This window comes from Mustela nigripes, chromosome 1, assembly GCF_022355385.1.
Source record: "Mustela nigripes isolate SB6536 chromosome 1, MUSNIG.SB6536, whole genome shotgun sequence".
NCBI lineage: Eukaryota > Metazoa > Chordata > Mammalia > Carnivora > Mustelidae > Mustela > Mustela nigripes.
Window position 1 is genome coordinate 166383771 of NC_081557.1, and position 144179 is coordinate 166527949.

Here is a 144179-nt window from a genome sequence, read left to right on the forward strand (position 1 = left end):
ATAAGTGGGAGTGGAAGGACTGTTTAACAGTAAGGATAAAGACAAAACCAATTTCAACTGTTTTTTTTTTTTAAACTTTACGTTATGCGTAGGATAGCTTATTGGAATAGTTTTTTTTTAAATATTAGTATAGCATGGAGGATATTAGGAGAAGGAAGGGAAAAACTGAAGGAGCAGATATCAGAGGGGATACAAACAATGAGAGTCTGTGGACTCCAAGAAACTGAGGATGTTAGAGGGAAGGGAGTTGGGTGAAATGGGGGCGCCTGGTGATGGATATTAAGGAGAGCACGGATTGCTTGGAGCACTGGGTGTTATACACAAACAATGAATCATGGAACACTACATCAAAAAACTAATGATATACTGTATGGTGACTAACATAACCTAATAAAATAAATAAGTAAATTAAAAAATGTTAGTATTACTGAACTTATAATAAGTCTCTTTGTTCAACTTCACTCTTTAAAAAAATCTACTCAAAGTTTGAACTGTCATATTGACTTAAATAATAATAATTCCAAGGAGGGCCACTCTAGTTAATACATGGTTCTGTAGCAAAATAATTCTGTTATCAATCTACCTATCAACATCTATTTTGTTATTCTCATATTGCACACATCTCTTAAATAATGATAAATGACAAATATGGGCAAGTAATTTGCCCATATTTGTGCAAATGACAGATAATGGAGTAATGCCTCAGAATTACTTCATTAATGATCTTCATTCCAGCCATGACTCCCTCCGAACTTGCTATCACTCAATTCTGATATCTATATATTTCTTTCTTCCACCCTAAGCCATTTAACTATTCACTCAAACTTGACCCTCATCTTTTCCTTCATTTCATCCCTGACGAGGCTGGTATCAGACACAGAGCAAACACATCTGTTTTAAACAGTACGATAATAAAACAAGGCTGAATATTTCATATTAAAGTCTTTCTGAAACTAAAAAAAAAATGATTGCACTAATGTTTCAGAGTCAAAATAAAATGTTATGTACTCAATAAATCCAACAGCTTGTACAAATTGTGTAGAATAATTAAAAATTCCTTTCATTGCTTGTAATGATTCAGGAAATTCTCTGCATTCTGAGTTTGATGTGAAATGTTTCAGACAGGAAAGTCCTTGGTCATTCGTAATCAGATTAATGTCCATTCATATGACTTTGATGTATGGCTGGAAGAACATCAGGAGAATGTGAGGACGATATGATCACTTCTTTGGTTGTGTGAATCTAAATGGTATTATAAAAGCTGGCAGAAATAATCTAATATTTGGTATATGCAGACCCCGAGACAATTTTAGTATTGGCTTTCTTGACTCGAAACTTTGAAAGTAATTTAATGCAAAAAAAGGAAAAACACTTGTAGAATTTTTAGGCCTCCTTGCCTCTGTGCTCTCTGTTCTCTGTAATTTTCCTTCTCTTTGGAGAATTCCATTTTGTGCTTCAGGATTCAGTTCAAAAATCATCTGTGAAAATTATTCTTTATGCATCTCTACGTTCATTGCAATTTTTCCAGGGAGACAGAGGTGCTTTCCCTAGTCTGTTTCCATGGTGACTTACTGTAAATCTCTTAATCATTTATTATGTTGTAATGAAAATATTGTTCATAAATGTACCTGAGCTTAACATTTTGAAGATTCAACAAGATAGATTCAACAAGGATAGATCCTATAATTATCAACAGTGTCTTAGGCACAGATAAGAATTGTAGTCCAAGGGAAAAAAATAAAGAAAGTGAATAAAAGAAAATGTTTATATAATAACCCTTGTTGTGATTCCATTTTCATCAATTTCCTGAATAATTGTTTTTCCATGTAGGACATTAGTGTGCTAGTTAACCAATATCTGATATTTTCTCCACTTTCTTGCTAGTTTTGCTGAAATAACATCACTCTCCTGATTTGGAATCAACCCTGGGATACCCTCAGGCTTAGAATAAGAACCACTAGTGGAGTGTAGTCATGGTATTAACTAGACCTCATGAAAGGTCTTAACATCTTACTGACCAGCATCTTCTCAGAAAACACTACACGTTAAGATGATTATCAGAGACAGATATATACAGCCTTTACTTTACCAAGTTCATGTGGCTAGATCTCACACTACTAGTCAAAGGTGTAAGTAGTTTCTTGAGTCAAGCTTTGTGGGTCCAAAATTAAGTTTCACCAGGGGCACCAGGGTGACTCAGTCAGTTGAGTGTTTGACTCTTGATTTCAGCTCAGGTCATGATCTAAGGATTGTGAGATCGAGTCCCACATTGGGCTCTGTGCTCAGTGGAGAGTCTGCTTGAGAATCTCTCTCTCTCTTTGCACCTACCCCACTCATGCATACACCTGCTATCTCCCAAATAAATAAATAAATCTTTAAATTTTTTTTAATAAAATTTTTTATTTTTTATAAACATATATTTTTATCCCCAGGGGTACAGGTCTGTGAATCACCAGGTTTACACACTTCACAGCACTCACCAAAGCACATACCCTCCCCAATGTCCATAATCCCACCCCCTTCTCCCAAACCCCCTCCCCCCAGCAACCCTCAGTTTGTTTTGTGAGATTAAGAGTCACTTATGGTTTGTCTCCCTCCCAAGTTTTACCAGTAGCAAGCTGTGATTTGGGCAAGATCTGAAAATCTTTTTAAATTTCTTTATTAATTTAATTTATTACTTTATAAGGTTGTGTGAAAAATTAATAAACCACCCATGACTTCAAAAATGTAGACTAAGTGCTCTAATTGGTAATAAAGAATGTGAGGTTGATTGATGAACTTTATTTGCTGAAATAAACATGTTAACTTAAAAAGCAATCTCCTACTAAATCCTCTTGCCTTCACACAAATATTTGCCCTTCAAAACAGACAAAATAAGAGGAATAACTGAGGAATAACTGAGCATTCTCTAAGTCTATGTGTGAAGGAGATCCTTAGGTCCTTGGTAAATATAAATTTTTGTGAATGGCATGTTGGCCTAATAGTCTATATACTTACTATATTCTCTGGGGATGATCATAAAAATAAATTGAAACATTATTATTATCTCAACCCCATTCTGAACAATAAAATGTCATGTAATCACTGAAGAGTATTAGCAATGTAATTACATAATGTTTAGATAGTTTTAGTTGCTTTCACCTTTATCTGTATAGGACTGACCTTAATAGTCTGCTTTTCTGTTATCATATGAAGTAAGTGGGAACTACATTTTATATTTGACCATCATCTCCATGGACTCTGGCAGGCATGAAGGGAAGTACCTGGTTCATGATTGCAGAAGTTCCTTTGACTTCTGAGAGAAATCAGGAGGTGAAGTTTAAGGGAAGTTAAGTGAGGAGAGGGAGCAGCCATCTCTAAATTTAAGGTGATAGGTTTTTCAGCCTGAAGGGAGCAGCTGGCATGTTTACTTGAGTTTTACTCAGGGCCAAAAGATCTTGTAAAGAGGTTGCTAGATTTTGGTTCACTAGGAACTTAGACCTCCAAGTCTGAAAGAAGGTTTCCCATAATCCAAGAACAAAGAAGGATATTGCCTATAAAATCTTTCTTTGCACGCATACTTTGAAAACTTGAAAACAAATCTTTCTGAAGTATTTAAATCTTCTATATTAAAAGTTCCATTCTTTGGTGTTCATACAAAGCACATTAACATATTTGTTAATCACCTAATATACAGCACCTTTCAGGATATAAGAGCAAGCAATTGAATTACATACCAGAATATTAGGAAAAACTTCTGTGCAATTGGTGAAAAATAAATGTAATGATAAATTATTTTGTGGGCTTATTTTTATATAAGGAGTATTGTTACTTATTTTATATTTTAACATCCATAGTCAATATTAAAGGAGGCTAATGATACCTCATTTTCCCACTTAAATCTATATATATGTTTGTGGTGTGTGTGTTTTCAGATATGAAAGCCATTACATTTCATAGTTTTTTGGACCAGTTAGTCTAGATGACTATTATTTTTTTTAATATTTATTTATTTGACAGAGAGATCACAAGTAGGCAGAGAGGCAGGCAGAGAGAGAGAGAGAGAGAGAGAGAGAGGAGGAAGCAGGTTCCCTGCCGAGCAGAGAGCCCAAATGTAGGACTCGATCCCAGGACCCTGACATCATGACCTGAGCCGAAGGCAGAGGCTTAACCCACTGAGCCACCCAGGTGCCCCGATGACTATTATTAAGTAAGGAAACAATGTTATTCTGACCTATACTCATGAGGCATTGTAATGAAAGGGTAAAGAGTGTTGTCTAGGAAATTTATGCTCTTGATCTCTTATGCATTTATTATGTAAGCAGAGAAAGTTTAATTTCAGCCAAATTCCTTCATTTTTTAGTAATGAGCTTTATTTGTCAAGATTGTCATGTTAGCATGAATTCTATGAATACATAAACATATATTTAACTATGCAAAATTGTCTTTGAAATGTCTGTGTTCTTCCCGTAGTACTAAACATGTCCAAGTCAGTTCCTCTTGCTTAAAACCATCATACAACTCTTCACTGATCCAGGGTCCCCACTGTACTCCTCACTAAGTCAGTTTCACTTGATCTCTCTTTGCCTAGTTTAGGTTCTCAGTGGCTTCTTGGGGTCTCAGAAGTTGTTGCTATCATGATCCCTTATTTGAAATCAGTTAGTTCAAGGATGCTCCCGCAAACTCTCTCCATCCACTACACTTGCTTATCTAAGACGTAAGGATGCAGTGTTAAATAAAAAGTCATGTACCTTTGGGGTCTGCCTTTTAGAAACAAAGTTGAAGCTTTACATGTTTTTGTACTTTGCTTAGCCTGGTGCATAAGCATATGCTTGTGAGATATATTTATTAAAATGCATTTGTCCTCTCAGACCACCTAGGACTGCCCATACCGATCCACTCTTAGGTTATTTGGAGGTTGGAGAAAGTTGGAACCCAACATTTGAGACCTCCCATACAAATGAGAATTCTGATTTAGCACACAGGACCATATTCTGATACCTTTTCATTCATACACCAGGATCGTTTTCTATAGCCTTTCCAATATACTTTAAAAGGAACTGTAGGTGTCTTGTTATAAATTCAAAAGAACATTTTACTTGTGGTAAAATGTAAATTAATTAAAAAAGGTCTTCATCTTGTCCTCCTGAAATCTCAGACTGGGCAGTTTCAAGTTCCTTAGGAGGAGACTGGGTCATCATTCACCACTCATTGTTTGGCTTGTCAGAGTCACAGGAGTGGCTTTAATTTAAACATGTGTTTATGAATGTCACATTATATCTAGAGAGTAAATATGTTCATTTCCCCTAATAGTGATGTCATCTGCCAATCAATAGCCAAATTTTCTAACCTCCAAAAACCGTAACAATCATTTCTCAGGTTTGCAAGCCATGGTACAAATAATCTTGAAAAAAGTGGACGCATTTCCTACGGAATTCAGTTAAAACAGAAAGCTTCACTTTTTTTCTGCAGAATGATGCTCTTGAAAATTTATGTAACATATACAGTATTTGCTTGTTAAGGAAAATATGGTTAACACAAGAATAAAAGGAAAATTGCAAGCTGTGCTTCTACTAACTAAAAATATTTATGTAACCTTTAAATATATTTCCTTTCCCCAAGGCACCTATTATAAACATCTGCCATCCTTACTGAATACTTAGCATGAGTATTTGGGGAATTTCCATCTATGAGGCAGAGCCTGTCTCCCATTTTGGAAGCAGGAAAGCTAATCCTCATTCTCAACTGGGTCTGGAGCTGAGGGCATGCACCCAGCAGCCTAGCCTACACCAATCAGATGCAGCTGCCGTGGGCTTTGGGTTCAAAGCTAGTGAAGTAAAGCAGCAGAGACGCAGGAGGACCCAGTCCAGGGAAGGCTGTGCTGCAGGGGCACCAACATGCAACGTCCAGAGGCTAAAGCAGCGGCAGTACTTAAGCCATGCTGGCTGCCTGGTTTTGCGAAGAATGATTGTGCCCAGTGGTTCTGGTGGCAGTATTGCTACTTTCGTGGCTCTCAGATGTTCTTTTGTCTGTTGCCAGTGAATGCATTTACCTAGGCCTGTTCTTCCAGCTCTTTTTTATTTTTTATTTTTCATAAACATATATTTTTATCCCCAGGGGTACAGGTCTGTGAATCTCCAGGTTTACACACTTCACAGCACTCACCAAAGCACATACCCTCCCCAATGTCCATAACCCCACCCCCTTCTCCCAAACCCCCTCCCCCCAGCAACCCTCAGTTTGTTTTGTGAGATTAAGAGTCACTTATGGTTTGTCTCCCTCCCAATCCCATCTTGTTTCATGGATGTTCTTCCAGCTCTTAAAGAGAGTTTGTTAGATAGCTAACGTGTTTTATAAAATTCTTTTTGACTAAGATTACCCGAGTTCATTTCTATTGCTTGTAACCAGAAACACTGAATCAGCAGATTACTTTTTACCATATAATTGGACTCCTATTGCTGTATGCTTGAGTCTAGGGTAAATTCTTCCTCTGGGTTAGGGTTTTCTGAAGGACATTCTTAGGCTCCATTTCAGGTCTTTTGGGTTCCTGGACCCAATTGAAACGTGGATGTATGTGTGTTGAGGGGGAGGTAGTGGTAGGTGGTCTTTCCACACAACACCAAGCAATGCACAGACAGGAGCAGAGTGTCTGAGAATTCAACTCAATTCGGACAGTCTATCAGAGTCCTCAGGTTAAAGTCTTGGCCCTGTAAGACTGCTTCCCCACCCACCTCCAATTCATATGCCAATCTCAAGCCAAGGTTATTACCTGTTTCTTACCTTTGGCTACAGATTGGAAGTTCCAACAACCCTCTTCCATGCAGGATGCCAATTGCAAGTCCAGGTTGCTACCTATACTTCTGACCAACTGGTTATAGATCAGAGGTTCCCATCACCTCCTATTGGGGCTCACTTAATTTCCTTGAGCAGCTCACAGAACTCAGAGAAATATTTCACTTACTAGATCACCTGCTTATGACAAAAGGATATAACTCAGGAACAACCAGATGGAAGAGATGCACAGGGCAACTTGTGGGGAAAGTGTGTGGAGCATCTATGTCCTCTCCAGGTGCACAAGTCTCCTAGTACCCCCATTGTTCACCAACCCAGCAGTTCCCTGAACCCAGTGCTTTTGTTTTATGGAGATTTCTTTACACAGATAGGCATGACACATTAAATCACTGTCATTGGCGATCAATTCAACTTCATTCCCTGGCCCCTCTCTAGAGGGAAAGGGATAGGACTGAAATCTCCAACCCTTTCATCACAGGGTTCGCCCACATGGCATCTAATCCCAGTCCTTAGGCAGGGTCCAAAAGTCACCTCATTAACATAACAACTCATCATTGCTCTCAGAATTTAGGAAATTCCAAGAGTTTTAAGAGCTTTGTGGTAGAAATGGGACCTAGGGCCAAATAAATATTTCTTTTTCTTTTTTTTTTTTTAAGATTTTATTTATTTTTTTTTTTGACAGAGAGAGACATAGTGAGAAAGGGAACACAAGCAGTGGGAGTCAGAGAGGGAGAACAAGCTTCCCAAGGAGCAGGAAGTCCAATGCAGGACTCCATTCCAGGACCCTGGGATGGGGACCTGAGCTGAAGGCAGACACTTCAATGACTGAGCCACCCTGTATTTTTGTTTTCATTCATCTCAAGTATTTTCTAATTTCCCTGTGATTTCTTCTTTGATCTTTTGATTATTTAAGAACATATCGTTTAATTTCCAAATATTTATGAATCCCTCCCCCCCCCTTTTTTTTTTTGGTTATTGAGTTCTAGTTTCCTTCTAGTGTGATTGAAGAATTTTTTTTTTTTTTTCTAGGAGAAGTGGGAAGCCCCAAGAGGACTGTGAGCAAAGGAGTAAAATGATGTGAAGTTATTTTAAAAGAATCACTCTGATTGCTTTATTGAGAATCAATTTTAGGGATGCATGGGTAGAGACTTTGGCAATAATCCATGTAGGAGATGATGGTAGCTTGGACCAGGTTTGTAGCAGTTGACATGGTATCAGTTGAACCTTGGGTATATTTTAAGAGCTTAGAGAATGTCCTGATGCTTTGGATGTGTGGTGGACAGTGAAGACATCCTGCTCCTGTTTTTCTCTTCCCTTTATGTTAAGTTGGTAAGATATGGTGGAGGATACTTGGCTTGTATCTGAGTGGGGTTGAGGAAGTAGATCAAAGAAGATGTCTTTACAGGTGTTGGAAATGGATAGGCAATGAGGGTCACTGCTGACATCTGACATGGAATTGTCTCTGGCCACTCTTCTCAGAGCAGATAGGAGAATGCAAAGAAAGCAGTCTGTGGAGCTGCCCAGGAAGCCTGAAAAGAAATTTTTCTGTGTTCTCTTCCTCATCTATTTTCTTTTGAAGTTTAACATTCTTATTCTTCAACCTAAAATGGCTGCATCTTTCCTAAGAAGTGATTTAACTTCTCTCATCCAAAGCTACTTCTATTAACTGGCCATTTCTAACCCTTCACCTATCCAGCTTTCCCCTGCCTGGGGGCCCAGGGCCAGATAGCACATTCCCAGAACACTCATACATAATCCATGAAGTCTTGTGCAGACTCTGAAAATGGCCCAGGGCTAAGGGATAGGAGGCTATATGGCTACTAATGCCTCAAAGAGCTTTGGATGGGGGCAGAATGACAGGCATGAAAAGGTTCTTTTAATATTCTCCCCATGCACATAATGATACTAATGATGTTTTGAACATGTGTTTATTGTTTGGCCCTGTCCTATTCATGCATTAGCTCATTCAGTTCTCACATTAGTGTTTTGAAAAAATCACTATTTTCTATTTTTTATTGATAAGTTAAATGAGGCTTAGAGCAGATTTACTTGCCCCCGTTCCCCCAGCTTGCTTTGGTGAGGCTTAGATTTAAACTCATCTGTCATTTATTAGAGATCTGATGCTCTCTAAAATGCTATGCTCTGTACTCAACTTCATACTCTTTCCCTTCTATATTCCAATTCATGTACTCTCCACACAGAATATTTTGTACATTTTGATAACTTTTCTTTCCATAGATGCTTTTTTTCCTGCGTCAAGTTAACTTAGAAAAACTAGATATTTTCAATGAGGATAACTAAGGAAGAAAGCAAAGCACAATCTAGTTCTGAGGGTGAGAGTGTTTAGATAATATAGGATCTTCCATAATATATATTTTGCTAGCCTGTAGGGAAATACTAGGACTGCTTTTGTTTTTAATATTATTTTTAATAGTTTTAAAGAAAAAAGCAAAAGCAAATCTGTCACATATTAACCACATATACAAAGGGTATGAATGTATTAAACTATTCAGTATAATCAGAACAACTTAAAAATACTTAATTCACTAGCTACAAACTTTATATTTATTTCTTATATACACAGAATTTTTGCCTATTTTATAACACACAATCACTGACCTTGTATAGAGCTATTGTACGTTATTCTTCATTCCTGCTTAGCCCTAAGGGAAATTATTAGAACATTATTCTACATGGCCTGTGTCATGCTCCAATTCATTTCCTTAACTTTTAGAATGTTATCAGCAACAAGTGGGATCTCAATTTGTTACTGTTAAAAGTATGAGAAATTGTAACTCTCCTGACTTTGCATTCCATGGAATAATTTACCAGACATTAATCAGAAGTTTTTTTATGTAATTCTGCATTAACAAAATTCAAGTTCAAATCTGAGCTGGCTAGCATTGATTTTTTTCAATTTTATTTTGTGCTTCGGAGGTTTGATGGTAAGCTTCTTGGCATTCTTCTGCATGCTTTGTAAGCATGGAGGTCACTTTGAAGTTGGTCGGATCTCTGTTGATAAGAGATTGGCAGGATCTGGAGAAGAATACAGATTTGGCTGCTGGGTCAGAAATGTCATCCTCATGAAGTTGGGAGATGGAATAATGCAGCAGAATACTAAGCTTGCTAAAAAATAAAAGATGTTAGATAAGGTTCTACAATAGTCATGTTTGCTTTAATATTTTCCTATGCAGATAATTTCAAAAGCACTTTTTCCAGACACAAAATAATGAAAATACAGCCTCCATTATTTATTTACTTTGGTCTTTTAAAAAATACTTACAATGATGCAAGTCTTTTTGATTTCCTCAGACTTTTCTCAAAATATTTTGTATTTTTCTGTTGCTGACCTAAATCCAAAATATCCTAGGATGTTTTAACCATCTGCCTATTATTTCTAGTCAGTTTTTACCTTCAAATAATGAAAAAAATTTGGAGTGAACTTTAACATCAGAGGGTAGTGTGAATTTTGGAGGTAAATTATTCTAAGCCCTGACATATGTGAACATATCAGCATAGCTTTATTTAAAGTGACCTCTACTGGATATGGTTTCCATGTGTATTATTCCATAATTCTCAGTGTCAAAATTCAGACAAAAGGGCTAAAATCCTCTTTCACATTGTTCTCATTTTATTATTTTTAAACCTTAAAAATTCTGCTTCATAACTTTCCTTTAAGGTCATAAATACCGAGTGAATGATGTCAGTTTCCTTGGTGCCATCTGGACCTAAGGTATTTCTGTCACACTCAAAAGGTGAAAGCTGGTAAGCACAGCAACAACAAATCTCCTGGAAAACCCCGAACAAACAAACAAACAAATAAACTAAAAAAAGGAGTCAAACAAAACAGCAGATTGAAGCAATATTTTTCCTTAGATGTCTTAACAAATTATACTAAATTTTCCTAGCATACGAAGGCCAGGAAATAGGTTTTTCAAACTGCATTTGGTGGTGGCTAACTACAGTGAACCCAAGAGCCAAACTTCATGTTCATGGGCTGCAGCTGAATATGGTCCTATATGTAATTAGAATGTTAATTAATGCCAGTCTCAGAATCGTTTGTAAATTTAAGAAGATAATGTTTGCTTTAAAATATGAGGCTTTTTTCTTGACACTTTCACATTGTAGGATAAGCATTTAAATGTTTTGAAATGAACATTTAAAAAATTATAGGGGCGCCTGGGTGGCTCAGTGGGTTAAGCCCATGATCTCAGGGTCCTGGGATCGCGTCCCGCATCGGGCTCTCTGCTCAGCAGGGAGCCTGCTTACCTCTCTCTCTCTGCCTGCCTCTCCTACTACTTGTGATTTCTCTCTGTCAAATAAATAAATAAAATCTTTAAAAAAAAATAAAAAATAAAAAATTATATTCAACAATTAAATCCTAAATAATGATACATTTCTCATCTCAAGCATGCACACATGCCTCATAGATTTTATTGATCTTTCTGTGGCTACTGTGTAACAACCATTTACTATTTTAGCATTCGGTTTTTAATTCTTTGAAGCTATTAGATACATTAGGATGATTGTATTTGCACACTTGTGAGTGTATATATGTGAGTCTGTTTATTGGTACAATCAGAAGAAATCAGCTTAAACACATGGTGGAGGTGTATAGATTTTTTTTTTTAATACTTTGTACTAATTAGATATTTCTGGCTTCGGGCCCAAAATAGGAAAGAGGATTGGAAAATTTAATGTAGTGGCAGCAATGGACCATGATTTTCTTTTGAATAATTGCTTTTACCATGTTCTTCATAATAGTTGGTTCTGTATTGGTGGAGGCATAACAATCCAATAAAGCATTACAAGTAATTAATTTAGCTGGATAGCTTTAACAAAAATCTAACTGAATATTTTAAACTTTCTGAAAAGTTTGTATTGTACATACACATTTTCAGGTTTCTGCTTTTTTGAACAAAATTGACAGTATCTTTAATTCAAAGAAATATTTATAGCGCTGAAATCTACACTTAAAGTGTGCTTTTTTTTGTTATAGCTCTCAGAAATATGACAGTAATTTTTTTTATAGTAAAAAGATGCTTCTTTAGGATGATTAGCTCATTTCTTTCTGGGGGATGTCTGCATTATTTAAACAGACAAAAGGAAAGCTCTCTGTGGAAAGGTGTAAATTATACTCTTGTTTGCATGGTATTAGTTCACATATATCCAACTCTTGTTCTACTTTCTATTCTAACAGTTGATTCACCTTTCTACACATGTTTATTAGTACATATGGGTGTACATTGACTTATTTTCTAAGGATTTGCATTTGAGTCTATTTTCTGATACTTTCCCCTAATCTTTACTCTTATTTTCAATGGAGGGAGAGGACAGGAGAAGGATGCTATAAAATTGATAAAGTCGATGTCCGTCTTAAGCTTTTTCCTTGACTTATGGGGAGAAGCACTTCTTCCTTTGGAGCTGGTGGATGTTCCTGTCTGCCATCATTAAGTATGAATGACTGTCTTTAACTCATGACTAAAAGTTGGTAGCCAGTTTCAGATACAAATGGGATTCTTCCCTTCTTCATTAGAAGGCATCTTTAATGTTTTATAATCTGCCTGTTTTCTAAAATTTTTGAAAAATATTTATGAAAAATAAAGTAAGAGGATCATAGGAGTTTGTTTTGTCCTTTTAAGGACAAAGTAGTCCTAACTTGGACTCTTTCTTAGCTTGGTACTTTATATAATGGTCAAAAAGTAAAGGATTATTTTTTTTTCTTTTGAAGCCATTTTGTCAGAGAAAATAATAAAGAGAATGACATGTTCAGCTGTCTAATAATTTTACTAGATTTCCTTTCCAATTACATTTCATGGAGAAAATCTTTAAATCTTTAAAATTTTTCATTCTACAAAGTGAGTTCATTTGAGCAAAAAATTTCACTAATTCCTATTCTTCGAGGCAGTTTTCCTTCATTCTAGTGGGAAGATGAATCATTTTTTCCCTGTTTTATAGCTATAGATGAAAATGTTTCATTTATATAGATTTTGTTTTTATTCACTCACAATTTTATTTTTAAAGCTTTTTTAATCTCTTGGAAAAATCATATGTTATTTTGTGTCGTAAATATATAATTGCTATTTTTAAATGAGAAAAAATTTTAGAAGTATGTTTCAAATCTATTTTTAGTTTGTTGATGTAATAATTTAGAGTTTTCAAAGAATAAATGGACAGCTTATTTAATTTTTGAGGGGTCAAATATCTTAATAGTGTCTTTGTTACATTTCTATTCTACCTTCCTCAGTTGAAGCCCGGCTGCCCAAAATTGCCCTCCGTTTCCAGAGAGTAGGTAGGGCAGGACTTCCAAACAGGAGAATAGGGCTTATATTTTATAATCTGCCTCTTTGTGAAATGAATTTAGGAATATTCATCCACAGAGGTATGGGGCGAATTTATGAAACTTGACGTGGTGGAGGCAGATTTGGAATTCCTGTGGGAGCAACCACTGAAGCTCGGATCTCTTGGAGTCGCTCTCTTCTTCCGGCTGGATTTGGTGTTGTCTGCCTCACTGGGCTCAAACTCCACTGTCATGGACTCCATCCTGGTCACCGTGTACAGGCTGCTTTGCCGAGTGGGGAGAAACCTGGTGGTCTTGAGCTCTAGCTCCTCATAGCTAGAAACTTCAATGAAAGGACACCAGCGGAAGGCTCTTTTGAAGCCAGCTCGAAATCTGAAGAGAAGCAGGCCACAGAAAGAAAAAAATCACGTTTTCAAGTGGAAATTCCTTTGAACTGTCACAGAAAGCCCTACTTCAGGCAAGTAAACAAAATCAAATTTTGAATTTGCCAAACTCTTAAAATGTATGCCACAGTATTGGTACTAGTCCTTCAAGTTTTCTTGTTTGAATTTTAATGTCTTATCAATGAGAAGGAAGTCATCAAAGAGTGAAAGCACGGCATCAGGTAATCCTTATGCCAAAGAAACAGTGTACATTTCTTCAGTCACTTTATACGTTTGCAGAAGTGTAATTGAATTAGGCTTGGCGGTTAAGGCACTTAAAAATGACATATTTCAAAATAACTTCTTTCAGAAATGATTACATATTTTTACATTAAAGTCCCATTTAATGTTAGAATTAATTGCTAATCTTGAAGGTTTTTATCTAATGATATATGAAAGCACAGAATCCCTTGTTTTGTAAACCATTAAGTGAAGTTGATTAAAAACAGATGTACTGCTTGTGGGGTGGTTTGAATTGATACACGGCTTATGCAATTAATGAAAAAAAAAAAAAGCAGAATTAAGTGTTTAACAAACTGAAGGGATAGTGTAATGGAGGCCCGACTGCAAAGAGAGTTAGGGATTTGGTTCACAGTTACTCACATGAAGTTGTTTCTAGTTGTGCTCAAAACACATTGGTTTTTTTAGGGAATCATCAGTCTTAAGAAATTTACCCCTGCTCCTCCATGTGTCTTTACATACTACCAAGGTGTTTTTATCTGGAAACAACATTTTACCTTCCTTTCCAGTCTTAAGTTTGGCTACAAATACTACCCTTTAAAAACTTTACTGTGCAAGTAGCTTTGCCTTGACCACTTCAATTTCCTCACTGCCCATTTCCATGGATACTGCCCCCTGTCTTACTCACTGACCTCATTATATAGGCAGAAGGGGCAGAAGGATTGGAATTCTCCTGGCCTTACTGATTCTAGAACCCTCACAGCAACATCTTCTATTTTGAAGTCTGTTTACAAGACATCCTTGTTAATAGAGATTCACATATGTCATCCTCTCTCCCCATATAAAAATTATCTGTATATTTCTATGGAGTGTCTTCATTTCTCTGAGGACTTGAGCACATATTCAACTCACCTCCTTCAATCATGATGGATTTTTTTTTTCTTTTTGTGCAGACAAAATTTGGAAGGGTTTGGAGGGAGAATTTAGACCATATAAAAATTTCCCAGTTAGAACTTCTAAATTATTGTAATTATAATTTTTAATTGTAATTGTTATTGTAATTGTTAAAGTGGGATATTTTATAAAGTAGGTTGAAGTCTAGGAAAAAAATCAAGCTTTGTACTCCCCTCAGTGAATTTTTAAAATTTTCCTTCTTTTTGACATTTTTAATTTGTACCAAGAAGCTGGAACAACATCATATGCTTTCAGCTAAGCCAGGAGGGATAAGAAGCTTGGGTTTGATAATTTCATTTCTACCTTTTATTCAGGCAGCAGTAGATGATGGGGTTGTACATGGTCGAGCTCATTGCCAGCCAAAAGCTGGCCAGGTAGACCTGCTGGATGTATTTCCACCTATTTAGCTGTTGATAGACTGCAGTGAGGATGAAGTAAATATGATAAGGCAGCCAGCAGATGGCAAATGTCACCACAACAATTATCATCATTTTTACAACCTAGAAAGAAAGAAGGAAAGAGGTCAATTCTGGAAAATTTTAAAGTCATTAAATATATTTGTTGCAGTAGCTTACTGTAAATCATATTTTTCTGCCAATATAGTTAAATACATAGCATGCCCGAGGATTAGTATTAAAAAAGTGGGAGGTAAGCTAGGGACAGCTGCCTTAGATAAGTCTCAAGAAAGCTATGCTGATGTCACCATTCCTTCTTTATCTAACCCAAGTGAATGGGTTACACTAACTCAAACAGAAACACATATATATTAGATGGCCTGAAGAAAATGAGTGTTTAGAAGAATCCAACGAGCTTAGGGGAGAGAAGAGCAAGATTGGCTGTGCTGGCCTGAACAGCAAAATAGCAGAGATATATCTAGAGAAACCGACTGTTGAGTCATGGTGGGGGTAAATTAGGCTCCAAGGGCTGAGCTGGTTCCTCCATATTTACTATAGCCTGACTATATAGCTTAAGACTATTCAGATTTCTTTACTCTAATACCATGTCGATGAGGCAACCTTTTGAATGTCAACTTGGTTTCTCTTATAATCTGGTATTGGGGAAGGTTTCTCTGGACAGTGATTATGAATATTCACATTAGTCTGAGGAAATATCATTAGCTTTAAATTTAAAAATAGTCAACTGTTTTATACATTAGGTCTTATGAATTTGGTAAGCATGGATTGTTTTCTTGGCTTCCACACCTTTGAAACAAAATATTCTAAAGAGTCCTGGCCAAAGTAACATATCAACTTTTGTTTCTCCACCACTGGACCTTAACTTCCTAAATGGCAGAGAGAATGTCTTGATTATCTTAATATTCTCAGCATCTAGCACAATTTGAAGCATATAGCTGACAAATAATAGCATATGGAATTAATGAATAATGAATGACAATGTACAATTTAAAATAGTAGGTTGAACGGAAGGATATTTTATGTGTCCCTAAATGAAATAAAATCTGTCCATTGTCTGTGACTATAAGAAAGGTAGACTCAAAGCAGCTTGGCTTTGTGTGGAAAATGAGATAATAATAAAATGATGACCTTATTTAATATTTTTCACTAACAATCTGCCTACTAAATTTGTCCATACTTCTTTTGGCAATTTGGAAATAGTAAAATGTTTAGAATGATATATGTTAAATAAAAGAATTTGGGAGCTCATCCCTAGTCACATCAGCACAGAAATCAGAGAGAGTCCTGATATCAGTGATTTATGAAGCATCTTAGAACTAAGAAAAGATGATATTTATGGACTGGACTCATCATTTCACTGCAAGTTAGGGATTCAGATGAAAAGTTGGCAAGGTTAAGAGTCAGGAGAGACATGATTCTAGAACAAGGCAAAGCATGAAGTGGATCAGTGTTGGAAGGCAAAGCTTTCCCAAGAGCCTGATCACTGTACCGTCCAGGTAATAAGTACTAAGCTTCATTAGAGCTGAAGATCTAGGTCAATAGCCCACAGAATGTTATCAGTGGCCATACCACCAAAAGCATTTTTTTTCTCAGTGCTCTTTAAACTGATTTTTTTCCCCCTGAAAAGCTGTATTCAGATTTCTGCATTTATCTCTCCGATTTCTTATTTATATATTTGTGGAATGTAAATAAGAACCACATTTTATTATAATTCACATTTATACAATGCTTCATGTATTTAACAACTGATTAGCTGGTTTTCAATTGTGCTTTAGGAAACTGAGGCAAAGACCAAAAGATTTGACCACTGTGATTCATGAAACAAGGCTGGAGTTTTAAAACTAAGATTCCTAAGTCTTTTTTCTTTCTACTTACATTAATAACATTTACTGAATGTCTCTTGGGTCTAGAAAACAGAATAGAGAAAAATAATGAGTAGAGGACCCATCTCTTATCCTGAAGAAGCTTAGAATATAATGAAAACAATATAAATAAAAAATACATTGAAATGTGGTGAATATAAACATGTGTGTATGCAATTGAAATAATATTTGTGAGAACTTACTAGTTTATTATAAGCAAGAATGATTCAGTGCCTGGTAACTAGCTCAGGGACAGAAGACTGAATGAAACAAGTTCTACTACTGCCTTTTAATTTCAACTATACGAACATCATACTACTCCTTGAACACGACAGGCAAGCTCCTGCCCCCAATTATTTGCCCTCCAGAACACTGGTCCCCCAGTTATTCCCACGGTACCATCCTCATGCTCTTCTCGCCTTTGCACAGCTGTTACTTTCTCTGTGACTCCCTTCTGACCAACCCATGTAAGACTGCAGTCTGCCCGTTCTTTATTTTCAGTTTGTTATGTTTGTTCTTTACTTTCTGTCTCCTCATGTTGGAATATAAAAGAGCAAGAATTTTCTGCTTGCTTGCTTTTTTTTGTTGATGGATTCAGACATATAGATTGGATTTCATACATAATCGGTGCTCAGAAATTTTCAAAAATAAATACATGAAAGTGAATTAAAAAAAAAAAAAAAAGAAACCAAGAGTCATATAGGGGGTGAAGTGGTGTCTTTGATTTTAGTTGGTCATTAATCACTGGTGTCATTTGTCCTCCAAGTTTAAAATAGGCATGTATGTATAAAATGAGCTCAATATTTTATTGCTCTTTCATTTTTCATTTAAAAGAGTATGAGTGTACAAATGATATAATCAGTATTTTAGGTGTGTGAAAGCATTAAATTTTATTCTGAATTAATGTTAAGGGCCAAAAAAAAAATACTGCATCAGTGTGAACATGGTACAGGCTACTCTGTTAAATATGGTATCAGCAAATATACATAAGAGCTTCTTGGAATGCTTTTTTTTGCAGGCTGACCACAAACTCCCTGTGCATGAAATTGTTATCCAACAATAGTAATTAAAGACCTACAAAGGCTATTAGAATCTTTTAAGTGTCTTCCAACCATCAATGTGCAAGAAGTCCATAATGTGGAAAAATTAAAGTGGATGTGGAAAATTAAATTAAATGAAAATGCCTCTGGAATGGAAATTTCAGATAACTTCTAATTCATGGATATAGGGCCTTATGGACCTTGTTATAAAACATTTAGAAACTTATTTGAAAATAAGGAAAAATCTAAGAGACCCTACAAGACCCTAAAAGATTTGAAAATAAGGAAAAATCAAAAGGACTCTAAATGAAAAGATCTTCTACATGGTTATAATACACTTCACTTATTTCTATAAAATACATTTTAACTGTTAGCTTCAGTCTTGCTCACACAATCTTGTGGAATTATTTACGATATCAAACTTTCGGGACTCCAGCTGTAATGTAAATGCAAAAACCAGGTCTTTCGGTGGAAGAAATTGCATTGCTTTGTCAAGTGTCTAAAGCAAATCAGCACTTTGAAGCACAAACCTTGAGCAATGATAGATGCACAAATATCATGAGCTGCTCACCGGAGTCTCATGGCTGGACGATGGCACTAGCATATAAATACTAATCAGGAAAGGTGTTCAGTTTGGTAGCCTTCCTGAAAATCCTGAAATTTTTAGGCAAGATAAGAGACCAGGGCAGAGACAATTCAAATCTTTCACCATGTGTCACAACTTGATATAAATGATCGATTGATTTTGGGTATTTCATAAATCTGAGCTATGTCCCACTTCTGGGACAACGAGATTTATTTTCCATTTTCCATGGCAACAAGAACAGTCATGGCTGCCCACTGTCCTTGGCACAGACACTTACGAGCAGGAGAAAGAAGGGAGATGGGACAAGTGATGTAGTTCCCACAGTTCTACTGCCTGTTTTTAGTAGTTAAGGATCCACTTTACTCACATAGATAGGATTGAAATGCATGACCTGGTAAGTGAAAATAAGCTTTGGGCACCTTTTCTTTGTGTATCAAAGGGAAAAACAAATCTTTGATTTTTGTATCCTGTACAGATTAGACTGGAATGCCTGCAGATGTTCTTATCTTTCATATTAAATTAGTGTAGGAGGGATGATTTGGGGTTTAGGTCATAAAAGAGAAAAAAAAGTAAGTCTAGGAAATGAAATGGAAGAGTGCCAACTATAAAATATGTCTAGGACTATATTCTTCAGTAGAGGATTTATTCTTCCTAAATGTATGAACTGGAAATTTTTAACGCCATGGGACAGGAAGCTTCTTGTTTGGATTAGAACCCCTCAGAATGCATGTTCTGGAGAACCGTCCCATGGGTCACACCCTACCACTTCACCACACCTTTTGTCCACAGAAATGTTCTTAAACGAACTGTTATATTTCTTTTAGTCAAAATTGCAAACCTGCTTATTTTAACCACACATTAGCAAATTAAAATATATTCTCCAAAGTAGGTATGGGAAAAATTTCAATAAAAGTGTCAAAAGGAAAAGTACCATTTCATGGGCTATTTAGGCTCAGCTTTTGCTGTTGCAGTTACATTCAGTAAGCATAAAAATTTCAGTTTTGAGAAAGAAAATAAGAACCCAGTAATAACAGTTGTGAAGAAAAAAAAGGCACCATGGTCTAGAAGCCGAGTTGAATTTTGCTAGTGATTTTAGAATTAGATAAGAATACAGGCACTGTAAAAGACAATTATCATATGATCTCTCTGATACGAGAAATTTGAGAGGTATGGCGGGGGCTTGTGGGGGGTAGGGAAGGAAAAAATGAAAGAAGATGGGATCGGGAGGTAGACAAAGCATAAGAATCTTAATCTCACAAAACAAACTAAGGGTTGCTGGGGGGGTATGGATAAGGTGGTTGGGTTATGGACATTGGGGAGGGTATGTGCTATGGTGACTGCTGTGAATTGTGTGAGCCTTGACGATTCACAGACCTATACTCCTTGGGCAAATAATATATTATATGTTAATAAAAATTTTAAAAAATGCGCTGTTGGTGTCATCCAAGAAATGTGACACTGGTGCTATCCCCAAGCAATGTGAGAATGTAGTTAAGTTAGTGTGGAGTCATGTCTGTGAGAAGTTATGTCAACCCCAAACAAATGAGAATAACCTGTGTGTGTGTGTGTGGAGGTTCAAGTGTGGAAAACATTTGTGTGTGTGTGTGTGTGTGTGTGTGTACAGTGTTGTATTTGGACTCTCCTTCTTTACATGTTATTATGGTTTGTTTTTAGTGTATTTTCATTTTTTCCATTGAAAACTTAAACTTTGAGAGCATCATAAGATTTTAGGCTTATCATCATAAGCCTAAAGATCTAAAGTCAAAGAAAGCAGTGCAGCCCACAAAAGGAAGATGAGATGAAATTAAGAAAAGGAAGTATATTAAAGCAAGATGTGTAAAGACTGATATTATGGGATCATGGTTGGAGATAAAAATGTGTGGAGGCTTCTTATGGAGAAAGTTGTGTTCCCCCATTCTTTGGTTAAGTTTACAAGGTTTGCTTATTTATTCATTTATTTTTCTCTAGCTTTATTGGGATATAATTGTTATCTAATGTGTACAATATGATAACTTGATACATGTATGGTTTGTGAGATGATTACCACAATAAGCATTCACATAATTACCGTTTTTGGTTTGTGTGCATGTGTGGTAAATACACTGAAATTTTACCAGCAACTTTCCAGTATATGATCCAGTCTAGTTAACTATAGTCCCCATGCTTCACATCAGATCCTCAGACTGTATTCATCTTATAACTGGGCCAGTAGGAGACCTGCAGGGAGGCATCCCAAGCTCCTTGTGGACTGGCTTCCTGTAGAGTCTATGACTGGTAGTAGAATCTAAGTCCCTCTGCTGGGTTCCATGTACCCTGCTTGCTATTTTCCCAGTCACTCACCTGCTTCCTAGTTTAGCAGTTCATGACTTAATTCTCTGACTGGAGGGAGATAATGGGCCTTTTTGGCAGCACCCCACAGAGCTGGGGCAGAGTGTACTCACTCACTCACTCACTCACTCATATACTTCAATTTTTGCCCTTGGGAGAAATCACCCCTGAGGAAGACCTTCTTGGCACTGAGCTGTGTCACTTTCAGGGAGAGGTGATGTGGGTGCGGTTAAGCTGTTCCTCTTACCCTCTCCATAGCATCTGCCTTAGACTTTTTTTCTCTAATGCTATGCTAGAACTTCTCTGCTAGACTCCTGGACTTCCACATGGCTCTCTGGTCCATGGGTGATTATCTAAATCAGTATTTTCCACGGCTCCTGGACTGGAGCTAAGAGGAGCTATGGTTGGTTCACAGGCCATGGTAGGGTCCACAGCTGCACGGAAATCTCTATATCCATTACCTGACTCATGGTGGGTGGGACTCCTCCCAGATTCCTTCACCTTGGTGTTGGTGAAAGAACCAAATCCAAATGAGGCGAGAGCCAAATCCTCCAGGATATAGAACTGTTTCTGGGTCGATAGCTGGGACCTTGTTTTAGCCTCCTGGATGCAGGCCTGCCTTCTCAAAATGACTCTCCTTTTTCTTGGACCGCACCAGATCTATCTAGATCCTTCAGCATCCACAAAAGCACTTTTGCCTCTGGATGGATGCCACATTGTTATTAAAGAGATAACAAGAGATGTCTTATTTTGTCATCTTGGTGATGTCAGTCTTCAAAATTCATGTTGATGTCTTAATCTCAGTACCTCAGCATGAGTCTGAATTTGGAGATAGGGGGTTGAAAGAGATAATTAAACTAAAGTGAGTTCATTAGGAGGGGGCCTCAGTCAGTATGACTGGTGCTGTTGAAAGAAAAAGTGATTAGAACACTGACACACAGAGGGAAGACCATGCAAGACAGAGGTTTGCAGTCATCTGCACACCAAGCAGAGAAGCCTTAGAGGAAACCATCTCAGACAACACCTTCCACTCAGATGACTCACCTCCAAAACAGTGAAAAAAATAAATGTTGTTTAAACCACCAGTCTATTGTATTTTGCTATGGCAACCTGAAATGCCAGCAACAATGTTTGAAATGCTGAGAACACTAGATGATATCCTTCATGCCAGCAAACTTGGAGGCAGAATACTCTACAGGGCCCCAGAAAATGGAGGCTTCCAGAGAGGTTTGGATCACCCATAGAATTGCTCTTATCAATATCAGAAATAGACTAGGATCTCCATTTGCATCAGATGAGCCTCTCTTAGGTTATATATGGTCTTCCTCAGGAGCTCTGTTTTCCATGGTAATTCCTTGGCAGTAATGACACTGCATATAGAAACCTTGCTTGCTGAATAAGATGATAGATTTTTCTTGGTTGTTCTACTATTCAAAAATCCAATTGAATCTGTCACTTGAGCTTAGACTGAAGAGTGGTCTCTAATTAAGGCAAAAGCCTTCTTTGTTATTATACTTAGGTGTTCACCTCTGAAGGAGCAGAGCTGTTATGACTTCTTAGGTTAGATGAAGAAAATTAAAATAGGAAATAGCCAGAAAACAATTTCTGTGGTTTACAGAAACAATAGAAGTAGATTCATTTACCAGCATTTCCTGAGTATCCAAATAATCAAGAGCAATTTTAACAAAAGTTTTTGAAAAGGAATTGTCATGTATTGTGACTATTGGGACAAAGTCCTGTTTTTGAGGCTTCTGTTTTATTAGAACAGGAAGGAATGTAAGAATATGGTTTAAAAATGTAGATTACGTTAAAGTGTTTGTTTAGCAAATTAACACAAAAATGTGATACAAGAATATAATTCGTAACATGTTGACTGCAAGATAGTGGTCTGGTAATGGGAACGAAGTTTGAAAATCTTTGATCAGTATTTGTGCTTTTAGGGAAAGGGCCTGGGTTGTTACATTTTAACTGGAATGCAGTGAAGAGCCCATTCCTGACTTTGCATTTTAAATGTCTCCGTTCTAAGCTCTAGAAGGTAAAGCAATGTTTTCAAACTTATCCTGTGCTTATTTCACCGCACATTTCAAAGCTTCTATTCCCTTATCTTTTCCCTCCTTAACTAGTTTCTGGTGCCACAAGCTCTGTGCTCCAGAATGCAGCGTTCGCCCCAGGTGCTGCGCTTCATGCACCGGCCAGGTGGTTCTAACACTCATTTTGAGACTCAGCAAAGGAAAATCATACTGACAGCAACATGTTCCTTTGGGTGAGGCAAGGCCAGCAGATGCATTTGAGGGTGACCTTGATGGATGACTCAGTAGAGCTGTGTTCCCTTTTGATTTTAGTAACAGGCTTAGTGCTTTTTATAATCATTAACAAATAAACTTCCCAGTGTATGACTTTCTCTAGCCTTCATGACAAACCTATGACTATATAGCTTCTCCATTTTATGGATGAGAGACTTAAGACTCAGAAGGTGGGGTGCTTCCTCCAGATCCCAAAGGCAGGTTCGGAGCTAGAGTTCCTGGGTCTCTTAATTCTTCATTAGCTAAGGGCTCATTCTCTTTCTCAAGACCTTTAGAAATAGCCCTGGCTTCTTTCCTCATTTAACGTGCTCAGGCAATGGCTAAGTGAAGGATAGTCAGACAACCTTTTTTTTTTTTTTTTTTTTTTTTTTTTTTTGCAAAGGAATTGCCCATTTGAGCTTCAGGTAAGATGAGATCTTGTCCTAATGCTGGAAGATGAAAGATCAAGAGAAGTTGGAATGGTGGAGTGGGCTGGGAGCTTGAAGTTGGAATCTGATTTACCTATTGCTATGGGAATATGGACAGATTTATCTGCATTAAAGCTATGAAATAGGGACTCAGAACTTCAAATATTTTATGGGCTCATGTGGCACCACTTATTTCCACAGACTTCACTTATGCTGAGCATGTTTAAAGACAAATGGACAAGAAGTACCAATTCTTGACAATCTTCTATATTCTTTTCACCTAGTAGCCATAAAGCAGGTCTGCTGAAAAGGATTACTTTAGTCCCAAATAAATAGTTCCTGTTAGGATTTAAGATCCTTTGACATTCACAGAAGGGGACTGAGTGAAGAGAATTTCTGCCTCAGTTACCTTTGTGGGGAATGAGTGTTAAAAAGCAAACAGCCGCAATCAGATTCTGGCTGCTGGCAACATAATTTCGGGTCAGCTCTTCCTTTTCTGTTCCAGGAGCTGGGGCAGGGGGAGATCTGGTATCTCAAGAGTGTGCCTGGCCAGGTGATAAAGGCAAGGCTGACATCATTTGCTCAGCCAAGAGATTTTATATCTTGCGCTATGTTGACATAACTTGTCCTTTTAAAAATGCACTGTTATTGGGGTGCCTGGGTGGCTCAGTGGGTTGATCCTCTGCCTTCGGCTCAGGTCATGATCTCAGGGTCCTGGGATCGAGCCCCACATCCGGCTCTCTGCTCGGCAGGGGGCCTGCTTCCTCCTCTCTGCCTCCTCTCTGCCTGTGTCTCTGCCTACTTGTGATCTCTTTCTGTCAAGTAAATAAATTAAAAAAAAATTTAAAAATACACTGTTATTAATATATTTTGGTCTAAACAGTATGTAAGCCAGTGTCTTAACATACTTGTGCAGTTGGCTTTTTGTCTTGAAGATGTGCATACTTTAATTGCTTTATGAAATAGCATAAATCTAGAATACTTAAAAATATGCTTTACTATGCTAAATCTGGTAGAAAATGATATGAGCCCACTGAATATTCATATTTTTCTGTATGATAATCTAAGAAGGCATGGATTATAAATAATGTTATTGTCCTGATCTGTAGTTACTTTGAAATAAACCTATGTGATTAGCATGTATTACTCTGGAATGCCCTGATCTGATAGCCTTCCCTGTAAAATGCTCTATGCATCTTTTGGGAGGTTATCTCAAGTTCACCTATCTCAATAGCTTCCCTCATTTCTTCACGCAGGTATTGTTAGATATTTCCTAATGACATTTACCAAATCATGCTTACATCTAATAATACAGATGCATATTATAGTCAAGCATGTTTCTGTTTGCTTCCAAATATGGGCATATGCATTGTTTGTTTTTGTGTCTCCAGAACCTAGCATAGTTCTTTTTAAAAAAAAAATTATTTTCTTATTAACCTATAATGTATTATTAGCCCCAGGGGTACAGGTCTGTGAATCGCTAGGTTTACACACTTCACAGCACTTACCATAGGACACACCTTCCCCAATGTCCATAACCCAACCACCCTCTCCCTCCCCCCCTCCCCCCAGCAACACTCAGTTTATTTTGTGAGATTAAGAGTCTCTTATGGTTTGTCTCCCTCCCAATCCCATCTTGTTTCATTTTTTCCTTCCCTACCCCCAAAACCACCCACTTTATCTCTCAGCTTCCTCATATCAGGGAGATCATATGATAATTGTCTTTCTCTGATTGACTTATTTCGCTCAGCATAATACTCTCTAGTTCCATCCATGTCGTCGCAAATGGCAAGATTTCATTTCTTTTGATGGCTGCATAGTATTCCATTATAGATATATACCACATTTTCTTTATCCATTCATCTGTTGATGGAAATCTAGGTTCTTTCCATAGTTTGGCTATTGTGGACATCCTAGCATAGTGCTTGACATTGAATAAATTACCTCTTGACTGAAGGTACTGAATTTTCTCACTCATATTAATGAACACTTCAATTGCAAGAAGGACCATTTATCTTTATCTTACCAGTGTTTGGCCCTATCACGCACGTAGTAGGATTTCAAAATATACATTTTTGAACTAGAAAGGCAGAATTTCTTTTTCTTTTTTTCCTTCTTCGCCTACCCCTTATGCTATGCCTTTTATTCCTATGGCTTATTCATTCCATAACCAGAAGCCTGTATCTCCCACTTCCCTTCATCCCTTTTGTCCAACCATCAGTTTGTTCTGTATATTTATAGGTCTGATTCTGTTTCAAAAGTATTATTTAAGCGAATAAAACAAAAAATACATTTAAATATCTTATATCTAAATTAAGATAATTATTATTGTCTTTAACTTTTGTGTTTAGCACAATGTTTAAGAATATATGAACCTGGTGATGGCTCAGGCTTAGGAAGGAAGTCAATTATTTTTGCAAAATTAGTTTATTGTACACTTATATAACAATTGTCTTACAATAATGACATTTTTCTAAAGAAACCAAGGTTCCAGACTCTAGAGATACAGTGCTAAATTAAAAAAGAAAAAATGTTATCTATTTTCATAGTATTTATATCCTATCAAAGAGATATTTGTTAAAAGTAAATATAGAAAACATATGAAATTACAGATTATGGTAAATTCTATAGAGAAAAATAATCACGTCTAGATTTGTAGAATAAAATGGAAGGTCTATTTGAGGAACCACTAAGCTGAAACCTAGATGATGTACAGATGGAATAATAAAGGGCACGTCATTCTAGGCTCTGATAACAGTGTGAGTGAAGACCAAGAAGTGGAAGAAGGTTTGATGTGTTCAAACAACTGAGAGCAAGTGTTATTTGAACAGTGTATGGGGGCACCTGGGTGGGTTAAGCCTCTGCCTTCGGCTTAGGTCATGATCTCAGGGTCCTGGAATCGAGCCCAGCATTGGGCTCTCTGCTCAGCAGGGAGCCTGCTTCCCCCTCTCTCTCTCTGCCTGCCTCTCTGCCTACTTGTGATCTCTCTGCCAAATAAATAAATAAAATCTTAAAAAAAAAAAAGAACACAGTGTATGAATGGCAAAGTGGCACAGAAGGAGGTTGGCAGAATAAATGGTGGCAAGATTATGTAGAACCTTGTAGATTATTTTCAGAGTTTGCAACTTCTTTAATTTATTTTCTTAAGTAAATTGGGGAACTACTGAAAAATTGCAAGGAGGTTGTATGAATTGATTTACATTTTAAGAACATCATTTGTAATATACAACATGGTGGCTATAGTTACAACACTCTATTATATTTTGGAAGATACTAAAGAAGATGGTTTTTAAAGTTCTTATCACAAGAAAAAAGAATTTTTAACTATGTGTGGAAATTGGTGATAACCAGATTTAATGTAGTAATCATTTTGTAATACATACAAATACCAAATCATTATGCTATCCACCTGAAACTTCTATAATGTTATATGTAAATTACATCTCATTAAAAAGTCCTTGTGGCTGCTGAGTGAGGAATTGGGGAAACAAGGCAGAACTGGGGAAGTGAGTTGGAGAGGCTGTTGTGGTGGACCTGTGGACTTGTGAAAGAATTTTGGAGAATTATTTCAAAGGATACAGAGAAAAGTATAGAGATAGGAGCTGTTTTAGGGAGGAAGACCATTAGGCTGGATCAGGTAATGGTGAGAGGGAAAGGGGAGTTTTTAAGAATAACTCTTCTTAGAAATTAGTATTTGGATAAATGGAAGTACTATGCACTGATATGTGAATGACAATAGGAAAAGTCTACTTTTATGCTACACCTGAAGACTCAGAGATCAGTTAAATACATCATAATTTTAAAATATCTGAGAAATAGGTGAAGCAAGGACATCAAGTATGTAGCTTATTATGTAAACCTAGAGCTCATAGAAGTAGTATTGATTTATAATATACATTTCAGAGTCAGTGACCTGTAGATGATATTTAATGTCTTGAGAATGAATGAATATAAGAATTAATATAGGAATAAATGAATTATATATGTAATTATTTATATATTCAGGTATAATATGAATGAATCACATATATGAATATATATATTTCTTACAGTTCTGTTTCTCTGGATAACACTGACTAACAGCACTATGATATCTATTATACTGCACAGTTTCCCATTATATGCTATATATTTCCATAATTTTGGCCTTGCTAGAAGCAGCCAATTCCTGAACACTTTCATTTTCATATAAAAATATGTTTAATCTAAGCAAGAATATTTTTTTCCTGGTAAATAACCCATTCCTCATCAGTTCAGCTAATGGCATATGGCCTTGCTTCATATTTCATTAATTCATTAATTCTGCAAATATATATAAATATAAATATAAATATAAATATATATATATATATAGTCTTGGTTCACACAACTAGGGAGGCTGAGTAATCCCATGATTTACCATGTTCAAGCTGGAGACCCAGGAAAGTTGCTGGAGGAAATTGATGTCTCATCTTAGGTGGGCAGGCAGAGAACAATTCAACCATTCTCCACTTTTTTGTTCTTTTCAGGCTCTCAACAAATTGGATGAGGTTTCCCTGCATTGGAGAGGACATCTGCTATACACAGTCTACCAATTCAAATGTTCATGTCTTCCAGAAACACCCTCAGAGACACACCCAGATATAACAAGTTTAACAAGCTATCTGGGCATCCTGTGTCCCAGTCAAGCTGATATATAAAAGTGACTATTACAATAGCATAGACTTCATTATGTTCTTGGATTTAATTTTGATATGCTACTAACAGAGTAGGTTAGATACATGTCTGTATTGTACACTGTCTTTTATTTCAATGGTGGTTACAAAAACTATTTCCACACACAAACTTCTTTTTGTAGAGTGTGATCTTGTGTCAGTATAGATTTATTTGCACCATAAAGTAAATATAAGTCAAGATATATATTCTAGAAGATGGTACTTTGTTCTCTTAATAGCAACAATGGTATCAAGAAAGAAATGCCTTTTTATTGTAAGAAATTAACTCAGAATGTGGTACTAACATGTAGGTGCATTTCATTTTATAAGAATGTTTAAGAATGATTCGGGGTCTCTTCTGATTCCATAAAAAATTTTTGGATTATTTGCTCCAGCTCTTTGAAGAATACCGGTGGAATTTTGATCGGAATGGCATTAAAAGTATAGATTGCTCTAGGCAGTATAGACATTTTAACAATGTTGATGCTTCCAATCCAAGAGCATGGAATGGTCTTCCATCTTTTTGTGTCTTCTTCAATTTCTTTCATGAGTGTTCTGTAGTTCCTCAAGTACAGATCCTTTACCTCTTTTGTTAGGTTTATTCCCAGGTGTCTTATGGTTCTTGGTGCTATAGTAAATGGAATCGATTCTCTAATTTCCCTTTCTGTATTTTCATTGTTAGTGTATAAGAAAGCCACTGATTTCTGCACATTGACTTTGTATCCTGCCACGTTGCTGAATGGCTGTATGAGTTCTAGTAGTTTGGGGGTGGAGTCTTTTGGGTTTTCCATATAAAGAATCATGTCATCTGCGAAGAGAGAGAGTTTGACTTCTTCATTGCCAATTTGGATACCTTTTATTTTTCTTTGTTGTCTGATTGCTGTTGCTAGGACTTGTAATACTATGTTGAACAAGAGTGGTGAAAGTGGGCATCCTTGTCTTGTTCCTGATCTCAACGGGAAGGCTGCAAGCTTTTTCCCATTGAGGATGATATTTGCTGTGGGTCTTTTATAGATAGATTTGATGAGGTTCAGGAATGTTCCCTCTATCCCTATACCTTGAAGCGTTTTAATCAGGAATGGATGCTGGATTTTGTCAAATGCTTTTTCTGCATCAATTGAGAGGACCATGTGGTTCTTCTCTCTTCTCATATTAATTTGTTCTATCACATTGATTGATTTGCGAATGTTGAACCATCCTTGTAGCCCAGGGATGTATCCCACCTGATCATGGTGGATAATCTTTTTAATGTGCTGTTGGATCCTGTTGGTAGGATCTTGTTGAGAATCTTAGCATCCATATTCATCAGTGATATTGGTCTAAAATTCTCCTTTTTTGTAGGGTCTTTGCCTGGTTTGAGGATCAGGGTAATGCTGGCTTCATAAAAGGAGTCTGGAAATTTTCCTTCTGCTTCAATTTTTGAACCAGCTTCAGGAGAATAGGTGTTATTTCTTCTTTGAAAGTTTGGTAGAATTCCCCTAGGAATCCATCAGGTCCTGGGCTCTTGTTTTTTGGGAGGTTTTTGATCACTGCTTCAATCTCGTTATTAGATATTGGTCTATTCAGGTTGTCGATTTCTTCCTGGTTCAATTTTGGTAGTTTATAGTTTTCCAGGAATGCATCCATTTCATCTAGGTTGCTAAACTTATTGGCATATAACTGTTGATAATAACTTCTGATGATTGTTTCTACTTCCTTGATGTTAGTTGTGATCTCTCCCTTTTCATTCATAATTTTATGATTTTGGGATTTCTCTCTTTTCTTTTGGATTAGTGTGGCCAATGGTTTATCGATCTCATTGATTCTTTCAAAAAACCAGCTTCTAGTTTCATTGATACGTTCTACTGTATCTCTGGTTTCCACCTCATTGATCTCAGCTCTAATCTTGACAATTGAGGAAAATAAATAAATAAATACCTCAAAAAAATAAAGGACAAATAGTCGCCTTTGACGTTGAAGGGAAACTAAAATTTGTTGAGGACCTGTTATATGAAAAAGACTGTGCTACATTACCTCACTCTAATTGATATACTTGGTACATATTGGAGGTGCCCTGCTGTTATGATTGTTATATGATACTGTTAAATGTCAAGTAGGCATGCATCTCTTTTCTAACAGGGATGTAGAAGGGGCTGATTCTGGAGATAAGGGTAAATAACGCATTCTTCTATACAGTGAGTACTTTGTTATTCAAGTGAATTAATTTATATCACAAACCTAGACCCCTCCTCTAAACTTCTGTTACTTATTCCCTCATGATCCTTAGGTATTTTGTATATTTGTGTTTTGATATATTTCTTTACTTTGCAGTGATGACATCTTTTTAACAACTGGAGTTTTACATTTAAAAATCATGTATTTAGTCTCGTAATTTTTTAATCATAATTGACCTTTTGTGCTTTAGTTCATGAAGTACATACAGCTCATTCCAGGTGCTCTGCTTCTTTGTCTTATTTCTAGAAGCTGGGTTCCCTGAAGTTTGTTTTTATTTCTTTTTGTTTTTTTAAATTTAAAAAAAATTTTAAGTAATTTCTACAGCCAATATAGGGTTTGAACTCACAGCCCTGAGATCAAGAGTTGCATGCTCTACTGACTGAACCAGCCAGGCGTCCCTTTTATTTCTTTTTTCCAACTCCAGGTCCTGTTCATCCTTGCTTATAAAGATAAACTGAAAGTGTTCTCTTCAAGCAGCAAATCTGCTCATGTATTCTTGGATGATGCAGAAGACAGTCTGCCCCACGTGGACACAGTAGAACCATTAACATTCTCACAGTCTCAGGAATGATGAGGTTGACGCATAAAACTCTGGGCCTTTCTTTCCTGGGTTTCAGCAGCCCTGGGCTTCACACATCCCTCTGAGCTGGCCCACTGTCCTATCTTAGTTGCTGCTGCACTCAGGAGAATTAGCAAGTTGTAGACCAGAAGGTAGAACTTTTAGGCCATCATCTTCCTCCAGATGGATGATTCATCTGGAATCTCAGAGACATCTCAAAATGTTATGTATAAAAAAAGCTCCTTCCATTCTCTCCCTGTCTCCAAAGTTGTTTTTTCTGTGAATGTCCCTGTCTCAGTATGTGACATCACTACCCATCTTGTACCAGAAGCCAGACACTCGGAAACCATGCTTGTGTCTTTGCATCCCCTCATTTTTACTGCCCTATTTAATACCGAGGCAAATCCTGTTGGCCAAGTCACCAAAATGTCTTAAATATGCTCAAGTTTTTTCATCTCTATTGCTATTACTTCTGTGAAAGTTATCACTATCTTTCTCCTGGACTAGAACAATAACCACCTAACTGGTCACTGCTTCCATAGCTAAAGGGATTAAAAAGAAAAGACATACTGTAACTCTCTACTGAAAATGATTTCCTCATTGTATCCAGAATAAAACAAAATCTTCTTACTGTTCTTTAAACCTTCTATTGCATTTTGCTTCTGCCCCATTCTCTAGTCTTACCCATTGCATCCTTCCCTTGGTTCTTTACACTTCAGCACTCTTATTTCTTGTCCTAAAACACATCAGCCTTTTTTCTTGTTCCAGGTACTACTCCTAGTACATTTGGTCATTATTTTATTTACCTACGAGGTCTTTCTGCTCGGCTTGAATGCAAATTCCTTCAGGGCCTTTAACATTTTAGTTTAATTTATCTCAGTATCTCTAGAGTTTAGAAGAATACACACAGCACATGATTACCCTTTTTCAAATAAATGAAATTAAATTTATGTGTGAATGGAATAATATGAGTAATCTAAAATACAATGATTGGTATTCTTATGCATAGTCCAGGGTTGTGATATTCTGAATAAAATACACTTTTATCTTCATATAGGACATTATAAAGTTTCTCTTTGGATTCTCTCTGTACTATAAAACTAATTAATGTTACGTGGATAATTGTGCAAAACTGGTCTTTAACATTGTCATATTTTTAAGTCATAGACAGTGCTGACGCTAATGAGCCTTTGCATATGCAAAGTGGTTATTATTTGGTCTCACAACATGGATGTTGATAGAAGAATAGATGAAGAGCCAAGAGATATGAATTCTAGTCACACACAGCATCATTAGCAAATTATGTGTGTGATCTTCTGTATGTTATTTAATCTCTCTAAACCTCGCTTTCTTGAATGTGACATGAGATGATGTATTGTGATGAAGATTATTTCAAATAATGTATTTAAGCATCCTAGGGAGGAAAACTGCCAAAACTACTATTATATTTTAGTAGCTAATAATAAAATAATAACTGTCTTAGTTCAGGCTGCCAGAACAAAATATCATAGATTATATGGTTTAAATAACAGACGTTTATTTTCTTACAGTTCTGGAGGCTGGAAGTCCATGATCAGGATGCCAGCATGGTCAGTTTCTGGTGAGGGTCGACTTCCTGGTTTGTAGTCAGTCACCATCTTACTGTGTGCCCATAGGACCTCTTTTTTGTGTGTTCAGAAAGAGAGAGTATGAGCTCTCTGGTGTCTCTTCTTTAATGGCATTATTCTTATTGGACCAGGGCAGCATCCACATGACCTCGTTTAACCCTAATTATCTCCCAATAGGCTCTATCTTCAAATACAATCATATTAGGATTTAGAGCTCCAAAATGTGAATTTTGGGGAGACACAATTTGTCCTTAGCAATGACAAATGTAAGATAATACATTTTCAAGTGCTCATTTATGGGTGTGTTAAGTTCTTTTATTTTCTAGATATTTTTTTCTTTTGAGTTTATCTATTGGGTTTTCTAGAAAGTAATGGTTTTCCTTTGATATTGGTTTTAATATTTATATTAATATACTGATTCATTGTTTGGCTTAGGAAGAATGATTTCCAAATTTGGAGAGACACTTTTTTAAAGGAGTTGCTGAGAGGAATTTTTTCCCTAATATTTTAAAGGCTTTACTAACTTGGTTTTATATAGTATTGAGGCAAAAGAATTTTAATGGCTCATCCTACGGCTGCCCAGTGGCATATGTTTAAGCATACACTGTCCATGCAATAGTCAGAAACAAATCTTGAAGTCTTCATTGCACAGTGATGTGGTAGAGTGTCAAGGGCACTAGACTCTAAGACTTTGATTTAAATCTAGGCCTTGTTCATAAACCGCTAGTGACCTTAGGAAAATTACTTAATCTTTCTGCATATCATAGTGTTAATAGTAAAGAAAAGATAAGAACACTTTTCATGCAGAAACTGTGAGGATTAAATGGAAGTGTGGATGCCAGGCTCATTAGATACTCTGGGCATGCTGAGATACTCATTTTCACTTCATTCTCCAATCTGACTAATTTATAAGCAAGTTTTAAATCATTGGCACCATGTAAATTGATTGCAAACATGACTTTTGTAAAGACAAACACAGGTTATGGTGGCAGGCTGGGGAGCAATGGGTAAAATGTACACAGTACTAGAGAGCCAAGAAATTTGTCAAATTTCGTAACAGAAGGTGTGCAGACAATAGGAACTTTAAGAATGGCTCTTTTTTCCATCATATTCCTGCTATTTGTGTGTGAATGTGTGTGTCTGTGATTGTGAATGATAGAGGCAGAGATAGTGAGAGAGAGGAAAAAGAAAGTAGGAAGTAACATCAAATTCATGTTTTCTATTACAGCTAAAAAAAAAAACAAGACTAATTATTTTATATGTACGGTGACTTTGTCATTTCTCCTACATAGTATATTTCTACAGAATAACAGGATAACAGGTATTTCTTGAAAAGGTTTCCTATGTAGAAAAACTATTATATGACCAAGAAGAAAAAACAATAAACACAGTTTTTGATATTTGTTTTAGTTTTACCATTGGAAAATTAACAATGTTAAACTTAGTTAATAAAATATTAATTGAACAGTAAAAAGACCATAAAAGTTTTTAAAAAGTTTTAAAAAAAGCACTTTGTCATGGCCAATTAATTGTTAACTATAATATGTATAATATAATAATAAAACAATCTTGGATTTTTTCTATTAGTATTTAAGATCTCAATTGGCTTGTGAAGTTCATCTGAGAAAAAAGAAAATAATCTTTCTATCTACTCCTTTAGATGCATGAATAATTTCTGAGAAAGATTGATATCCTCTGCTCTAATGATTCCAGAAATATATTTTAAAACATCAAATTTAAGTCTTCTCCATAATGTGTCAGGAAAATTGGAAGTGACCTAGAAAATTAAATTTTATGGACTCAGATCAGTAATGTCAGAAATTAGTGACTTGCTACAGAGGAAACTCCAAGGTGGGATATTAGAGAATATGAAGTGAAACATTAGTACAAGTTTGTGGGTCACTACACAGCGCAAAATGTACAAACAGAGATAAAGGAAAAGATTGTATTCTAAAAATGTTTCTAATATAAGAAGCATTAATATGTTACATAACTTGTATATAATATATACAAGTATATATACAAGGTATATTTTATTATAATATTATATACACAGTAGTTTGTATATGTATATATACACACATATATGTATATGTGTGTATATATTTATACTTGTATTTGAGTGCATGCACATAAAACATTTTTTTCCAAGAACAATTATAAACTCTTGAGAAAAAATATTAACAATGGTAACAACAGCAAAACTGTTTTATTGCATTTGAGACTGATCAAAAGGAAGGTGCACCTGGAGCTATATAACCTGGGTGAGACTACTATATTTATATATACAAACTTCTCTTAAGTCCTTGGCTGCCCAGCAGTGCACATGCACAAAACTAAACGTATGAGCAACTCGGAGGGTGAACAATAGCTGAAAGCTGCAAGAGTGGGGAGATTTTAGTAGCCACTTCTAACAGAAGAGACAGAGGTTTAGAGTTTGAGTCTCACCAAACTAGAGGGTCTCAGTAAACGCCTTGAGTTTTCCCAGAAGAGGTATGCCTTAGGAGTAAAGACTCTGCCCATGATTAAGAGAATAACCCTAAACTGAAAGGCAAAGCTAAAATAGATTTACCCTAACAAAATATAAAACCAGCTTCCACAAATTTGAATGTTCCCACCAGTAATTTTACTGCCTGCTATGGGAAAACATAGCAGTTTTCAGATGAAGATAATAGCATATAGAATCTTAACACCATATCTCACAATATCCAGTACATAACCAAAAATTATTATGATGCACGTATAAAAAGTAATTCATAATCAAGAAAAAGATGAATCAATAGATTCTGCAGTTAGCAGATAAAGTCTTTAAATAACTCTGATAAATATGTTAAAAGAGTTACAGGAAAAGTTGGTTATAATGAATTAAAAGATGCAGGCTCTCAGGAGATTTATCAAAACTATTACAAATGAAAATCTTATGTCAATATTTGAAGTCAATACAAAGCACTAGATTTCATTTCAATTATGATTATGTGAATATTGATAATAATTACTTGATAATACTTGATTCATTTTGTCAGTATCTCCTATCACTTTCTAAAATTATACTCCTATAACAAAACATTTTTTTCTTTCACTACTAGAAGAGAGAAATAATTTTCTTAGAACCTTTAAATTAGCAAAATCATTGAAGTGTTGAGTTCCCATTAACTACCATTTTTGACTAGAGTCAATTCTTGTTAGCAACTCACAAAACATGAAAATCAGTGTACAGTGTCTTATCAAAAATTAAAACCAGATTTGGAGAGCCAAAATGAATCATGATCTTTTAATATTTCAGTCATAAACATTAGGAGATTGTGATTCATTTGAGTTATGGTTTAAGACAAATAAGGAAGAAAAAACAGCAAAATTTGATTCATTTTAAGTATTCTGTCCTCCACATTAAGTATAACCTTTCACATATGAAAATAATTTTTAAAGTCATGACTCATTCAAATAGAGGAATAGAAGAATTTAACTGTGATACATCCCCACTTTAAAAGAAATTGTGTTCACCAGTCATCCAGGAGTAAAGGCAATTAGGAGAAAAAATGTACCTCAAGACATCAATGAAGTTTACAGGTAAAGAAAAAAAATGAGGTGTGAAAAATAATGCAATATGCTGAAAAAAAAAATCAGTGTCTATGAATTTAGAAGAATCAAATTCTCACTGTTTTCGGTCTTCCTTCAAGGGCATTTGGTCATCAGAAAAAAATAATCCAAGGAAACAGATTCATTTATTCATTTTAAAAGCATTTATAGAGTTCCTGAATTATGCTAGGCACTCTAAATTGTGGAATATCTAAAGGTGATTGGGCTGTGAACCCTGCTCTTAAGCTTTGTAGTTTGTTGGAAGAGATAGTTAAGCAAGTTGAGCAAGTGGATGCTTTCTATATAATAGTAAGTTGCATGCTGGAGTTTTCCATGTGCTATTGCAGGTGTCTGAAGGCAAAAGGGGGATGGACGTAGGAAAGAGGCAGGAAATAGCCAAGTAAGAGGAGCAGAAAAGGGGTGGAAGAGTAGGGGAGAAGAGTGTCTTAGTGACAGAAAATAAAATATGCAAAACTTCTATCTCACTCTAATACTACACAAGGCTTGATTGACTAGGAGGTAGTATATAGTACAGGATACATGATGGAGAAGATGGGGGAAATAGATGGAAGTGAGCTTAGGGAGGGGTAAGTGCAATTTAGAGGCCAGAGAAGCCAGTACAGGATTTTAAAGAAGGTATTAATAGATTCAGATCTTAAGAGAGATCACTTAGAAGACAGTGTAGAATGGATTTTATTTGAGTGAGATTAAATGGAGGCAGGAGGATCCTTAGTAGACAAGGATATTAGACACCTAATATCTAGGTGAGAAAATACATAGATCTAAGTTAGAGTAGAGCAGGAGCTTATGAAAGAAGGGAATCAATTTGAGTGCTTTCAGAGTTCATTTGAAGAACCCTGTTACTGATTGGATTTCAGCTGATGAAGGGGAGATATTACAGATTAAACCCAGTTTTTGTGTTTGTTTGTTTTGATCCGAACTACTATTCAGTTATGAACTAGGGAAGAAGAATTTCAGGAATAAAGATGATTAAATAATTTTGACCACTTATCTTGAAACGATTATTATATTTGGGCTGGGGTAAGAGATGATGAATAGAATTTTAATGTGGAGCCTAGAACCTGGACCTCAGAAGAAACGTCTAGAAACGGGCATAATATAAATGTAGATTTGGAAGTAATTTTCAAGGGTGTTGATGTAGATGAAATTATCCAAATAAAACTCTATATGACAGCTATAAAAATATGAAGAATGGGCCTCTGGGGTCAAGACTATCATTTTAGTGGTAGTTAGAGGAAAAGGAGCCATAAAGAGATACTGAAGAGGAATTGCCTGAGGGGAGAATAGAGACAAATACCATAGGAGAGACCTCTCAAATGGAGAGTGATCAGAAGATATCTGTTGCTCCAATCTGGCCAGGGACTGAGTATCTCCAATAGTTTTAGCAATAAAGAACGCAAAAGTAAATTTTGCAAAGATAGTTTCAGAAGAATGGTATGTTGGAACCCCAAAAAACTTAACAGAGAAGTAAACAATTGGTAAACAAGAGGAAAATGCAAGTATGAACAACTCAAGGTGAAAGCGATGTGAGGGTGTCTGCCTTTTGAGCGGAATCATTGTGAAGTGGAAGATGGTTTTTTAAGTGATGGAAGAATAGTCTTGAGAAGGAGGCGCCAAGGATCCAGGACACAGATAGGGCATAGATGAAGAACATGGGAACACCATCACTGGAGGAAGACCGCAGAAACTTGATGAGGTGTGCAGATGGTGTGCCTTGCTAGGAATTGTTCTGGACTATGGAACAGACGTGTTGCTGTGGAGTCATGGAACTCAGTTGCGTGGGAGCAAGAAGACCCAAGAGGGACCATTGTTAGGGCCACTGGGAAAGGGCATTCACCAGCTTTAAGGAAACACACTTCCTAAAATTAAATTAAAATGCATATTGAAGTTCAAATCAGATTGAATTAGAGGATAAAAATTAATGGGAATGCTGTAAGGTCGTTTGCTGGATCAACCCGTCTTCATATTGGAATATACATACCTATGACTGTCTTAGAAAAAGGATTAAAAATAAATAGATTCTCCCTTTTCTCCTTAAAATTAATATCAATAAAACTAGAAGAAAAAAATACCAAAACAGCTAGATTTTTTTTTCCCCAGCCAACTAGCATAACCTAGTACTGTAGCTGGATGAAAAAAGAATGATTTTGTGTGAAGCAACACAATTCAGAGAGATGAGAATCTGATCTTTGTTGTTCAATCACCCAAAAATATGGATTCTATGACCTTCCTCCAAAACTTAAAAAAAATATTAACAACTTCATATATTGGAAAATAATTCCTTTAGCTTGTGGCAAGATATTTTTCGGCTTATCATCACAGAATATAATAGAACAGCCGCTTGTACTCCATCCCTGCACTAAAAAATGAAATCATTATAGAAAAAACGTTCCCGAACCCTGCTTCCCTTTTGGCCTAATGGACTTGAGGAAAGTGAGGGTAAAGACCTTTACAGTTGAATCATTTTCTCAAAGCTGCCAAAATTCTAAGATGTCTTATAGGAAGATAGGAGAACAATAGAAACGGAATTGTAAGGTCTGAGGTCTCCCACTCAGTGTATTACAGGTGATCCCCAAGGAAATGCACGTTGATTTATTGTCTCCCAGCAGTGGAGTTAGAGCTCTCTGTACAGAGTCCTTCCTAGTCAAATGCCTGGTCTGGTAATGAAATGTTCTCTGAGATGTTGCAAGCAGTCTTCTGGCTAGAAGGTAGACTGGGGGTTGTGATGATGGAGACCTGGTTTGTTTTGGCAGTCAAATGAATGAACTAGAAGCAGTGTCTTCTAGTTCTCCATGAAGGCTTGTTTTAAAATAAACCAGTCTGTGGTGTTCAAGCTGGATTAACATGGTATATGAGCTTATGGCCATCAATCATGCATTTTCAATTTTCGGTGAGGTGCTGTTAATATAAAGGAAATTACTATCTCATACTTGATCTTCTGCCTTTTAATCAGCATGGATAATGCTAAAGGACCTGTTGTTATTCTGATACTAAAGTTTGTATTCCTTTTTGGTATGCAGCTATTATTCTATCCCTTGTTTTCAGTTTGTTAAGATGTTCTTTTCCTTTACAGATTTAATATGTGAAGCTTGTATGTGTTCCTTTAAGTTGTCAGTGAAAATCATTATTCTCCTCTGAACTTAGATGGCTGTGGCAGAAAGCTTTAGAAATTCCAATTTCAGAGATTTGTATAATGCTGCCAGATCATGTTAGAGAATGATGGACTAATGAGGCAGACATAATCGGAGGATAATACCTGAGAATGAAAATGTAAAAAATAGTCACAATGTATTGTTTCTCTAGTTCTAAACATTTCTGAAGAAAAAACAAATTAAAGACAGATTTGGAAGGAATACAAATGATTTGAAAAGTACATAATTTTGGAAATACACGGAGGAAAGCATATAGAAGTATACAGAATTGTAGCCCTTTAGGATTAACCACCTAAGCAAAGTAGCCAAGTCTCTCCGAAATCTTTTCAGAAGTGAAATACAAATAAAAATGGAGTACAAAGACATCTGAAAAAGACTGAGAGCAAATAATTAGAATCATGTACATAAAGGGTCTCTGCAACACAGTGTGACAGAAGACAACAACTTCAACAGCAACAACAAAATCACTTTTCTATTTGTAATCCTCTGACGTGGAAGAGAGAAAAATCGCATATAGGGATATATAGGATATGTCGTTTATTTAGAAGGGTAATGGATGTAGATGGGAATTTGCAGGTTTGGGACTATTTGAATGAAAGGAACAGTACTAAATTTGTCCTTGAGATTGTGGGTGCGTGGTCGTTGTGGAGCAGAGAAATGAAACAAGGAGAGGCTGCACGGAGGAAAGGTGGGGAGGGAGAAGAGGAAGAGGGAGCTAGACGGACGCAATTACCTGGTTGCTGACTTAAGAAGACCTGCTAAAGGGGTTTTGTGTTCTAAGGGGCAAATTCTCCCTTTCGACTAACCTACAAAGTCCTCGAGAAAACTTACATTTTTCATTCAGGACATATGAAAAAAATGATATATATGAAGTTAGTTAAAAACCAGGTCACATAACTAATGGTAAATGAAAACGGAGAGTCCTGGGAACGGGCTGTCATTAAACACACACGGAGTAAGCGTCACTCAAAGAACGCTGTGCTGGGGGCCTTGCGCATCATGCCAGGATTTTAACAGAAAGATTACCTAATGATGGGAAGGTGAAATCATTTTAAAAGGAACTGTTTCTTTGAGGGCAGGAATGAAAAAAGTGGACTGGAGGAGAATGGGGAAGTACTAAGGGCTCTCATAGGCAAACTGCCAACTAGGGATGAAGAAGAATAAAACATTTAAGTCAAACACACAGAAAAATCGTTTCGGGTTTTTTTTTTTTTTTTTTCCCAAGATAAGCCTGTTGGAATGATGTGGAGAGAAGCATACCCTAGCCCTCATTCAGTGTACTCTCCCTCCCTTGTTGAGGAACTTGCATCTTTATAACAGCAGAAATACTCCTTGGTGCCAGCAAGCAGCCAGGACGCTGAAGTCACTTTATCAGAGGGTTCCTTTCTAAAAATTATGAATGACATCTTGTTATGGGTTGAATCATCCCCCCCCAAATGCATATGTTCAGGTTCTAATCCCTAGAACTCCCAAATGGGACTATATTTGGAAATAGGGACTTAAAAAAGTTTGGGAAGGTATGTGTTATGGTAAGAAAAAATTCTTAAAAATGAAAAATTAAAAAAAATAAAAATCAAGAATATACAAGTTAACAGACTATTAAAAAAGGAGCTAAATAAGATACAGTGAAGGTCTTATGGGTGGACCCTAATTTAATGTGACTGCTGCCCTTATATTCAGAGGGAAGTCACATGAACACACAGGAGGAAGGTGGTCATCTACAACCCAGGGACAGAGATCTTAAACCAACCCTGCCGACGCTTTGATCTTCTAAGCTTCCAGAACTTGGGGAAAATAAATTTCTGTTTTTAAGTCACTTAGTCTTGGTTGTTTGCTATGGTTTCTCTTACAACCTCATACATTTTCTTTCCACCTCTCTCCCCTCATCCCCTCACCACTTCTAAATCATTTGTGGCAGGTATTATGAAATACAGCTGATATTTGTATTCTGTTGCATAACCTAGATAGATGCACGGTGAGTCTGAGACATGTGCAGTTCGTGCAGCTGCTCCTGGGGCTGAAATGGCTCATGGAATCTGGTATCTCTTACTTTTACCTCCAGCGGAGAAAGCCCTTGATTCTGTCAGGTCCTGTGTCCTAGCTGCCAACCAAAAGGACACTAAGAAAGAAATGCCTGTTCTTCATGTATTCTTTGGGTTGTTGGAAAGGAATTTTCTTTTTAGGAAAAGCTTCACAGCTGATGTTGCCAGCAGAGGGCATGGGCAGAATGGGAGGTTTGTGGAAACGTTTGCGAAGACAGCAGACCTTCTATGGGGATACGTACTACGTAAGCCTAAAAGTATACCCTCTGCAATCTATCATTCTGTTAACCTAACCTCTCTATTAATTATTGTACATGATCAGGGAATTTATATTTGATATTGATAAAGTTAGTCCTACAAAACACTGAAGTGTTTTTGTTCTTTATGAAAGAAAGGAGGCTTTTTTTTTTTTTTTCTCCCAGCATAGTTTGATGTTAAAGGAATTTGGAATTGTATAATGACCATGATATCTATGCATATAAACTCATTTTACTGACTAGAGTTTTTAAGTTACTGGAATACTGAATCAAGAATCTGTGTAACAGGGAGAGTCCTACATATTATTTTACTTGTGGCAGGGTTAAGAAATATTTTTATTTAATGAAATATGGAAAATTTTCCAGAACAGTTTAACTCATTCAGCAATAGATTATTAGACTTCCATTTCTAGTGCTGAGAAGAATATAGTCCTGAAGTCATGCACTTTATTCCACAGATTTAGACTAAAAATATTTCCTGTGTGTATTGGGACGAGGGACAGAGTTCCATTGTGGAACTCAGGAAGTCTAAATTCCAGAACTGGTTCTTTCCTTTCATGATTTTGGCTTTTACCAAGTCCCATCAGGTGACTTCACAAGCAGAAGACTCCACATTATTAATACTGTATGATTATGATGCAAAGTCAAATAGGAATAGAAAAAGAGAGGTGATACTCTCTTACTTTTGAGAGCACAAGAATGGCTGCATAAATAGTCAGTTAGCATTCACCTGTTTCAAAGAATGTTTTAGTAATCTGCTATTAACTGGTTACCTCTAGTAAAGAGGAGCAATGCTAGCAGTGGAATTTTTTGCATCGGTTGAAAGACCTTATTTAACAGAATTGGAAATAACAAAAAATAGAAATAATGAAAAACATAAATAAAAGCAGGTAGTTCTGGAAAAACGATTTTTCTCTGCTCCTCTGATGGGCTTCGGGAGGTTGGTGTTGTGGAGAATAGGAGGAAAAAGGGACATGAGCAGAGGAATTTGGGCTCATGATACTCAGTAGGTGGTGCACCTATATTCACAATTATTATGCCCTTCAGAGGCTGGGATAGAATGTTCTGCTTATGAACATTTCTAATCACAGCACAGAATGGATTGACTGAAACTAGTGCTCTTAGATTACAGAAGTGTGAGAGATTTCCCACAGTTGTAACACTAGCTGTCACCGTCCTTAGGGTGAGTAAGCATTCCCTCTGCTGGAACACACCTCCAGCTGCATGTGGACCATGTTTGTTGGGTTCTTCCAAAAGTGAGTTCATCTTCACTCTAAATCGCTGGATTTGCTCACAGGCAAATTTCTTGTCACTAGCATCTCAGTTTTCTCAGCAATTGAGTCTTTGAATAGAATGTTTAATTTCCTCTCTCTGTCTTCATATCTAATCAGTCACCGAACTCTGATGATTATTTTAAGGTTTTCACATTGATCTTTTTCTATTTCACTTTTACCTTCTCTAATGCTGACTCTCTTGCTTATGCCTCTCTTCAGAATGAAACAAAACAAAACAAAACAACACTTTCCTATCTATCCTGGAGCAGTACTGTGAGGGTAAAGTAAAATAATGTAGAGATTGTGTGTTATATAGGTTATGAATTAGAAAATTTTTTCATCATAGATCTTTAGCTAGTTTCAGATGCCATTATTACTTCTTAGCCTCATCATCTAGTTCACTACTGCAGTGCATAGAAAGACATTATGTATATTTTATATGAATACATATTTATATAAGTAATGGAAACAGAACTACTGCATATAAAAAACATCACCTTGCACTATAAGCACAAGTTGATACTCTTAAGTATTAATGTTTCCTGTGATTTTCCTTCCTGTGTTCTGTCCCATTACTATTCCCATGAAATACTTGCCTAAGCATATGTCAAAGCACATAATTTTTCTTCCCTCCAACTAGATAGGGCTGGGGATAGGAGGCTGTGATCAGAGAGAAAGAAACGTAGGGACTGAAGTGTTACAAATTTGAAGAAGAATAATTTTATTTTTGAGTGCAGGGAACTCCATACTGAACTAAGCTTAAGTGTGGGTCTTTCCATCTGTATCTCTGCATGACACATCACTTGAGGATAATAATATAATATGTGTGACTTTCATTGTTTGAGAGGGGTCAGAGATATGAGGAAAAACTTTGGTGTGTAAGCACAATCAGCTGCACAGAACCCATTAGAAAATTTCCAGTGAGCTTGGGCCACTAATATTTCTGACCTGAAATATAGACTTCTTTATAGGATTCTGTAAGGTTAAATAAAACCATTTGTGCACAATGCCTAGTATATACTAGATGTTGAATAAATAACTCATGAATTGCAATCATGGATATTTATAGCTGGAAGAGAACTTAGAGATGATATATCTCAATCTTCTCATTTTACAAATAAGACAGCGAGCTCAGAGAAAAGTGGTGAATCAAGCAAGAGAATGCTGAAATATACCAGGTCTAGCACTCAGCTGTCTTCAATCCCAGGTCTTCTTCCTCTGTGTTAAAATGCCTTTCATCTTTTTTGTTACATATCATGTATATCACTCTCCTTCCTAGTTTTCTTTCCTTGCTTTAATCCTTTTTCTCCCTCTCTTTTCCTCTTGCTTTCTGGCACAGACAAAATGTTGTGCTTATTTGGCTTCAGAAATCTAGATTTTCCGGAGAAAGACAACTATCATATGATCTCCCTGATAGGAGGAAGTCGAGAAGCAACATGGGGGGCTTGGGGGTAGGAAAAGAATAAATGAAACAAGATGGGATCGGGAGGGAGACAAACTATGAGACTCTTAATCTCACAAAACAAACTGAGGGATGCCAGGGGGAGGAAGGTAGGGAGAGGGTGGTTGGGTTATGGACATCGGGGAGGGTATATGCTATGGTGAGTGCTGTGAAGTGTGTAAACCTGGTGATTCACAGACCTGTACCCCTGGGGCTAATAATACATTATATGTTAATTTAAAAAAATCTAGATTTTCTCCAAATATAAGAATGAGTTGTACTTATATTTGTCTACTTATATTTGGCAATGGCAGTGTAATTATTGTGAAATTGTTTTAGTTGCTACAAAACCATTAGTTAATATCTGTATGCTTTAGGGTGTTTTATTAACTAAGGGCAGTTTGTTGGGGAAGCCTATTGTTTTTATTTTTTATGTATTAAAAAGAGCTTTAGAATGTTAAAAATTGATCTGAACAAAAAACAAAATAATACCATTTATTGAGCTGATTTACAATTTTCAACAATCAGCAACACATTTTTAGTGCATATTTTTGCATATCTAAAATAGATGCCTCTTCAGTTTGGTAAATGCATGCAGTCTTAGTTTACTGATGGATTGTTTTCTAAGAATTAATTTTTAAGTTGATTGCTGGCACTGGGAATAAATTTTAAGTTGACTGCTAGTACTGGGAAGTACTTATTCTTTAAAAACAATATTATGTATTCTGGTTAGTTTAATCTTCAAAAGCCTTTTAATTCAGAATGGATTACTAAATAATACAATATTATAATTCAGTTATATTACTGGTAATTAAACAAATCAAAAAATAAATGAAGAATTCTTTTATTTACAACCCCCATACTTGGAGCAAAGTATGGAAATGATCAGTATAATAGAGAAGTTAAGAACATGTTCTCTAGGGGCAAGTGGGTGGCTCAGTTGGTTAAGTGTCTGACTCTTGACTTTGGCTCAGATCATGATCTCTGGGTCGTGAGATCAAGGCCTGCAAAAGGCTCTGTACTCAGCAGGGGAATTTGCTTGAGATTCTCTCTCTTTCTCTGTCCCTCACCCCCGTGTGTGTGTATACACCTTCTCTTTCTCTCTCTAAAATAAATAAATGAATCTTAAAAAAAAAAAAAAAAAAAAAAGGAACACATTCTCTAGAATCAGATTTGCAGGGTTCAAATCTTGACTTTATCATTCAGTAGACCAGGCAATTCTATACCCCATCTATTGACTGATTCTTTATCTGTAAAATGAAATAATAATAGTACCTTCCTCATGTGGTTGTCAGAATTCAATTGGCTCATCTCCTTAAAGCACCTAAGTCGAATGTCTGACATATAACAAGAACAATAAATGCTGTTGCTTTTATGAAGCTATCATAGCATTATTTTTATTAGAGATCATAATTAGGTTTATTTTTGTCTCATGAATCGATGAAAGTAAATGTAGACTGATACTGCATATTTATGAGCATTAGGAACTAGACCCTTTAATACATACATTATCTTGATTAGCCCTTATCAAAAAGTTTCAAGAAAAGAAGTAGTATTTTGGTATTTTATAAATGAGATATGGAGGGTGAGAGATTAAGGGTGAGAGAACCAGTAGCCAATAATCCAGGAATCAAACCAGACTATCTGACTCCACAGTTCATGTTTTGTTTTGTTTTGTTTTCCCCATTAACGCTGTACAAATATGTTACATATGTTTGTGTTAGACATGATGTCAGAAATTTAAGGAAGTCATAATGGGCCTTTTCTTACAAAGAAATCTTTACTTATGGCTCAAGAAGCTTAGTAGCCAAAATAAGTATATATGTGACACAATGTAGTTAAAATACACACAACACAAATAAGAATCAAGAATAGACAAAAAATACTTCAAATACTAGAATTCTATGAACAAAATGTTAAAGTAAAGGAATCTTAGTTTTTTAAGAACTTAATGGTAGAATTAATAATTTTCTTCAATTCTTACTACAATTTTACAGTAAATGAGAGTAAACACTGGTTGCAAAATAACTAGTTGGCTTATTATGCCTTTTTAGAGTAGCATTGATAAAAATATGGTATTCATTATCCAGATGTGACATTTAAATTTCAATCTACATTAATAAAATAATTTTCATTTCTTGGTGGCTGTTCTTGGTGTTCATTTGTCGGTTACATGTGGCTAATGAGTATCACATTGGGCAGTTGAGATACAGACATTTCCATCATTGCAGAAACTTCTGTTGGACAGCACTAGACTAGAGTAAATCAGGATGTGTAATGGAATGACCAGGCAAAATTTTTAATGCACAAAAGATTGGCTAAGGGTAGCTGCCAATTCTTTGCAGTTGAGTATGACAGAAGGAATGGTCATCTTGCATTCCATAGTACTGAATGGGCTCATGTACACAATTCTCAGCTCTTTGGGCCACTTTCACCCTCCTGGAACATCAGGTTCCTGATTTGTTCAGTTAAAGAAAACACCTTCCACCAGGCCTACTACCTCAGGGAAATTATGAAGCTCAGTACAGATAGTATGTAAGAATGTACCTTGTATAATACAGATAGTACTCAGACAAAGTATCATTCTGAAACCTGGTCCTTTGAACTAAGTAGTTCTCTAAGAGAACACAGCCCTAAAAACTTCTGTTGATGATTCAGGTCCAAGTTCTGCCACTTATTAGTTTTATAAGTTTGAGACTCAGTTTCATTTTTCTATAAAGCAAGAAAAAGTCACATAAATATTGTGAGAATTAAGTAATATATATGTGGAAGGAAGTCAATGAAGGTGGGTAGAGAGATGGATGAAATAAGTGAAGGGGATAGAATTACAATATTATACAATAGAAGAGAATCTAGAAAATAAAACAGTTATTCCATTTCACAACTTGTATAAACTTCAGATAAGTCCAAGTTTTAAATAATAAACACATATAAAATCAGTAGAAGAGTTTCATTCAATCTCATCTATCTAGATGGTGATTTTGTAAAACCTATAATAATTGATACCATTCTGTGTGTGCATTTGTGTGTTTGTGTGGCCTGAAGTATTCAGAATTTTAAGACAGTGATCCAGTTTCATTCTTTCCTATATAGCTGTCTAGTTTTCTCAACATCGTTTACTGAACACGCTATCCTCCCTTCTCTCGTTTTATATTCTTGGTTCCTTTGTTGTAAAATAATTGATCATATTTATGTGAGTTTATTTCTAGGCTGTCATTTCTATTCCACTGATTGATGTATCTGTTTTTATGCTAATACCATACTATTTTAATTAATATAGGTTTGTAATATAGTTTGAAATCAGAAGTATCATACCTTCAGGTATGTTTTTCTTTCTCAAGATTCCTTGGCTATTTGTTTTTTTTTTTTTTTTCGTGTGTGTGTGGGTGTGTGTGGTTCCATACACATTTTAGGATTATTTATTCTATTCTGTAAAAGATGCTATTGAAATTTTGAATGGAATTGGTTCAAATCTGTAGATTGCTTTGGGTAGTATGGGCATTTTAACATATTAATTCTTCTAATACATGAGAATGGAGTATCTTTCCATTTATTTGTGTTGTCTTCAATTTCTTTCTTCAGTGTCTTATAATTTCAGTGTACAGTTCTTTCACCTCCTTGGTTAAATTTATTCCTAGGTATTTTCTTCTTTTTGATGCGGCTGTAAATGGGATTGTTTGGTTTATTTCTCTTTCTGATAGTTTGTTATCAGTGTATAGAAATGCAACAGATTCCTGCATATTGATTTTGTAGCACTTGTTACAGATTTCGTTATGCTAAGCTTGATTTTCCTGTGAGAATTCCACGATTTCTGAACCTAATCCCAGTGTTCTCTGCACCTGTGATTGCAGAATGAACACTATTAATGGATAATCCACGGAGAAATCTTCTCAAGTGATTGCCAAGTGCTGAAGGGCTGCAGACATTTCTCCTGAAAGTGCTATCTTTTCAAAAAAGAGTAAACACTTCCTCTCTCAAGTACCTTTGGCAAAGCAGAAAGAAATACACAGAAACTTTTCTAGGCTTTTCAAAATGATTGCTATCCACTGCCACCCATAGAGAGCAGGGAGAAGATTTAATCAAAAGATTGCATCCAAGTGGCATCTGCATTCAGTGCAAAGGTGGGGTGTAGGAGATGCTCCTGATTGTGAGCTGTAGCCTCAAGGGGGTAGAAGTTAATGAGCTGGAGCAGCTATTAGTTTCTTTAAGATTCACTGTTTCCATTAGAAGTATTTTTATCTACCTATCATAAATTTCAGGTGTTTTTTGACTTTGTTTTGGTCTTAGTTCTGTTTCTTGAAGACATCATGGTTTTCAAAGGCTCAATTCATATAAATTTTCATCATATCCTGAGGGAATATTTATATATTTCCCAAAATAAAAAAAGGAGATATGATCTAATGATGCTCATTGATTCATCAGCCAGAGCACAAACTGTTCTCAAAATATATGAATAAAATACATGATTAAATTATCATGAATGTCTATATGAAAGTGCTTATAATATTTATTTTTCTTTATGGGGGAGATATTTTGTGATACATGACAAAAACTTAAAAATATATTTTACAGTCCTTGATTTTCATTTCCCTAGAAAATCTACTACTAAAATACTGGTTTTAGACCTGTATAAACTTTAGGTATATATATATATATATAGTTAGGGCCGATTTAATGTTAAAACCTGTTTAACCATTAGGGCCTGCTTAGCCAGAGCGAGTCCATATTGCTTAGGTAGCCATATTGTTGTTTACATCCACAGACTTCATTCCAGGAATAAACGCCCCAGTAGTTCCTGGTATGGGTTTCAGGTATCAATTCTGGGAATAAAAGCCCTAACAATAGAAGCCACATACCTTGAGGTCTGTGATTATGCCCTATAAAACCAGCCTGTGAGATCGGCAAGGCATCTCTCTCTTATGAGGTGGCCGTGACTGGTCAGTCTGGTTTCTGATGCCTGGCATGGGAATTAAGCTTTGCTTAACCTTTACTTTGTATCAGTCTCGCTCATTTGATCATGGACTCCATGATACACACACACACTCACACACACACACGTATAGAATGTATGCCTATACTATACATTTTAAAGGGAAAAATATGAGAAGATATGTACTTCTTAAAATACAAAAATTTACAAAGGATATATGGTTTTATGATTATAATATGAATAATAATATTATTATACCAAATTTTGGGTATGAAAATAAGTGGAGATGTGTCATGAAGGCACAGAAATGAGGGAGAGACACAAAGATAGGAAAATCACACTGAATTATATACTAGCTTGTACATTTACATAAGGTCTTAGTATTTGAAATCTAAGTCATATAGATAATAAAGTTTTTTTTTTTTTTTGGTGGGAAAGTGAAGTACACAAAGATAAAATAATTGGTTATGGGGAAGGAGTCAGACACAAAACTTCTAGTTTATTCACAAAGCATTTCAGCAGATTCTCAATTAATCTGAACGTCTGCCACTGCTGACATTGCATAGCAAGCTCTCTTAGAAAAATGTGCACATGTTGTGTTACTTTATTTGCTACAGCTGGGTAGCTAAAGGAAGACAATTGCTAGGAAAAAAATGAGATTAATAGCATAAAATGTGATGTAAATATTAAAACACAGAGAAGGAAATGTGCTATCATACTATTGATTCACCTTGTTTTAATGGATACTTTCCAAGACTAAGAGGCTTTTAGGCTAAATTTAAAAAATTGGAAGTAACACTTTTTCCCCTTGTGGTTGGGCTGTTGTTACTTTGGTTAGATGTAGTCACAGGAAATATTCCATTTATATTTTTTGTTGAATTAATGCATAGAAAAAAACAACTCTAGGCCACTTGGAAATGGATTTTATCTTTAATATAATTTATCTGAACTGTAAGCCTTGATAAAATCTATAACCATCTTAAATAAAAACCATTGATTTATTAAAAGGACTAAAGTGAGAATCAGATATAAATGTCTGGACAGGATTCTGCATTCAGTTTTATGTTCTCCATATTGAAAAAGCTAGAAAATAGCTCAAGAAGAGGGAAATATCAACAGGAAAAGTGTCTCCTTTGTAAAAGGCATGATGCTGAGTGTTAGAACCACTGAATTTCAATACAAAAAGTCCTTTTTCAAACCTCCACAGTCTTAAGTAAACAAGGATTCTGAAAGTTAAAGAGATGTGTCTAAAATCACACTGATGGGGCAGTAACTAGATATCATTGATGTGGCAGCTGGGTGGCTCAGTTGGTTAAACACCTGACTCTTGGTTTCAGCTCAGAGTCCTAAGAATGAGCCCCAGGTAAGGCTCTGGATTCAGCATGGAGTCTGCTTGAGATTCTCTCTCTCCCTCTGCCCCTCTCCCTGCTCTCAAAAAAATAAAGATCTTTAAATTAAAAAAAAAAAAAAAAAGAATAGCTATCATTAACATCCAAGACCCCTCTCTTTTTCATGAACCATGGGATCAAGACCATACAGCATGCATGCACATGACCCTCTGTTCTAGGCCTTCCTAGTTATTAATTCAGTCATCTAATATTCTTTTTTTTTTTAAGATTTTATTTATTGGCAGAGAGAGAGAGATCACAAGGAAGCAGAGAGGCAAGCAGAGAGAAAGGGGGAAGCAGGCTTCTCTGCTGAGTGGGGCTTGATCCCAGGATTCTGAGACGATGACCTGAGCCCAAGGCAGAGGCTTAACCCACTGAGCCACCCAGGTGCCCCTCATCTAATATTCTGTCTCTATCTCTAGTCTTCTTTATCATGGCCACATAGTTATTGATCGATTTTGAATGAGCTAGTACTGAGGACAGAGCTCTCTGGCGTGCCCCTCAAAGCCTCTTTTTAGATTGACACCATTCTCTTCATCGGCACACATGGAGCATCCTAATTAAATCAATACTAATATGATTTGCAACAAGGCCATTTTTCTTTATCTGATTTATAAGAATATCACAAGAGAACATTTTTTTTTCTGGTATCAGATAAACTTTGTCAGTGTTCTTTCTATAATAGGAACTTCTAATATATCACCTTTGATGAATGAATTAAGGTTGATCTGATATAGTTCTTATCATTGTTTTCCTTCTCTAGCCACGATTTATTTTTCTTATAGATGAAGTTAATAATTTTAATTATTTAACGTGTTAAACTATGTTTTATGTCCAACTCATATATCCATTAATAAATATAATTTATTTTCTTTCCATCTTGCTTATCACTGGTCTTCTAGAATTTATTTCTACATAGTTGCTCCAAGATGCCAGCAGACTCACACATATATTTTGGGATATATTTTGTTATTGCCAAGAATTTAATATCATTTATAGGAGAATGTCACTACTTTTTTTTCAGCCACATTGCCAAGAAAGTAGTCAATATATGAGAATACTAAGTGGGAGAGACCGATAACAACTTCTGTTTCCAAAGTGCAGCCTTCAAATTGTAGTTGTGTAGATTTAGTTGTAGATAAGATTCTAACTCAAATAAGCATTATCATAGCTTCTGAGACAGTATCTACAGTTTTCTTCTAGATACTTAAGGAAATGGAACAACTTTGACAAGACTGAAAAAATGTCAAAGAACACACTAGATTTCTTTTACCAAAACATCCTAAATATGAGATGTTAGCACCCCATACTCATTTCTTCCTTATACTGCATTTGATTTTAATCCAAAATAGCAGTAAGCAAGGGATTAATGAAATTTTAGGTTCTGATCAGATCTATTTTTTAAATTGCAGATGTCTTTTAAAATCAGCTTGTGAGTTGACCACTACATAATTACAGTCTGACTCTTTATATGCCAACATAAAGAGATAAAGTTTCAAATTTTGTTGTATAATTGTTGACTTCAAATAGATTTCTTTCATACATAGGGTAGCCAAAATCTGTGACTATATCCACCAGTAAGTAGAACAAAGTAGAACAAGATCAGTTTTTTCTTCCAGACACCAAAGTATTCTTACACTGGAATGTAAAACATTAGTAGAACAAGCTCAGCAAACAGGAAAATGTTAGAAAAGCATTCTCTTAAAAATTTATAAAAATATTATATTTTCAATTTGAGTATTTATAACAGTGCACAAAATAGTACACATTTCTTGAAGGAGAGCTTTGGCAAGAATATTAACAAATTACTACCCCCAAAAAATGAACTAATGAGAGCTAAGACTCTGGGGATTGTGCGATATTAACTGAAACTTTGTATTTTGCTACTATTTGAAGATATTCTTATTTAAAGTGCCTGGATTCTTAAGTTACCCACTTAATTATATTAAAGGTACATTATTATTTCAACATGCATATTTAAATAAACTTCTATGAAAGCCAGTGGGTATATAAAATACAATATTTTAAAATCTAGCACATTTACCATAAATTAAATATACCTGTGCTGTGAGGTACACAAAATACTCTGAAGTTGTAAAATACACTCCATAAAAAGACTTTATTAATGTGATTGTTAACATATTTTTGGAAGACTGGTTCTATATATCTGACTCAAATGTAGACAATCCTACCTATTACCTCCTAGTGTTAAGTGAGCTGGTTAGAGCCATCGAATTTTAATACTGATTTTCAGTTTCAACATTTCGATTTTAAAGATGAGAAAATATTTCTAGAGGTATTAACTTACTTCTCAAGACTAATATTTAGGTTGTTTACCTGGTACTAGCTATAACTACTGGTATTATTTTCAAACTATAAATATACTTGGGCAGGTCATATGTAAAGATTAAATGGGGAAGTTAATCCTCAATTATTTAATTATTTGAAAGTTTCATATTAGTTTAGGTTGCTAAATTCATTATGACTTCAACATAGTAATTTATTTTACTGGCTGTTCTTCAGAGAAGTTGATGTCTAATGTTTGAAATTGGGCACAATTCCTGCAGATTGTGGGAGAAAGAAAAATGGAAGTAATGTTTCTCAGTGGTGGTGGAGATCTCAGTGAGTTGCCTAAATTTTGTAAGCTTTCATTTATTCTTGTTAATGTGTGTTTGGGGCACTATTACTCTTTTATAACTAGGAGGCTGGCTCAGAGTTGTTATGGCGTCCTTCTTCCCCACAGTCATCATGAATTTGTACTACGTAACTGATACCCTCTTATTTAATCTCTGAAGTCCAATCTGTATTACCAAAGATGTATTTCCCTAGAAGATAAGGAAGATATTATTAAATAATATCTTAGAATATAGATATTATTAGAATATAGAATATTATAGAATATTATTAGAATATAGATATTATTATTAATAGAAGATATTATTAAAATGCTTATCCAGGGTGGGATTTACATCTTTGACCTAATTTGTCATATTAAAATATAGAAAAAATATGATTACTAGATAAATAACGGTATTCCAGACCACAGTATTTTAATTTTAGGTACAAATAAATTAAGAGAAAAGCCAGCTCTATTTTTTAAATTTTTAGAAATGAGTGTTATTTCTGCAATAATCTTGATCATTCTAATACATGCCTATGAAAGGAATCCAAGGGTAAGGTGATTCATTATGAGATGTCCATGGCATGGATGTCATTTGGATTATTTTAGCCCAGAACACAATATGACAGAAATATGTACTTGAACTTCTAAATGTCTTACTTTTTTGAAATGTTCTAGAAGGGTTCCTCTCAGTTTGAACTGGCATTTATACTTTGAAATTGTAGAGTAATGAAACAAAAAGCAAATATTTATGCCTTACTATCATCAGTTATAGGAGGGCAAAGACAAAAATACTGCCTTTTGCTTTTCTTCCCTCTGGGACTCAAATCAAAAATAAAAAGGAACACTCACATGAGCTTTTCATTTCTTGGTAGACAATATTACATGAATATGAGAAAAAGAGAACTATCATCAACAATTACTGGGCTTATTTTAATTTGTTTAGGAGTGAACAAGAAAAAATATTTTAAAAAATATGCCGAAACCAAAAGAAAGAAATAAAAGATGGGAAGCTAAGTGGTCAATACAGAGACAAATGTTACTCTGAAATACCTATCAGTTATTTAATGTGATGACGCCTAAAACACAGCTATAAAAAATATTACCCCCCCAAGTCTACTGCAATATGAGCAAGATGTTGGAAAATGAGAGCTGACACTACAAAATGGAAAGAGAAACTTTTCGTTTAAGATGTGTGTTATTTATGTTCTTTAAGTTTTTAGTTTTAGGGACTTTGTGTGTGTGTGTGTGTGTGTGTGCTATAAAGGCATAGTTTTACTTCATTTTTAAGGTAAGTTTCTTTGAAAGAGAAACCCATAATTATCCATATTATAGGCTGAAATGACTAGATTAATGTGTAAAAGTTCATGCACTTTTTTTAATGTGTAAAAGTTCATGCACTTTTTGTTTTCAAATACTAGAGACCATGATAAAATGTGAACTGGACATAAATCTTATTTTCCTTTATCGGTAACAGAGGAAAAAACTAAAATGAAATCGATTTGCTACATTAGATTTTAAAACATGGGTGATCTTTATTAAATAAGGGTTTTTAGGTAATTGGTTTTTAAATTGTTGAGTGTTTTTTAAGGAAGAGTCCATGTAGTAAGTAGAGTTCTATATAAATAAATGCATCACAAATGGAATAAATAATTGGCATAATCAGTATGACTCTTTTCTCCTTGGGAAAACCTCTCTGATTTGTATGAGGAACACATCAGCCGGAGAGAGGAAGATGGATAGTCAGCTCTAGGATTCTTTTCAACTCCACACATTTTTTAAAAAATCTCACTTGAGTCACATGATAGAAAAAAAAATCTTCATTAAAAAATCCTAGTAAAATGTCATTATAATAATCTTTAGAGGCTTTTTGTTTCATGTGAGTTGTTCAAAAATAAGTTTTTTCTTGCCACCCAGTAAGTCATAGAAGAACTATACTGCAGCTCTCATGTCTTAATCAGACATACATGATGGCTTGGTAGAAATTAGATGGGGCTGGGGGAGGAGTGGAGGCATGTTTAGGAGGAGAGGGATAGGTAGATGGATGTTGGGAAATTATAGCACATACTAGGAGAGATTCCTGGGATAAAAGAAGCTTCTGGGAGATTAGAGGACATCAGGGGTATTCTGTTCAATAAAGGACAAAGGTAGCTACTGCGATGCCTAAATTATAACCATTACCGCTATTTCTGCTTCTGTACCTTCGCTTGCTAATCCATGAGGAGATGGAAAAATACCAGCATACTTTCTATAGACACTTTGTAACCACACATCCCCCACCCAGAATTGGACATGACAGAATGGCTGCTCTCCGCCCCCCATCGGGCTCTGGTCCAAGAGATAACAGTCATCTGACGCCAGAGAAACCCCCACCTGGAATTGGATGTAACAGAATGACTGCTCCCGTCCCCCCATCCGGCTCTGGGCCAAGAGATAATAACCATCTGGTGCCCTGCGGCTTGACAGGAAGACCCCGACCAATCCTGAGGTGACACATACTCTAGCAGTGCCAACTCAGCAGTTTGAAGAATGACAGCCTCTTGACCTAACCAAAAATCTGTTCCCAGCCCTTTTTCCGCTCTGTAGCGCGCCAGTCATATTATAGAGTTCCTTTTTGATTTGCCCGTGGTATGTAGCGAATTGTTACAAGATATGATGTATGCTAAGTCCCTGCCTCCCCAAAATAGTGTATAAAAAGTGATGTGATCCTGAGCTTAGGGCCTCTTAGCGTCACTGGCAACAAGTGCGTGGAGGTTCGGGTTCGAACTCTTAATAAACGACCCTTGCTGTTTGGCTTTGACTCTGGACTCTGATGGTCGTCTTTGGGGGGGCGGCTTGGAATTTGGGCATAACACTACAACTGCAGAAATATAATCACTGGGACTTCAAGTGAGATTTCAAAAGTTTCAGGTGGAGTAATTGAGAACACTGCAAAAGGTCGTACAAGTCCTGCTGTAAGAAAGTGATTGTCTAATCTGGAACCGATGTTGTACATAAACAGTGCTTATAGAAGACATAAACTAAAAGAAAAAATGGGTAGAAAGAAAGAAAACAGGCAAAAAATGAGAGTAAAGCATCCAATCATGTTAAAATGCTATGACTAGGTTTTCCCCTCTGTGTTGGGCTACCTACACAAATCCTATGTAAAATAATATGGAACAGTACCTTTCTTTTAGCCTTTAGCTGCTCATGATACTTGTCACAGGTATCTCCTGGGATCTCTCCTCCCCAGAGAGTAATTCCAACAATGGTGTATGTGACACCCATGACGAGCAATGGAAAGCAGTACACCAGTATAATGACAATAATATGGTAACTGCAAAAAATGGAAAAAAAAACAAAAAAACAACCCACATGTTGATACTGCATATGGAACTTTGCATTCATTACCTTTTAAATCACAATAGAAAATTCCAAAGATTATTTCCACATTTTCTCCAAGTTATCATTTCCCAAATCTGTCAAGATATGATGTTATTGCCTACTACTGTCATCCAAATGCTACCAGTTGATTCTTGTCAATCTCTGATTCATATGCAAAAACTCTAGCTACATTGCAATGCTGATTTAGACTGCTACCCAGGTTCTCCCTGCCTAGAGGTTCAGGATGAATGCCATTTTTCTGCTTGGTAATTGGTTGAATTAATATAATTAAATTATCATCAGAGAGAAAGAGATGAATCAACTGAGAGATATTTTCTCATATGTAAAATTGTTCTATATATCTCTGCAACACCGGTCATATTTGAAACAAATTGTTTTTTATCCAAATAAAAAAATGTAACTACTCTAAGCCACTTTGGATCCACAAGTTATGACTGTAATTTAAAAAATCAGGTAATTACATTTACATTCATTTTTCCAATGTCATGACACATCTGATAGCATTATTAATTTGGTAAATAACATTCAGATGTGTTAGTCACACACTAATTTATAGTGTCATGATACTATAAATTAGCAAACTCGACTCTAGGACTTCATAGCTTTCAATTAAAATCATAAGAATGCAGTTAGGGAAGAATAGGTGGGCTACTGATAATATAACCATACAACTAGAGTTTGTATAAAGTTTTGTGTAGCTTCCAGAACTTCCTTTCCCTGGCCAGGATTTTATAAAAGGGCAAGCCACACCTTTGGGCTTCAGTTTTTCCCTTCCCATTCTTTCCTCAATCAATAGGAACCCTGCTTTTGTTTGTGTAATGATTTTATCTCCAGGGATCTTATCACTTCCTCCAGGAAATTCCCTAATTCAACCCCATATAAATGTCATCAAATATTTCCTAATAGAAACCTTTGAAACTTAACAAAACTTACTGATCATATTATATGGTAGTATTTTAGCCTTCCCCCCCCGCCGGCCTTTTTAAAAGATTTTAGTTTTAAGTAATCTCTATACCCAATATGGGGCTTGAACTCACATCCCTGAGATCAAGAGTTGCTCTACCGACTGAGCCAGTCATAATATTTTAATATCTTTTTCCCAACTAATGTGTGAACCCTTAAGGGAAATGCTTATGTCTTATTTACTTAATTGTTGCTCCCAACCTGTAGCTCTTCAAGTATTTTAATAAGTTGATTTGAAAACCACAATAGAGAATTAACTTACATGAAATGTTGTTTGGGACCTTCTGGCCATTGCACATAGCAAAGAGTACGGCCTGGCATGACTTTAATTTTGGAGTAAAGACATTGAGGGAAGGCAAGTAGGAATGCTAGAATCCAAATACTTCCAATGACGATCTTGGTTGCTGTGGCAGACAGTCTGGGTTTCAAGGGATCAATAATGGCCATATACCTATACAAAAACAAACAAAACCATTTTTTTTTTTTTGTCTTTCTTGGTACAGAGTTAAAAATGGAGTTTCAAAGGAGTTATTTCTCTGGTAAGCAAGTTAAGGAGGATTTTGCTTATGTATAGGTAACATAGAGTAACAATCATGGCATAGTTTTAAGGATCAGGCAGATTAAATTTCAAATCCTATTCTGTCACTTATTTAACCTTTTTGAAACCCAGCTTCATTATTTTAAAAATAGAAATAAGAACACCTGCCTCATAGAGGTGAAGTCAAGATTAATAGAAATAATATAAGTGAAAGTTATCGATTATTTGGTGCTATTCCTAACACATTATCAGAATTCGTAAATGTCTGCTCAATGGAAGTGGAAAAGTGCGTAGTAAGTGCTTAAAAATATGAGTTCTGTACCTCAAGGCCTCCCTTTTTCTTCTGTATGTTCAACTGTTTACAAGAAAATTCTGGAGAACTAATATGGTTATGACTGACAAAGATGAGGAACCCCTATAAAGGATATCATCAACAACTCCATTTAAAAATATCAACAGACAAGTTCAGGATTCAGATAATAATGAATAAGTCAAGTCTGACTGAGGCAGGCTCTGCCTTGCTATTATCTCTAAAATTGAATTCTTGGTTTATCATGAAAATCTTCACAGTATCTATATGATGAAGTTCTAGAACCTAGGTGAGGTTTGGTGGGCTGAGGTCTGGAGCCGATGACCAAGAAAGAATTCTTGAGACATCTTTGGTGCAAAATGGTGGTTTATTAAAGCACGGGGACAGGACCCGTGGGCAGGAAGAGCTGCTGCCCCAGGTTGTGAGGGATGGCAGGTTATGTACCGAGGCTGGGGGAAAGTGAGGGGAAGAGAGGTTTCAATGGAGTTTTCATATGCTAAAGAGGGCCTACAAGGTGCCAGGATGTTCCAGGCCTGCCGGAGGCCTTGCCCTTGCTGCTGGATCAATGTTGTCTTTAGACCAGCCATTAACATTAAGATAGTTGGGAGACTTTTTGGTGGGGTCTCACAATCCTGCTATCAATTGTCTTTGTTAGTGAGATTTAGGACATTTGTAAGCCAAGGGAGACTCCAGTCTAGCAGGATTATAAACTCTGCAAGTTAACTATTTGCTTATTGTTCATGGCAGTCAGGGCTGCCTGAGGGATGCTACACTTATGGAGGGGAGCGGGTGAAGAGGGGGTGCAAGGCGCCAGCTTTTGCTTTGTCCTCAGCCAGCCTCCTGCTCCCTCATCATATGTATGATGTACATACATATACATACATGTACATACATATGTACAACATGATAGTTGTAGGAAAATATACTTGGCTTTTAAAGTGCGAATTTGTGGGAAATTGTAAACTCTGAATATGGTAGCAAAAGTCAAGCTATATCCACTTGGTAAAATAGTAATTACGTCTGGGAGAATCAATTTAAAGTTTTAAATAATATGTCTGATTGCCAAATTCTGTCTAATAGAGCAGAAAATTATTTACAAATTATACAAAAAATTAATTATATTTCTGCATTACTATCAATGAAACATTATTTAAATTATTTTACTATTGACCATTCTGTGTTTCTCAAATATTTTTTGATTTATGCAAAATTTTCAAAGGCAACAATTTAATCAAAGAATGAATATTAAACCCAAACATTTTAATCTTAAGAATAAATATTTTAAAATAAGGATAATTTATTAATTTGCTTATTGCTCTTTGTTTTATAACTATAAGAATTGGACCTTTAATAGATATATTGGAACTTATCTATATACTACAAATAATAAACTAAGGATGTTTTCTTTAAGTAAATTCAACTAAAGTTAGTATTATGTATGTCAGCTACTAGGTATAAGTGAATGTTAGGTATGAAAAAAATCATAAAAACAGTACCATAGTTTCAGAAGATTAAGTGCTTATGTTTGAAACTGAAAATAGTTTAAAATGTACCTTTTGTGATTATTTTGGTGAATAATAGCACATTACTGATTGCGAACCATGAGCAGGCAATTTATAATATACATTATTTAATATCCAGAACAATCTAATCAACCAAATAATATCATCTCTATTTTATAGGTAAGTGAAGCTTAAAGACATTAAAGTTCAGAATGACCCAGATATTAAGAGCTAGAATGCTAAACCAGTTCTGCCAGTCTTCAAAGTCTGTATGTTTATAGACCGTAGCTTTGAATATGACTCATAAGGAATTGTGGAAGAGAAAGGAAAATACACAAGATAGATGCCATCCAAAGAATCACATTTTGCCTTGGAATCTAAAAGTGTGCAGGTGCAATATTAAAGCATAGAAAGGTAATATTTGTAGGTGGGCATTTCTGTTTCCACTGCTGCTGATTATGATTCACCACAACATTTCTCTTCTTCTATTGACTTGTTGCTTAGTGGGTGTTTCTAGAGCCAAGCACAGCACTTATCAATAAATTTTGTTGTACTGAACTGAATATTCCTCAACTCCATCATAATCTTTTGCTTTTTTGCTTGCCCTGGAAGTGTATGAAGGCAATTTGGATGTTTGGAACTGTTGATTTTTTGAGACTAAAAAGAGAATTTGAGTGACATGAGTGGGTTAGAGTCCTGTACAGTTACTACAGCACAAATAATTAAAAAAACAGTACAAGTTCTTTACTGATGGTTTTGGTGAATTACTCTCTATTATAGAAATTATTTCTTGGCAGGGAGAATATTGCTTTATATGAAATATATGAAAATAATCAATTTATATTCTCATTAACTAACACTTTAGTGAAAATGGGAAAATTTAGTGAAAATTAGGAAATTCAAGTTGATGTTTTTGTCATTTCTGGTTTGATCCATTATTCATTCAGCTGAACACTTACTGAATGCCTATTGTAGTATTATACTATTATAGTATTCTAGACGTATAGTGATCCAACACTGAAGAGAAATGACCTTCACAGAGTTCAGAGTCCAGTGAAGTAGACAGATATTAACCAAATAATGTAAAATAAACATAAAATTCCAAATATGACAAGGGTTACAAAGGCAAGCAATATATAGCCATGTGAATGGCTATATATTGGAAAAACATATTTAGATTGTGACTCAGTCTTCCTTAAGAAAAGTCATTCTGGGTTGAAACTTGGAAAGGTGACTAGGCAGGGTGGCAGAAGAATAAAGATTGCCAGAAGATATGTGGAAGAACAAAGAACCTGTGAAAAACTCCCGTGTTAATGGATTTTTATTGGTTGACTTGTGTGTCTCTCAAAAAGATATGCTTAAGTCCTGAACCTTTGTACCACAGAATGTGACCTTAGTTGGAAACTGAGTTTTTATAAAGGCAACTGAGTCAAAATAAGGTCATTAGGGTGGGTCTTAATCCAATATGATTGATTTAAAGGAGGAATTTGGCAGCAGAGAGAAACATATGGAGAAGGCCATACAAAGATGGAGAATTGAATGATGCATCTAACTGAATGATGCATTTCTAAAGAAATAAGGAGAGAGAAACCATGAGAGACTCGTGACTCTAGGAAACAAACTGAGGGTTGTGGAAGGGTGGTGGAAGGGGAGGTGGTTGAGGAGATGAGGTAACAGGGTGATGGGCATTAAGGAGGGCACGTGTGGTGATGAGCCTTAGGTATTATATGCAACTAATGAATCACTGAACACCACATCAAAAACCAATGATGTACTATATTTTGGCTAATTGAATTTAAATTAAAAAAAAAAAAAAAAAAAGCCAAGGAGTGCCAAAGACTGTCAGCAAACCACAAAAAGCTAGGAGGAGACAAGGAAGAATTTCCTTACAGGTTTCTGAGGGAGCATGGCCCTTGACAACTGCTTGATTTCAGCTTCCAGAACTGTCAAGACAATAAAATTCTATTGTTTTAAGTCACTCCATTTGTATGACTTTGTTACAATAGCCCCAGGAAACCAAAGCAATGGGTAAGGATGCGGGAAGCATTGGGCACTTGAGAAATTAAAGACTACTGTAACAGAAACAGAAAGTGAAGGGCGAAGTGGTTTGAGATGGAGTTGTACAGCAGGTTGTAGGTCTTTTGTCCTGTGCCAAGTTGTTGAGGTGATCAGAGAATAATCAGATTTTAGTATGGAGAATGGACTGAAGGAAAGAAAGGAATGGAAGCAGGGAAGTAAGTAAAATTGTCTATTGTTTTGGTTTGGATGAGAAGATTGCAGCTTGGAATAGGGTGTTACCTGGGAGATTTAATTATGTTAATGATTTGAGGAAAATAAAGGAATGTTGAAACATTGTAGAGAGGGAGAGCCAGTTGGCCAAAGAAGTAGGTAGAATTGCCAGGCTCTGCTGACAAGACCAATTTGAAATTGGTAATTAGGAATTCATTGTGGCATCAATATTTCATATTCTGTGACTCTCTCCAGCAGTAGTAATTTGCTCAAAAGTAGGCATAAAAAATAAAATGATCCTTAGGCTCATCCACATGGATATCCTCTGAACCGTGAGAAGAAATGATCCAATCTGAGATATAATATCACATAAATGATTGTCAGGACTTTTATTTCTCCTTTAAAGAAATACATATCTTCGATGTGATCACATTAGCTGTTCCTAGGTTTTTTTCGGAGCTCACTACCATTCTTCCCTCATTAAATAGATTCTCAAATGTGTTAGTCTCCTTGGTATGATTATTTCGTATGTAATAGCTAAGGTTGGATTCTTCACTCTTCCAATTAGCATATCACCTAAACAAGTTTAAAATTACTTTTTATTATCTTTTGAGTCTGCAATTCTCAGAAGCATCCATTCTTTACCACTTATTTTTTTTTCTGGCATAATTGAAGTATCTTTTCTGGTCCTTTCATGTCTAAAACAGGATATTTTGACATAACTTTTTCAATAAGTAGGCCTTTTCCATTTTGCAATTGCTCTTGATATCTGGTATAATTCTTCCTTTTGCTAGCATTTTTATTAAGCTCTGTTTCTGGATCTTTTTGTGCTTCTGCAAATTTTAAAATTTCGATAAGAAGACAGTGTTCTCTTCAGATGGGTACTTGATTATATTAACAATGTGAAGACTATTTGCCTGAAAGGACATGGATTTGACTGTTTTCCAATTTGCTTCTGGCCACAGTAGACAATGTTTTAGTCTGTAAAGCCCATATATAAAATGCTATTTAGCTATTGTCTATGTAAAGTTAAGATTAGTTGCCTTTCATGCTAAGGCATTTTCTGCTTTGAAAAATCACTAAAAAGAAATAAAATCTTTTCTGAAATTGCATTTTGTAGACAAAGTTTATTTTGTGTTTTTTTGTGTGTTTTAAAGAAGCAAGAGTGAGCCAATTAATCTGTTATAAATATAGTCTTGGTGAATTTTTTTTTTTTAAAGATTTTTTTTTTATTTATGTATCAGAGAGAGAGTGAGCACAGGCAGACAGAATGGCAGACAGAGGCAGAGGGAGAAGCAGGCTCCCTGCTGAGCAAGGAGCCCGATGTGGGACTCGATCCCAGGACGCCGGGATCATGACCTGAGCCAAAGGCAGCTGCTTAACCAACTGAGCCACCCAGGTGTCCCAGTCTTGGTGAATTTTGAAGGGAACAAGTATTTATTAAAATAAACATATACATACATTCAAATATATGTATACATATAATAGGAACTTCAAAATATTATTAAGTGAGAAAGAAAGCAGTTTATTCAGGTTTTTAAATTTTTTTAAAGATTTATTTATTTGTCAGAGAGAGAGAGAGAGAGAGAGCGAGCACAAGCAGAGAGAGTGGCAGGCAGAGGGAGAAACAGGCTCCATGCTGAGCAAGGAGCCTGACAGGAGATTCTATCCTAGAATCCTGACCTGAGCCCAAGGCAGGCACGTAACTGACTGAGCCACTCAAGGATCCCAAGTTTTTTGATTCTTACAAGTAAAATTTATAAACAGGCATTTGAGGGAGAAGATATTTAAAAAATAATTTCTGAATAGTGAAAGTACTTGACCCTCACTATACTTACTTCCAATATAAATTTGGCCATTAGGTCTATCTATTCATTTATTAATCAAATATCAGCTATTTGTTTCAACTATTTCTTGAATGCTTTTCCCCCCCAAGATTGTATTACAATCTTTGGCCATATTGGTAAATGAAATAGATACAATTCCTCCTCTTGTGGAGTTCAGAGTCTAAAACAGAAGAAATACATTATTCAGATAGTCACAAATATGTTAAGAAATTACTACTTAAATGTTGCTTAGGAAATATTGCCTCTGGGACATTTAGTTAAATTTTCCTTGGAGTTTTATTGTAATGGCCTGGGCAAGTTCAGCACCCTTCCCTATGATTTCAAAGTGAAATCCAATCTGACCTATTTGATGCCCTCTGTTTCTGTTGTTGAATCTGTATGAATACATTCATCTCACCCACTGTGGACCTGGCTGAGAAATTGTACTGATGATTTCCACAACAAATGCAATTATATAAAGCATTTCAGATTTCAAAATTTTAATGGATTTATAAGTTTAGGAGAGGGGAGGATGTACCAGCAGTCTTCATCCTCTGATTCTAAACTTGATTTTTCTTCTCTTTGTTATGCTTACTTTATATTCTATAATTTAAAAAAAAAAATGCTATGTGTACCATGGGTGACCCTGTCATTTACAATGCCTTTAGAAGTTTAGCCCAGTTCCCTGTACTGTCAGTAAGCTAGTCTTCCTTCAGGAAGTCTGCAAAATAAAATTGTCTCCCTTGTGTACACCATGATGTTATGAAGACATGTACTAGTAATTATAAAGCATAAGACAGGGAATTTGACCTAGTCTGGGGTAAAGGTGAAATGATGGTAGAGAATATTAGCAGGCATGGCTTCCCTGAGGAAGCAGCATCAGTTTGGAATGATAAATAGGTGTTAATTAGAATGAAGGTGGGACTGGAAGAAAAAGTGGAATAGCGAATCTGAGGTCAGAGAAAGCACGAGGTATTTGAGGAACTAAAAAAGCCAGCTTCTCTATAGCACAGAGGAGGGAAAAACAGAGGTGTCAAATGAAACTGGAGATGTAAGTATCAACCATGACTTCACTGATATTTTATATCCAATATATATTTAGATTTTCTTTTTTGGCAATAAACGCAATAATTGCTAACACCTGTATCAGATGCTATTCTAAAAGCTTTATATATAAATCATTTAATCTTTAAATTCTATTTATAGTCACTACAAAATGAGTTATAATGAAATGTTACCTCATTAGTGAGTATGACATAGAACAATTTCTCCTCAAAATTTCAGACATGAATTTAGAAGTGGTTTTCTTTTTTTTTTTTTTTAAGATTTTATTTATTTATTTGACAGAGAGGGAGATCACAAATAGGCAGAGAGACAGACAGAGAGAGATGAGGAGAAGCAGGCTCCCTGCCGAGCAGAGAGCCCAATGCGGAACTCGATCCCAGGACCCTGGGATCATGACCTGAGCCGAAGGCAGAGGCTTAACCCACTGAGCCACCCAGGCGCCCCTAGAAGTGGTTTTCTTAATAGACAACATAAAACTTGCTGCTAATGTATACCTTATGTTACTCATACTATCTCTGATGATAAATAATTAAAAAGTCAGAACACAATAGGTTATTTCATCCACAAAATACTGTAAAGCTCTAAATCACTTTTTTTTTTTTTTTAAAGATTTTATTTATTTATTTGACAGAGATCACAAGTAGGCAGAGAAGCAGGCAGAGAGAGAGGAGGAAGCAGGCTACCCGCTGAGCAGAGAGCCCAATGCGGGGCTCGATCCCATGACCCTGGGATCATGACCCGAGCCGAAGGCAGAGGCTTTAACCCACTGAGCCACCCAGGCGCCCCTAGAAGTGGTTTTCTTAATAGACAATATAAAACTTGCTGCTAATGTATACCTTATGTTACTCATACTATCTCTGATGATAAATAATTAAAAAGTCAGAACACAATAGGTTATTTCATCCACAAAATACTGTAAAGCTCTAAATCACTTTTTAAAAGTCCAATTTACTAACATTTTGTGTCATCTCTGTATTGTCTCGGAAAAATAATGGGAACATATATCACTACTTTTATATATCACTTTGAAAGTACTGTTTTCACAGAGTCACCTTTATGTTATCAATCATATATTAGAAAGTTAATTAGTTTCTTTGTTAAGAAACTAATTCCCCCTGAAAATAGTTTTGAACTCTTGGCAGATTATTTTTCTGGAAGAAATGTCTTCATTAAAATATATCTGAAGTTTAAATCGACCTATAAATATTTTCAGTATTTTATATTTTATAAGCATATAAAATATACTATACATATACATATACTATACATAATTGTGTATAGTATAATTACACATGATATTCTATTTATACTATCAGGTAATATGCTTCCTAAAATACATACTGAGCCTCTTTTCAAGGCACTAAGAAAACATATTCAATCCAGTTTAATTTCATTTTATAAGGAAAAGAGTTTTTATGAAGAGGGAATTCAAAAGGTTGTCCCAAAGTGGAGGAGTTGGGATAAGAGCTAAAGAAATTCCCAGGTGGGAACAATAGACATTTCAAAGAGGACTCAGGACACTTGCTAGCTTTAGTCAATGTATAAAACGCAATAGGGTCAAAACTGTAGACCAGTTTTAGATCACTATAGGAGGTAAAGCTCAGACTACAGTTTCTGGAGAAAGATGAATCACAACTCTCTAGGGGATGATAGATTGTCTTCAGTGGTAAAAGTTCTTTTTTACTTCTCTCTGTTGTTGAGGCACTCAGGAATCAGGAATAAAATGAGTCACCATTTATTGAGTGAATTAAAGGATTATAAACGTAAGGTGAATCGTTGAAATAGATAAAAGTAGTCTCCCACACAACTTTGAGAGTCTAAATTTAATTAGAGAGAGGTTGTCTGAAAACTAATTATAGTTTGAGACCCTTATCATCAGAAATATGACAGAAAGCATATTATTGGGACAACTGAGTGAAGTTACTTACTACTTTGTGTAGTTTTCAGAGTACTGCAAGTATGACTCAGATACCAAATGGTATTGAGCCAAAATTCACTTCCCCTCTATTAGCTTCTCCTCATAATTATTTGGCTTCCTGTTTTATATGGCTTTTATGTGCACTGATTAAGTAAAGCTACATGTTATACTTGGCACTACAAGTCAACAGCAACATTAAAGAGAATTATAAGAGTGGGTGAAAACATTTTCTACTCTGGCAGTGTGAATGGCTTCAGGAAAAAAAAAAATCAATATTACTATGCATATATGAAAATATATTTGTGTTCAATAATAGGTTTTTCCTATCTGGAAAATGAATACTTTTTTGAAATGTGCTCATTGTATTAGTCATATGTACATATGAGTTACTCTGAACTCCTTTATTTTTTTCATTTCCTTTGCACGACCATAAACCTTATCAGTTCATCCTCTGACACCACCAAATCTATTCTGCCCTCCCCTCCAGCTCTCAATTCCTAAACTATTGGAACATCATCATAATGGGTTTCCCTGATGTTACTCTTTCTTAGCTTTCTTCACAATGTCTTTCTAAATTATTTCACTGTCTCTTCACTTTTGACAAGATTAACTGCAATTCTGCACACCCTTTACTACAGTGGCTCTAAATATGTTCCCTTTTGCTCAAACTTACTACATTGTATCAGTCAGAGCTCCAGGAGAAACAGATGGCACATTGGCATGGGAAAACTGATGTGAGTTTAATAAAGAGGCCATTTATAAAACTAAGTTACAAACCCCATTTTACAAAGGTGTTAAAGGAAATCAACTTGAATGAACATTCTTAGGACTAGCAATAGCAAGGAGTGGGAGGAGTGGGTGTTCCCCCTTGCCAGGTCTGAAGTATAAAAGGGTGCTCTAATATGAAGTGAGGAGATGAACTCTTGGGGGAGGAGCCCTTGGCAAGAGCTATGGGTACTATTGGAGGTTTAGCAAATTTGCAGCAATCCTGAATGGAAAGAATGGTAGATACCACCCAAATTTGCTCTCCTCTCCTCCTCCTATCTCCTCCAAGTGTCTCCCATTAGGCAAAGCCAGGAAGAGGCCAGCGAGCAAGCAACCCTTTAGATGCATTTAGTCCACAGAAATAGCCTGGTGGGAAAGGGGCAGGAAAAAAAAGGAGTCGAATGAGTAGAGAGTAGATCTGAACTGAGAAATGGAAATTGTCCAGCTCACATAGCCTTTAATAATTTCATCCTTCTCACCTTGTAGTTTCTTTGCTGGTATGATTTCTCTTGCTCAGACCTTACTCTAAAGTTCTGCAACTGCTGAACTTCCAGCTTCCTTCAGTTTCCACACAAATTACAGTATGACCACCATGGAGTCCTTTCCTTCTCTCTGTCCAGAGCTAGTTTTTAACCTGTGCAGTGCATCAACAGCATTATGCTTATATTCTGATTTCAGCTCATTGGAATTACTGATTTACTCTTTTCTGTGTTCTGTAGCACCTAACAAAGTATAGTAGTCAATATCATAGTTGAATAGTGACTTCAAATGATTGTCGCATATTTGGACAGTTGAATACTTGAATATTTCTATGGTGGTTGAATGTTCGGATGGAATGAATAATTACTTACAAATAAAACCTTCAGTATGTAAATAGTTTTTAAAGAATAGCTTTCTTAACTTTGCTAAATAGGATTAATATATGTAATATAGAGTATGATTATGAGATTAAAATAACTTTGAATAACACTGTGTATACAAAGGGACTTAGCTAATGTCAGTCACAGTAGAAACTCAATCTAAAACATTCCAAACTATGTTGAATAAAATGAAATTAACACTTAGGACAAAAACAAAAGCAAAATAAAGAAGCTAGAGTGGTAAGTTTGAGACAAAAACAAACGGAACAATTTAACATGGTTCTTAGAACTTCTGATTGACATGGAAAGAAAAACAAATTTATGCCAAAATTCTAATGTAAGGATTGAAAAAACATCTTTTGGTAATGCCCCTACCTCTTCAACACACACCTATCCCAAAAGGGTAGCACAGTATAGGTTATTTGTCTTCTAAATCTCTCCATCTGAAACAATTTACTAAGAGAGTAGTGAGATTTTCTATGCAACTTCAATAAGGACATCTAATGCTCAATGATTCAGGGATTAAATGGAAATATTCAGGGTTACACTTGGAGATTTTTAAAATTCGTTTTGTATACTAAGAATTGACTCCTTTCAATTTTGTCTAATGTGGATCTACACCCTATCAGACTCCTTTCTGAAATAAATAATGGCGTGTAGCAGCTCTACTAGGTTATCTTTCAACTCCTAGAGATGAAGACATCCGTCAAGCAGGAGGATTTCTACATCTTTGGGTATTTAAGTTGTGATGAGGCTTATTTAACTGTGTGAATGGAAGAAAACAAGACAGTAGATAACCTTTAAACTTGGATTATAAAAATGGAAAATGAAAGCTCTTTCATAGCTTATTTTTCTTTCTAATTATATTTTCATTATATCTTTTTAAGATAATTTGTGCTCAACTTATTTGATGTAGGAAATGATAGGAAAACAATTTTTAAAATTTCTTCCATTCACTCAGTCATATAAGAAATCGTATCGAGGGGCGCCTGGGTGGCTCAGTGGGTTAAAGCCTCTGCCTTTGGCTCAGGTCATGATCCCAGGGTCCTGGGATCGAGCCCCGCATCGGGCTCTCTGCTCAGCGGGGAGCCTGCTTCCTCCTCTCTCTCTGTCTGCCTCTCTGCCTACTTGTGATCTCTGTCAAATAAATAAATAAAATCTTAAAAAAAAAAAAAGAAAAAAAAAGAAATCCATATCGAGTGTCAAAATTATGTAGTTATTATCCTAGATGCTATGAATATAGTGGTAAACAAAATACATAATAATAAGCATTATGAAAACAAATCAGAATACATGAATAGAAAATAACATGAGGCTACTATTCAGATGATGATTACTCAGTTCACATATGATATACAGTGAAAAAATGAAAGGTACCTACTCATTTCTTTGTAAGAGTTGTATTTTTGTCCTCTTACAACACATCTATAAATAGAAGATAATTTTATTTTAATAACCTTTCTTCTTTGTAGAACATAATTCTTCCATGCTTTCCTGAACAATAATATGCCAAAAAATTATGTCATAAATTCAAGGTTGGTCTGAAAATCAGTTAATATGTAAAATGTAATATGCATAGTAATAGGATAAAGAACAAAGACCATGTGATCATATTAACAGAGGCAGAAAATACTTTACCAAAATCTAAAAGCTTTTCAGAATAAAAACTCTCCACATGCTGGGAATATAAAGGAATTTCTTCAACTTGATAAAGTGCACTGATGAAAAATCTACAGTTTACATTATACTTGTTAAAAATGTAATTCTTTCTCCTTATAACCTGAAACAAAGTAAAGATGTCCAATTTCATCACTTCAATTAAAAATTGTACTGGAGGTTCTAGCCAGGGTAATCAATCAGGCAAAAACCAAACAAGCAAAAATAAATTATAAAATAAAGAAAAGAAAAAGAAATAAAAAGCATGCAAATTAAAAAGAAAAAAGTAATGTCTTTATTAGCAGATGACATGATCCTCCAAACTGAATATCCTAAGAAATGCACAAAAACCAAACCCATTAGGGATGCCTGGGTGGCTCAGTCAATTATCATATGGTTTCACTTATATGTGGAACATAAGCGGCTGCCTTTGTCTCAGGTCATGGTCCTGGCATCCTGGGATCGAGTCCTGAATTGGTCTCCTTGCTCCGCGGAGAGCCTGCTTCCCCCCACCCATCTCTCTGCCTGCCTGTACTCTCTCTATCTCTCTGACAAATAAATAAATAAAATCTTTAAAATACTAAAAAAAAAAAAAAAAAAAAAAAACCAAACCCATTAGAATTAATAAATAAGTGCAGCAAGGTCATATGATAGAAGTTCATTCAGTTGCATTTTTACACACAAGCTATGAACAATCTGAAAATGTACTTTAAAAATTCCATTCAGCAATGTGAAATATAAGAAAACAAAACAGATGAACACATGGGAGGGGGAAATAAAAGAGAGAGGGAAACATGAGAAACTCTTAAAGATACAGAACAAACTGAGGGTTGACTGGAGGGAGAAATGTGGGAGATGGACTAGAGGGGTGGTGGGGATTAAGGGGGGCACTTGTGATGAGCACTAGGTGCCGTATGTAAGTGTTGAATAACTGAACTCCACTCCTGAAACCAATATTTCACTGTATGTTAACTAACTAGAATTTAAATAAAAATTAAATTGAAAAATTCCATTCAGCAGTACCAAGAAGTATAAAATATTAGGAATAAATTTAATGAAAGACTTGTCCATTGAAAACTACAGAGCATTGCTGAAAGAAATTAAAGAATACCTTGATAAATGGAGAGGCAGTCCATGGATAGGAAGTCTCAAAACTGTTAAGCTAACATTATTTCGCAAGTTGATTATGTTCAACACAATCCTTACAAAAATCCCTATTATAATTTTAAAATTTAAAAAGCTGATCCTAAAAGCAATTTAAAAGTGCAGATCTTTGAGAACAGTGAAAACAATTTTGAAAAACAAGGCAAAGTTGAAGGACTTATACTTGCATATTTCAAAACTTATTATGAGGCTACAGTAATCAAGAGATAGTATACTACTGACAGAAAAATAGACATATAGATCAATGAACTAGAAATATTAAGAGCCCAGAAATAAATACTTATATTTATTAGTTTGATGAAGTTCTAGAACCTAGGTGAGGTGAAGATTGAAATCCATCATGGTCTATGCGACATTCCAACACATGTGGCCCTTGCAGCCAACTTCCCTAGGAAACGGTCCCCGGTTGCGTTTTAATTCAATCGGGTACTGGTTTCGGCCGGCTCCCAGTGGAGGTCCCGCGGCCAGAAGTGGCTAGACCGGGCATGTGGAGGGGATCACATTAGATCAATCAGGAGGAAACCTCACACGGGAGTCTTAAGATTGGCAGCCGTCCTGGTGACTTAGTTGGCTGTCCCGTGCCCAAGGGAGACAACTTTCTATAAGAACAGGAATAAAGAGAGGCCATCAAGTTTCTGGGTCTTATTGCCATTCCGGCCAGGGTACTAACTTACAGCCAAAAGGCAGATGCTCTCCTCCCCGTGGAGTAGCCACGGGCTAGAGGATTACAGCCTGAGCAATTGACATGCAAGTGTTCCAATAAGACCATACTCCTTGAAAAGCCCCTGAAATCAGAGTAAATGGAAAGAAAGTACTCACCAATTTTGCACCGAAGCTCAGAGTCCAAATGTAAAGACTCACAGCCCCACGCTGGGCGCCATATGATGAAGTTCTAGAACCTAGGTGAGGTTTGGTGGGCTGAGGTCCGGAGCCGATGACCAAGAAAGAATTCTTGAGACATCTTTGGTGCAAAATGGTGGTTTATTAAAGCACGGGGACAGGACCCGTGGGCAGGAAGAGCTGCTGCCCCGGGTTGTGAGGGATGGCAGGTTATGTACCCTGCTGTTGGGGGAAGGTGAGGGGAAGGGAGGTTTCAGTGGAGTTTTCATATGCTAAAGAGGGCCTACAAGGTGCCAGGATGTTCCAGGCCTGCCGGAGGCCTTGCCCTTGCTGCTGGATCAATGTTGTCTTTAGACCAGCCATTAACATTAAGATAGTTGGGAGACTTTTTGGTGGGGTCTCACAATCCTGCTATCAATCGTCTTTGTTAGTGAGATTTAGGACATTTGTAAACCAAGGGAGACTCCTGTCTAGCAGGATTGTGAGCTCTGCAAGTTAACTATTTGCTTATTGTTCATGGCAGTCAGGGCTGCCTGAGGGATGCTACACTTATGGAGGGGAGCGGGTGAAGAGGGGGTGCAAGGCGCCAGCTTTTGCTTTGTCCTCAGCCAGCCTCCTGCTCCCTCATCAAGTTGATTTTTGAAAAATGTGCTGAAGCAGTTCAGAGAGGGGAAACTGTAGTCTTTTAAAAAAACAGTGCTGGAACAATTGGATAGCTGCATACAGAAAGATGAATTGTTACCTCACACTCACATCGCACACAAAAGTCATCTCCAAATGGATCATATATAAATATAAGATCTAAGCCTATAAAACTATCAGGAAAAAAAACATAGAACTGAATTTTCACACCTTGAGGTAACTAATGATTTCTTAGAATTGACTATAAAAACACAGACAATGAAAGACAAAAATATATATATTGTACTTCATCAAAATTAAACATTTTTGTTCTTCAGATTCATCATGAAGAAAGTGAAAAGACTGGCCAAAGACAGGGGAAAAATATTTGCAAATAATACATCCAATTGAGGACTTGTGTCTAGAATACACAAAAACTCTTACAATTTAGTAAGAAGACCTATAACCCAATTTTAAAACAGAGAAAATAATTTGAAGTCCACACAAAAAAACTACATATTGTATGACTTCATTTATACCAAGTCCCAGAAAAGCCAAGTCTATAGCATAGTGGTATGAAACAGGGAGTGACTGCAATTAGAGTGAAGTTTCTTTTTGGGGTAATGGAAATATCCTAAAATTAGACTGTATTGGTGTTTACATAACTAAAAACTTAAAAATAATTATTGAAATAGTACTTAAAATGACTGTATTTTATGACAGGTAAATTATAACTCAGTAAGGTATTAAAAATAATATCTCAATAGTAAGAAAACAATCCAACTTAAAAATGGGTAAAGATGCAGATGCAGTGAAAAGAAGAGGAACATGCACCGCAATGTTCATAGCAGCAATGTCCACAATAGCCAAACTATTCCCTTCAACAGAAGAATGAATAAAGATGTGGTCCTTATATACAACTGAATATTACTCAGCCATCAGAAAGGATGAATATCCACCATTTGCATTGACATGGATGGAACTGGAGGGGATTATGCTAAATGAAATAAGTCAAGCAGAGAAAGACAATTATCATATGGTTTTTATATGTGGAACATAAGGAATAGCATGGAGGATTTTAGGAAAAGGAAGAGGAAGACAAAGGGGGGGATCAGAAGGGGAGATGAACCATTAGAGACTATGGACTCTGGGGAAACAAACTGAGGTCTTCAGAGGGGAAGGGTGTGGGGGGATGGGTTAGCCTGGTGATGGGTGTTAAGGTGGGCACATATTGCAACAATGTATTATTGTGGGGAAATGATGAATCATGGAGCAATGAATATTGAAACTAATGAAGTACAGTGTGGTGACTAACATAATAAAAAAAATTAAAAATGGGCAAATGGCTTGAACAAACACTCCCCTGATGAAGAAATATTAATGACAAATAAACACATGAAGATGTCCAACATAATTATCCATTACTGAAATGTGAATTAAAACCACATTGAGATACAACTACACACATTAGAATTGCTAAAATAAAAACAAAACTACTGACGATATCAACTGCTGATGAGGATCTGGAATAAGCTGAACTCTCATATACTGTGGGTATGAATAGAAAATAATGTAGCCACCGTGGAAAATAGTTTCACAATTTTTTCTCTTTTCTTTTTATTAAAGTATAGTTGACATACAATATTAGATTATTCTCAGTGTACATCACAGGGATTTGACATTTATATACATTACAATATGCTCACCACAGTAAGTGTAGTTATCCATCAATCACCATACAAAGTTATTACAATGTTATTGACTATATTCCCTATACTGTGCTTCACATCCCCATAACTTACGTATTTTACAAGTGAAAGGTTGTATTTCCTAATCCCCTTCACCTATTTTGCCCATCTGCCCACCCACCTCCCCTTTGGCAAATACCAGTTTGTTCTTTGTATTTATGAGTCTGTTTTTGTTTCGTTTCTTTTGTCTTTTAGATTCCACATATAAGTGAAATTATATGATATTTGTCTTTCTCTGTGAATATATCACTTAGCATAATACCCTCTAGGTCCATCCATATTGTTGCAAATGGTATGATTTCATTTTTTTCCCCTTATCTGTGGGTTTTATTAACATATAATGTATTATTTGTTTCAGGGACACAGGTTTGTGAGTCATCAGTCTTACACTATTCACAACACTCACTATAGCACATACCCACCCCAGTGTCCCTCACCCAGCCACCCCATCCCTCCATCCCTCTCTCCTCCAGCAACCCTCAGTTTGTTTCCTGAAATTAGGAGTCTCTTATGGTTTGTCTCCCTCTCTGGTTTTGTCTTGTTTCATTTTTCCCTCCCTTCCCCTATGATCCTCTGTCTTGTTTCTTAAATTCCTCATATCAGTGAGATCGTTTCATTTCTTTTTTCATAGCTGAATAATATTCCATTGCATACATATAGCCCATCTTCTTTATCCATTCATCTATTGATGGTCACTTTGGTTATTTCCCTATCTTGGCTATTATAAATAATGCTGCAATGAACATAAGGGTATATATATTTTTTAAAATTGGTGTTTTTACTTCCTTTGGATAAATACCCGGAAATGCAGTGGATGGATTGTATAGTAGTTCTATTTTTAATATTTTGAAGAAACCTCCATACTGTTTTCTATAGTGGCTGCACCAATTTATATTCCTGGCAAAAGTACAAAAGGGTTTCTTTTTCTCCACATCCTCCCTTGTTATTGTCTTTTTGATAATAGCCATTTTGACAGGTATGAGATGATATCACAATTTCTTGTAAGGTTTTTTTTTTTTTTTTAAAGGTTTTATTTATCTGAGCAGGGAGCCTGATGAGGGACTCGATTCCAGGACTCCAGGATTATGACCTGAGCAGAAGACAGTTGCTTAACCAACTGAGCCACCAAGGTGCCCTCTTATAAAGTTTTTAATTGTTATATGGCCCAGCAGTCTCACACCTAGTTAATTACCCTAGAGAAATAAAAGCTGTTGTTCACACGCAAATCTTTGCATGGGTGTTTATAGCAACTCTATTCATAATTGTTCAAAACTAGAAACAACACAAATGTTTTTACCAGTGGTGGATGAACAAACAAAATTTGGTATAGCCATGCAATGCAATATTTTCAGAAATAAAAAGGAGCAAACTTTTGAAACACTTAGCAACTTAGATAAATCTCAGAGATGTTATAGTTAGTGAAAGTATCTGTACTCAAAGCTTACCTGTTGTATGGTTATATTAATATGATACTTTTCCCAAAAGACCAAACTACAGTGGTGAAACATAAATCATGGATAACCAGTTCTTAGGGCAGGGAGAAGGTATGAATACAAAGGTGTAGCATACGGGAAAAAATTATTTTGTGTTCTGATTGTGATGGCTGTTAAATGAATCTATTCATGCATTAAATATCCTGCATTGGTACATCATTTAAAATCAATTCTACCTTATGTTAATTTTAAAAATCAATTCTACCTTATGGAATTTAGATTTTCAGACATCATTGAAATCAAATTTGTGATTTCTAATCATATTAGATATTCTTTGTATTAAAATATTTGTGTGTAAGGGGTTATCATGTAAATACTAACTCCCCCCCTGCAACAAAAGGTAGACTATGTAAGTGTCACAAACATTAGACTTGAAAGCATGAAGTGGTATTAAATATAAAGATGGACATTTCATAATGATAAAAAGGACAAGTTCAACAGAAAGGCATAACAAATCCTGATTTGTATTATATTGCTTTAAAATGTGCAAAGGAAAATAGGCAGAACTAAAGTGAAAACTACATTGCCAGTCACAGTTGGACTATCACATACTTCTCTCAGTAACTGATAGAACAGAAAGCAAAACAACAATAAAAAAGCCTAGTAAAGATGAAGAAAATTTGAACTTGATTAATGAACTCGATGTAAATACAGAGGAGAGTTCATCACATCAGACAATGTCAACACTTCTCTCCATTTGTTTTGAAACTTTATATAGGTGGTGTTTGTAGGATTTTTAAAAAAAAAACAACCTATCAGAGTGATTTCCCCTAAAAATTAACAAATCAAATAGTGAAACTGTATCCAAATAGCAGATGAATGGAAAATACTGTACAAAGGGTCATTAAATATCCCCTATTACATAACTCCTGAGACTTGCAGGAACAGGTACATGCAAAGAACCTCAGATGAGTTCTAAGGAACAGTTACAACAAAGGGAAAACCATGATCCAGTAAATAAGCAAAGTAACTAATAATAAGAAAGCATATGAACATCCAGGTCTTTCTATAAAATAAATTTTGGAAAAATATTCTTAACCTGCTTTATAGAAAGTTACATCCCCCCGCCCAGGTTATTAAACTAAGGATCCTAAGGTATATTAAAAAAATACAGGGTCACTTGGGTGGATACTTGGTTAAATGTCTGCCTTCAGCTCAGGTCATGATCCCAGGATCCTGATATCCTTCCCTGTGTGGGGAGCCAGCTTCTCCCTCTTCCTTTGTCCCTCCACGTGCTCTCTCTCTCTCAAATAAATAAAATCTTAAAAAAAAGAAAGTATAAATTCCCCATAATCCTGCCACTAAGAGACAACAACATATATCCTGGTTCATTTTTCATTTCCTTTTTACTATTTTATTTATGCATATGCATACTTATACATTTATTATTATATCACTGTATTTTGTACCTGTTTATAATTATCTACATTCTCTGTATTTAATATCATATAGCACACTCTTTGAATATAAATATTCTCAAAATACTATTCTTAATCATTAAAGAATATTCTAAAACATGCATAAGAATGTCTATTTCCGACCTATTATAGTGTGAAAAAATTGCAAACAACAAAGTCATTCTTTGTAACTTTATTTTTTATGGATAGATACCTGGAGTTAGAATTGCTCTGTTTAATGGAGTAAGCAATTTTAGTATACATGTTACCAAATTAATTTCTCAAAATGTTGTTCTGATTTCTATTTCCACCAGCAAAAATTAGAATGCTTACTTTTCTAACTTTCAGTAGCACCGTATTACCATAAAGTATTTTTATTTTTTATTTTATTTTAATTTTTTTTTTAGATTTTATTTATTTATTTGACAGACAGAGATCACAAGTAGGCAGAGAGGCAGGCAGAGAGAGAGAGGGAAGCAGGCTCCCTGCTGAGCAGAGAGCCCAGTGTGGGGCTTGATCCCAGGACCCTGGGATCATGACCCGAGCTGAAGACAGAGGCTTTAACTCACTGAGCCACCCAGGTGCCCCCCATAAAATATTTTTAAATGAATGTGCACATCTTTGATTATTGTTAAGATAATATTTTAATATCTAATACTTCTTTAATAAGAAATATTTTTCATTTATTTATGTAATAATTTTTTAAAAATTGTCATATTTTGTATATTTGCATTAAAATTTTCTTATTGATTTATAGGAGCTTATTATAAGTTAAAATTATTAACCCTGTGTCTATCATTTATATTGAAAATAATTTTTAAAATGTACTTACTATTTAATTATACTTTAATACTTTTGATTTTGTGGCTAAACTATATAATTTTTTAAATTTTTTTATTTTATGTTATTTTATTTTTTTAATTTTTTATTTTTTATAAACATATATTTTTATCCCCAGGGGTACAGGTCTGTGAATTGCCAGGTTTACACATTTCACAGCACTCACCAAAGCACATACCCTCCCCAATGTCCATAATCCCACCCCCTTCTCCCAAACCCCCTCCCCCCAGCAACCCTCAGTTTGTTTTGTGAGATTAAGAGTCACTTATGGTTTGTCTCCCTCCCAATCCCATCTTGTTTCATTGATAGTAGTTCTACCCACTTAAGCCCCCATGTTGCATCACCACTTCCTCATATCAGGGAGATCATATGATAGTTGTCTTTCTAACATGGATGGAACAAGAGCGTATCATGCTTAGCAAAATAAATCAAGTATTATTTTTATTATTAACAAACATTTCTTGGTTAGAGCCAACAACTTATTGTCAGAAAAATTGTAGTAGACTATTTTAGATTCTATTCAACTTCCACTGTGGTTTTACTAGAATAGAGCCTTAAGACAGTGGATACATTTATACTATTTAGTTTTTTTGCTTTATGTATGTGCAGGTATGTATGTGTATGTGTGTGTGTGCGTGTGTGTGTGTAAAGTTTATTTCTTATAGTTCTCACATATTGCATTTGGAGATAAATATTTATCATGTTAAGAAAGTACCATATATTGCAATTCACCAAGAATTCTGTTAGAAATGTGTATTGAGTTATATTGGATGCATTTCAAAATCCATTTAGATGATGATTTGCTTATTTTTGACATCATATATTAATAGTTTCTGGTATTCAGCTATTCTTATTTCTCTGGGTTGTCTTTCCTATTAGGTATTTCATTTCTACCATTTTCTTTTCAGTTCTAGTTCCACACTATATAATTTGTATCTCTGACAAAGGTACTTTTTTAGTTTTTATTTAAATTCCAGTTAGTTAGCATACAATGTAATATTAGTTTCAGGTATACAATATAGTGATTCAACACTTCCATACATGACCCTGTGCTCATCACAAGTGCCCTCCTTAACCCCATCACCTGTTTCACTCACCACCCCTCCTCTCTGGTAACTGTCAGTTTGTTCTCTGTAGTTAAGAGTCTGTTTCTTGGTTTGCCCCCTGCTTCTCTATTTTCCCCCTTCGCTTATTTGTTTTGTTTCTTAAGTTGCACATATGAGTGAAATCATATGGTATTTGTCTTTCTCTGACTGATTTATTTGGCTTAGCATTATACTCTAAAGGTACTTTTTTAGTTTTTATTTAAATTCCAGTTAGTAGTATTGATCACTGCAAGTGGCAAGATTTATTCTTGAATAATATAATAATTATGTTTGGTGAATAGAATGGTCTATATGTGCTATCTAAATAGTGTGCAAATGCCTGAGACAAAAGTATTTATTTATTACCAAACTTAGGCAATTAGATTGTGATACTTGACTTGCCAGCAGGTCTCACTTTGCAAAGTAGTATGAGAACATCAAAATTACCATGCAAGTTGAAACAGTGCAAAATGGTCTTAATAATCAATGAGAAAAATGACAAATTCTCTGAGACCTTTAAAAATTTCTGTCACAATCCAAACGGCCAACAGACACATGAAAAAGTGCTCAGCATCACTCAGCATCAGGGAAATACAAATGAAAACCACAATGAGATACCACCTCAAACCAGTCAAAATGGCTAAAATTAACAAGTCAGGAAACAACAGATGTTGGCGAGGTGGAGAAAGGGGAACCTTCCTACACTTTGGTGGGAATGCAAGCTGGTGCAACCACTCTGGAAAACAGTATGGAGGTTCCTCAAAAAAATTGAAAATAGAGCTGCCTTGCAACCCAACAATTGCATTAATGGGTATTTACCCCAAAGATACAAACGTAGTGATCTGAAGGGGCACGTGTACTTGAATGTTTATAGCGGTAATGTCCACAATAACCAAACTATGGAAAGAGCCTAGATGTTCATCAAGAGTTGAATGGATAAAGAAGATGTGGTACATATATATATAGTGGAATACTATGTAGCCATCAAAACCCCCCAAAATCTTGCCATTTGCATTGACGTGGATGGAACTAAAGGGTATTATGCTAAGTGAAATAAATCAATCAGGGAAAGACAATTATTAGAGTCTAACCGTCCCAGGGGAAGTTTATGCCAAATCTGTCCCAGATAGCCTTCAAAGTAGTTTGGAAGTATTCCACTTAGCCCACTTTAGCCATCCTGTGTCATCTAAGGGGGAAGAAAAAAAAAGAAAAACACTTAAGAAGTTCACAGGCCAGAGGCATATGCTCACAAAATGACTGGACCTAATCATAGGACTCAAGAACACATGCCCTTTCCTCATATCTCACCACCACATTACAGTTAATATGATTTGGTAACTAAAATTATAGCTATGTTCTTGAGAGAACTAAATCCGGTAACTGAAATTTGTGCAAAGTGAGAAGTGCATGTATAAAATTGGCTATCTATTTATTTAGTCTTTAGCATACGTGTTCTGTTTGTGAGGGGCTAAGCTATAAAATTGGTATCATTTTATATGTTTCTAAGCAGATGTCATTGCTGTTCATTAAAGATATTTATCAGCAATGGTTCTGTGACTGGTGAATGAGGATTGCCCATAATATCTTGTATAGGAAAGATATTTTAATCTATTATTTAAAAATCTTGGATTATCTTCATTTTATTTGATTCTGAAATATTATATCCTTTAACATGAAATTAAGATTATGTAAGTCTTTGTTGAAGAGATATAAAAAATATATTGATTTCAGAAGTGAAATAGTTTAAGCTATTGAAAACATGATGCATAGTTTAGGAATTTTGAATATATTTTATACCATGTAGTTAGCTAATTGGAAAAAACTACCTACATATATCCATTCAACTTGAAGGCATAAAAATCAGTACACATGGTACTGTACCATCTTTTAAACTTAAGAGGTTTATTTATCTGGGAATTCTAAATTGTAATTAATAGTACTTATTCAACATAAACACTCAATCTTATGAGTATTTTTTCTTCTTCAAAATTGTTCCTTATGCTTTGAAAATCTCGAAGTCTTTTTCTTTATATGTAATTCACCTGGATACTATAATCATGCACTAGACTGTGTAGGTATTTAAGATGTTTTATTTTTATTTAAATATTAACTACTCATAGTCAATTTATTAGGAGATATTTTCTATTCCTCTGTACAATGAACTTTAAAGATGCTTCTATAATTTCTTTTTCTGTTCTAAACTCTACATGTGCTTTCCCTATTATGTGTTTTTATAGTTATCATTAACTTTATTGTTCATTCATTTAATTGAAATACAGGTCTAGTCTGGTCCTCATGGCACTTATAACCCAGTAGGACAGACAGACAAAAAACAATAAGGAATAAAGATTAATGAATTACATAGTATTTCAGAAGGTGATACATTTAATAAAGAATAAAGCAATTTTAAGAAGTAGTACATGGAATGAACAATGCAGCTATCTGGAGAAAGCATCTTTAAAATAGCATGTGAGATGTGGAAATATGACTAGTATATTGCTGAAACAGAGTAGACTAATGATGGTGGAGCAGAGTGGTGGAGTGGTGAGTAGCAGTAGATAACAATAGAGAGTAACAAAGGACCAGTTACTACAAATTCTTGTAGACCATTATAAAAACTTTGATTTTGGGTGCCTGGGTGGCTCAGTGGGTTAAGTCGCTGCCTTTGGCTCAGGTCATGATCTCAGGGTCCTGGGATCGAGTCCCGCATTGGGCACTCTGCTTAGCAGGGAGCCCACTTCCTTCTCTCTTTGCCTGCCTCTCTGCCTACTTGTGATCTCTCTCTCTGTCAAATAAATAAATAAAATCTTTAAAAAAAAAACAAACAAACTTTGATTTCTATCCTGAGAGAACTGGAGAACTATTGGATACCTTGCTCAGGGGAAAATGATCAGATTCATTATTAACAGGATCACTCTGGTGGTTTCTTTTAGAACGAACCAAAAAGAAGCAAGAGTAGGAGTAGGAAAACAGTTAGGAGAGAAATGAATTGACCAAGACTAGGGAGACAACAGTAGACATCTTAAGAAGTGATTAGATTTTACACGTATTCTGAAAATAGGGGTGTTAGATTTGTTGATGGATTGGATATAGAATATGAAAGAAGAGATGAGTTAAGAATATGTCTAAGAGTGGGACGCCTGGGTGGTTCAGTGGGTTAAAGCCTCTGCCTTCGGCTCAGGTCATGATCCCAGGGTCCTAGGATCGAGCCCCGCATCGGGCTTTCTGCTCAGCAGGGAGCCTGCTTCCTCCTCTCTCTCTGCCTGTTTCTCTGCCTACTTGTGATCTCCATCTGTCAAATAAATAAAATCTTTAAAAAAAAAGAATATGTCTAAGAGTTTTGACCTGAGGCTCAGATTTTGACCTCAGAAGACTGCAGGAGGAGCAACTTTGGAGGAAAGTCAGGAACTCAGTAAAGTCTGGAGATACCTCAATCTCAGTAAAGTCTACATCTCAATGGTAATGTAGAATAAGTTGTTGGATTTAAGATTCTGGAATACAGCTGAGGGGTTCAGCTAGATATTAATTGGTATCGTTTAGTGTATGAGCCATATCTACATTGTTTATCCCAATTGTACCATACCTATACAATGTTTAGTACTTAAAAGGTACTCATGAAATACGTGTTAAGTGACTACAAGTATAATGAATTGTGTGCTGGTAAATGTTTAACTATAGACACTCCAGGAAAAAAAAAAAAAAATCAAACAGAAAACAAAACTTCTGATTTCTAGTGTTTGCAGATTTTCGTGGTATAAACTCTTACCATGATTTCAGGCTACCAAAATAACATCACTAAATGCAGAGTTGGGAAGAAATGTGTGTAGTTGATTCCCTCATCAGTATAAACCAGCTCCAGGATAAAACTAGGACCACTCTTGGTTAGTGATATAATCAGTCTTGTTTAATGATTTTTGACTTCCCGCAATTCACTTTCCCATTCCTTCCTATTCTTTTACTATTTAGTCTATGATCTTAAATATGGGTTTAAAATAATACTATCTTGGAGGATGTGTCAGGAGATGGGTGAAAGAGGCAATGGGGATTAAGGAGTGCACTTGTCATGATGAGCTCTGGGTGTTGTATGGAAGTGCTGAGTCACTACACTATACACCTGAAACTAATATAACACTGCTTGTAAACTGTGCGGGAATTTAAACATTTTTTAATTAAATTTTTTAATGTTTTAAAATAAAATAAAACAAAATAAAATAAAATGATAAAATAAAATGTCTCTCCCCCCCCAAACAATCAAATACATATTTCCTTTAATTATAGGTGTGCATAAAAGAGAATTTTAAATAAGCTTGATACTTGGGCAGACAGGAAGAAAAGAAAATCTCGTAAGTGATAATGAAAGCTCAAAATGGGGGATTTAAGCAAATATTTAAAAACCTGTATCACATACCAAACTAAGTTTATCCTTGTACCTTTAGCCAGGCTTTTATATTATCCCACACATCTGAGATACTATTATGCAACTCCTGGGAAAAAGATTTCAGAGCCTATAAAATAATGTATTATAACGTTAACAGTACTCTCTTGCCAGAGATTTCTTCATAAATTTGAATTTAGCCTAGAAAATGTGTTTTAAAATGTTACCATAAGACATCTACCACAAGAACGTCTATACAAAGTTTATTCAAGTTGTTCTGTTTTGGAGTCCCAGCTCTTTGGCATACATCTAAGTCACTATTGATTCTTTAAAAAATATTTACTTTATTAATATTTTAAAAATTTGTACTGTGGTAAAACATACATAAAATTTACCATTTTAACTATTTTTAAGTGTACAGTTCAGGCATTATGTACATTCACATTGTTGTGTGGCCTTCGCCACTATCTATAGAACTTTAATTAATTAATAATTCATTTCATATAAAATAAGTAGATAATTTAAAAAGCACAAAACAAAATTCCCCAAAGTCTCACCATTCAGAGCAAATCAACCTTGTTGCACATATGGAATTATATCAGATTGTTAAATCCATAGTCTAAAAATCCCCCATGTGTTAGAGAACCTGCTGAATTTAAAATGGGATTCACACCCTGACCGTGTCTAATGAAATGGTAGGGCTGCAAACCCCAATTGTCTATTTTGCAGCATTTATTTAATGTACCAGTGAGCAAGCCTCAATAAAAATGACTTATGCTCAGAGTGATGAGGCATGGGGAAGAGGAGGTATGGACAATTCCCCATCCTGGACATAACATTTATGGCTGAGCCCCAAGGAGAGATATTTGCAAGTAGAAGATGAAGGAATGTTGGTCATTAAGAAATTGCTAATGGAACAAAGATTAGGAAAAAGATCATTCTTCTAAATTCTTTTTTTTTTCTTTTTTATAAACATATAATATATTTTTATCCCCTTGGGTGCAGGTATGTGAATTGCCAGGTTTACACACTTCACAGCACTCACCCTAGCACATACCCTCCCCAATGTCCATAACCCCCACCAACCCTCAGTTTGTTTTGTGAGATTAAGTCACTTATGGTTTGTCTCCCTCCCAATCCCATCTTGTTTCATTTATTCTTTCTTTCTTTTTTTTAAGATTTTATTTATTTATTTATTTGACAGATCACAAGTAGACAGAGAGGCAGGCGGGGTTCAGGGTGGAGGGGAGGCAGGCTCCCTGCTGAGCAGAGAGCCCTATGCGAGGCTCGATCCCAGGACTCTGGGATCATGACCTGAGCTGAAGGCAGAGGCTTTAACCCACTGAGCCACCCAGGTGCCCCCTAAATTCTCTTTCAACACAAATAGACATCACAAAAATTTCAGCAGAGGTTAAAGTTTGTAACTTAGGAGTTCGCAGATTCAGATATAACATGCCCCAAACAACAGTCTGGAGAAAGACATGGCTTCCTTCTCCAGAGAAACTGTCATGCTCTCTACCAATGTGATGACACTACTTTTTCTTTTTTTTTTTTTTTTCCCTAGGGAGCCGGATGTGGGGTTCAATCCCAGGACACCAAGATCATGACCTGAGCTGAAGGCAGATGCTTAACCGACTGAGTCATCCAGGCATCCCTCCATTTTTTATAGTTTAAAATGTCAATATTTTATATGGTTTATTCTAACAGTTGGATATATTTTGTCAAAATCGTTCAGAAGTTCAATTTGCCAATATATTCAGGATATTTTTTCTTTTCTCTCCCTCTTTTTTTTCTTTCTTTCTTTCTTTCTTTTTTAGAGGGTGGGGGCTGCAGAGGAGAGAGCAGGGGAGGGGCAGAGAGAGAGGGAGAAAGAAAATCCTAAGTAGGAACCCGTCACAGGGCTCAGCCTCAGGACTCTAACATCATGATCTGAGCTGAAATCAAGAGTCAGACCTTTAACCGACTGAGCTGCATTAGGTGACCCTCAAGGATATTTTTCAAACCAAAATTCAAAGAACTAGAAACATTAAAAATCCACCCTCCCCAAAATGATCAAATAAATGATGAGGCACCTATGAGACCAAAATGAGATTTAAAAGTCACATGTTTGCATATAACATCAGTCCTCTGGAGTTTCCAGGCACACGTGTATAAATATGGTAACATTAACATAAATATCCACATTTTCTTAGTAATCTTTACTTGCAAACCACCTCTTGCCAGTCTCCAGTGATTTCAGAGTCCCTAGGGAGGTCTGATAATAGTTCATCAGTAGTCCTCTTCATCACTTCTAATCTCCCCATCCCACCCCTGCTCAGTGGGGAGTATGCTTCTCCCTCTGTGCTCCTGGCCCTCCCAAATAAATAAATACAATAAAAAAAAAACTGTAAAAAATGACAATTGCATATGGCTCAATCTAAAACTATATGTAAAAAATGCCCTGTTCATTATATACCTACCAATCTCTGCCAATTTTAATAGATGGAGTTGAATCTCCTTTATAATGAGATTGAATGAACTTTGATTTTCATTTGTTTAATTACTCTTATGATTCATTTATTCAGCAGTCTGGATTCTGTGCTTACCGTGTGCAAACCACTGTCATAAACGTAAGGATACAAAAAGCACTAAGGTCAAAATTGAACCCATCTTCATGGTGTTTACAAGTCTATTAGAGGAAATTATTAATCAAATATTCTTAAAAATAAATATGAAATTTAATATATGAAAGCTGCCATGACTACCATGTGCTAAGATGTCTATAAAGAGACATCTAATTAAATTGGGAGGCTCATGGAAGGTTTCCTGGTGAATGTGACATTTTAGCTATTATTTAAAGGAAGAGTAAGTAAATGTAACTAATGAGGAGATGGCAGAAGGGAATTTGAAATGGTAAACTGTGTTCAAAGACTTTGTGGCAAAAATAAAGCACCATATATTCAGGGACTCAAAGGAAGATAGGAGTGCCTGGGACAGAGATTGGGTCATTTGAGTTACAGTAAATAATATCCAATATTTATAATTTTTTCAATAAAAGTTTAAGAACAGTTTATTAAATTAAAAATGACAATAATGTGACACTATAGTAATTAAAAGAAGGACATCTGTGTTTATGCATGTATATAAAGTACTATGCACCAGAGTATGTGTGTATATATATTATACATATATGTGAGATTTTATAAATATATCACAGATGAGAGTTGAAATGTGAATATGAAGATCATAGGTTGGCTATATTTGGGGAGTAGGATAAGCATACATAAATTTAACTTTCTTACATTTATACTTTTTATTTTTGCACTGTGCATATGCGCCTCTCAAAATGAATGAGTGAAATAATACATTGGAATAAAAGACTGGTATAGAGGATAGATAAGGATCAGAGATTGGGAGCTGGAAGGAAGATGATTTGGAGAGCTTTAGCCCTAACTTCACAACTTTGAGTTATCTGCTTCTCAAGCTATATCCAAAGTTTAGGTGAGAAAAATACTCCTGGGGGAAATGTACTTTATTCCTTCTTGTAGTTTCTTCAATGCATCAAACCTGAACATCTGGAAACTGTTCAACTAGAGAATTGGTACTCTGAGGACTTTATTCACTGAATGCTGCTTTGGCACCTGCCTTTAGCTCGCCCAGAAGAACACTTAACAAACACCTGTAGGAGACCAGCTTTTGCATTTGTGACAGTTGTGTTTGAGGACAGTAACCCCACTATTACCCATATGAAAAAATTCTTAAAACTCAATACTAGAAATTCCTTACCTCTTAAAGAATGTGTATGTATTGCTTTTATGGACAGTGTATACTCTATTACTAATTGTATTTTTTTGCAGGTATATCAAGAGTCACAGATATATCTGAAGTTCAACTTTCATTAATGATTAGAACTCTAACTTTGGGAATATCTATGCTATAACTTCACTGTAATTTTGTTTGTATTTTCTCCAGTCTTAATTTTTCATTCATTTATATTTGCCTATAATTGCGCAGATTATTATGTATCTTTACAATCCAGAAGAAAACCAATTAGATGACAGAAAAAAAATGGGAGTTCTTTATTCAAAAGTGAAAAATAAGGCCATGAACTTACTTGGGGAGAGAGAACAAAGTTAGGACAAACTCAGGCCAGGGATTTAGCATTCAGGAACCTATGTATTTAACCACTACAAAGAGGCAGAGAATGAGAAATATAAGCATGGAAGACAGACCATGGGTACATGGAAATTTAGAAGGCAAGAAGCATTGAGGCACCTGGTAGAAATGCTACTGAAAAATCAAAGGAAGTGAAATGCCCATTGGGTTTCACAACTTATCTTCAGAGAAGGTGTTGGGAGACAAATTCAGATTTGAGTAGCTTGAGGAACAAACGGCAGGTGAAGAAATGGAGATATGTAATGTAAGTAGCCTATAATTTTATACTTGTTAGACATTTGTTTTCCTAAACAGAAAGTTTATGTTTTTTGTTCTTTTTATATTAGTATTGTATCTTCTAATTAGTGTGCTAAATGTGTTATGTTTTAAGATTTTGTCTTTACACGAGGTCTGTTAAATATGCTGCAAACTCATTTTCAACATAGTTTTTCCCATTACCGTGAATGTAACCTTGGTATCTACCAGAGTTCTGCTAGTTATAGAAGTGCCACTTGGGATTATATCTTATGCTATGATGATCGTATGTTTCACCCATTCAATTAGTGTATATATATATTGCTTTCACTATGTGACCCTAATTAATTTTATAAGACTTTGCCCCATAATTTTAACAGAATGTTCAGAGCTCACTACAGCAGTAATTTTAGTAGATATAATGGGTCATTTTTAAAAATTTTTTAAAGATTTTATTTATTTATTTATTTGTTAGAGAGTGAGAGAGAAAGAGAGACTGAGTACACAAGCAGGCAGAGAGGCAGGCAGAGGTGGAGAGAGAAGCAGTCTCCCTGCCTCTCTGCCAAGCAAGAAGACCTGTGGGGGCCTTGAGCCCAGGACCCTGGAATCATGCCCTGAGCCGAAGGCAGCAGCTTAACTGACTGAGCCACCTAGGCTTCCCAAAATGGGACATTTTCAAATCTTTGGATGACAACTACAAATTATAGAAAGAGCCAAAGATTCACAGTAAATTTCCTTGAGGTAATATTTCCCTAAACATAGTTTTATTTACTCTTTTGTAAATAAAGCAGAGAGAGAACAAATACTCTTAGGCTAACCTCATCCCATTTATCATCTGGGTTAAATATTGAGTCAAGTCTTACTGTAGCAATTAAAATAACTCCAAGACCACTTCAGATTTTGTCTAACTGTTGGCAGAAAATAACTGGAAAAATAACCCTTTTCACTCATCAGAATTGAAAAACCAATTTCACACACACTAAATTTTCATTAAACCTTATAAGGAATTATTACTATTTCAAGAAGCTGTGAGAGTTTTATAACATGATATGCTAATTCCCCTGCTGGTCCCATTTAAAAAATCACATGTTTACAAGTAATTAAAAAAAAAGAAAGAAAGAAAGAAAGGGAAACCAAAAAAAAAAAAAAAAAAAAAAAAAAGAAAGGAAGATGCTCAAACTAAAGGAACATTTGTTTCTATCTTGGAGCAAGATTAGAGGCAGTTTCCTCTATTCCTCAGTTGGAGTTGATTTTGTTCCTTCTTTGTACTCACTGCTGTCCCTACAAAAGTGAAGGGGTTAGATACAAGATTAACAGTTTCAGAGCCTTTTTAAAAATGTGATTTTGTGCTTATTTATCCTAGTTAGTGGCTACTAACCACTGCTCCTTCAACTTAATCCTTTGAGTCTAGCATGTGACTGTAGTTCTTACAGATTTATGTTTTCAATATCTCTGTGCTATTTCAAAATAGTAAATACAGAGGATGGATTTACAGAAAGAACTTGTTTTTTCTTATTTTATTTCTTAATGGTGTCTTAATGTAGTAAGAATATTAAGTCTCATTTTATTTTGTTAATACTGAAAAAAGTGCTCTTTTCTTTTCATGGTTAAGAACATTGAGACTTGAGGGTCGCCTGGGTGGCTCAGTGGGTTAAAGCCTCTGCCTTCGGCTCAGATCATGATCTCAGGGTCCTGGGATCAAACCCCACATCAGGGCTCTCTGCTCAGCAGGGAGCCTGATTCCTCCCCTCTCTCTTTCTGCCTGCCTCTCTGCCTACTTGTGATCTGTCAAGTAAATAAATAAAATATTTTAAAAAAGAACATTGAGACTTGAACTTAAAATTACATTCTCCCTCCTCTGTCCCCTATGCAGCTGCCTGCAGGTCACAGAACAGAGATGAATGAACCAGTGTTGTTGGTTTTTAGAATAATATTGATTAAAGTGTAATCAGCTTTCAATTATAAGTGGGGGGTTTCCACTGTCTTAATACAAGTATGCATATTTCATAATGTTCAATGGGAGAAAGTAGGTGCAAGAGAAATTTTAAAAACTTAAATATGGGAACAAATATTGGAGGTCTATCAGGCTTCTTTTAATTGCTTAAGAATTTCAGAATCCCCACTATATATGCAGGAGCATTCTTAAAAATTATCTTAAATAGCTATAAAATGGCAGTTCTCATTTTTAAACCCTTTGTTATTTAGGGTCTTCCCTCTATCATCCGGAACATTGGCTGTATGTAATCTTCCAGGAACAAGGTGTACCCAGCTCATAGCCTACTTAGATTATTAAAAGTGAAATCTAACCCAACTTCAGCATACAACGGTCTTTTGGAGGGGCATTGTTACCTCTAATGGGTGTTCCATGACTGGGAGGACAAGCCAGTATTGGCCTTGCAACAAGAATAGGGAATAGGGTGGGTGGGGATGAAGACCAGCAGACTAGAGAGAGGAGAAAAGGTGGGGGGGGGGTGACTCATTGTCCATTTCTCTGACAGAACAGTGATTAACAGAAGGAAGACCAAAACATAGTTTTACAGAGAACATAAATTTTGCAGCAATTGTTTGAGGCCATTTGGGAAAACCTGCTAGTATTGTTTCTAGCTGAGTTTGTCCTACTGGGAATGATGCATTTTCCCCATCTCCCTCATTGGTCTTCTCAATCCCTCTAGATGCGCTTAATGGGACCAAGGGTTGTGGAGAGTGGGGGAGGCCATAGAAGCAGAAACCGGTTCAGCCAGTTGGATGAGGATCTATGGGTTAGTGACCTCCTTTCTCCAAGAACTCTTTCCAGGCCCTTTCCTTTTATCAAATCCATCTTGTCACCATGTCACTTGGTGAACTTATCCCACTGCTCAGATCTTCTCTCCCCCTTCTCCCCCCTTCCTTCCTATTCTCTCCTCACCTGTCCACCGCAATGGCCGTCATAGAGTAGATGCTGGCGAACACTGCCGTGATAGGAAAGAAGTTCTGGAAGCGACAGTAGTTGGCACCGAAGTACCACTCGCTGTGAAGCGCATAGATGAAGTTGACTAAGGTGTTGAAGGCAGCCATGGAGGCGTCAGAGAAAGCCAGGTTCACGAGGAAGTAGTTGGTGACAGTCCTCATGCGCTTGTGGGCCAGGATGATCCAGATGACGATGAGATTCCCGAAGACCGCCACGGCCACCACCACGCCGTATGCCAGGGACCAGAGGGCGATGCGCCAGGACGGCTGCACGAACTGGTTGGTGAGGTTGGCTCGGGGCTGCGTAGGCTCCGGGGAGGCTGCGGGCAGTCTCGGCTCGGAGGAGGAGGCGGAGAGGTTGCCGGCTTGGACTAGCAGGTGCAGCCACTCAGTCTCAGTCGCCCCTGCCGCCACTCCTGCGGCGAGCGCCGCACTCAGGTTCCCGGCGTTCGCGCTGGCGGTGCCCGCACCGTCGGTCCAGTTCGCGGCTGCGGAGAGAGAGCCCATCGCCGCAAGTCTGCAGCCCCGGACCTCCCCACTCACCGCCGCCAGCTAGCCGGAGCCGACTCCCTCGAAGTTCTTCTCTGCTTTTCCTAAGGGTCGGACCTCAGCTCCGCCTGGTCCCTTTGCTAATGGGCGGACCTCAGCCCCGCCTGGAAGCAAGGTAGAGAAGCTACCGCTGTCCTTGCTGGTTATGAGATGCTTTGAGCCAGCAGGTGATGGGTAGCAGGGGAGTCACTTTCTCTCCGAGGACTTTGCGACTGGAGCAGGCAGATGGATGAGATGCGAGGGAAGGGCGGTGTTAAGAGCCCTCACCAGCGGGGACGTCCGGGGTTGCCCCTGCGCTAGCTCCCGGGGAATGGCTGGAGAACTGGGGTTCAGGCGCGGCAGCGGGCTTTATAGTCTCGTTCAATCCCCTGCTCTGGTGACGTTGTGGGGGCCGCGGAGCTGACGAACCCCTTCGTGGGCCACGATTGCGCTCCTTCCCTCTCTTAGCATTTCATTCATTCGCTCGCTACTTGTATCCACCCAGCCGGAGCATGGCAGGTTGAGACGCTCAAGAAAAGCCGCACTTTCATAGTTGCAATAAAATCTGGGCAAGGTTGTTTTTTCCTCTTTTAACTTCAAGATATTTTGCTGAGGTCCCTGCTCTCAGACATTTCCTTTTTAAACCAATTTAAACCACTCACCCCTAAAGCGGAGGCACGATCCCAGGAGATTTGCCAAGAGCGTGTGTGGGTGTACCTGCTGCAGGCTGTGGGTACAGCTAGACGCACACTTTGGTAGGTGTCACTGGCCTTGGGAATTTCGCTTCACTTTCTGCTTGTGTGTCTGTTCTCACTTCTCAGACCCCTTCTCCTCTCCCACTTCCAGGGTCTACCCATTTGTCCTCTTGTAATCTCTGTCACAAGAAATCAGTCTCCTTTGCCTTCCTCCGGACAGAGACTATGGTTTCTTCTGAAGGATTCTGCTCACCTTGGAATGTCATAATACACTGAGGGTAAATAAGAAACCGGAGATGCAGATTTTTCCCTGAGTGGAAATTATATATATATATATATATATATATATATATATATATATGATAATGATAGAATTGGAAGTACTTACAATGAAAGTGGTTTATTTAAATATTTTTTTAAATTTAAAATTTATTTTTAAGAGGGGGAGAGAGTGGGGTAGAGGTGTGGGCAGAGGGAGAGGCAGATTCCCCACTGAGCAGTGAACCCAATGCAGGACTCTATCGACTGGAGCCAAAGGCAGATGCTCAACCTACTGAGCCACCCAGGCCCCCAGTGAAAAGGGTGTAAAGAGTGACTTCTTTTCTTTCAGAGGAAGAGAAGGATCCAGGTCATGGCTTTCCTTTTAGATCTGCCTTCCACAGAGAGAATCTCTGTATATCCTAATAGAGGATTTATTGTTCATTCATTGTTTCAGTTGTTCCTCCCATTAGTACTGAAATATATTTCCTTCTAGGAGCTGTGCCAAGTATTAGGGATGGAGCAGTGAAACTACAGACATAAACCAGATATGAACCCTGTTCTCACTGAGCCTGCAGTCTAGCAGTATTTTGACATTATTTTTTAAAAATTTTATTCTTTATTTTATTTTTTATTTTTGACATTAGAGCAAGTATTATGGATGGTGGAATATGAAAGTACAACTGGGAATGTGCAACTGAACAGGAGGATATTGTGTTCACTGGATTCTGGATTCTGTAAACATTTCTTAAAGAATTTCTTTGTAAGGAAAAGATATATGCACCCTTCCATTTATTGCAGCTTTATTTACAATACCAAGATATGGAAGGAACCAAAATATCCATTGATAGAAGATTGGATAAAGAAGATATAACATATATAATATAATATAATATAATATAATATAATATATAATGTAATATATTATATACATACACACACACACACACATATATACAGTGGAATATTATTCAGCCATAAAAAATGAGATCTTGCCATTTGTGACTACATAGATGGACCTAGAGCATATTATAGTAAGTGAAATAAGTCAGAGGAAGACAAACATGATATGATTTCACTTATATGTGGACTCTAAAAAACAAAACAAACCAACAAAAGGGCAGAAACAGAACCATAAATATAAGGAGCAAGTTGTTGTTTATGAGTGGGGAAAAGGGAGGATGGGCAAAATGGGTGAAAGGGAATGGGAGATAAAGGCTTCCAGTTATGTAATGAGTAAGTCACACAGGTATGAAAGGTATACCATAGGGAATGTAGTTACTGGTATTGTAATAGGAAATATGGTGACAGATGGTAGCCACACTTGTGGTGACCATAGCATAATACATAGAGTTGTGGAATCACTAAGTTGCACACTTGAAATTAATGTAATATTATGTGTCAACTCTACTTCAATTTACAAAAATTTCTTTGTAAGGATGAAATGAAGTGCCAAAAAATATACTTATCAGAAGATTATGCTTTGAAACATGGGAAGGTTTAGAAGATAATGGCTAAGAAAGAAACTTCCTTAGACTTCTTCCTAAGAGAATTTGATGAGTAATCTGCTCATTGTAGCCTCAGAATCTAAATCTTGCCCTCATCCAAGTTCACTCTGCTGGTTTTCTAATTCCTCTCTCTATTACTCTAAGAACTCCAAAGTCTTAGCCTTGGACTCCCGAGAAAAGGAGGACGGGCAGAGGTAATGGTAACATACCAGAAGGTGATTCTTAGAGAAGGATCCTATACTCTTACATTTAAAATATGGGAGTGTAGCTTTTCTGTTCACTTCCTCCTCCCTGCCAGCGCTGCTCAGGCTGCACCACTAGCTCAGAGCTCTAGGCTCTGGCTAAATTAGCTCCTTAGTGATCTTTCTCCTGTTGCCCTCATGATCAGCTACCAGGACTTCTTCAGCCATGATAAGATGTTCTCCAACGTCTACAAGATTTGGGAGATCAGAGATGAGTTGTGCCTGGAAGTAGAGGGGAAGATGATCAGGAGGACAGAGGGTAACACTGATGATTTACTGAAGATGGAAATACTTCCACTGAAGTCCCGGAGGGCAAAGGTACTGGAAGCACAGTAATCACTAATGTTGCTATTGTCATGAACCATCACTTGCAGGAAACCAGCTTCACAAAGGGCGCCTACAAGAAGTACATCAAAGATTACATGAAATCAAAGGCAAACTTAAAGAACAGAGGCCAGAAAGAGTAAAATCTTTTATGACAGGAACTGAGGAACAAATCAGGCACATTCTAGCTACTTTCAAAAATTACCAGTTCTTTACTGGGGAAGACATAAATCCAGATGGCATGGTTGTTCTGCTGGACTCCTGTGTGAATGGTGTGACTCCATGTATGATTTTCTCTAAGGATGGTTTAGAAATGGCTATTGCTTTGAATGCATCACCTGTTGTCATAACTGGCTGCTGCTTTTCATCCATACAACGCAAGGACTTAGACAAATGGACCTGAAGTTATCTTGAGCTCTTCATTTATTTTGACCTTGATTTATTTGGAGCAGCATATATATATATGTGACTTAAACACAATATATATATTTATATATATATAAAAATATATATATATTTACATATCATGTAGGTGGTCTAAAGATAAAATGCATTTAAACTCATTTGAGAGAATGCCTCTTAGCCTAATACATAATTTAAATTGATCCTGTGCAGTGTCCTAAAGAAGCTAGGGCCTGATTGTAGACTACTGCTAGAAAGCATAAGACTGCCTGCAAATAACTTCTACAGTGAAAACTTCTTCTGGGACTGGACCAGGAAAAAACAAACAAACAAACAAAAACCCCTAAGAACCAAAATTCTTAATTCTGAGTTCAAGTAAAGGGAAAGACTATGCTCATAGTGGTGTCAATGTTTGAAGTGACTCCTTACACATTTCATCATGTTCAAATGAAAGTAATAATTAACTCAAAAAGATTACCAAAAGAATATGAAGAGAATGATACAGTAAGGAAAAAACCCTTGGGAATGTGTTTGAGCACATTTAAAACCTTTGCAAATGCATGAGGCTGTTGGAAATAAGCCAAGTATGGTATCATAGGAGATGTTAATAGGTTTTACATAATAGTGATTAAATCTTGGTTTGACTACATAAATGTTAATAAAAATAATGATCCTTTATGTGAATGTTTGTCATTTATTCCTAATCACCAAGAAATGTTTATCTATTTTATTTGTATAATAGATCACATTTCTCTCAGGTTTAATTGGTTCTCCATATTTTGCTTAGAATACATATTGGTAATGTGCCCCAGTAATTTGCTAACAACTTACAATAATAGAATGGATACTGATGACATGCTTTCCCCTTCTCTTTTCTCCTCCTTTTTTTTTTCTCCTCTCTCTCTTAAAACTCAAGGAAACCATATGGCATATTTCACACTTGTATTTTTATTTTAACAGTCCTCTTAAAAATAATAAGGTAGAATTTCAGGTATTGGTGCTGGCTAGTGGAGGAATTATTTTCAGAAAAATTTTGTCAAGATTCCAGATTTCTCTGACAACAAACTTCTCTTTGACAGTTTGGTTTCAGTATGTTCAGTGTTCCCCCTGTGTTGAGATTTTTTTTTTTCTTATGAATTTCAAATCAGACAGTCCACACTTAGACTCTTGCTTTGCACTTTTATCCTTTGTTATTTCATCATGGTGCTTTGCAGTTATATTGGGTCATTTCCACAAAACCAGGCTACTAAGTATTGCTGGCAATCAATCAACAATCAACAATCGATACAACTTCAGTCACTTGTGTAGACGGATGCTCCTTGAAAATACTTGCTTTTTGCCAGACACCCTTTTCATGTGGATCTATCAGTTTTCATTTCCCCAAATTCCAAATTTCCTTCAACTTTCTTCTTTCTTCATCATCTTTCTCCTGCTAAGCAAGTTATCTCCAATTCATCTGAAAAAAATTCAGAACACCAGCCAAGTTGGAGTGTTTGGGTGGCTTGGTTTGTTAAGTGACCAACACTTGATTTTGGTTCAGGTCATGATCTCAGGGTTGTGAGACAGAGCCCTGCCTGTACTGGGTGCTTAGCACGGAGTCTGCTCGAGATGCTCTCTTTCCTTCTTCTGCCCATCCTCCTGCTCTCTAAATAAATAAATAGATAGATAAATAAATACAATCTTTAAAAAAAAAAAAAGAACATCAACCATGAATTTCACATTTCTGTGCATTTTGCCTATTTTTTAATCATTTGTTATCATCTTGATGGAAGTGGTTTATCTTCTAAAACACATTCTTTTATTTGTGCTACCTCTTTAAACAACTCCCCTTCTCTCATTCTTTTCAGCATCTCTCTTTTTTTCCTTTAAGATTGAAACACATCTAGTAATCTACATTAAAATAGCTCTTTGCGCCTTGGTGGCTCAGTGGGTTAAAGCCTCTGCCTTTGGCTCAGGTCATGATCCCGGGGTCCTGGAATGGAGCCCCTCATCGCAATGGGCTCTCTGTTTGGTGGGGAGCCGGCTTCCTCCTCTCTCTCTGCCTGCTTCTCTGCCTACTTGTGATCTCTGTCTGTCAAATAAATAAGTAAAATCTTAAAAAAAATAATAATAAAATAAAAAAGCTCTTTGCTGACCACATTCCCTTTTTGTTACCACTTTTCTCTCTCTCTTTCTATTCCCACATGTTCTTCTTTAACAAAATATCTAAGATCATCATTTTCACCTCCTCACTACAATAATATTCCGAAGTATTAAATATTTAGTACTCTTCTGTCAATGCACTGTCCTATCAATTGCCTGCATGTTAAATTGAACTGTCACTTTCTGCCCTTAATTTCCTTGACCTCTCTGTAGCATTAGCATTTGACATTTATATTAGTTTCCTAAGGTTATCAAAACAAATCACAACAAACTGGCTTAAAACAACAGAAATTTATTTTTTCACAGTTTGGGGGGCTAGAAACCTAAAATCAGGATGTGGGCAAGGTTGGTTCTTTCTGGAGACTCTGAGGGAGAATCTCTCCCATGCCTCCCTCCTAGTTTTTTTTTGGTTGCTGGTAATCTTTGGTGTTCCTGGGCTTCTAGATGCATCATCCTAATTCTGTCCCCATCATCACCCGACGTTCTTCCTGTGTGTCTTTATATTACCTTCTCTGTGTCCAAATTAACTTCTTCTTATAATGAGATAGTCTTGCATTAGGGTCAGCCCCAAACCAGTATATCATCTTAACTTGATTATGTGAGCAAAGACTATTTCCAAATAAGGTCCTACTCACAGGTACTGGGAGTTTAGAACTAAATACACCTGGGGTGGGGTATGGAGGGACAGAATATTGAAGATAATAATTAAGGAAGGTTTTTAATTGGAGACTGATAGCTCATCTGTTGTATATAGATTTTGTGAATCAAGTGCTGGTTTGGAGCAATGAATAAAGAGAATATGAGTAAAGATACCATGAAACCCTATCCCCGTCAAAATACTAAGTGTTTTTAAAACAATAGCCCTCAATGTAGTGTATGAATTATTACAGGAGTGGAAAAATATATGATATAAAGTAATTATATCAATAATCTTGATAATAATCTCACTCTTCAAGTCCAGTAATTTCATTCCTAGTAATTTGATCTAAGGAAGTAATCAGAAAATCAGACAAAAATTTATGTATAAGGATGTATTTGGAGTTATGTTTATGAAATTAAAAAAGTAAAAGGTGTAAACATAAAATAATTTTGGCATGTCCAAAACCTGTATCCTAGTATCTTGAAAAATGGACTTCTATCCTATCATTTGAAGAGCATGTTTTAAATGTTCTAAAATTAGATAGAGGGGACAGTTACACAACACTGTGAATGTACTAAAAGTTATTGAATTGTATACTTTAAAATGATTAAAATGGTGGATTTTCTGTTATGTAAATTTTACCTAAAACAGGAGACAGTTCAAAGAACTAAGAATTCAGAAGGATTCATCATGTCACAATCAAGGTTTATACGAAAGAATCAAGTCAAGACATGTTCAAGTGAAGGTACAAGATCCCTTGACTCATAGATAAGGACACAATATTACATGTAACAGACAAAGATAGTTAAATCACCTTTAAGTTTAACAGATCAATTTGGTCTTGAAATTTTACACATTACTTGCTGGAAGAGTGTTAAGGAATTCTTAAAAATTCTTCAGGAAAGAAAAACGTGTTTTAAGAAAATTATCCCATTGAGTAGCTTTTTTTCAAATATAAAGAAAACAGAAAGACATTTTCAAACATGCAGGGACTCAGATATTATAACACCGGTGAGAGTTTTGTAGAATACAAACAATATTCCAACAAGCCAACCAACAACAAGCAAGCGAATAAAGAAATAATCTCTTTACAACTAAAACCCAGCCAACAAATGCAGACTGGAGTAGCTATCAGTTAAGACTAGAGCCATGGACCAGAGTTACGTATGAGCCACAGTGATGACTTTGAGGTGATCAGTGTCCTCCATACCAATGTTTCTAAACATATGTGTGCACAACACAGCACAGATTATAGGAGGAGTAGCTACTACAATCTGTATACAAGAGAAAATCACATTATCAAATTTGCCTTTGAAAATCCTCAATATCACCTATAAAGTATGATATGTGCACAAACCATATTTCCTAAGGAAAAATAGCTAGTCTTCAAACTGGAACTTATTGCTGGTTCAGTTTAGCACAAGATAAAGCATTAGATTGTATTCAGAGTCTGGATGGTATAAAATGCAAATTTTAAACACTATAATCTGGGTGCCTGGGTCACTCAGTTGTTAAGTGTCTGCTTTCGGCTCAGGTCATGATGCCAACGTTCTGGCACCCAGCGGAGCGAGGCTCCCTACTCAGTGGAGAGTCTGCTTCTCCCTCTCTCACTCCCCCAGCTTGTGTTCCCTCTCTGGCTGTCTCTTTCTCTCTGTCAAATAAACAAGATCTTTTTTTTTTTTTTTTTTAATATTTTATTTGTTCATTTGACAGAGACACAGCGAGAGAGGGAACACAAGCAGGGGGAGTGGGAGAGGGAGAAACAGCTTCCTGCCAAACAGATGACCCGATGTGGGGCTCAAGCCCAGGACGCTGGGATCATGACCTGAGCCAATGGCAGACGCTTAACGACTGAGCCACCCAGGTGCCCCAACAACACCTTTTAATAAAATAAAACAAACACTAGAATCACACTTATTTGTGCAGAACTTTCATGCAATGAGAGGTGAGAATGCCTGAAATGAAGATTCATTTCTCTCATCTCCTCTTCTCACTGGGATTATGCTAAACAAGAAAATGAGAAGTGCATTACCTGAAAATGTAAATTATTTCTCCCCTTCCTTTTTTTCATCCTACCTCTTTCCTTCTTTATTTACTACACATATTTATTGGAGTTTTTGAAAAATGAAGGGCATGCATAATATAATTCCATAGAATTATAGAGTGATGGTAGTTTTGTTATGTGCTTTTATACCCTCAAGTAATTTGGAGACAATTTTCAAAGGAACAAAAACATATTCATACAAAATCATTAAAAGAATTCTAATAATATCAAGATTTTTTTTTTTTGTCTAAGAGGAGAGAGAGTTCTACTCAAATACACACGGCTGGTAGGTCAGACATCTGTTGGTTATCTGCAAACACTGGCACTTCCCATGTTGATTCAAAAGATACAGGTGACATAATTAAGAGAATTAATCTTTCAAAACTCATTAAAGTACCTATTACTCTAAATTAAAAACTGCTAAATGTGTGTGTGAGTGGGGGGTAGTTGGATAATTCAGCTTTTTTTAGCTTTCAAAATAAAAGCTCCTTGGAGAACTCCTATCTGTTAATTAAATCAAAGTTAATCAGTACAATTATAGGATTCCATGATTGCTATATAATTTTTGTGCTACACATTTGTTTACTACCATTTAAAGGAGGAATCAGAAATTAGTGTGTACAGGAGAAGTTGATATCTTTATTTATGTATGCTTCATTTTGCTTAGGATAATTTTTCATTTCAAATACAATCACTGCATAAACTCTATAGGAATGGAAATTAAAGAGAAAATAGGTAAAATTTGCTCATAAGAATGCACAAAATTTTATGGGTATATATTTATCCCAAAATGTTCTTAGTGGTCTAAGATTTCTAAGAACATAATCTATAATCAAATCAGCATTTTATGTGGTTTAATCTAAATCTGGTTTAGATTAAAAAATCAAATATACCTAATACTCGGGAGGTACAAATTACCTTCTAATCTTTGTACCATTAAAAACTGACTGATTAATAGCTGCTAGTCAAGAGCTGAAAAGAAAGCATCAATATATGTATATTTGTGCACAAATTATATATATTGCATTATTGCATTAACATATTATGTACATTTAAGATATTAATGATAAAGATGAAGCCATAGGATCTCAGTATATAATCTCCATTCACATAAAGTATATTTGGTCATGGATATGAAAATTCTCCTTCTGTAATTAATTTGAAGTGATATTAATAGTATTGCATAGTACTTCCCTCACACAACCTGTACAAACAAGTTATTAGCAACCTCACTACTTCCATGGCTGTCTACAGTTGGGAGAGAACAGGTTTGTGCAGAAATGGTTGTCCTAAATTTTACAATATTGATATGCTTCCTACTTGGTTGAAACATGGGTATTTTCCTTTTTTCTTCTTAGGAAACTTTATCATCTTTCCTGGATACACTTGGAGTTCCTCAGTATCCCAACAATTAAAAATATAACACTCCATACTTGACGTACCTATAGGTGCTAGTTTGCATAGAATTGTCAAATGAGGGAAGGGAATGATAACTCTATTACTGGGAAGATGGTGCTTTTTTTTTTTTTTTTTTTTTTTTTTTTTTTTGAGAGAGGGTTCAGGTGCAGAGGGAGAGGGAGAGAGAGAATCCTAAGCAGGCTCCACACCTACCACAGAGCTCAATGTGGGGCTAGGTCTCACAACTCTATGATCAGGACCTGAGCTGAAATTAAGAATCAGACACTTAGCAGACTGGCCAAGTGTGCCCCATGTTGGTGCCTTTTTAATATCTGCTGAGGCTGCCTCCAATCATATTGACTGGCTTGCTTCAGTAGTCCAAAGTCTTTCCCCCAGAATTGATTGTACATTTTGATAGTGTTCTTGTAACTAAATTGTATATATTTTGAAAAATGTTCCTGATCCTTTTTCCCCATATACGCTGACTTTTTAAAATGTTAACTACTTATTTTTCCTGAATAAAAGTCTTTCATGTACATCTATAAGACATTATAGTACAGTTGACTCTTGAACAACAAAGGTTTGAAGTGAATGGGTCTACTTACATGCAGTTTTTTTTTAAATAAATATGGTACAGTACTGTAAATGTGTTTTCCTTATTAGTTTCTTAACATTTTCTTTTCTCTTGCTGACTTTATTAAATGCAGTGTATGGGTAACATAAAAAAATATGTGTTAATTGTCTGCTTTTGTTATTGGTAAGGCTTCTGGTAGACCATGGGCTATTAATAGTTAAGTTTTGAGGGAGTCAAAAGTTTGGATTTTTGACTGTGTAGGGAGTCAGTGCCCTTAAGCCCTACATTGTTCAAAGATCAACTATAGACATGTATACAGAAATGTAGTGGTATAATTGTTAACATCTCTATGTTAAGGAAAGTAACAGAGAAGTAATTTGAAACTTTACTGACAGGACCAGCATTCAAATCCAGATGGTTCAAAAGTAAATCCCACAGTCTTTATCAACCACTCTTTGGTCTCAACTTAATTGAGAAGTAATTGAAAGAGACTAATATGGTTTCTTATGTCAAATTATCACACAGAATGTAAAATATGCAGGGTGAAATGAAAAAAAAAATCAGCATTCCCTAAACGTCAACAAAATAAAGGGAAAGCGAAGAGGAACATATTTTACATTTATATTTATATTTCATTTATATTTACATTATATTTATATTATATATTATATATTTATATTACATGTATATTTATGTTTCAGGTTATATTTAATTTATATTACCATACTGGATAAATATTTTGAATGAAATTGTTCTTATCAATTTCTCATAGAAACAAAGCATCCATGAGGGTATTTTATTTGATAGGTTTTTTTTTTTATATTCTTACAATTTTATTTAAATTCCAAGTTCAAGTCTCTCTTCACATCTGTTTGTTAGGGGTTTTCTTCTATTTATTAATGTTATCCTTGTTGTAGAAGGAGAATTCACTCATGAGTCAAAATGTTCTATCTGACAGGTAGGCAGACCTCCCCAGAAATTTTTTGCAAAAGAGACTACAGAATAAATCAGAATCAATCCACTTGAGGAAAAGATTTGAAGAAACATCTAAAGATTTTGTATTTGCAGGGGCGCCTGGGTGGCTCAGTGGGTTAAGCTGCTGCCTTCGGCTCAGGTCATGATCTCAAGGTCCTGGGATTGAGTCCCACATCGGGCTCTCTGCTCAGCAGGGAGCCTGCTTCCCTCTCTCTCTCTCTCTCTGCCTGCCTCTCCATCTACTTGTGATCTCTCTCTGTCAAATAAATAAATAAAATCTTAAAAAAAAAAAAGATTTTGTATTTGCATTGACAACTTCAGATCATTGTCATTTCTCTTTTTTTCCCCCAAATTTTATTTAGATTCTAGTTAGGTAACATATAGTGTAAGGGTTAGAATTAATGATTTATCACTTATATTTAACACCCAGTGCTCATCATAACAAATGCCCTCCTTCATACCCATGATCCACCCACCTCCCTCCATCAACTCTCAGTTTGTCCTTTGTCTTACAGAGTCTCTTATGGTTTGTTTCCCACCCTCTCTCTTTTTTCTCCTTCCCATATATTCATATGTTTTGTTTCTTAAATTCTACATGAGTGAAATTTTATAGTATTTGTCTTTCACTGACTCATTTATTTTGCTTAACATAATATCCTCTAGCTCCACCCACATTGTTGCAAATGGCAAGATTTCATTCTTTTGATGGCTGAATAATATTTCATTTTATGTATATACCACATCTTTACCCATTTATCAGTTGATGGATATTTGGGCTCTCTCCATAGTTTGGCTGTTGTTGATAATGCTGCTATTGTTATATTGTTGATAATGTTGCTATGTTATTTCTTCCGTAAGACTTAAGCACTGAAACGACTTCTTCATCCATGGAGTAAGCTGCTGTAGATAGTGATTCCTCAGATGGATTTTCGTGAAGTAAATTGAAAACCTTCTAGGAAGGATTCACCATTCTACACACTGTTAACAAAGTTTGTGATTCATGGGAAGAAGTCAAAATATTAACATGAACTGGAGTTTGGAAGAATTTAATCTCATTTCTCATTGGTGATTTTGAAGGGTTCAAGACTTCAGTGGAGGAAGTAACTGATTATGTGATGAAAACATCAAGAGAGCCAGATTTATAAGTAGAACCTGAAGATGTTACTGAATTACTGCAATTTTATGACGCTTTAGCAGAGGAGTTGCTTCTTATGAATGAGCAAAAAAAGTAGTTTCTTGAGATGGATTTTACTTCTGTGATACTGTGAAAATTGTTGAAATGACAACAAAGAATTTAGAATATTATATAAACTTAGTTGATAAAGCAGTGGCAGAGTTTGAGAATACTGACTCCAATTTTGAAAGAAATTCTACTGTAGGTAAAATGCTATCAAACAGCATTCCATGCAGTTGGTGCAGCAAACTTCATTGTTTTCTTATTTTAGGAAATTGCCACAACCATTCCAGCCTTCAGCAACCACTACCCTGATCAGTCAGCAGCTATCAACATTGAAGCAAGACCCCCACCAACAAAATGATTACAACTCGTTGTAATGATGGCTAGCATATTTTTAAGAATAAAATATTTTCAAGACATAATACTATTGCACACTTACTTAAAATGCTACAGTATAGTGTAAATATGACTTCTATAACTTTTATTTACACTAGGAAGCCACCTAAGGAAATGTATTTGACTCCTCTTAGTGTGATACTCGATTTCTTGTGGTGATATGAAACCGAACCCACAGTATATCTGAGGTATGCCTATATTTTGGAAACAAACCTCATAATCTTATTATTTTTATTGTTTTCTATGACAAAGAAAAATTTCCAAGGTAGTTTAATCTTTAGTTTCAAAATTCTTTTAGGATTTTGAAAATATATTAAGTTTATATAAAAAAAAGCAGTGTGAAAATTGAAAAGATTAAGAAAAATAACATTTAAAACTCTCTAGAAATAACAACATTTATAAAACAATAAAAAGGGAGGCATTATTTCATCTAAATGAATATAAGTTGTTTTAACCCTAGCATCTCTTACTTATACCATTGGTCTCCAAGTGAGGTGTGTATACTGCATGGAGTGCTAGAGCAGATTCGTTAAGATGTGGGGGGATATATTAGAAGTTTTATTATCTTTATTCTTTTTTAAATAGTTTTTTATTATGTTATGTTAGTCGCCATACCCTTTAACTGTTTTATGCTAGTGGTATATATTTCAAAATCTGCATAATATATTAGTATAGTAAAACAAAGTTATAAATTACACAGTAATGATTATTGTGTGTGTGTGCATGCCCTGCCTATGCACACCGATTTTTAATTGGTGAAAATCTGTGATAAAGCATCTTAATGCTATACTTCCCTTTCCTGTCTCTTCTTCCACTGCCACCACATTCTCCAGCCACAGAGAAGATGCATAGCATTTGGTTCTTGGGAGGATTTCCTCCTGGGCTTAAAATAGTAGGACATAAACATGCTGGCATGACAGAAAACTACATTTCTTCTCTTGTTTGTGTTCCCTTCCTGAGTCCTCGTGGTAGTGTGAAAAGTAAGATTACTGAATGATTTTTTTTTAAATTTAGGAGATTATAATTTCCACAAATTTATGTTTATAATTTCCACCCTTACTCCAATCCTGATGTCTCGCATTCTGTTCAGCTGGTATTGATCCTTTATCCAAAAATTTAAAATTATTTCTCTAGGGGTGCCCGGGTGGCTCAGTGGGTTAGGCCTCTGCCTTTGGCTCAGGTCATGATCTCCGGGTCCTGGGATTGAGGCCCGCATCAGTCTCTCTGCTTGGCGGGGAGCCTGCTTCCCCCTCTCTCTGCCTGTGTCTCTGCCTACTTGTGATCTCTCTTTCCCTGTCAAATAAATAAACAAAATCTTAAAAAAAAATATTTCTCTAGAAATACTGGGCTAATAGATTTACTGACTTTTTTTCCCTAGTTTATTGCATTAGCAGAAATCAGGTATAATAATTTTGGTGGGAAAAATGCCTGAATAAATCACTTTAAAATGGGAAATTTCTCATTTTAGTCTTTGCAGTGATTACTGAAATTTGTTGATGATAAAAAGTATTACCTACTGAGCTGTAATTAAGACTGTTTCTGAAATCTTAGAGAGCAAAGTTATGAAAAATGCAGGTTATTTATAGAACTGACTCTTCAGACAAAAGTTTATAGACCCAGCTGTTCTCCCCCTGACTTAGAGGAAAGTGGTTACTTGATCTGCAGGAATAATTTCCTTGGATGGATGAAGAAATAAAATCAAGGGAGAGAAAAATTGAAGTATTCAAAAGTCTCTTACCTTAGAGGGACTGTAGAGATCACTTAATCCAAATACTTTAGAGGTAGAACAATTGAGTCACCGGCAGTTGAGAAGTCATTTGCTTTTATATAGGAAAAATGTCTTGGGGTAAGAAAAAACTATATTAGTATTGGTGGACACTGGTCCTCAGTGTACTGCCACACTCAGTTAACAATTGCTAAGTACCTCTTGGGTTTTAATTTAAACTTCTATTGTTGAATGGCGTGCAGTTATTTTGAGGCCTGAAATATCTATTTTGGTCTGTGTTTTATCAGACCATCATCCCAGCAGGAAGGTAATTGTATAGAGAACTTCCTCAGCAAGTGTAAGTGGAAATATTCTTGGGTTTTGGAAATACTCAAGAAAATGCAACAGGAAAAACCATTGAGGGCACCAACTGCATAAATGAACACACAGATGCTATTCTGTGGGTCTTCTGAGGAATTACTTAACATTCTGGCTAAATGGGCCCCTCCCAATGATCAGTTATCTGAAGGTGCTAAAAATGCAACATGGCTTACAGATGTCTCAAGAGTGGAAGGTTAACAATCTGGAAAGCATTGTACGGTAACTGGTTGATAATGTGATATAGATTTTTAACATTTATAGGGCAATAGCTAATGAACCAGCAATATATCTAGAAAAGGACACAGAGATAGTTGGAATATAAAAGGAATCTCAATGGGTGCTATATTATGGAAAATGTTGTGGATTGAGGAGGGGATAATCAAAGTGGGCCAAGTTGATGCCCACCAAGACAATCCATCCAAATTCAGATGTGGGTTGGAACCAACCAGTAGATACTCTCAATGTTTCCTGTAAAGTGGTATCTTGGACACATGAAATGGGTTGGCATGGGGCAGTTATCAAGAAATACACTGATTGGCAGAGAAAAACTATGTGTTCTACTGAGTTAGAAGCTTACAGTATTTGCTTTTTTGTTAACAGGAACATTAGAGACTAAAAGAAGCCATGGCTGCATTTTGAGTAGATCTAGGCAGGCCCAGAGTTTATAGATTACATTTCTGGATCCTAGGGTAGTTCTGTTTTTAAGTTTTTGAGGAATCACCATACTGTTTGCCAGAGTGGCTGCTCTAATTTGCATTCCTATCAACAGTGTAAGAGGTTTCCCCTTTCTCCACATCCTTGCCAACTCTTGCTCTTTCTTGTGTTGTTGATTTTAGTCATTCTGACATGTGTGAGGTGATATCTCATTGTAGTTTTTACTTGTATTTCCCTGATTTTGAGTGATGCAGAACATCTTTTCATGTGTCTTTTGGTCATTTCAGTTCTCCAACAATTCAGGTGAATAAAAGAGGTGGTTGAGAGGAGGGGAATGAAATAACTAATAAACAATAAGAGAAACTTTAGAAGCATAACAACCATGTGCAATGTGTAGTCTTGTTTGAATCTTGGTTTGGATAAATTAAGTCATGTTTGAGACAATTGATGTGGATAAGGCCTGGATGTTTATTAATATTATCTAATTAAATAAATATTCATTTTACTATGCATGATGGTAGCATGGTTGTGATATTTTTTAAAAGTCCATACTAGAAATACATCTTGAAGAATCTACTGGCTAAATGACATATGTTTGGGATTTCCAATAAATGTAAATATTTAATACCTATAATATTTATTCTGAATAATAGAAAAATGAATAGTCTCATTTTGTCAAGGTTATGGAACAACATACACTCATTTTTTACAAATGCTACAACAATGTCTCTGTTTTGAAGTAGAAAAATATACATTTTTAAAAATAAATATAAATTTCCAAGTCGTAGTCTGCTTATTCCCCCCAAATGGAGTATTTTAAATATTATTTCATTATGCAGTGCTAAAGGAAAACAAAAAGATGTAATATTGATACCTTCTAAAAGATAGCTCCATTGTCATTACTGTTTCACACACAGACCCTTATGATATGAGGAAAAAGTGAATAAATACTTGATTCTAAAATTATTAAAATCAATTTGGTCTCATAAGGGAATGGTTTATTATAATTCTTTTTGTAACTCATACAATAGGTTAGGAAATGAGTTTTGCAAGAGAATTGTTATGTCATATGTTTATTTTTTTATTTAAAAACATTTTTTGAAGACTACTATTAGCTAGAAACTATTGGGGATATTGAAATATAATAAGTATTAAGGAGGGCCCAGATTGCATGGTTATACGCAGACAATGAATCATGGAACACTACAACAAAAACTAATGATATACTGTGTGGTGACTAACATAAGATAATTTAAAAAAAGAAGTTTATGATCTCATAATTACTAAATTTAATGGGGGTACCCAAAAATGAAGAGACACATGTATTCTATGATATCTGTAATATTTGACAATGACATTATTATAATACCATCATGTGTCTTTTGGTCATTTCAGTTCTCCAACAATTCAGGTGAATAAAAGAGGTGGTTGAGAGAAGGGGAATGAAATAACTAATAAACAATTAGTTTGTTTATTGTTTATTGTTTATGAAGGATGTTCAGGGTTTTTTTGGAAGGATATTAACTTTTAAAAGTAGTCTCTTTTCTAAAGAATTCTGTCATCACAGCAAGAGTAATATATGTATATGCATATGTGTGAGGTATTTTGGTAAACAACATTTGTACACTTAAGCGCTTGAGTATTTTTATGTATACCTTCTCCCTGTTAATGGACTCTGAATGTTGACTGCTTCAGGTTCTTTCCTGAACTTCACTTTTCTTTCACTCTTTACCTTTCCTTTTCCTCTTTTCCCCCTTTTATCAGATCTCCTTCTCCCTTCCCTCATTTTATTTATCCTTCATAGTTCATAAAATGGAAATTTTAGATCTCTTCTAACTATATGTTGCAGGAGAATTTTTGTTATTACTGTGGAGAATTAAAATTTTGTTAAAGTCAGCAATCATCACTCTGAGTTTGGTACCAAAGATGGCAAACATTAAAAAATTGAGATACCTATTGTGCCTTGAATACCATAATAACAAAAAAAAGTTTGATTAATAATAGCCACTTTGACGGAAGCCCTTAAATATGAGATTATTTCACAATTCAACAGGTCACATCTTATATATGAGAGATTTTTCTCTGTCTTGCAATTTCCAGAGATAACATTTATGCAATGGCAACAGGGATAATGTGGCTTAAAGTAATTTGGCTTTCATATGAGACTATGTCTTAGCAGACATATCCATTAATATTAGTGTATATTGCTTTTTTAAGTATATCTGTGATAGAATAAAATGATTTTTTTCTCTTCCATGAGACTATTTCCTATTTATCACAAACTCACATATACAAAATGATATGTAGGTACATTTAAAATATGTAAAAATGTTTTATGGTTATATAAATATATAAGATAAATTAAGTGTGATATATACAGTATAGTATGTCTCATATATGTAGTAATATTATTTGCTTATGTTATCTGTAATCACTTGCCCATCGAGGAAGCTATGGAGGAGCTACCTGGCTGTCAAATGGGGGCAGTTAAGTGTGACTCATTCTCTCTCTTTGCACCCTCCCTATACTTTCCCCTCTTCAGCATTGCTCCAACTTTTGATGAAACAGTTTAGTAATTTGGATCTTTAAGTTTTATTTAATATCCCCTGATGTATATAGCTCTCTGTTTTCAGAAAATGAGTTATCAATTTTAATACATCTTATTTATCTTTTAATATTTACATCTAGATTGATATATATTGCAAATTTCATCTTTCATCACTATTGTTTCTTACTCTTCCTTTATTAAGTCTCATGGATTGTATTCCATTTGCACAATAGTCTGTAGATACTATTCTATTATTTTTCAGCTACCAGTATTATAAATGAAGAATTCCAAAATGTATATTGATTTGGGGGGGGTTAATGTTTATAGATAAGCCTTTTCTTTCTTTGTTTTTATTATGTTCATTTAACCAACACATAGTACATCATTAGTTTTTTATGTAGCGTTTAATGATTCATTAGTTGTGTATAACACACAGTGCTCATCACCATAGTGACCTCTTTAATACCTACCACCCAGTTACCCCCTTCACCACACCTCCCTTCTGTAATCCTCAGCTTGATTCCTGGAGTTGAGTCTCCTGTGGTCTCTCTAACTCTCTCTTTCCACCCCCCTATATTCCTCCTTTTAAGTTCAAGTTTTGCCTCTGCAATCAGCTCTGCTTTCCATCCCTATAGTCCTCCATGCTATTCCTTATGTTCTACATATGAGTGAAACCATATGATAATTGTCTTTATCTTCTTTGACTTATTTCAGTTAGCGTAATACCCTCCAGCTCCATCCATGTCGATGCAACTGACAGGTATTTATCCTTTCTGATGGTTGAGTAATATTCCATTGTATATATGGATCACATCTTCTTTATCCATTCATCTGTTGAAGGACATCTTGGCTCCTTCCACAGTTTGGCTATTGCGGACATTGCTGCTATGAACATTGGGGTGCATGTGCCAATTTTTTTCCACTACACCTCTAAGAGTAAAAAATATCATAAAAGTTTATATCATATAAACTATCATATATCATATCATATCATATCATATAAAATATCATATAAACTTCTATGATATTTTATGATATTTTTTATTCTTAGAGTACAGAGTTTTTAAAATTCAGAAATGGTATGATACTTGTGAGTTTTTTCTCATGAATTCAGCCTGAGTCATTTTAATTTTCAAACCTATGTTTCTCTTCATCTTGAGGATGTTTTCTTATATTCTTGGCTTAATTTCCTTCCTTTTGCATCTATGACTTTTTAAAATTACTTTTATTTGTACTTTAGGTGCTATTAATACATTCTCCAATCTCTTCATCTTTTTTTTTTTTTTTTTTTTACATTTTACTCTGTGATTTAGGTGTTCTTAACTTGATTTCCCAATCCATTAAGTTACAATTGTTTCCATCTCCTCATTCAATTGATCCACTGCCTTGTTTAGCTGGTAAATCATGTGGGGTTTTTGTTGTTGTTGTTTTGGTTTGGTTTGGTTTGGTTTTGGATTCAAAAAGACTTTTTCAAGCCACAGGAAGGTTTTCTCAGTTGCTGTTGTCATCATCGTCATCATCATCGTCGCCGTTGTCGTCGTAATCCTCATTCCCATTTTTAAGTTCAAGTTTTGCCTCTGCCATCAGCTCTGCTTTGCTGAATATTCTTCTGTCTCATCTTTCTCTTTTGTGGTAGTTGGCTGGGGTACATGATAAAAGCATATTTCTTTTACCTTTTCACTGTAAGAACCAGGAACAATAGAGTAACTCCTTCCAATTATAATTGCCTTCTTAGATGCAGAAAAACTAGGCATGAACTGCCTAGTTGAACTGCCAGATAATATTCTATTCCTAAGGACACCTGCAGATCTCTAGGAATAAATTCATGTCCAGATAGTGAATTGTGGCTTTGCAATATACCATCTCTCCCAAAGAGGTCTCCAAACACACCCCTTTGTCCACAAGTGAATAGTGCACCTGTTCCCAATAGAGACTCCAACAGACCCCAGAACTCCTGAATCATTCATTCTGACTGCCTCAGAAACCATTTGGTTCAAGAGAGAAATAGAGAGTAAAGAGGAAGCCGGTGGTTGGGGTGGGGTGGGGAGGCAGGCCTACTTGTTTAGTTAGTTTTGTTCTCAGAAACCCTTTATATCTACCTCAATAGTGCCATCATATGAAAGTAGATATAAATTCAAGAATATGCTTTTAATCTTCCTGAGGACAGAGAATAAGTTTTATATTTTTAAAATTTTTTTTTTACTTTTTCAGTAGGAGATACATAGCATGCAATGTTAAGAACTAAATAAATATTGATTGTGGAGGCCAGCATTTCAAAAGAGTACTTATGCAGATCATTCTATGTTTCATCATTTAAAAACTTGTTTATTTTTTTTAGTTTTTCTTTTGTATTTATTTATTTATTTAAATTTCTTTTCAGCATAACAGTATTCATTGTTTTTTATTAAGCCTCTGCTACCTGAAACAATTTTTTTCCTCATTTAATGTATGTGCTTTTAACTTTTACTTTTGTTTTTTTATGAGAGGTTAACAATTTTAAAGAAACCTATATATATAAACCACTATTTACACATATAGTTTTTGTATTCTTTTGCTTCAAAGTACAATAGAAAAATTCATGAAAAATTATATTTTAAATGTATTTTTGTATGTTTAAATTTACATAATGTGAATAAAAAGAAATAGTCCTTAATATTTCATTTTCCTAGAAAAATAAACTGAATACATAGAACTCTTTCAATAATTTGTATTTTTTTTTAAAATCTGACATTCCTTTAAAGATTTTTTTGATCCATGGAACTGAAACTAAAAAGTATTTTAAACAATATCATATTTCCACTAACATACTAGGATAGCACCTCTGAAAGGAGTCATTTATCAAGTAGTGAAGAATATAAATAACAATAAATGCTCTTAAGGCTAGAGTCTATGATCTCAGACTGCAAATTATTGTTGGCATTAGTTATAGCCAACTTTATCTTCCCACTTTGTACAGTATTTTATTTAATGTTGTGTGATGTTTCCTGTTATAGTTAGTATCCACCAAAGGGTATGAACATAGCTTGTTTATAGTGGAGAGGTATTTTCTCATTGGTTTCCACCACATCACAGTAAAGTTATATAGCACAAATTGTATCACAAAAAGCAAGACAGCGAGAAGAAAGAAACTTGTGATAATGCTGTGTGAATGTCCTCTATTTCTATAAGGACTCAGTGTTTTCAGTATAATTTCTTTGTGGAAACATAATATGATGAAACATAAGTATAGCTCATCAGATTATATTTAACTGGATAAGATCTAGTTTTGGATATTGTATGTAGTTAACAATTGCTCTTGGGGGATTTGGAGTAAAATGGAGATTTTCTCTTTGTGTGCATTAATTTCTAAGATTGAAGAAATAAGAGAAAAACCTAATTCAGAATTTGAATGTGATTTTATTCTTATCTATTTATCTTATCTTAACTATTTTCTCACCATATTTTGAACATCACCATAGGAATGACATGGAGAGTTTCTCTGAAGCCTCAGAGGGAATCAACAAGAGAAAGTGAATTGAAGTCCTGTTTTCTCTCTTCAAAGATTAGATTTTATCTTTAAATATTTTATTTTAAAAAGTTCTACCATTCTAAAGTTTAAAAACACCACTTAAGAGGGCCTGGCAATCTCAAATGAGAGAGGTCATGATGACCAATTCCAGTAAGAGACTATTCAAATTGGGTTGAGTAATTAAAAAAAAAAAAAACCCGCTGGTTAGAAGTACACATTAATTGTTTGTAGTATTCTAGAAAGCTAAACAATTAATTTACGTTTTGGAGAGTTGGATGAGCTCAAATTGGTTCAAATTTATTCTTCTTGGGAAGTGATTATAAGATAATGCCAATTCACTTTCTTCCAGGAAGATGTTTAATAATGTTATTTAGAAGTGCTTCATAGAATTATTACAGAACTGGGCCATTCTTTTTATGACTCAAAATTATTTAAATTATTTCATTTCAAAGCATGTAGACAAAAAACAATTGTCAAGAATACATCTACTGGAATAATACTGATACAAGAGTGAGAACTTCAGCAGAACAAAATGATTCATAAACTGCATAGCAGTTGACCATCTTTAAGTGGATAGTTTTGTAGTCTAAAGTGAAACTTCAGTAGATATCAATAGGCGGAAAAGCAAACAGACAAAAAATGTATTCAAAAGGCTTTATTTTGAAGAAGGACATAAGCAAATGTTAAGACACTAAGTCTTCACTGTCCAACATGGTAGTCACTAGTTACTTGTGAAAAGTGAGCCCTTGAAGTATGGCCAGTCCAAATTTAGAAGTGCATTGGGTAAAACTACACATTGGAATTCAAGCAATTCTTATGAAAAAAGTTAAATTTTTTATACTGATTACATGTAGGAATGAAAAGGACATACTGGTAGTGGGTTATTATTTGTTTCTTTCTGAGACTAGAAAAAGGCTATATGTAAGAACCCACTGGTAATTTTATATGCACATATAAGAGATTGTATATAGCTCAAACACTTTGTCTCAGTAATTTGTCTCAGTAATTATCAACAAATACTACACTGTTTTTAATCCTCTCCATAAAAGGAGTCTATCAGATATCAAACTGTGTAAAACTTACCCAGCTTTACTATCACAGTAAAACTTTTCAGGCCAAGAATGGAAATGATGTAAACAATTTACTCCCAGATATTGGTTAAATGAGACCCTTTTCCATTTATATGGAATCAAAGTTTTGTTTCACCAGGGTGATATATAGCACTTTTGTGTCTCTAGTTATTAGGTTAAATTCAATAAATATTATTGAAAGTGATTATGTGTAGTGCACAGAATTTGTCCTTATGAAAAGTAAAATTAAATACTATGTCAACAAATGTACAATTAATTCATTTTTACAACATATTTTTGAAACATCTACTCTGTTTCTAGCACTGTTAGGAAATATAATATTCAAATACCAAATGTACTGTATGTTAACAGAAGTCACAATAAGAATCAGAGATGTAGAAAGTCATGTATTTGGGTTGCTTATAATATGCTTTGTGATATTCATAAATGTGTCAGGTAGTATTATACTTACTAACTTACTATCATCATAACAACCTTATAAATTAAGTGCTTTTATTATCATCATTTTATAATGGTGAAATTCAGGCTGGTGAAAATTCAGGCTGAAAGAGGTTAAGGTGATATAACTTGCAGCTATTTAAGTGGGTCAAGAAGAATCCAAACTCAGGAGTCTGGCTTCAGTCACCATACATTTAACTTTCTGGATATTGGGAGAAAGAAATTTATGATGCAGGGGATATAGTAAGTAAGGACAGCAAAAAAGCATGTAAGGGAATATTAAATGGTCTTACTATGGGTACCTTATTTGTATTGATTTAGATTCTTTGGTTGCAACAAAACCAACTCTTTCTAACTTAGAAAAGATTTTTAGGTTTTTTTTTTTTTGTAAAAAAATCTTTCAAAAAAGATCTTTTTTACAAAAGATTTTTTGTTTGTTTTGGAAAGCTATTGGGTTTACACATTAATAGAAATGCTTGAGGTGAGATTCAGGGATGAGCAAAAGGAAACCTGTTCTCAATGTTCCAGATTTTGCTGCCATAATAAATATACTCCATCAATTTTTCCCTTTGTTTCATCCTAATAATTTTGAATCAGTATTAATAAAGGTTCAAAGTATTATACTCAACTGTAAAGCATTAATGAGATAAACTGTAAGGACAGAAAAAACTAAAAGGAATTTTGAACTTTACATGGTAGATTTACTCTAAGTAAGTAGCATTAGTTGTGTAATTATGAAACTATATTTTAAAGGCACTATTTAGGGAAGATAGGGAAAATTCATATGTACTAGTTATGTTTGGAACTAGGGTTATCATAATGGGAGATGAAAGGCACAAATATTGAATGATAGAGAGATAGGAGGACTCAGAATGGTGGATTTGAATTGGTGGTGTCTTATCTTAGTGTGAACTCTTGACTTCCCCTTTGCTCACTGAAGGAACCTAGAAACAATGACATCCCACTGTCAATATGCACAACTAGAGGTTAACTCTTGGTTTCTAAATACTGTTGTCCACTAAATGAAACGACAATTTATTACAGAATTAGCAGCTTTCAGAAATAGGGTAGGGAAAGTACAAGAGAGAACTGTTCAGTCTTATTATGGTGAAAGCAAGGAGGTGTTAAAAAATTAATAGGATCATAGCAAAAAGACAGAGAACTTGTTCAAAGGGGACTCTAATGTCCAAATTGGTCCAAGTCAGCATAAAAAATATAATGCACACACTGCATTGAATACAATGAAATCATAAATTTATTTTAATACTGAAAGAAGTGACCTGGGACAGAAGACTTTTCTTTAGAGAAAAATGTTGACAAACATATATATAAGGAATGACATGGCTAGAGAAGTCATCATTTTGTAATCACAATATAGTATTTAATTCAGTCAGCCATGACCAACTGATTCTCGTATGCACACAAAAAGAAAAATATATTATTGTTTAGTTTTTCCATTCACATAGAGGTATTCTTTTAAAAACACATGGCTGAAAAAATAATATTTCTTTTAAGAAGCAATTTTTCTTGTATTTAGACAGTTTTTAATTTACTTCATCATGAAATCGATTCCTTGGGAATATGTCTTGAGGTAGGCATTATTTAATGATGACTCAGTAGTTTTTGGAGAGATGAGATAAAGCATGACAATAGCTATACTCAACCAAAAAAAAAAAAAAAAACAAAAAACCCCAAAACAAAAAACCCACCACAGAATGTTATTTCCAAATTGCCTAATGAACTAGGCCAATAATATTCTCTTCTACTGCACTTATTTCTTTCTACTGCACTTATTTCTTTCAAAAAATGAGCTTCAGACACAGCTATATTTATAAAAGAGAAAGACAATATTTAGCCATTTTATAGAACAAAGGGTTATGTTCACAGCTAATGTGGTCATTAGGCTGCATGTCTCTTTGACAAATTCCATTGTTGTATAATTATTATTATTATAGCATTTCCTTACTTTTTGGCACTGTAAGATGTTCTAACTTCATCTGGTCTATTTCCTGCCCCAGCTCAAGAATCAGACATTTATCCAAGAAGCCCTGTTTCCTTTGATTGGAGAATGGTATTAGAAATTGAGATATGAGCTCTGAGTATGTTCATTGCTGTTGGGCTTTCCTTTTTACTAGGCACTCTTAGAGGACAGAACAGGATTTATATGTGTATGTACTAGCCTGTGTATACACATCTACAAATATTTCTGTATGTACCCATCTTTCTCTCTGTTAAGCTAGATATGTATTAGTATTTGATGTGTCTAACTCTAACCTAGTAAGGCATGGATATTTATACCTCCCCCTTTTTTTTTGCTTGACTATAATGTTCCATTCCAACTGTGATAAACCTGGATCTCATCATCACCCATCAATTTATTTAATTATTTAATTCTATTATAACTACATAATAATTTCAAAATTGTTAATTTATATCATGAGAAAAAAATTTTGCCAATTAGAATACAGTGCTTGTGTTCGGTTTCTTTTGAGTTTAAACATACAAACCCAGTTACTGTCAAAGTAGTTTAGCTCAGAACTTTCTTCCTTGCCATCATAAATGAGGTTATTTAAGATATTTTTAATATAGTTTAATTCCTTTGTCATAGTGTGCATTCTACTCTACAATCCTCCCAACCTTGTAAATGATTTTTTTTTTCAAGTAGGCTCCACACCCAATGTGGAACCCAATGCATGGGTTGAACTCATAACCCTGATATCAAGATCTGAATTGAGATTGAAAGTCTGACACTTAAATGACTGAGCCACCCAGGCACCCCCAAATTATTTTCAATAAATTTTCAGACATAAGATTCATGCAGTGGTTATAAATTATCACAGATTTAGACAACTGTAGAGTATCATGTACAGAGCATTACAGTATCATATCATAGCTTAACCACTCGAAAAATTTCCCTTTCCACAAAACCCTGGCATCTGTTTACCAACTTCCTGGTTTACCTTTTTTAGAATGTCTTAAAAATGGAGCTATATGGCACTTTCATGATGAATTCTTTTACTTAGCAATAGCAATATGCATTTAAATTCATCTATTTTTAAGGGGGCTTGATAACTTATTCCTTTTTAATCACTGAATGTTATTCCATCATGTGGCTGTCTCACAGTCTGTTTACACACTTTCCTATCTTGGTTACTTCAGTATTTGGTGATTATGAATAAAGCTGCTATAAACATTAATGTGCTGATTTTTATATCGGCACGAGTTTTCAAATCAGTTGTGCAGCTACCTAGGAGTGCCATTGCTGGAGCATGGTAAGACAATGCTTAGCTTTGGCAGAAACTGCCCAGCTGTCTGTCAAAATGTCTGTACCATGAATGAGAGTTTTTGTCATTCTGCATTCTTGCCAGCAGTTAGTATTGTTAGCTCTTTGTAATATAGCTGTTCTAATATATACATGTAGTAGTTTATTTGGGGAGGAGGGGATCTAGGATCTGAATGGCTGAGATAAGTCATGTAGGTACTGCATTCTTGTGTGACTGATCTCCAATAAAAGCCACAACATCAAGGCTCACATGAGATTCCCTGATTGGCAACACTTATTATGTGTTCTTGCATATCGTTTCTGGGAAAATTAAGTGTATTCCTGTGTGACTCCCTGGTTAAGGATACCAGGAAGCATGTCTGTTTTCTCCTGGAGTTGGCCCCATGTATCAATTCATTTGCTGATTTTAATCTGTATCCTTTCACTGTAATAAACCTAATCATGAATATAACAGCTTTTTCCACATCGTGGGTGTCTTTCTAGTAAATCAGTGAGCCTAGGGTTGTCATGGGAACTCTATCACATGCCCTTAATATATTGATCATAATTATTTTGTATTTCCTTTCTGATAACTTCAACATGTGTGCCATATCTGAGTCCAGTTCATATAATTGTATCGTCTTTTCCCACTGTGTATACTTTTTGCATACCTTATAATATTTTGTTGAGAGCTGTACACATTATCTTGGGTAATAGGAAATAAAGTAAGCTGCCCTTCAGGGCAGAGATTTATATTCATCTATTTTGGAGCTGGACTGTGTTTAACATTTGTTGTAGTTATAGGTGCTAGAGGCTTCAAATTCTCCTAATGACCTTGTTTTTGTCTTCTGTCCTGTCTTAGTGACTTCCCTATTATTCTCTAAGGAGATTCTGAGTTCTTTCAGTTGTAATCATTATTATTATAGGAGAGCCCTTTTGCTATAGTGGTAAGGTTTTAAGGGTAAACCTTCTATAGTTTTTTGATTAAACCTTAATCTTTTAGTGGGACTTTGACTTGAACTGTGTCCTTCACAAGTATTCCTGACCCTTTTCCGTTTTATAGTTTTCTCTTTTTTTTTGACATTTTGACACAGACATTCCTTGTCTGTGGCATTCCTAATTTATATCCTTAAAGCCCTGTCCCCTGTTGATTATAATTTCTTCCCCATAGGTGAGACAAGAAAGAAGAGGGACTGCAGTCGACAGGAATTCCTTTCAAAATTTTCAAAATTTTGCTCAGGCAAAATTGTTTTCTTCTAAAAAGTAGGCTTTAAAGTGTTTCACAATAGCTACTCTTCCCCTCACCCTACCAGAACCAAAGGGGAAACTTTTCTGAATTGTTACAGTGAACACTTCTTGGGGTTTTTAGAGGGGCAGTCTATGAAAGCATGAGTACAGTCCTATTCTCATGCTACTCTAGTCTCAGTCTCAAAATTACCATATTTCTTCAACATAGTGACTCCATAAACTTCTGCTCCAGGTAAGCAAATTTTGGTTGCTATACTTTCTGGAAACACCTCTTTTTCCAGATTTTGGAATGGCATTTGGCATGTGACCTCAATTCTCTGATGGATCTTAATGAAATCACCAATTTCCAGTTTGTCCAACTTGTTTTCATTGTCAGAATGAGAGTGAAGACTTCTAAGTTCTTTACGTGTTGGGGCTGAAAATAGAAGTTTTTTTTTTTTAAATAGAAGTTTTCTAATGAAGTTATAGAACATATATTTCATATATTTATGCTATGCTTTTGTGTGCCATCAAAATAATGATTTTTGCTATGTATTGTTTATACATAAATATATATATATGCTTGTGTGTATGTATTTCATAGTCCATTCAATGAAAAATTATGTATTAAAATGATTAAGTGAAATTAGCAAACTATGTTTCATAAGGATCATTAAAAATCAAGATGGGTCTTCTATAAAGTTGAAACAAAAATAGAAAAGGCAAAGTGTATTCATTGAAAAATTGTGTATTAAAATGATTAAGTGAAATTAAAGCAGACGACATTTTATAAGGATCATTAAAAATCAAGATGGGTCTCCTAGAAAGTTGAAACAAAAATGGAAAAGGCAAAGTGTGTTTTAACACTTTGTTGTATTTTCCAGTCAAGGAAGGGAATGAGACATCGTTGCTTAGTGAGAAATATAGTTTGCAGATGTAGGTAGTCCAGAGGGAGCAAATGGAGTTCTATTATTTGGATAGCATTATGACAGGACCGTGCCAGGTGGAAGAGTGTAAGATGTAATTGCACAAAATGCAAGAGGGTTAAGAACAAAGCAGGACTGACCATATAAACAAAGATCATGATGGCCCAGAAAAAAAATTACATCATATATTGGTTGGTGAAACCCAGCTGCTGAAGAACCAGTATTTCAAAAATGGCCTATTGGCTAAGCTATCTTATCTGTGGTTCATTGTGCTTCATCATCCTTAGATGTGTTCAGCAAACGGACATAACCATTCAATATAAGAAATAGCAATTTATGATGTAAAGCATTTTTAAGATTTGAAATAACTTCAGTTGTTTTATTTTTGTATTTGAAACTTATTACTACTAATCTATTTAATCTACTCACTACCAATTCGTAATATGCTTGGACACTAGACAACATATTCAGAATTGCTGTTTAGATAATGGTTTTCTTTATTATAAACTTTTTTTGAAACTAAATTAATCTTTTCTAGTTTTTCAGAGAAAGAATGCTTTACCTAGCAACTGATATCCAGAAAATATTTTTTTTTTTTTTTTGTAAAGTGAGTTATTTGTTTTGAATCAGGTAGGCTGGAAAGATTTTTCATTTTTTAGGTTCTAAGTTACTTAAAGGTGATAAAAAAGTGTTCAAAGATGAAAATGGAAAAATACATTTATCGGTTGTCTTTCAATGAGTAGCCTATAATTTCCACTATTCTTTCTTTAACCTGAGATTTTGTGACTACTTATCATTTTGTTCCTTTTCATATATTAAGCAAAACTGTGTGCTAGTTATGTTAGGAAAGGTTATTATTTTAATATTTTCTGGCCTATTTTAGAAGGTCTTATTCTTACAGTTATCATTTTCAGTGATATCAAAGTTTCCTTCTTCTTTTAAAAGCTAACTCTAACAAGAAATTGGAAAACCATAATTGGTTCTAATGGAAAATGGAGACCAGCTGAACATCAAGATTTTTTTTTTTTTCCTTTCTGAAGCATAGAGGGATTGTTAAAATATATTACATATCTTTTGAGGCCCAATTCAGGGCCAGTCTCTTCCATAAGGTTATTTGTTGCTAGAGTTGCTTTCACTGATATCTGCTGTTCCTGAAATTCATTCATGCTCATAGTATATTCTCCAAAATTTGACAATTAATTTGTTTGCTTTTAATATGATTTGTATTAACTTTTCATTGTAATGCTATATCTTTGTGGCAGGTTTTATTTTACAAAGATGGCGACACTAATATTTCCCATCCTTTATGTTCTTTGACAATGTGACCTTGAAACTTGTCCTCTTCCCTTGAATTCTGGGTAGGGCTTGTAAGCCAATTGTGTTATAACTATAGAGGCTATTTAGTAAACTTGATGAACTGATCACTGTGATATTTGCTTGTGGAGCTCTGAAATGCTATTTGGATGTTTGATTACTCTGATGCAGTCATATTGTGAGGAAATACAACCCTTGTGAAAATGTTATGTGGAAGTCTCAGCTGAGGGCCCATTAATAGCCATTATCAATTATTAACATATGTGTAAATAAACCTATAGTTGATTCTAGTCCTAGACTATGGGAGATTGATCAATGTCAGTTATCTAATCTTTTCAGCAAAAACCAAACTGTATTTGCCCTGTCCTGTTCAAATTCCCCATTCATAGAATCCATAAGAATAAAAATAATTATTTTAAGCAACTAAATCTTGAGGTATTTTGTTATATAGAGGTAATAATTTGAAGAATCTTACATTATATGGTTACCTTTGGAAGTAAGTAGCTATGTATTACAATTTATTTCTTCCTGTGTAGTTCTCTGGAACAGATAAGGGAGGAAATTTCCTCCATCTGTGTCACAAATCCTTCTTTCAGCAAAGAATTGTTATAGATTGTCCAGCTTTGAAGGCTGTGATTGGACAATGATTGTGAGTTGGCAGAGCTGCTGGATTAGGAGGTCATGCACAAAAGCATAGAGTTGTCTTGCTCCATTTTGTGTTGAAGGGCCCACACTGCTCCCACACAGGAAAACAACTGGCCTTCTTACTTATCTTCTACTCTCTTCTTCAAAGTTGCCAACCAGATCCTGCTAAATTTCAAAGACTACATTAAGACCTAGAAGGAAAGAAGTTCCTCAAACTCTATATAAACCAGTATTCTGGCCCATCTCCACATTATTCATAAGATTAAGATTTGATGCTCAAATGCAACTATACTAGATTGCACTTTGTTTTCTTTCTTTTTTTAAGATTTTATTTATTTATTTGACAGACAGAGATCACAAGTAGGCAGAGTGGCAGGAAGGGAAGCAGGCTCCCCACAGAGCAGAAAGCCTGATACAGGGCTCAATCCCAGGACTCGGGGATCATGACCTGAGCCCAAGGCAAAGGCTTAAGCCACTGAGCCACCCAGGCGCCCCTGCACTTTGCTTTCTTTTATCACTTATTATCCTATGCTTTCACCTCCTTTGCTCTCTTGATAGAAGAGGTATGAGTGCCAGAGCATATCTGGTCTTCATTGGTCCTTTAGTTATATGCCACTTGCTAATTAGGTTTCCAAGAGTAGACAGAAATGATCCATTAACTCTGAATTGGAGAACTCACAAAGCACTGGTTAATTGGTTGATCATCAACAACTGAATTCTATTCCTTGAAAAATATTGGTAATAATAATAATAATAACAAAAATACATCTAGAATTTATTGAGAACTTTCTATGTGCCAACCTCTTTCTATACTCTTTTCATGTGTTCTTTTAGTAGCTCTATCAGACTTGTGGGCCAAACATTAGATAATATCTTAGATGACATATTTTTATTTTGGACACGAGGAAACTAAGGAACAATCATCTTTTTCTACATCATACCACTAGTGAGCTGAAGGACCAGAATAAACCCAGGCTATCTGACAGGCAGGAATTACTTCTTCAACCTGCATTTTTCTGAAACTGGAATTAGGTTGTTTGGGAAATTTGCTCTTTTGTTGTTATTGTTCAAAGATTATTTACATCTTAAAGCACATTCATAGTGTCTAGAATCTTATTCTATTGGAAGATTAAATCTGAGAGTAAAAAAATATTTTCTTTTATGAAACACTTTCATTATTGAAAGTTCACATTTAAAATTTTTAGTACAAAGCATAAGTGGAGTTTCACCACATAAAGGAGTTTACCTAGACTGGACTCAACAGAAAACCAATTTGCTTAGTGTAAGCTCAATTTTTTGATCCTTTAGTTGATTACATCTCACAGTGTGGGAGCTGCTGTGTCACTTCACAGGTGTTAGTACCTCTGATTTATTTAGAGAAAGATTTGATGTCAACCTAATGTCAATATGAAGATAATATTTATTTATATATTCCAACCATAGAATTGAGGGAATTTAGACATAGACCATAGAGGGAAGTGAATTACTTGGAGGCAAGAGATAATTATATCAAATACATAGTCATCCACTGCATATTACAGTTAGCCCTGATAAAATATCTGATAGATTAAGCCGAGATGCCAAAAAAAGATATCTTGAGATTATATATGCTGATTCTTTTTACAACTATAAATATTGCTACATGTCACAAATATTGACCATAATTACAGAGGCTGCTTTATGTCATGTAGTTACTTTATCTGCCTCACAAACTAATTTAAAATTGTCACTGAGCATTAAGTAATGTTGTGTCATGCACTTTGAGAGACATTAGTATTTTTTCTCTACTACATGGAAATGCCTATAAGTTTTCTCTATATTTTTGACTGTTTGTATTCCTAATAGACTTATGTGTTAATGCAGTATATTTTCTAGGAAAATTTGAAAAAAGATTGCATAAAAGGAGAACTATTATTAGCGAAATGCTTTGGTTGTAAATAATATCCATTTAAGGACTTAAGGTACACCTAAAGAGACAAAAATTTGAAAATTACACATGAAAACACTCAAAGGCAAAATAATGTCGATATACAATTTCATAATAAAACCCAACTACCCAATTACATATTTTTAATATAGTGATAAATTGTCTTGCATTAACTTCAATTTAATGGCTCCAGATATGTAAGAGATTTAAAAATCTGTAAGTAAAATGTTATTAAATATTCAATAGAGATGCAATAAATGAAAATCTTAGTTATCAATAGTTGTGAAGATTCAACAGAAATATTTGCCTTAATAACCAATTTTAAGTTGACTTCTCTGTTCTTATTTTCTCTAGTGTTAATATTTGGAGTTTCAGTTCAAGGTATGGGGTGATAGAGAAATGATTGCATTCCTTCATATGCCTGTAAATATTGTCTTACTGTTAAAGTGGGAAATTTACTCCAGCTCTGTTTGGAAAATTAAAACAAGCAACTCATTCCCATCAGTCGTCCTCAGACTCTTTCCACTCCAATGCAACTCTACTTTATTCCCTCAGTGTCTAAATTAACATTTTCTCTCTACTTGTATTCTTTCTCTTCTCTGTTTGCGCACCCCACTTGTACTCATAATGCACACCTTTATTTAGCTTTTAAAATAATTTCTTATAATAAAACAATTCAAATGCTGTTTTATATATAGTACTATAAAAGGGAGAAAATAATTATTCTTTAGTTTTAAATATGGACTAATAAGGTAACAGAAAGGTCTACTATTACTCATTAGAGAGCTGATGAAAGCACAAAGACCTCAGGGCAATGAAAAGATTCTAAATTGTATATTAGGTAATGTGTCTTTGGCTTTCTGGTGTAACACAATATTGGCCTTTTGATAATACCGAATTAACAAAATAGTAATTTGGTGAAATAATTATAATAAATCATAATTTAAAGAACTTAAAATTTAATGGGGGCTCTAGTTAATCCTTTATTAAGTAATGCTAAATTAGGAACTTTATCACTATTTCCAGTTCATATGAAGTTATTGGCATAATAACTCTTCTTTTATGGACGTTGAATACAATTTAAATACTTACCATGTTCTGACAATGGCAGTTCTCCAAATCTCAGACTTTTCAATTACCAAAACAAACAAAAGTTTTTTTTTCACTGCAAATATGTGTAGTTTATTGCATGTCAAGTATAATTTGATAAAGTTATAAAAATACTTTTTAATTTAAAAAATACAATTTTTTTTCAAAGATTTTATTTATTTATTTGACAGAGAGAGATCACAAGTAGGCAGAGAGGCAGGCAGAGAGAGGAGGAAGCAGGCTACCTGCTGAGCAGAGAGCCCCATGCGGGACTCGATCCCAGAACCCTGAGATCATGACCTGAGCCGAAGGCAGCGGCTTAACCCACTGAGCCACACAGGTGCCCCACAAAAGTTTTTATTGTTCCCAGAAGAGTCAACATTTTCAAAAGGTTATGATGAAGAAATCAGTTGTGTTCAACTGTACCAAGCCAGTGTGAATCTCACAACGCGTTTGTTCATTAAAGCATGGTGTTCATTCAGCTGGTATTCATTGAATGTCTCCTGCATGGTATGGTGGAGATACACTGGTAAACAAGGCATGGCAGTGTCTAGTCTTTTAAAACATGCAAGACAACTGGTAGATAGTCACGATTGAGAGGGTGTTCCCAGCGTACGTGTAAAGTTGATTGGAGGAATGGTCTATGACTTCTCCAGAGCAGGCAAAACAAACCCTGTGATATCACAACTGTTGGCAAGGATTCTCAGCAAATTTTTCCTAAATATTCTAAACAAAAAGCAAGATACTTTAAACCTTAGTGTAAATGTCCCTCACAACAATGTATTACTTAAAATATAACATACAAGAAATTATACTAGTCACCAAACATGCTTAAATATAACCTTAGGAAAACCATGTACTAGCAACAGGCCTCTGTGGGAGAGGATGATATACGTCCTTGAAGCCAAGCAGCTGGGGGAACGCCTGCCCTGTTCAGGGTGGAATGCCACCTGCTTCTTTTTTCTGTTATCTCCCTTTCTCCAGAGACCACCTGTGGTTAATAGGTGATCCGTTTGAATGTGCTTGCTCAACTATAAATTCTATACTGCTTGACTAGACATATTCTGCCTTTCTTCTTACTTATCTATAAGACATGAGCAATGGATAACTCATATTCCTTCTTGTTTATCTATAAGGCATATGGTTAATGTATAGCCTTCATTGGCTCCTCTGTTGATTACTGTCTAATATCCAATAAATATGAGACTGAGGAATTGTTCAGGCCAACAGTCTTCTCTACGCCTGATCCCTGTTCCCTTTCTCTTGCAGCTGACTTGTTTGTGCCTCATTCTTTTCTGGGGCGTCAGGAAGTGGCACTTTAGGTCATTTAAGTACTACAACACAGTGTCAGAAACCCACATAAAATGTGAATTTACATTATTGTCTATACTTAACATAGCATTATAGTGCACAAAGGCAGAAATTATTTCTAAAAAATACTTCCTAAGGTTCATAATCATTTTCAACTACTTTCATAATCATTTTGTTCCTATTATAAAGGCTTTTTTTCTTACAAGGAAAGTCTTAATTTATATTACATTCCAAGAATTTTACATTGATTTAATATGATGAAATTCATAAATTATACTTCATAATATTTTATATTTGATAGTTTGGGAGGAAGAAGTTTGTGTGGAAGAAGACAGGTACATGGATTCAGTTACTAATTTGTTTTTAAAGCTACCATAGCTACCATTGTTCTAAAAATTATTTCATGATATATTAATGTTCCTTGACATTTGTGGATAGAAATGACTTTATGATAATGGAGTCACTGACAGCTACTTATCCAATGCCTACATTCTTTATTAAGAGAAGCTCAATTTTATTGCAACAGTATCATCAGCCATATTTAAACTTCAGCCTCCATTAAGCTAGGATAAGTTGTCAGTTCTGGGCAAGCTTCAGTGGGCATCTTTTGGTGTTTTCTGAAAAAGTTTTGGCATTTCCTTTTTCCTGCCCAGCATTCAGATGAGAGGCTGAGGGCTGACTGGTCATTTTGGTAATATGAAGTGATTATAAGAGTGGTAGAGCAGAACTTAGAACAAATTTAGAACACCGATGCTTTATGAACCTACTGAAGCCACTGTATATGGGACTGCTTGTTTACAAAAAGTATTGGTTAAAACCATGACATTGAGTCTCTTAAATGCAGCTGAACTCATGCAATGACCAAGTAAGCAAAATGTTTTGTTACTACAAAATCTGTATGTTAAGTTCTAGAAGTTCTCAAAAAGATCTTTGGCTGAAGAATCCTTTTATTCATGGAATAATTATTAACATACCAGTAAATAACAGTGAAACAAACTTGAAAAATCATGACATTGTTATGATTTTGTTTGATTTTAATTCCCATGAATTTCCTACCATACAATATGCTTCCATGAAAATCATTATATAATAATACACAGTACTTTCTTTACTGTTGTACTATACTATTTTTTAAAAAATGAATTTTTAAAATTTTTTATAAATTAAAATTTTTAAATTTTAATTAAAATTTTTATAAAATTTATTTAAAATTTTTATAAATTTTATATATAATTTTTAAATAAAAATTTATTTATTTATTTATTTATTTGAGAGACAGTGTGAGAGCATTAGCAGGGGGAGGAGGCAGAGAGAGAGAGAGAGAGAATTGCAAGCAGACTCCACACCAATCACAGAGCCTGACACCGAGCTTGATCTCCCGACACTGAGATCATGAGCTGAGCTAAAACCAAGAGTCAGTTTTAACAACCAGGTACTTCAAAATTTTATGCTACTAAACTGAAGGAAGACTCAGGCAAAGGAGATATTTTTATTTTTACTAATAAGAAATGTTTTGAGTAATTAATTCAAAATATATTAACTGGTGCTTATTATACCCCCTTCCCGCACCACACACCTAAAGATCTGTACCTAGATTATGGAGAGTTAAATACCTGTTTTAGATGCATACAGAGGGGCAAAGAAGAAGGGAAACTACTAACTCTTGGTGAGGTTCCTCTTGGAGAGATACAACTAGAGGTAAGGTTTGAAAATAAGTAGAATTTACCTGGATGGTGAATGAAGAAAAGTTATTCCCAGAAGAATGAACATGATGAGTACAAACACACAGAGGTGTGAGAGTGTTGTTGGATAGGTTGTGTATTGGAAAGTAGTTTGTTCTGAGACTGATTATGTAGAATAGGGTTGGATCCATGAAGCATTTTGTGTCTTATGCTATGAATTAACATCCTTTATCCTAAAAACATTGAGGAATCATTGGGAGAAACTTTAGAGGTGGAGTGATACTGCTAGATACATTTTTTTAAAAACAATTTTGGGAAGCTCATATTTATAGTAGAGGTAAGCAGAGTGGTAGGGAGGAGTAGAAGGGAATTAGAAGGAGAAAGATTGGTTAGGGTATTCCCTCTAAATCATTTAGTTAACATACACACACAAAAATTATCAGTTAATTTGAATTTTACAAACCCTACTGAAGAAACAGTGATACCACAAAGATAAAAAGTATAGTCGATGTAGAGTGTTATGGAACATTTAAATGGAAGCTCTCAAATTCTTTAACACCAGTAAAGTAAGACAGTCTATTATTGGCATCTGTGGCTTTGTCAACTAGAGATTTGATGTTTTTTCTTCCTCAAGTATCCTTGCAAGAAAGAGGGGGTGTTAAGATATTTACCAGCACTATATGTCTCTATATCTGTGGTTTGATTACGCTGTCTTTGAAGTCTGTCACAGGGGACATGGTGGCTGACTTATGATTGATTATGCAATTGCTTTTCTCCTCAAAGTTGTAAAGTGTTCCCACTAGGTTAATATGACTACCTCTGTGCCATTATTTCAATACTTTTATTTTTATGAGCAGTTTTCAAGTGAGCAGTGGGACATCATTAATTCTATATTCTCAGGGCCTATTACATGAGTAAATATTAGTTAAAAACTAAGAAAACAAGCTGTATTTGTTTACATTAAACATTAAATAAGAGAACTATGTTCACTATATATTACAAGATAATAATGTTTTTCTATGAACAGATTATCAATTCGGAGGCCTTGTATAATATTGATGTAAGTAAAATGGAACACAAAAGAGAAAATAATTATACAGAATTCTCAATCTGAATTATACAGTGTTGTGCCAATGCCTCCTGCAATAGTGAAGTGACACTTATTTTAATAAATTTAATGCCACCACATAAAGGTGATTTTGGAATAAACTACTTGGAAGATAAGAATCAAATAGAAGCAAGGCACCTAGGTGGCTCAGATGGTTGAGCTTCTGCCTTTGGCTTGGGTCATGATTTCTGGGTTCTGGAATCAAGCCCCATACGGAGCCCCATGTTGGACTCCCAACCCAGCAGAGAGTCTGCTTCTCCCTCTCCCTCTGCATCTCCCTGTGCTGATGCCCTCTGTATCTCTGTGTGTCAAATGAATAAATGAAATCTTTAAAAAAAAGAATCAAACAGATGCATATGTTGTTCAATAGAAAGAAATAAGGTCTTACTCTTGGGTTGTTTGGCTTCTGCAATATTGTATTTATTGTGTGATAGCCAAGTGCTAGCTAGCCAAGTACATTATAGCCAAGTACGAGCTATTATCATTGTTAAAGCATTGGTCCAGATTGTTTCTGACTGGGAACATATTCATAGTAGGCAAGGCCATTAGATACAATTGAAAAATTGCTGCAATGTATTTTCTAGCCTCTCGAAATCTTCATACATCACCTCCGTAAACAGATCTGAAGATCATCTTCAGAATTCTTATTAAATATATTGTTCATGGGCCACCTGGGTAGCTCATGAGTCTGTCTTCTGCTCAGTTCATCATCCCAGGGATCTGGGATCCAGCCCAGCATTGGACTCCTTGCACAGCAGAGAGCCTGCTTCTCCCTCTCCCTCTGCTGCTCCCCCTGCTTGTTCTCTCTCCTCAAGCAAATAAATAAATAATTAAAAAGTATATTGTTCATAATAAATTTATTCATTTATTTAATGTAAGTTAAATAAAGGTCATTTTACGTGCCTGAAAGTAATTGTGATATATATTATACAGTCTCATTCCTCAAGAACCTCAGAGTATAATGGACAAATGAACAGCTAATCGACATTACATTTTGTTGTGTGAGAGGTGCAATGTTGTGTGTGATATACAGAAGATTCTTAGGTGACATTAACAAAGGAAATTTTATGAAGGCTTGGAAGAGGAAATCCTTCCTAAATAATCTGACATTGGGAAAATGAGTTACACTAACTTGGAGATGAGTTAGTAGTGAAGGTATTCAGGGAGAGAAAATATCATATATGAAGTCACAGACCCATGAAATGAGTTGGTTTTCCTTGTAGAGAAGACAGCAAGCGGAGGGCCAAAGCTAGAGAAATGTAGGAAAGAAATCAGTTCACCATATACCCTGGGTGTTCAACTAAGGAGTTCGGAGCAATAGAGTATCATCAAAGGCTTTTAAGAAACAGTGTGAGGATAAAACCACAGTGGCTGAGGGCAGAACGGCTGGGAAAGAATGCGCCTGAAGAAAGGGCCCGGCTTAACAGACTTGTGCAGTGACTTACATGGGCAGCCTTAAAGAACTGGATTAAAGCCCTTAGAGCTTAATGTTCTTGGGTCATGAACTCCTTCAAGAGTGTGATGAAGGCTGAGTATGCTGGCATTGCGTGGTCGCATTTCTTTGTGATAAGATAGAAAATTTTATTCCACAGATTGCAATGGTTGCTCTTATGATAAAAAATGAAAAAGTCAGGAATGAGGCCACACTGCAGCTCTCTGGAGATTTCAGGCTTCCAAGTTCCATGAATAATAAAGTGTAGGAAGCTTGTGGGTACCAAGCAGCATGAGAATGGCAAAAAGTTATGGTGAAAAGGGACTATGTTTAGAATGGAATTACTTCTCTCTAAATAAATTTAAAACTGAATTCAATAGAGGAAACATGAGAGGAATTTATACTACTGAACATCATCCCAGAAAACAATTAAGTGGATCAATTTCCAATGACTTTAGAAAATTTTAAATGTGCAGAAAATTGTCAGGGCACCTGGGTGGCTAAGTTGGTTAAGGATGCGACTCTTGACTTTGGCTCAGGTCATGACCTCAGGGTCATCAGATGAGCCCCATGGTGGGCTCCTCCCTCTCTGCTCCCCTCACTCCTGCTTACTGGTCTGCACCCCGCCTCACCCCATGTGCGTGCTCTCTCTCTCAAATAAATGAAATAAATGAAGTTTTTAAAAAGAAAAAGAAAGTTTTCAAATAAATATCCATCCTTCTCTTTCTCTCCCAAAATAAGCATGCCTAGAAATCTTCACAGGGGAGTTCTATAAAACTTAAAAATTGATAACTATAATGTGAATGAAATAGAGTACTGAAAAAAATCTTCCACACTATTTTCACACAGGAAGCATTATATTCATAAAAAAGACTGACAAAAATTGTTCACATAAGAAAATTTCAGATCAGTCACAATATGAATATTGATACAAAAATCCTAAAATATATTTTGGAAACATAGTTCAGTGTAACATAATTTGAACAAGTGGGATTTATTTCAGAAATGGAAATGTAGTTCTGTAATTCATAATATAAATATAGCTAAAGAGAAAAGTCATACAATCTCATACAATCATGTCTATATATACCAAAGGGACATTTGATTGAAAGTAGATTTTTCATGCATTCTTAGTAAAATATTTCTTTTAATAAATGAACTTTATGTACATATCTCATCTTAAATATCAACATTATGCTTAATATGTCATATTAAAGTCAGAAAAAGACAAAGGGGTTTGTGATCACACTATTTGTTTTGTTTTTCTGGATTTTAATAGTCATTTTAATTCCCAACATTGTTAATATTTTTAACAGCTCTTAACACTATTGAATCACAAAGAAAATAAATTATATAGGAATTAATATTCCTGGAGAAATGAAGTATATTTTTTTGTTTACTTTTATTCAGTCAGTCAGTCACTTTATTTATTCTGGGGATATAACTTCCCAGTAAGGCAACTTGTAAAAATTAAAAGGGCAAGTATTCACAAAGTGCACAGTATGTGTCAAGCATTTCTCCAAACACTTTCCATGTATTAAGTCATTTGATATTTACAACGATCTTGAAAAACCTCAGATACAGAGGAGTGGGTAATTTGCCCAAGGTCATGTAAGTAGCATTTTGGAGAAGCAGGATTCAGTTTGGTCTGCACCACTGAACATCTGGCCTTGGTATAGGAATAGATGTATCTTTCCTTCTGGTAAGATTAGTCTGTCACTTGATCTTAAAATTAAGGTGTCCATCTTATTAACTTTTCTCTCCAGTGGATATAGCTTTATCTGGAACTCCCTTTAAAACTATATGTTCATTTTGTGTTTATCTCCAGCTTCTGGCTTTTAAAAACACTTTCAATATGAGCTAATCCTGATATGTCCAAAATGAGATGTTATTTTTCTTCTAAATTGGAAAAAAAATGTTCCTTTTGGTAAGCTTTTCAGTATCCTATTTTCTTTCCCAGTTGAAAACATGCTTTAAAAAGAAATTCAGCATGTATATAATCAATATTATTATGAATTTAAAATGAGTTAATATATATATCATATATATGTTTATATATGACATGATATTACTTATGTACTATTAGATATGTAACATGGGATGCTACACATATGTGCTATCATTGCATATATGTATATACAATATAGAAACATATTATTACATATATGTCAATATAGTGACACATTAATGTTTGTGTAAATATGTAAATAGTAATTTTCTCTCTGAAAGCATGTGGCTTTGATATATGCAACAATTGTTTCAATGAATTAGGTACATTAGTGTAATAGTAAAATTATTTTGGAAGAACAACTTACTCAACATGATCTATCTATACCATATTTGTATTATTCTAATAAAAATATGACCTTGGTTGTCTTTCTCTGCTTGACTTATTTTGCTAAGCATGATACGCTCTAGTTCCATCCATGTTGTTGCAAATGGCAAGATTTCATTTCTTTTGATGGCTGCATAGTATTCCATTGTGTCTATCATATGATCTCCCTGATATGAGGAAGTGGTGATGCAACATGGGGGCTTAAATGGGTAGGAGAAGAATAAATGAAACAAGATGGGATTGGGAGGGAGACAAACCATAAGTGACTCTTAATCTCACAAAACAAACTGAGGGTTGCTGGGGGGAGGGGGTTTGGGAGAAGGGGGTGGGATTATGGACATTGGGGAGGGTATGTGCTTTGGTGAGTGCTGTGAAGTGTGTAAACCTGGTGATTCACAGACCTGTACCCCTGGGGATAAAAATATATGTTTATAAAAAATAAAAAATTAAAAAAATATGACCTTGGTTGCATACCAAATTCATCTGCCGAGCCTCAAACCAGACCTACTAAATCAAGACTTATTGGATGAAGCTCAGATATGTATATTCTATAATGACTCACAGATGGTTCAGCTCTATAAAGAAGAATGAGTTCATCTAACGTGGTGCCAAAGAGCATCCTTTCTGGAGTGACTTAGCTGTGGGTTCTGAGACAGGGCTTCTCCATTTTACCAAGTAAAAGCTTCTCTGGGCTCTGCCCTGAACAATATAGCCAGTATGATACCTTTAGAATCATATTACAGTAAGGATGGAATTTATTTTTTGATTTAACTAACACAATTCTTATTAGGTGTAAGACACTATTCTAGAAACCTTGGATATGGAGGTTTAGAAGAAACAGTCTCTGCCTTAGTAGGAGGAAAAAAATTAATCAAATAATATGAAAATCTTGTTATAACACACTCAGTAAAGAAAAGGAATGCAGGGTAAAATGATAGAGGCTTATCTTTCTGAGAAGATGGTATTTGGGAAAAATCAAATAAAGTGAGTCAATAAATTGTGGAGATACATGGAGGAAGAGCATTCTAGGCTGAAGGAACTGGCAAAGGTCCCTGAGTCAGGGACATAGGTGAGAGTTTCTAAAGCATCTGAAGTTGTCCAGTCTGGTTGAAGTGGAGTGATGTGCATGGTAAGAGTGGTGATTGTTGTTGGAGCTATAGTCAGATGCCAGATAACAAAGACTCTGTTGGAGCTATAGTCAGATGCCAGATAACAAAGACTCGGTAGGTCTTTTGTTTTATTCTAAGGCAATTTTAAGTTATTGGTTGTTTTTCAACAGGGAAGTGATCGATCTGAACTTAATGTCTTGCATTTTATCAGGATTATAGGAATCACAGTGAAAAGAAAGAGCCAGTACCAAGACTATAGTCTAGGCAAAAATTTTTGGTGGGTTGGACTATAAATAGTACAGGTAGAGATGCTGAAAAGTCGTTAGATTTCAGAAATATTTTTTTAAAATAGCATCAGCAGGGCAAAATAGTTGTGAAAGCTCATTGTGCTACTTCTGATCTAGTTTCCTTTTGCATTTACTTTCTACTATTAACACTATTCTATTAAAAAAAAAAAATCTTGAGATCTCCCATGCTAACCCTGCCCTCAAACAGTGTAGGATGTGGAAAATTTTGTTCAATATTTAATAGACTTCTTAAAATTTCAAGTTAAATAAGTAACAGAATTTCAATAAAACTTTTTAAAATTCAGAACATTAATCATTTCAACAGAAACATCAATATATTTAATAATAAATATACATTAGTTAAACACTGGCAACTTTTGTGCACCAGACCATGAAAACTTTGTACTTCTAGCTTCCTGTTTTCTTTGTTCATCATGATGAAGTCACTATTCCTGTTAAGTTGTTCACATATGGGGAGAATTTTTAGCCTACTTCCTTTATCATGGGCAATAGGAAACAAAACAAACAATAGTTTTACTGGAAGCAAAACAAATTCCAATATATTATAAATATATACTATTATATTTTATAATGTACTGTGATATCAAGTTTTGTTACAAAAAATTACTGGAGTCTTTGTTCTGAAATTCTCCCCTGCAGATTTTCTTTGGTTATTCTGCTTCAAGAATTTGTTAATGTTGCAAACTACAATAATGTTTTGTTCCACGTCTTTACAGGTATACTCATATTTTATATGTTTCTAACAAGCTTCATCCCCTTGCCTTGTTGTATTATCCATAATTTATTTTGCTAAAATTGAATACTTGTTTTGCAGCCATTTCATACTTATTTTCAGCTATTATAATCATATGAAGACGAACATATTTATACCTAATTTTTTTTTAAAGATTTTATTTATTTATTTGAGAGAGAGAGTGAGAGAATGCACACAAGCATGGGAGAGGGCAGAGGGAGAGGCAGGCTCCCCATTGAGCAGGAGCTTGATGCAGGACTTGATCCCAGGATCCTGAGATCATGAGCCAAGCCAAAGGCAGACCCTTAACTGAGCCACCCAGACATCCCATTTGTACCTAAATCTTGATCTTTTTCTCTGTTTTCACCTAGTTTAAATTATTTTTCACAGAATTCTGAGTCAGTTCTGAACACTTTTGTGGATCTCGATATATATATATATTTTTTTTTTAAAGATTTTTTATTTATTTACTTGACAGAGAGAGATCACAAGTAGGCAGAGAGGTAGGCAGAGAGAGAGAGGGAAGCAGGCTCCCTGCTGAGCAGAGAGCCCAATGCAGGACTCAATCCCAGGACCCTGAGATCATGACCTGAGCCAAAGGCAGCGGCTTAACCAACTGAACCACCCAGGTGCTCTTCTAAACTAACTTTATAATTAATTTTCAAGTTCTGTGAGGAATCCCTTAAGGTTTTATTTTGAATTACTTTGAATTCCTAGACTATTCTTGGAGGAAATATTATTTAATATCAAATCTGTCCATAAGGAAACACGAAAAGTACCTATAATTTATTTGCGACTTTTCTTTAAATATTTTTTTTTTTATCTATTTGACAGAGAGAGAGAGAGAGATCACAAGTAGGCAGAGGCAGGCAGAGAGAGAGAGAGAGAAGCAGGCTCCCTGCTGAACAGAGAGCCCAATAGAGGGCTCGATCCTAGCACCTTGAGATCATGATCTGAGCTGAAGGCAGAGGCTTAACCCTCTGAGCCACCCAGCCGCCCCTTATTTGCAACTTTTAAAAAGGGTTTTTGTTTTTGTTTTTTTAGTTTGAGAGAAAAAGATAGTGAGAGAGAGCATGGGTCTGGTGGGAAGGGAAGAGGGAGAGGGAGAAGCAGTGAGGATGAGCTGACAGTGGGCACTTTACACATTGAGCCACCCAGACACCCTTATTTGTGTGGGTTTTTTTTTTTTTTTTTGTATCTTTAAGTGAAGCTTTATACTTTTATTTTTTGGGGGAATTTATCTGACCTTATTAGTTTTTAAGTTTATTACTTGCATTTCTGTAATTTTATTTTTGTAGGTTCAGAAAGGCAAAAGAAAATCTTTCTTATTTAGTTTCTTGCTTGATTTAGAATGCGGACTGAATTTTTCATCTGTTAAAAAAATGGTATAAAAAATGGTATAAAGGTATACACCCTCACATGATTTTTTTAAATGACTGAAATGATATATGAAAATAACTTTACCTACAAGAAGAATTATATAAATATAAGGTGACATTACCATAAGAGTTTGAAAGATAAGGACTAGGTCTATTGAAATATTTTGTTAATGATATGTATGTTAATAATATATACTACATATAAATATATACTATTTATAAATATAGTGTATATATATAAAATTTTAGTTTCGATTGTTCAAGCTTTTCTGCATTTGGGCAGGTTCTATTTGATTATTAAATATTTCTTTCTTCATTTCTCATACTAGTAATACCTGGGTAATAATGCCCCAGGAGTCTAAACATTGTAAATATAATGTTAACTCAAAAAATAAATAGTAAGTATTAACTTACACTATCTGCTTGTCAAGAAAGTCAACTTTACGGGTTAGGAATATGAGTTCAACTAACATTGAAAACCCAAATAAGGGTTCTTATTATATTTTCTCAAATGAAAGAAACTTAGAGATTAATGTTAATCTCTCTGCACCACAATTCTATAAAAAGACCTAGGTCTTCTCCATTTTTACATTCTGCCATTATTATGTATCTCTTTTCATTGTCAAGCTGACTATTACAGCTACAGCCTTCTTGTTCTCATTCAAGGAAAAAAGTGACACCCCATCACCTCCATATGAAGGACACTTCCAGTAATATCCATATACTTTTATTAGGAAAATAATAGTTTTCCCCTGGAATGTTTCCTGTGCAAAGCTGTCACATAGACAACCCTAGATTTGAAAGAAGACTCAGAAATGTGTTTTATCTTTGCTAGTCTTTGGTAGGACAGCTAAAAATAGGGAGGTTTGAGAGGTTTGAAAATGTGTTTTGGATCAACCACTCTACATTTCCAGCCTAATAAATTTGAAAGGAAATTAGCAAAAAAAAAAAAAAAGAAGTTCATTGACTCATGATTTATTATCACAAATGACATTTATTTTCATTATTTTAAATGTACCCATATTTCTAATAGGTCAAATGACCATACACAGAGAACTTTATGACATTTTTCAAAGAACCACAGATAAATAAAATTTTTTTTAAATGTAGCAGCATTATGAATCACATATTAGTACACAATTTCCACAACTTGTTCTTCTCTGGTCTGCTTCATCATTGAAGCTGGGAAATATTTCTATCTATTAAGAGTAAACTGAATTATATGAAGATTTAGATTTTAGATTTTTCCATTAGATTTAATGGATGGTTATATGAGACTATTCTAATATTGAGTAATAAGGGAAACTGCAACAAATATTCAATGTCTATTATTGGATAGGCAGTATATCAGGCACAGTAGATAAAATCTTTAGCAGTAGAGATATAATCCCTGCTCTCCCAGAGCTTACCGTTCAGTAGAACAAAGAGAGGAGTAGCTCTGTTTTAGAAATTTATATAATTTTAGAAATTATATATAAATTTAGAAATTTATATATCAAGGCCAAACTATAAGAGGTATTATTAACCTCCACCTTTTTTTAAGGGAAAAAAAATGAGTCTTAAGAGGAAAAGTGGCTTAGACAATGACTTAGAGTTCAGTACAGATCAAATATTAGTCAAGTAAGCCAAATCAGTGAAATCCCTTATACCCCCCTACACCACCATCCAGTGCTAAGTATATTACAATGAAGTTTAATTATTTATATTTTACCCTATTAAATTGTTGTCAGTATCTAGCAAACGGCTGCACGTACAGCTGAATGATCTAAAGTCTTATCTCTTTAAGTTCTCTGGATCTTGATTTTGTCATTTGTAAAACAGATAATAATTTCTCATAAAATTCTTGTAAGATTTTAATGAGAAAATACATATACAAGACTTCATTATAGTACTTAGAAGAGGTTGTTCATTAAGCGATAGCTAGTTTGTGATTACGGTGGGATTATGAACCCTTTTAAGGTAAGGTCTTTACATTAGTTCTTTTCAACATGAACACAGATATAATTATGAATATGATAAGGACTCTATAAAAATCTGAGATTGACCATTTGGTATTTAGAATGAGTAAGCAAATTTTTTTTGTTGTTTTTGTTTTTTGTTTTTAATTAATTAATTAATTATTTTAAATAAACATATAATGTATTATTAGCCCCAGGGATACAGGTCTGTGAATCGCTAGGTTTACACACTTCACAGCACTCACCATAGCACATACCCTCCCCAATGTCCATATCCCCACCACCCTCTCCCTTCCCCCTTCCTCCCAGCAACCCTCAGTTTGTTTTGTGAGATTGAGTCTCTTATGATTTGTCTCCCTCCCGATCCCATCTTGTTTCATTTATTCTTTTCCTACTCCCCAAACTCGCCATGTTGCATCTCCACTTCCTCAAATGTTTTAATAATTTTAAACAAATTATAATTTTCTTTCTATATCTAGAAACTACAGGGTAAAACAGTGATGACCAATTATTATTATTATTTTTTTAAGATTTTATTTATTTATTTGACAGACAGAGATCGTAGGCAGAGAGGCAGGCAGAGAGAGAGAGGGGGAAGCAGGCTCCCTGGGATCATGACATGAGCCGAAGGCAGAGGGTTTAACCACTGAGCCACCCCCAGGCGCCCCACCAATTATTTATTACTTACATGTTTTAGGGAAAAAAGGAAAAAAAAACTATTGTGGTAAACAGTACATGAATATTGGCAATTTCATTCTGATTGTGATAATGTTAATGTGGGCATCATATGGAGAGCCTTAAAAGGTACATTTTTTTCTTGTTCCATAAATTACAGTTTTAGGAGTTTATCCTGAGATTATCAGAAATTCCATAAAATAATTAACATATGAGAATGCTTATTATAACAGTATTTATAATAATAGTGTTCTGAACCAGACTGCTAAATAGCTTATGATTCATCATACAAAATACAAATATTTATTAATTAGAGAATTTGTCAAATCTATTATTCAATTGAAAAACACTACTGATTCAGTTATCCAGGCAGTGTAAGGATCATGGCTGTACTTGTGTAAGTCAGGGACATTGTTAACAAAAGAAATGTAATCCTGACAACCTGTGATTAGTTTCCTATTGCTGCTGTTACAAACTCCACAGAGTGGCTTAACTATGATTTTTTTTTTTTTTTAAGTAGGCTCCTGCCCTGCCTGAAGCCCAGTGTGGGGCTTGAAGTCACAACCCCAAGATCAAGACCTGAGCTGAGGTCAAGAGTCGAGTGGTTAACTGACTGAGCCACCCAGCCACACTGAAGCAATGTAAATTCAATCATGGTATAGAACCAACCTTACATTTGGGGGAAAATGATTATAATCATTTTCACTGATTATCAGTGACTACACTGAATATAATCCTTTTTATATGTTGTTAGATTTGGTTTCCTGGTATTTTGTTGAGGGATTTTTGTGTCTATATTCCTAAAAGATGTTGTTCTTTAGTAACATATTTTTTGTCTAGGTTTTTTTTTTATTATATTCAGTTAGCAAACATATAGTACATCATTAGTTTATGATGAAGTGGTTCATTAGTTGCATATAACATCCAGTGCTCGTCACAACATATGCCTCCTTTATGCCCATCACTCTCTAGCTTGACTCAGGGTAATACTGGCCTCTTAAAACGAGTTGGTAAGTGTATCCTGTTCCTATATTTTCTGAAAGATTTTGTCAATAATTGACATTAATTCTTAAATAAATATTTGGTAGAATTTAAATGTGAAGGCTTTTTGGGTTTGGACTCAACTTTATGAGATGATTTTTAAATTAGTAATTCAATCTCTTTATTTGTATAGCTCTATTCAGATCTTTTAGTTCTTTTTGAGTCAGTGTCAGTAGTTCATTTCTTTTTGGAAAATTGCTCATTTCATCTACATTATCTAATTTCAATGGTATACAGTTGTGCAGTCCTCCCTTCTAATTTTTTCTAGTCTGTAAGGTAGTAGTGATGTCCCTTCTTTTATTTTTTATTGTATTTAAGTCTGGTCTCTTCTTGGTCAGTCTAATAAAGGATGTCAATTTTGTTATCTTTCCAAATAACTAACTTTTGGTTTCATTGATTTTCTTTATTGTTTTTCTCTTCCCTCTTTCATTAATTTCTCCTTTTATCAGTATGATTATAATTAAATGGATTTCTTCTGGACTAGATTTTTTTTAAATTTTATTGGATTATGCTTTTTAATTCATTCTGACAATCTCTGATTTTTTGTCTATATTCCTAAAAGATGTTGTTCTTTAGTAACATATTTTTTGTCTAGGTTTTTTTTTATTATATTCAGTTAGCAAACATATAGTACATCATTAGTTTATGATGAAGTGTTCAGTGGTTCATTAGTTGCATATAACATCCAGTGCTCGTCACAACATATGCCTCCTTAATGCCCATTACTCTCTAGGTTGACTTCAGGGTAATACTGGTCTCTTAAAACGAGTTGGTAAGTGTATCCTGTTCCTATATTTACTGAAAGATTTCCAAGCATCTATTTAACATGTTCAATCTTTTCTCTGGCCTTTTAAATGTATAAAGTGCAGTTATAATAACTTTTTATATGTTCTTGTCTGCTAATTCTAAAATCACTGTTAGTAATGAGTTTGTTGACTTGACATTTTTTTTTCAGTTTGGGTCATATTTTCCTGCTATTTTAAATGTCTGATAATTTTTGGTTGGATATTAACATTGTGAACTTTGTCTTTTTGGGTGGTAGATAATTTTGCATTCCTACAGATTTTGAACTTTGGGAAGAAATTGGAAATAGTTTCTTCTTTTTAATAATGATTTAGTTACTTGGTATGGTGGACCAAAGTGATTTTTGATCTGGGATGAATTTTCTCCACTACTGAGGCAAAAAACTTCCTTTAAGTATTCTGCCCAATGCCAAGTGTGGCTTGTGGGGAGGTGACACTATTCCTAACTCTTTATGAGTGGTGGGTGATTTGTCTCGCATGATTTATGTGTTTTCCCCTTTGTCATTAGTCTCTTGCATGCATATTCTGATACGAATCCTGCTGAATACTTCCAGAAGATACTGTGCATATTGGTGATTTACTCTCAGTGAAACTCCCTTTTATTGATTTTTCCAGACCCTCAGCTCTGTCTCCTTTTTCTCGCTTCCCCTCTCACCTCTGCCAGCAAACTCTCCAAAGAAGGAACCTGGGACAATTGTAGGGCTCCCCTTGTTTATTTCTTATGTTTCTGAGATTTTTACCCTCATGCCCAGTGTCTTGAAAACCACTGTATCACCTGTTTTGTTTGTTTGTTTGTTTGTTTCAAATGGGAATCTACAACCAGCGCTTTACTCTTTCATAGCTGGCATGGATATTGCCTTATCCAATATTGTTTTCATCTAAGACTATAATTTTCATCTCTAGAAGTTTGATTCATGTCTTGTTTTATTTGTTTTAGGTCTTTACCTAACACATTGAAATTTTCTTCTAGGTTCTGAATACATGGAATCTATTCCCAGCTGTTTTATTGCCCTTGCATGCTAACTCTATTACCTGAGTAATCTCTAGGTCAGTCTTCCTCATTGTGAGTTGTATTCTCCTTCTTTGCATACCTGTTAATTTTTTACTGGATGCTACACATTCTAAATTTTACTTTTCTGGGTGCTGGATCTTCTTGATTTCTGTAAATGTAGTTGAGCTTTGTTCTTGGACACAGCATGTTATCTGGAAACAGTTTGATATTTTGAGTCTTCCTTTTAAGTTGTGTTGAGCAGAACTAATGGTATATTTATTCTAGAGGTAATTTTTTTCACTACTTAAGGAATTATCTTCTTAGTACTCTAAAACACGTACTATAAACCAATTTTAGTACTCTAAACCAATTTAACCAGAAATTATAGCTTTTTTTCCACTCTGGTTGTTTGAAATAGGGACTGTCCCAGGTCCTCTATGATCTCCAGGCACTGTTCCTTCTAATCTTTTCTAATATTCTTCCTCCCACCCCCAGCCACTGGCCATCACAGATTCCTGGCTCTGGGTTGTTTTCTCATAGGTGCCAATGTGTCAATGCATGTGCCAATCAGTACTCAAATAAATACTCCAGGGTGACTTTTTGCATATTCCTGGAAATTTATTTGTGTATTCTGTTCCTTTCTTGCCTCTGTGAACTTAACTTTATGTTATATAGTTTTAATGCGTCATTTAGGAGATATTTTATATCTCCTATATCTTTTATATTCATATTTGAAAACATGCTGTTTTGGAGTACTACATCTTTAAAATCATAAACATTTCTGGAAAAAGGTAGAGGTATAACAAATGACCTAAGGAATATATAAGTATGTAAAATGCTAAATTAATTGTTTCTCTTCTTTTTTGAAAGATTTTATTTATTTGATTGGATAGAGAGTGAGAGAATGAGTGAAGGGAGGGGCAGAGGGAGAGGGACAAGCAGAGTCCCTGCTAAGCAGGGACCCTGACTCAGGGCTCCATGAAAGGACCCTGGGATCATGAACTGAGCCAAGGGAAGACACGTAACTGAATGAGCCACCCAGCCACCCTTCTCTTAATTCTTTTTAGCTGATTAGTATTGTATTTATTTTTCAAAATGCTTAACATTTTATTCTATATAGAGTTAGCCAGAATTTGAGATTTGCATAACCATAATATATATTTTTCTTATGAAAACTATTGGAGACAAAATTTAACTGACTGTCCATTTGCTGGAATTTTGCTGGATAAGCGACTGTAGGAGACTTACATGATCTGCCATATTTATCAGCCACTCCAGCAGCTGTGCTACTAATGAACTAACGGGTGATAAGGATGAGGTCAGAATGAGTAGTCCATAATCCAGGGGAAATATGATAGTGTCTTCAACCAGAGCAGGAATAGATAAAGTGGTGAGAAGTGCTCAAATTATAGATATACCAGGTAGAACAACAAGATTTTCTATCTGAATTTATGTGTTATGATAACAATGAAGGCTTAAGCTTTAGATCAGAGAAATCAAAGTTATCAAAGTGATGGGGACCTCTGAGGGAAATGGGTTTTAAAAAGTTAAATCACTAGTTAAATTTTAGGAGAATTGTTTTTGAAATGCATTTCAGAGATCTAAGATTAGCTCATAAGTTAGCTTTTGAGTATAGGAGTCTGAAGTAAAGAAGGGACAATAAGTTTAGAGCTCTAAATTTGAGGGGTTTCAGCCTATATAGATAGTGTTTAAGATCTTGGAACTGAATCTGATGAAGGGAGTAACTTTATATTAGAGACATTATCCCAGAATTGCTCTCTGAGGCACTCTAAAATCAAAAGGTCAAGGAAAGAAGAGAAATTATCAAATGAGCTGAGAGGAAATGGTAAAAAGACATAAGAAATTGCATTTCCTAGAGACCATAAAATGTGTACAAAGGAGGAAAAAAATGATCAAAACTAAGCCATATGCTGGTGATCATGTACGATAAAAAAGAAACAAAAATAAACAGAAAAAAAACCCAGCAAACAACAACAACAACAACAAAAACGAGTATTGATCATTGGATTTAGTAAT

General features: G+C 35.3%; 1 protein-coding gene and 1 pseudogene across 1 annotated transcript; one reads left to right on the plus strand and one right to left on the minus strand.

The window, feature by feature from the left end:
• Positions 1 to 13131: 13131 nt before the first annotated feature.
• Positions 13132 to 91769, minus strand: TACR3 (tachykinin receptor 3). Its single transcript, XM_059394873.1, has 5 exons — positions 91219 to 91769; positions 57955 to 58143; positions 56511 to 56661; positions 14932 to 15128; positions 13132 to 13444 (listed from the first exon to the last, which is right to left on the minus strand). Exons 1-5 carry the CDS (start codon positions 91764 to 91766, stop codon positions 13132 to 13134), a joined length of 1398 nt encoding a protein of 465 aa, XP_059250856.1. The 5' UTR covers positions 91767 to 91769.
• A 2859-nt stretch (positions 91770 to 94628) lies between these two features.
• LOC132027379 (translationally-controlled tumor protein-like) lies at positions 94629 to 95217 on the plus strand (annotated as a pseudogene).
• Positions 95218 to 144179: the final 48962 nt, after the last annotated feature.

Excerpts from the sequence above, each read along its gene's own strand:
- TACR3 (XM_059394873.1), bottom strand. The coding sequence starts at position 91,766 with ATGGGCTCTCTCTCCGCAGCCGCGAACTGGACCGACGGTGCGGGCACC. Across the intron at positions 56,662-57,954 it reads GGTCCCAAACAACATTTCAT|TTACCATATTATTGTCATTA; the intron begins GTAAGTTAATTC and ends CATTTTTTGCAG. Across the intron at positions 13,445-14,931 it reads TACTGCTGCCTGAATAAAAG|ATTTCGAGCTGGCTTCAAAA; the intron begins GTAGAAATGAAA and ends GCTTCTCTTCAG.